General features: G+C 45.7%; 1 protein-coding gene and 1 long non-coding RNA gene across 4 annotated transcripts; one reads left to right on the top strand and one right to left on the bottom strand.

Moving 5' to 3' along the window:
• Positions 1-13,518: 13,518 nt before the first annotated feature.
• Positions 13,519-50,687, bottom strand: ZNF217 (zinc finger protein 217). 3 transcript variants are annotated; one of them, XM_077335644.1, is made up of 6 exons: positions 50,469-50,687; positions 24,451-26,163; positions 21,342-21,467; positions 18,736-20,241; positions 15,132-15,258; positions 13,519-13,958 (listed from the first exon to the last, which is right to left on the bottom strand). In XM_077335644.1, the coding sequence occupies exons 2-5, from the start codon at positions 25,808-25,810 to the stop codon at positions 15,149-15,151; spliced, it is 3,102 nt and encodes a 1,033-aa protein (XP_077191759.1). In that variant the 5' UTR covers positions 25,811-26,163; positions 50,469-50,687; the 3' UTR covers positions 13,519-13,958; positions 15,132-15,148. The 3 variants fall into 3 exon arrangements, with proteins under 3 accessions (XP_077191759.1, XP_077191760.1, XP_077191761.1); XM_077335645.1 differs by lacking the exon at positions 50,469-50,687 and adding an exon at positions 50,174-50,195; XM_077335646.1 differs by lacking the exon at positions 50,469-50,687 and adding an exon at positions 48,981-49,092.
• On the top strand, positions 50,599-88,239 carry LOC143836398 (uncharacterized). Its single transcript, XR_013230602.1, has 3 exons — positions 50,599-50,858; positions 55,420-55,488; positions 88,119-88,239. It is a non-coding gene; the product is annotated as an uncharacterized LOC143836398 (long non-coding RNA).
• Positions 88,240-144,179: the final 55,940 nt, after the last annotated feature.

The raw sequence follows: 144,179 nt of genomic DNA on the forward strand, positions 1-144,179 counted from the left end.
GCGGGACCTGCTGCCCGGCGCCGTCTACAGCAGGTCCTGGCCGTTTCCCGTCGCCTGGGCGCTTCCCGGTTCGTTGCGGAGGTCCTCCGCCCGGCGTGCCTGCTGGGGGCGTGTCGCACCTCCCCCCTGGGAGAGCCCGCGGTCCTCCCCCCCTTGCCGTTGGCACGCTGCTGCGAAATGTCCTGACCCCCCGCATTTCAGGCACAGACCTTCCCGGCGTCTCCTTTCCCGCTCGGGGTTCGGGGGTCGTTTGGGGCAAGAGTTGTCGGGGCCCGGTCTCGGCGCCTCGGCTGACCCGCCTTTGGCCTCCCGGGGGGGTGCGGCGGCCCAACCCAGGCTGGCTTCCAGCTTGGCGACCACAAAACACCACCCCTCCAGTGTAGACAGATCTTCTTCCGTCCCCTTGATCACGGCCCATTCCCTGAGCTTCGGGTTAAGGCCCTCCCGGAAGTACTCGATTTGGGTCTCCTCGTTCCAGGAGAACACCTTGCCTGCTTCCCTCCGGAAAATGTCTATATAGTCCATAACCCCCCTAGTACCCTGTCGAAGTCCCTTGATCCGACTCTTTGCCTTGTCCTCAGCCTAGGGGTCCTGGAATCGTCGGCGGAGCGCGACCACGAAGTCCTGCAGGTCCCGAGTTGCCGGGTCGCCGCGCTCGGCCAACCCTAGGTACCACTGACCCGCCTTGCCCTGGAGACACGATGCCACCCCCCAGACCAAGTCCTCGGAGTCCTCATACCGGTCTCCATACCTCCGGGCATGCGTCAGCGCGTGGAGGAGGAACTGCGGGAGGTCGTCCGGCGTCCCGTCGAAACGCGCCTTAAGCTCTGGGGGGGAACGTTTTGGAGAGTAGTCCGACCCCCTCCAGATCCGGGATTCTCGGCGTCCGCCGTCTCGTCCTGCTCCGCTCCACCGGCTACCAACTTGCCCAACGACGCCGTGCCGCTCCCTGCCTTGCACGTCGCTCCTGCGTTGGTCCGGCTCTCGCCGCCCCGTCGGCTCCCCCGCTCCCCCGAGATCCTCTGCTATCTCGCCTCTCCGCTGACCGTCTCGCCTACTCGGGACTGAAAACTGCTCCGGGTCGGGGTCCGGGGCCCGCTCACCAGTACCGGGCTCGTCCTCGTCGCTGGAGACGTCCTCACTCGACGCGATCCCCTCCGCCGTTGTATTACCAGTCCCCCCGGGCCCGGCCCGAGCTTGCTCACGGGCTTCAGCTGCCTGCAAGCGCCTGGCCAAGTCCGCCATGGCCCGCCGCAGGTCCTCTAGGGATTCCTCAGGTCCTACCGGGCGAAGCGCCTGCCTCAGCTGGGTGTCCCAGGTTGGGGCCAACCCCCCAGACCTCGGCGCGCTCCCCGCCGTGCTTGGGAAACCCATGGCCCGGCGCCTTCCCTTGGCCGCCGCTGCCGAGGGTCTCGGGGTCCCGGACAGCTGCTCCTGGCCCCCCGATTTTCGGAGGAAATCTCCCGGGGACATTAAACTCATGTTCCCGGGGTTCGTGGGGGTCGAGACCGCCCCGTTGCTTGAAAACGCCATCTCTGGATCCGTCCCGATAAGCGCTCGGATGCGATGCCGACCCTGGAGTTGGGTGGGAAGCTCTTACGATGTCGGGAACCCGCTTGCTAACTGAAAAACAGGGTGCCCCTTTGAAGAAAACGTCACGCCAGGCCTGGTGAACGATACAACAGGAACAAGCTTTATTTCAGCAACGTGGAGTCCGCTGGTATGGAGTAAGAGCTTCCACCGAACTCCAGGTGGAAGCTCCCTTTTATACAAAACCCACCTCCTTAGGCTGTATTGCCCCACCCAGTACTTGCGGAGGGAACATGCTGATACAATCATGACTCATGCACATATGCGAGGTTTTCCGGGGTTCCTGATGGCCCATTTTCCTGGAACAAAGGGCCATCTCCGGGCCCTTGTCAAAAGGTGGAGGGGGACATTGAGGTTCTTTAGCGGCCATTGCCACCTCAACGATCGGGTGGGGCGCCCAGCTGCCGGCTTGCCTATGATCACCATGCCCTACCTCCGTGATCGCGGGCGCCTCTGATGGCGGGGTTCGGTCCCGTTCCCAAGCCACCAAGGACCGAACCACGACACTAGCCTGGGGTCACCCAGCTGGCTGCATGTGGAAGGGCTATTCAGATTAGCAGCCACCACTCTTAATCACTACATCAAGCTAGAACATCTGGCTGGCATTCAGAAGGCACCAGGTTCAATCTATAACACCTCCAGTTAAAAGAATCAAGTCATGGGTGTTGTGATAGACTACTCAGAGGTTTGTAGGAAAGCAGTAGTGGCATAGAGGGAAAGTGACAAGGTAACATTCTATGCACATACAATGAGTGTACATTGTGTGGTGGGGGCAGCAGACTTGAGTGGCCCATCCCGTCCAACACTCTGTATCACACAGTGGCCAAAACCCAGGTGTCCTCAAGAGGTCCATCAGTGGGGCCAGAACTCCAGAAGCCCTCCCACCAAGAACATAGCCCACAGCCCCAGATATAGTGCTTCATCTGTACCGGTAGTTCTCAACCTTCCTCATGCCGCAACCTTTTAAGACAGTTCCTCATGTTGTGCAAGGGTGCTTTCACAGAAATTAGACCAAAACTGACCAATGGCATGAAGATCCATTGTTCATGATTGTATATAAATGGCTTTTTTCAGGGTTTCTCAGTTCAGTTCTGCCTCTTGTCCCACCATGCCCATCTCGCTCTTTTCTGCTGCTCCAGACAGGTGAATGCTCTATTTCAATCTACCCATGCAAGGCTGTTGTGTGGATGGTGCCCCCCCCCCCAGCCAAACTGCTTGCCCTGCCATGACCCCTGTGAAAGGGTCGTTTAACCCCCAGGTTGAGAACCACTGATCTGTACCTTGTGGCTAATAGTCGTTGATGGACCTCTACTCTATATGTTTATCCAGTCCTCCCTAGAAGCTGTCCACACTTCCTTCACAATCTACTTACATGCCTAAACACTGAATCACCAACTACCAAGAGCCCCTCCCTCTCTCCCTCCATATGGTTCCTAGGTGTGAAAGGATACCTGCTTACCAACAGAAGAAACATTCTGTGGAAACAGTCCCATGACCATCAACACAGTGCCCTATTTCCCCTTGACCTCATACACCCTGACAACAGTAGGGCTGCCACTCTAACAAGTCCCCGAGAGTCTTATCTATGTACCTGACTATCTCTGGTTCTCCAGGTCAGCCATCTTGGCCTTGAGGATGCCGACTCATTCCCTGAAAACCAGGAACTCTTTGCACCCTGCACCTTCCCACATCTGCTCAGTGCAGTGCAGTGCAGTGCATAGTGCCCACTTCCCTGATGACATTCTACCTTCATATTATTGGTGTGCCTCAATCCCATTTTTTAATAAAGTTTCCTATGTAGATTTATTTGTAGAACCTCTGCTTACCCTTTTAGTCATGCGGAGAGACTGGTGTCCTGGATTCCTTACTCTACTGCTGAACTCACACATCTGCTAAACTTGCCTGTTTATTCCTTCATTCTAGAAACTTTGTCATTGGAGCAAGACCTGTTATCTCATACAGCTGAGGCTGCTTAAGAACCCTAAGTAAATAGCTTGGGCCTAAACTCCACCCACCCCCACTGGAGCCAATCACACAGATGGGAACTATCCAATAAAGGAGGCTGACTGAGTCGGCATCTGGTTGGTTAACAACAGGTCTTGCTGAAAGGGAGTTGCTCAGACTTTTGCTTTTTCTCTGGCTGACTTTTACTTTAAATGCTAGTTTAATTTCAAATGTTAGTCCAGCCCTTCTAAGCTTGGATTAAAGGGGTATTTTAGCTAAATAGTTTTAGTAATTACAGTGGCAAGTAGCTGTTTTTTTTTCCCTTGAATAACTGGTTTTTATGATCTGCTTTTCTCTACCAGTAGGAGGCACAAAAACAGTTTATGATTGACTTTTCTTTCCTCTCCGCACAACAGGCACCCTGTGAGGTAGGTGGGTCTGAGAGAGCTCCGACAGGACTGTGACTAGCCCGAGGTCACCCAACTAGCTTCATGTGGAGGAGCAAGGAATCAACCTGGGCTTGCGAGATTAGAAGCTGCCGCTCTTAATCGCCCTTCTTTAATGTTTATGAGAATTAACTCAAAAAAAGGTCAAAATACTAATCCTCAAAACCAGTGGTCCCCAATCTTTTTATCACCGGGGACCACTCAACGCTTGACAATTTTACATCCCTTCAAAATAAGATACAGACACGCCACAACAATGAACGTAAGGAACATTTTATTTTCATGGAAATTTTAACTCATGACAACGACAAATCAATGGGAACCCTGAGCTTGTTTCTGTGCAACGAGATAGTCCCATCTGGGAGTGATGGGAGACAATGACACCCGAAGTGTGTTGTAAAGGGCGGGGGGGGGGGGAGAAGGTGTCTTTCGCGGCCCACATCCAATCAGTCGACGGACCACATGTGGTCCGTGGCCCACAGGTTAGGGATCGTTACTCAAAACCTTTAGGGATCTAAAATTAACTTTTTTCCTTTTATATCTATAGTTCCCTTAAGGCTCAGTTTGGGTTCTATCATAAAAAAGCATCCAGTTTAAAATTGCAAAATGTAAATAAAATCTTAGCCCTTAAAATTCCATCAGCTACAATATCCAAAACTTACAAAACTGCTTTGCTGGATGACTTATCTTACTCAAGGAGTATATCTGTCTGTCTGTCTATCTTGTCATTTTTGCTGGATCTCGTCTGCAGTGACCTTTTGCAAATTCAAGCCTTGCACGGTTGGGGTGTGTGTGTGTGTGTTTGTGATGTTGCACACGCCACAGGATGGCACTCTTGTAGAAGGACACAAAGGCTGGGGAAGATGCTGCTGCCTCTGAACATATACAGAGTGAAATTCTGCACTCTTTCCCTTCCTGTGCCTCCCCACCTTTAAATTTCTCTTGTGATTAAAATGGAGACCCAAGATTGGGTAACAAAACTGGGCACAGAGCAATTTAGAGTATTTCTCTTAACCATGCTTGGGCCTCGGATACCAGGGACAGAATTTAGGCTCACCTGATACAAAGTGTGCAACTCCTGCTGGCTTATGAATGCTGAAATCCAGAAGGCCCCTTCTCTGTGTATGTTGTGTGCTGATTATATCTTTGTTAAGAGACCAACCACAAACTGTCCTCAACCTCAAGATATTTTTCTCCTCCCTTTCCAGCCCTCCGTATCCCTTGCTGTGTTTTTCCAGCATAACAGTGTTCTCATACTGTCACCTTGTGGTCAAAAGGCACAAGTCCGCATCACCATATTGTAAAATACAAAGGACTTTCTAATGCTTTGAATAGCATGAATACTCAGACTCATACAACTCTCCCTTCTAAAGCTATTAAATAGCCTTTACTTTTCTTGAATCATTTAACCAGTTGGGATTAAAATGTAGGGACAGGAGGGGTGATACCTGTTTCTAGAACACAGTTACCTTGATTAAAAGCACTTTGAATTGTTCACGGTACATACACTTTTCATATAATTCAGACAGGATTGACCAGGAGAGTCAGCTTGGTGTAGTGGTTAGGAGTGCGGACTTCTAATCTGGTGAGCCGGGTTCAGTTCGGCACTCCCCCACATGCAGCCAGCTGGTTGACCTTGGGCTCGCCACGGCACTGATAAAACTGTTCTGACCGAGCAGGAATATCAGGGCTCTCTCAGCCTCACCCACCTCACAGGGTGTCTGTTGAGGGGAAAGGGAAAGCGGCTATAAGCCACTTGAGACTATTTCGGGTAGAGAAAAGCAGCATATAAGAACCAATTCTTCTTCAGTAATATCAGGGCTCTCTCAGCCTCACCCTCCCTCACAGGGTATCCGTTGTGGGGAGAGGAAAGAGAAGGCGACTGGAAGCTTCTTTGAGACTCCTTCTGGTAAAGAAAAATGGCATATAAAAACCAACTCTTCTTCAAAACTTCACTCCAGGTATCCTTTCGCCTGTTAAATGTCTACATGCTTTCTCTTATAGTTTATTTTTCTTCCAGCTTTTGTATCTGAAGCAGAAGGAACGTGATTAGTGAGACTGAGAATAACCAGATTGCCTGGCCCTGAGGTGGGATGGAGGCTTGTTTCCAGGCAAAGAACTCCTGGCCTTATTCTGGACCTCATTCTCTGATCCAGACTTTTTTCAACCTTTTGACCTGGGAGGAGTCCCTGAAATAATTCTTCAAACTTTGAGGAGCCCAGGAAGTGATATCATCTGTCTGTGCCACCCCCCAGAAGTGTCATATCACAGGAAGTGACATCATCACCCATGGTAACAGGCAGGCTCAGGGAGGAATGAGTGGGGGAGAAACTGGAGGCAGGTTAGACACGCAGGTGCATAAACCATGAGACAATTTATGCTCACGAAGGGGAGTGATGGAAGCGGCTAATTCGTTAGTTTGTGGCCAAGCCCATTAAGGTAGAAGGGGAAGAGCTGCAGATTCCCTCTGAAGCTGCCATGGATTCCATGTTTGAGAATTCCTGCTTTGACCAATACAGCTTTTGCTGAAGGACCAACTTTTAAAGAGAGTGGGCAATATCAGCTATTGTTATTATTATTGATGTGGGACACATCTAATTGCACACCTCGTCAAATGGAAATGTAGACGGATGTGACATCTGTCATCCCATCCATGAAGCGTGCCAGAAGATGACGAGGGTCCAGCCAGCCACTGCCCCAGCCCCTGGGGCCAACTCAGCGGCCCTGAGGCGTTTGCAGTGGCCATGCTGGACCCTGGGGCAACTGCTGCACAACCCACAAAGGGCTGAGTCAGCAGCTGCCCAGCCCCCGAGGCCTTCGCAGCAGCTGCACTGGCCCCGTGGACCTGGGCAGCCACTGTGCCACCCATGGCGGCTGAGGGAGCGGAGGAGGAGCAGGTTAGCAGGGAGGGGAGAAGGGAGTGGTGCGTGTATGTGTGCACATGCTTGCTTGCTTAGAGAGAGGTTGGGAAACCAATAGGTAAAGGGGGAAACAGGAGGGAGGAAGGGGAGGGAGTCTGTGTGTGTGTTTGCAAGTGAGAGAGGGGAGAGGAAACAAGGAAGGGGTTGGGAAACCAGCAGATAAAAGTGAAAATTTTTGCTTTAGGATGCTTAGGGCTGATCCTGCGTTGAGCAGGGGGTTGGACTAGATGGCCTGTATGGCCCCTTCCAACTCTATGATTCTGTGATTCTATAAAATGGAGGGGAGGGAAGGGAGTGTCTGTGTTTGTGAATGAGGGACGGGACCCTGACCAAGTCTCTCCAGAGCAGGTATGTGTCCCACATATCCTCTGAAAGTCAGACTGTTAGTTTTTTATTTTCAGCCACTCTAACTGGTTGGCTCATGGCAGGTTACAGAGTAAAGCCCCGGCAATAAAACACAGTACTGCTAACCATTATCATTAGGCATGCTGCTTTCACTTTAAATAATCCCAGACTGGGGGAAGCATTTAAAGGGAATAGGTGGTGTGTCTATCAACTGATAATGACACACACACACCTGAGAAAGCAGGGGAGATGCATTTAAATGGGCAGAATCGTGGCCAAATCATGATTTGGTCACCACTGCTTCAGATTGTTTATGAAGGGGATGGGTAGTTCAGCTCAGATAGGTCCAAAAACCACCGAAATCAACATCTATTCGGGTTCTCTTTGGCTTATCTGAACCAAATTGCCCATGGCTAGACCAGAGCAACAGAGGGCTCAAGATTTATTCCCATGTACTTTTTTCCTGATCTGGAATGGACCCAGGGAGCTGCTGGTTGCCTTTTCTGGGAAGATGGCATGTGCCTTTTGCAGATTCAAGATTTGCACGGGCTTTGACGCTGCACACCAGTGGGCTGTACTCTACTTCAAGGTAGGAGAAGCCTCAGTTTCAATTCAGAATCAGGCAGTAGGTCAGGAGGTGGCTAAACTGTGACTCTCCAGCACTACCAGGGGCTCATGGCAACTGTAGGCCACAGACACCTGGAGAGCCAGTTTGGCCACCCCTGCAGCAGGTGACATGAAAGACCTTTGCCTGGAAACCCACAGAGCAAACTGCCATCCTGAGCATACAGTACTGACCTGGATGGACCCAGGGTTGATTCAGTCTAAGGCAGATCCATGCATGCACGTACCCAAAGCCCTCCCTTGCTTTCTGCCTGCAAAAACCCAAACAAGCCCTTGCGGAGCAGAGATGTGGCAATAACACACAAAGTCCCAGCAGTCAAAACGCACAGCAGCAACTGTTACGGAGAGGGGGAAAGCCTTTGTGCATGCATTTGTAGAATGTGCAGAACTGCTTGTGCAAAGCAGCCCCCTGGATAAAGCAGGGAAATTTTAGGCCACGGGGGTTTCTTTCTGGCAGCGATCCAAACAACCGCGACGAGGCTGAAGACATGTGTCACCACCACCTTCCGTGGAAGCGTCGGGTTTTAGAAAAGATTTGGCTCCACGTAGCTTTTCATCACCTACATCCTCTGCAGCTGCCCCCCTCCTCTCCACCTTGTACGAGGGCACGTTAAATATCTGAAAGTATCAGAAAGCAAAGGCTTGATTGAACTCGCAGGTCAACCCAGGAAGGCTTTGAGATCAGTTCTAAAAGCTGTTGATCTAAAGGACACACCTTCAGAGATGCTGTTCAGGTGAGTGATAGAAAAGAGACAGTTTCTGACATAAACCAAAATTGCAATTCTATATCACACTTTAAAAAAAAAATGCCAATTGTTTCAGAAACCTGTTTGGAAATGTTAAGTGTGCCCAGATTACCCCTCATTAAGAACTAATTGGCTGTGTGGCATGAGGCCTTTGAGTTAGCTTGTAGATCCCGGATTCTTTTATTTGCAGCTTGTCATCTGCCTGGGAACACCAAGACGCTGGAACGACATGAGGGGGGCCAAATTCTACATCAAAAAAAACAGCCGTCTGCACACTGCAAGCGCACGCTGCCACCTTCAACTCAGACGGATTCATCTCTGCAAGTGAGCTCGGCGGAAACTGACTCTGCAGGATCACAGACGATGGCGCACAGGGTTGATTGGCTGCTAACGGTGTCATCGTGTCACCCCTCCCATGCTCAGAGCAATTTTTACAGGCTGAAGAATCGCTTTTTTAAAGAATCACAGAGTTGGGAGGGCCATACAGGCCATCTAGTCCAACCCCCTGCTCAACGCAGGATCAGCCCTAAGCATCCTAAAGCATCCAAGAAAAGTGTGTCTCCAACCTCTGCTTGAAGACTTCCAGTGAGGGGGAGCTCACCACCTCCTTAGGCAGCCTATTCCACTGCTGAACTACTCTGACTGTGCAAAATTTTTTTCCTGATATAGAATCATAGAGTTGGAAGGGGCCATACAGGCCATCTAGTCCAACCCCCTGCTCAACGCAGGATCAGCCCAAAGCATCCTAAAGAGATACAATGTGAACTTTAAAGTGTATGGGTTGAACTTTATAAAAAGTGAAAGCTCTACTTCATTGTACAAAGACGAAACAAAATCTTGTGGAAATTTTACTGACATACCCTCTTCCCAGAGCTTTTTGTATGAATTCAGATGTCATAGTCCACAAAAGGAAGGCACCTATTGATATTGTGGCATGGGGTTTTAGACCACAAGAAAACTTGCCACCTGGCATGAATATTTTAGGATGAAAGTGTGTATATTGAGTAAGGTAAAGGTATCCCCTGTGCAAGCACCGAGTCATGTCTGACCCTTGGGGTGACGCCCTCTAGCGTTTTCATGGCAGACTCAATACGGGGTGGTTTGCCAGTGCCTTCCCCAGTCATTACCGTTTTACCCCCAGCAAGCTGGGTACTCATTTTACCGACCTCGGAAGGATGCAAGGCTGAGTCAACCTTGAGCCGGCTGCTGGGATTGAACTCCCAGCCTCATGGTCAGAGCTTCAGACAGCATGTCGGCTGCCTTTCCACCCTGCGCCACAAGAGGCTCTTGCATGTTGTATGCCTTGTATGTTGAGCAGACTATTTTAATTCCATGTTGAACACGCCAGCTCAATCCCTGCAGCTGCGTTCAAGTGGGGCAGGAAACACGGAAGATCGTGATGCTTTCCCCTTGAGTCCCACACTGAAACACAGTTCCTGGGTTGACATATTTGCAAATGGAAGATTGTGATCCTTTTTTAATGAACCGAGAATGCTTTTCCTGAAGTCTTAGGAGCTGATAAGGAAAGCGCCTATTGAAATTGTGGTGTTTTAAGCACAAAAAGCTCCAAAGTGTGATGGATCAGGAACGATTGATATGAACACTTTCTACCATTCCTAAGCAGGTTCTCATACTATTCGGAAGATTAGTCCTTGGAGCCCTGCCCCTCCATGTATATTCCCTCTAACAGAAGAAGAGCTGTTTTTTTAAAAAATATACCCTGCTTTTTATTACCCAAAGGAGTCTCAGAGCAGCTTACAATTACATACCCTTCCTCTCCCTACAACAATCACCGTGTGAGGAGGGTGAGGCTGAAAGAGCTCAGAGAACAGAGACTGACCCAAGGGTGCCATATAGAGGATGGAACAGAAAAGAAATTCAGTCTAAACACCCAGAAGATGTTCCTGACAGTTAGAGCGGTTCCTCAGTGGAACAGGCTTCCTCGGGAGGTGTTGGGTTCTCCATCTTTGGAGATTTTTAAACAGAGGCTGGATAGCCATCTGACAGAGAGGCTAATTCTATGAAGGCTCAAGGGGATAGCAGGTTACACTAGATGAGCTATAGGGGTGTGAGTGTCCTGCAAAGTGCAGGGGGTTGGACTAGATGACCCATGAGGCCCCTTCCAATTCTATGATCACCCAGCTAACTGCATGTTGAGGAGTGGGGAATCAAGGCCAGCTCTCCAGATCAGGGGCCACTGCTCTTAACTACGACACCATGATGGCTCTCTCAGGACTCCTTGGAACTGTATGCAGTCAGCATTCAGATATCCTTCCCCCCCCCAAAAAAAAATTAATCTACAGCAGCATCACCAAAGCATGCACAACAAAGCAGCAAGTATTTTTCAAAACCTTAAGATTAAAAAAAAAACACAAGGATGACAAGGGTATTTGCAAAACACCAAGTCTATATTTACATCCACATGTAATAACAGTATTCTGCTAAACTGAAAACACATCATAAATTAAATGACTTGTATGGCGGCTACAGCCTGACATCTTAAAGGTTTCACAATTAAAATAAATCAAAATGGAAGGAAATAAATAGAACAAAGCAACAGCCTGTACCGGTATTCTTATTGCCAGTGAAAATAAGGGGGGGGGGGAGGAGGGGGGAGAAAACCAGTAGTATCCCATAGTTAATACTGATGGGCAAAACCTACCCTGGAGACCAAGGGTGCAACCTTCCCCCAGCAGATCCTCCATTCATTCACTTTTGTTGGGCTACGAAGCAGAAATGCTTGGGTGGAATGGGCCATGGGGCTGGAGGCAAAGGCCCCTTGTTATGTTACCCGCCCAGCATGGGATTTGCTGCTGCCTGCACTGTGAAAGCAACCTCAGAAATGTCGGGCTGCCTAGGGAAGCCTGTGCTATGGCTCCTGCAGTCCTGCCACATCACTCCTCAAGGAATCTGGTGTAATGTGGGCATGGCGAGGAGCCAGAGCATTGGGCATCTCCCTTTACGGGACAGGAAGGAACTGTGGCTTTCTTCGCGCACCAAACCGGACTTGGAAGAAGAGTCCCCGAGTCATGCTAAGTGACCACAGACAGCCTTCTTCTTTGCTCCCGTCCTGTCCCTTCAGGAGAAATGAAGCCAGGCAAAAGCTTCTGGAAATGGGCACCAACACAAACAGAAGATCGTTTTAATAACTGGTTTGGTGATGTTCAACACAGACCCTGGTCTTTTTTTTTTCTTCTTCTTTTTTTTTTAAAAGAGACATTATTTTTAAGAGGAACAGAACAGGCAAGTCACAGAACACATTCGATATAAGCCGCAAAAGGAGCGGCAAAAATAGATCAACCATCTTCCGTGTGAATTCATCTTTGAAAAATAGGCTACGAAAGTGCAAAACTAGGGGGGGAAAACACATCTAGATTTTATGTACATATGGCTCAGCTTATGAACAGGAAAAGGGGGAAATTGTGTACAATTTCCTGGTACGCAGCACTTCATGACATTGCCGGTTTCACAGAGACGTCAAAATTATATATTCCTTAATACACAGGAAGTCAGACACACGTTTAAAATGTCTCCAAGTTGCATACTGGGGGGTGGGGGGGGCGGGGGGGAAGAAAGAGGAAGACAAGCCTCTGGGGATATCTAAGCTCTGCTATTTTTATTTCTGATATGAAGGAAAGAAACAGTGCAAAAAAAAAAATTTTTTTTGAACCTGTTTTGTCATGGAGCAAGTGGAAGTCAAAATCCCCCCTCCCAAACACACACTCACACATACACACTTATTTTAAGTTGTCACTAGAAGCTTCCAAGCGTGTGTTTTTCAAAATACAGAACGCAACAGGATGACTGGGAATGATCCAGTCTCCTGTTTGGGATTCGGTCACACGTAGTAGAGTCCTCCCCTCCCCACCCCTCAAAGGCAAGTCACTGAGAGTTGATAAAAGATTTGACCCAGGTTCTATCCTCTTATTATATGCGCAACACACAAACCTACATGTGCAGGAGGGGGATTCTTGTAGGAAATCCTGAACAACCCCATCCAGCCAGTGGCCTGGGATGCTGGAGTGCTGAAGTGTGCCAATTGCTGACTTGCCAATGGGAATGCTCAGGTGGGTAGTCAACACTGAGAAGAAATGGAGTTGCTGGGTCACGCGCCTCCTCTGAAGGCATGATAGTGGACCCATTGCTAAACACGCTCTGGTTTGAGGAAGAAACGAGGGTGGCAGCAGCACCGTGCCCTATGAGAACACTGGACAACTTGTAAAGGGGAATGGATTGTGTCCTTAGTTCGCTTACTGGATAGCTATGGGCTCCCATATCAACGAAATTCAGTACAGCGGGAACTTTCTTTGCGTATTCCCAAGTAAGCTGTAGGACGCTCACGGATCACGTGCATATAGCTGAATATCTAGACCAGGGGTAGTCAAACTGCATCCCTCCAGAAGTCCATGGACTACAATTCCCAGAAGCCCCTGCCAGCGAATGCTGGCAGGGGCTTCTGGGAATTGTAGTCCATGGACATCTGGAAGGCCGCAGTTTGACTACCCCTGATCTAGACAGTGGTAAGCGACAAATTAAACGTGCATTGTGTAAGACTCGCCAGCACGCCTAGAGGCCACAGAGCCTTCCACTAAGCACCCTCTGAGCTCACCCAAGAAGGACAAGACTGAGACCAGATGACTCAAGTTGTGGGGGAGGGGGAGAATCACCTTCCCTGTTGACAGAAGCGCACTCCGAATTTCATTTTGAGTGGGGATATTCAAGAACCAGCACCGGTTTGAGGAAGCAGAACTTATTGCTGAAGAGCGTATTGTCCTGATTTGGCGTCAACGTCCCTGACCCACTCTGGGGAACTGCAACTGTGCATAAGGTGAACGTAAAGTACAGAACCGATCCGGCAGTTGTCGTAAAAAATATACATCGTTTAAAGCACAAAGCAAAATCTGACAGACTTGTTACCCTTTATTTAAAAAAAAAAAAAAGAATGCTTCCCAGTATGGAAACCAGACAGACTCGATGCACAGGTTTACCTGAGGTGCAAAGGCTAGAAAACAGCTTCCAGAACACACAAACAAAAAAAGTGGATCTCTCCTCAGCAGCACTCGAGGTATGCAAAAATAGAGTTTATGCTGGATATTTGGTCTATGATTATTCTAAGAAAAATATTATTCAAGAAGATCAGCAGAATTAATACACCCATTCTCCAGTTCGCTCTGACGCCCATTTCAGGCGGCCATGTTGACGTCCACATGGTACCAACGGGCCCTGCGCTGTAGTGTTTTCGCTCTTTACGTGGTACGATCCCAGGTTAGTTTTGCCGCTTGTGTCGCCTGTCCTCCTCCAGGACGGAATTGGGAGGGGGTCCTGAAGTTGCAGCCTTGTACCTGGAACACACAACCAAGAGGGCAATGGATTTTAACAGCTATGTGGAACAGCTCATATTAATAAACTTTTTAAGAAAGAGTTTCTGTAGAGTCTGCTAAAGAGTGTTGCAGTGTTAAGCAGTTTTGATGCCTTGCTTCTTCACATGCTGCCAGCTGGGTGTCCCTGGGCTAGTCATAGTTCTCTTCGGAGTGCTCTCAGCTTCATCTATCCCACTGGGCAGGGGTGGGCAAACTATGGCCCTCCAGATGTCCATGGACTACAACTCCCAGGAGCCCCTGCCAGCAAATGCTGGCAGGGGCTCATGGGAGTTGTAGTCCATGGACACCAGGAGGGCCCCAGTTTGCTCACCCCTGCCACAAGGTTGTGGGAAGAGGAAGGGACAGGTGTTTGTAACCTGCTAGACAGAGCTCTTCTGCCAGGCGTACAGTATTAGGGTGCCCCCTGCCAGTTTTGGAGCTCCTCCTCTCTTTCATGGGGAATTAACAGCGAGACTCAGAGTAGAAGTTTTAATGTTAGCCTTTTGGTAGTTTTAACTGTGTTTTATATGGATCTATGTCTTTTATTCTACAGTAGATACTGTATGCTGCCCCGAGATGACAGGCTCCTATAAATTTAAATAAATAAATAAGCCACTTTGGGACTCAGGAGTAGCAAAAAGGGGGATATATATATATAAAAACCAATTCTTCTTCTCTACAACAGGCTGGCACCATTCTGAGCTCACTGGCATCGATGGGCTTAGGAGGTCTCTTTAGGACTGTAAGAATACTTCCACGGAGAACTTATCATTACAACGTTACAATCGTTCAGGCATGAAAAGTCATTATACAATTTTTGCTCCAGAACTCTCTCAGGGCCTTGTCAATATCACAAGGTTGTTGTGGGGGTGACCACGCAAGTGGATGGGACCTCCCTGGAAGACGGGCAAAGGGCTGGGTCTGGTTTGGTGTACAGAAGGTCCCAGAGTCAAACCCCGGCGTTGCCACTTCACAGGATGAGGTAGTAGGCGATCTGAAAGACCTCCCGCTGAGGACCTGGAGAGTGGCTGCCAGTCTGAGTAGGCGATACCAACTCTGGGGGCCGACAAGTAACATGACATGCCTTTATACCCCCTTATGCTGGAGTTGCCAATCCGGGGGTTTGTTTATTTGAGTTTTTAAAATGGAGCTTACCACTCGTTCCAGTCAAATCATGTTTTCTTGTCATTTGGACGATAATGTGCATTACCAAGTAGACTCTCGTAACTTCGCTTTTGCAGCATGGTGCTGGATAAGTGTTGATAGGATACTGGCCTTTTTCCTGGGGGAGGGAGAGAACAAGCAATGGGAGACCTTATGAATACTTGCAACAATCTCAATGCTTATCCTAACAAATTCCTAGAATCGATTCAGGGACTTTTGCCCACAATTACTCAAGCTTCGAAGGTGCCTCTTCTTGCATCTACGTAAAAGATTACTTGCAACAGAGTGGTGAAATATCTTATCAACGAATGTTTAGAAGCATAAGAGGGTATTGCAAACTGGAACAAGCCTTCGGACGAAAATGTATATCTTCTTCCACATCTCGAGCAGATGTGTTGTCCCAGCTTTTATGTGCTTCACAAGTAACTAAACAAAGGAATTTGCATCACACTCCGGTACAAACAAATGCTAAATTTAAGTGGGAGGGAGGATTCAGGTGAGCACAACATTAGCATGGCAGTTCTTGCATGGCAGTTCTTACATGATCTGGCCTCAACCCCAGGTGTTTTCTGCATGCCTAAGTTGCTCGAGGAACATAGCATGGAGCCATGGAATGGCAGGTACACGCCCACTCCTGTACCACAAGAACTAGCCCTGAGACAGGCCCCCGGTGAGTAGTTCTGGCGGAAACCAAGTAGGGGTGCAAATGCCACAGTACCAACCCGCATAAACCTTTCTTTAGGACCACATATAGCCTCTGGGCTGATCCTGCGTTGAGCAGGGGGTTGGACTAGATGGCCTGTATGGCCCCTTCCAACTCTATGATTCTCTCCGATGTTCTGATGTTATGTAAATTGCAAAGTTATGCATGCCTATCCCTGATGCAGGGACCTTTGACTCATCAAAGCTTATACTCTGGAACTCTTGTTGATCTTTACCACCGTACTACTGGGCTCAAGTCTTGCTCATCTACAGCAGCCCAACATGGCTTTTCTTCCTACAGCTCTCTTAACTACACACCCACATAACATACTCAACTTTTCAAGGGCAGCTAAATGTGGATGTGGCTCCATGGAAGACAGACAGAAGATCTCAGAAAGCTGGAAGGGCCCATGAAGGCCAACTAGTTCAACTAGGGTTAACTGGTTCCCTCTGGCCACCAGTTGGGGATGTGGGGGGTCAGGGTTGACAGATCCAAGCTGGGAAGCTCCTAGAAATTCAGGGATTGAGTCTGGGGAGGCCAGAGACCTCCTTGGGGTACAATTATATATTTTTTTATTTATTTCTCTGAATTTATAACCCGCGTTCTCTGCAAAGGCAGATTCAGGATGGCGGAAAACAGATCCATTGTAATACAGTTAATCACATTAAAATTTATAAAATCTAAAAGAATCTAAAGCCAGAACCCCAAGAGCCTGGGTATGGTGCAATGTAAGAGGATTAGATGTTAGCTATCTTACTGGCCTCAACTGTGGCCACAGAGCCCACCCTCTCCAGAAACTGATCTCTGTAGCCTAGAGATGAAGTATAATCCCACGGGATCATCAGGTCCCACCTGGAGGCTAGCATCCCTAAATCCAACCCACTGCTCAATGCAGCACAACATCAACCCCCCTGGTGTTTTGGGCCCTTGGAAACGCAGAGCTAGGTATGAGTGACCATTCCCAAATCATTTTTAGCTCCACCCGCATGGGACCCCATGATGCTGCAACGCTGCAAAGTGAAGCCAGACTGGTAGGGAGATGAGCGGAGCCTGGCTAAGCAGGCATGCCTGTCCGATTCTGCAGCCTGGCAGCACCTAGGCTGCCTCGGTGGAAGATAAACAAGATCCCTATTAAAAAAGCTTTTGGAAAGGATGGGGTAAGAACGTGGTGAAACAGCCCTACTTGCGTACCATGCAACTGGTCAGTGACAGAATACCTAATCTCTCACTAGGTAATCTAACCAAAGGATTCAACTAGGAGGTACCAAATCTGAAGACTGTGAGGGCTCTAGTATCTGGGAGCTGGATTTTTGTTCTTAACTCACTGAAAACCATGAAGCATCCAGCTGTACAATACAGAAGTCTTAAGTGTTAGCAAAATGGTTGGGACGGATGCAAGAGTCCTTTTCCACAGACACAAGGACTTACAAACATAAAATACCCCTGCTGGATCAGAACAGTGGTCTAACTCAGGGGTAGTCAAACTGCGGCCCTCCGGATGTCCACGGACTACAATTCCCATGAGCCCCTGCCAGCATTCACTGGCAGGGGCTCATGGGAATTGTAGTCCATGAACATCTGGAGGGCCACAGTTTGACTACCCCTGGTCTAACTGGTCCAGTATTATGTCTCATGCAGTGGGCCAACCAGTTACCATGGAGGGCCAACAACAGGACATGGGAGGCCGGGGCCTTCCCCTGATGTTGCTTCCTGGCTTTGGGTTTCAGAGGTTTATTGCATTTGAATGTGGAGGTTCCCATCAGTCTCCATGGCTAGGAGCCTTAGATGGACTGATCCTTCTATGCTAGCGGTGGCCAGACTGTGGCTCTCTAGATGTCCGTGGACTGCAAGTACCATGAGCCCCTGCCAGCACCATGCTGGCAAGGGCTCACGGTAATTGTAATCTATGGACCTCTGGAGAGCCACAGTTTGGTGGCCACTCCTGTTCCATGCTTATGACTATCACAGCAGCCTCTGACAGTGAATTCTACCTTTTAATCACTCACTGGTTAAAGTAAAATTTCCTTTTGTTTGCTCTGAATCTAAGGACTGTTTCATGAATCTGGGAAGACTGAAGCAGCATGCAAACATCTGTCCAGTGCATTAAAAAAACCCTCGTATTGGATCAATTAATAGTACTGCCTCTGTTTCCACTTCCACATTGCAGATTAAAAGATAATGGGGTGGATCTAATTATGCGCTTCAGCATTTCCAGATGAACGAAACAGGCCTAGCATAAAGTAAGGGGCAGAGAAACCCTGGGTGACTTTCCGGGACACCTGAACATTTACTGAGGATTAAGTGGGGTGGAGAGAGTTGACAAAAAGAACTGTTTCTCCCTCCCCTGAGATACTAGAACTCAACAGCATCCAATGAAACTGACAGGCAGCAGGTTCAGGATGGCAAAAGGAGATATTTCTTTACACAGGGGGGTGATTAAAATGGGAAATTTTCTGGCAGAAGATGTAGTGATGGCTACAGGAATGGCCAGCTTCAAAAAGGCGATTAGATAAATTCATGGAGGAGAAGTCTATCATGGCGACGGAGGAGAACCTCCATATTCAGAGGCACTAAACCCCTGAATCCCAAAGTCAGGAGGCAACGCTGGGGGAACGCCTTGGCCTCCATGCCCTGTTGTTGGCCCTCCAGAGGAACTCGTTGGCCGCTCTGTAAGAAGCGATGCTGGACCAGAGGGACCACTGCTCTGATCCAGCAGGGCTCTTCTGGCGTTCTTAAGTGAAAAGCTGGAGGAATATAAATTGTCTCTCCAGTAACCAGGCCAAGTTGCCCAACCCCAATACCATTTCGCTTGCAAAAGCAAAAGACACTATTGCTATAAACGTTTGCCTACAGAGTTATCTGAAGCTGCAAAAAAAAAAAAAAAAAGCATACCTTCTTTCGAAGAACTAGAAGGCTGGTTGCTGCTTGATCCGCAGGAGCTGTAATAGGGGCCAGGACCGTACGTTTCGTATGGCTTCAGGATAGTCACGGGATTTATAGCATCTACTTCAGAGCTCACGAGCCCTGGCTTGGCAGGCAGGAAAGAGGGTGCCGGCTTGGTGTGTGCACATTCCTGAGGTAGCAGATTTGCGTATCTGCCTGCTATATGGATCCTGCCCGAATGGTTTCCTCTCCGATACAGAGCCGAGTCCATCTGTTCCGGAGCCAAGAGATTGAGTCTTGCTCTTTTAGAGGAGGGTCCATCGAACTCCAGGTTTGGATTCCCTTTGGGTCTGTTACCGAGAAATTCTATTCCGCGACTATTCGGCCAGGCCGCTTCGTTCGCAGAAGTCTCGAGAGAGCCACCGACGATGCTGCTCGCCGCGCTTAATTGAGGAGCCAAGCACCTTGCTTTAGAGTCCAGCCTTCTCCCTCTGTCCTGCACTACGGCGCCACTAGCACCAGGGTGCGTTTCGTGATGTCGGAAGCTATTCACCGAAACACCAACTGCCTGCACTTTGCACGATTTCAAGTTACTCGGCGCAGAGTTCCCGGTAATAACAGATCCTTTGCTTTGCACGGCAGGACACTGTTTGCCCTTTTCCCCGTGGGAGGGCTTTGGCTGGGCGCCCTTGGTTTTCGGAGGGTGAAGAGGCAGGGGGGCCACGTCTTTGCCCGAAAGAAAAGGCGGGCATCCGGTACGCCTAGCTTTAATCGCCGCCTTGTTCCGGATGCCGTTCTTATTAGAAGCCTCGGGGTTATACTTGTGCGTCAGCCGCTGATGCATGATCAGGACCTCTGGATACAGCGTCCGGTAAGTACAAAAAGGACAGGTAATGGTGGCTAAAGATCCTCGACAGAGAGAGATCACGGAAACATCCTGGGATGAGGCAGTGGATAAATTTAAAGGCTTCTCTTGTGCTGTCAGCTTGCATTTGGAGTCTTCTGGGGCCTCTCTCGGAAGATCCATGCTGGTTCTGTTTTCCGGAAGACCAGCATAGAGCACGCCGTCTGGCAAGGCAGAGCTCCTTGTCTCAGGCCTATCCGTCGTGTAATGACCTACCTGAGGCACCAGTGTTCCCTCTTCAGATTTCAGCTTTTCAAGGCCGGGAACTGGGACCCCCTCTTTTAGGCTGCGACCCGCCGCCCCATGGTTTGCGTCCTGAGTTACACGGTTCGAGGTGCTCTGAAAGGAGGGAAGGGCCTCCTTCTGCTGCTTTGCAGGGGGGCTTCCTTTGGTATCTTTGGCATCTTCAAGGAGCCGTTTCAGATTTTTGGTTTCCGGAGCACCGCCGGGGATTGATAAGAAGCCCATCTCCTGAGTAGGTGACAAGTCCTTATGGTCCTCGGCCGCAGCGTCTGCGTTTTTGTCCTTGTGGTGTCTCTCCAAGTGGTACCGCAGAGATGTTTTCTGGGCTGCTGCATACTCACAATATACACATTTGTATGGTTTTTCACCTGGAAGAGTGGCGAGTCAGGAGTCAGTGCTATCATGTCCCTCTTTCATTTCAAAAGCCCACTTTCTCAGCTCTTCCTCCTCTCACTCCCAGCCCAGAAAACCCCGTTACCAGATACAGTCCAAAACTGGTGCAAGCAGGCCTCAGAATGGAAGCATGCTTTAAGCCCTTTAGCAGGGGTAGTCAAACTGCGGCCCTCCAGATGTCCATGGACTACAATTCCCAGGAGCCCCCTGCCAGCATTTGCTGGCAGGGGCTCCTGGGAATTGCAGTCCATGGACATCTGGAGGGCCGCAGTTTGACTACCCCTGCCCTATAGCAAAATAATATGACATACACCAAGGGGTTTCTTCAGATATAATCCGGCTTTGGGTGAAGAAGAACTGCTTTGTTATACCCCACCTTTCTGTACACCGAAGTGGCTTACAAACACGTTTCCCTTCCTCTCTTTGCAACAGACGCCCTGTGATATAGGTGGGGCTAAGAGAACAGCTCTCTAAAAGAACTGCTCTGTGAGAACAGCTCTAAGAGAACTGTGGCCATGTGGCTGCATGTGGAGGAACGGGGGAATCAAACCCGGTCCTACAGATTAGGGTCTGCTGCTCTTCTGACCACTACGCCACGCTGGCTCCAAGACCTTCAAGCCCCAGTAAGACACAGAAAATGGCGAGGCAGCTTAACTGCTTCCCTCCTTCTTCTGCAAGCTAAGCATCTTAAAGCTGGTATAAAATCTAACGTGAGACAGCCTCTCTTGCGTACGCCGGCTTTCGAGCAGTAAACTAATGCTGGAACAAACTAGCCAAGCATTCCAGAAGCTTAGGGAGAGATTCAAGATCGCCCTTAACTTTACAGCATTCATCATTTAATTTTAATGTCATTTCACGTTTCCAAAGAGCCGTATTACAATCCGGAGCGCTCGAGGTGAGCGACAGTGGAGTCATTAGCCACCTTATCTCTCAGTCACAGCTACTGCGGGAGGACCACCACATTTCCTCAACGCGCAACCGGCTATTTCCTGAATACCCAGCGGCATCACCGAGCAAACTTATTCCCTTCCCAGTTGGGACTCTACCCTGTTCAAGCCAGCTCGGTTTCCCTTACCTGTGTGGGTTCTGAGATGAATGTTGAGGTAATAGTTTGAGCGGAAATACTTCCCGCAGTAGCTGCATTCTCTGGAGGCCCCGAGGTTCTTCACTTTTGCTCTTTCCGTGCTGTCGCCATTTTTATCTTTAAACGGGTAAGAGACAAAACAAAGCAAGCGTTAGATCTGTGCGTGTTTCGCATTCGTACTGGCACCATTAGGGTGGTCAGCCTCCTGGTGGTGGGTGGAGTTCCCCCAGAATTCTGACTGACCTCCAGGTTGCTTTAGGATGCTTAGGGCTAATCCTGCGTTGAGCAGGGGGTTGGACTAGATGGCCTGTATGGCCCCTTCCAACTCTATGATTCTATGATTCTATGATTCTACACAGATCATTTCCCCGGGCGGGCGGGCGGGCGGGCGGGATGGCAGGATCGCTGGTTTGAAAGCTGTTTCTTCCCTGGAAAAATGGCATTTTTGGCATGGCATCCCATCTCTACTGATCTCCCTCCCCAAACGCCATCTTCCCTAGTCTCCATCCTCAAAACCTCCAGCCACAATATAATTATTTAAACGTTTACATCTCCAGGGTCAACAGAGTTATTAAAACATTTATATCCTGCCTTTCCTCTTACTTCAAGGTAGTTCGCAATCTCGTACTAGGGCTAAAGACCCCGCCCCAAATGAACTCACACGCTCTATACGTTACATATCGGGCTTGGGAATGGTTTACCCAGGGTTGTCACAAATGTTTATCCCACTTATCTAGAACCAATAGATCATACTACAGGCATGTATAAGACAGGGTTTTAGGTGGAACGATTTAAGTGGGCGGATGTGGGACCTTAACTTCTAGCTGACAAATATATATTTTAAATAAATAAGCGACAGCAATAGAATTATGGACAGCGCAAAATGTTCCCGTTTCATGTAAACAACCCTGAGCCTTCGGGGTGGAAGGTGTAATAAATAAATAAATAAGACTGACCAATCCAATAACATCTACAGCCCCCCCCCCCAGTACCTCCTTCGTGGCCCACACCAGTCTGACCTCTCTGGGAGCTTATTTAAGTTGCTGTTCCTGTTATTGTTGTTGATCAGAATCATTGATATTATGTTAAATTAAACCACTGTTGGATTATTGTTGATGTTATTTTTGACTATTTTATGTATAGGTCGTTCCATGTAATACCCCACGACGTTGTATGCAAACCGCCCTGAGCCGTATGGAGGGAAAGTATAAAAATCTAATGAATAAATAAATGAACAAATACATAAATCAATCAATCAATCAGGCTCCGAAATGCGCGAGGTATGGCACAACACACTGGACAAAGTAGAAGCCAGACTTTCTGCTTCTGCGAGAGTCCTTTGGTAGCGTTATGGAATTCTGCTAAAGCTGAGAGAACTAACATGGTCTGGTGTGAAATGAGGGATGGGGGGCAGTTCAGACAGCATTCTGCTTCCTGCATTTGATAGGGCTCAGCTGACCCCATTGACTCAGTTAAAAATTGGGGGGGGTTATACTGGACCTAGCATAACTCCCAGAGAAGCTACGGGAAAAAAAATCTCTGTTAACTGGTAAAGTCTCATGGGAATTGTAGTCCATGGACACCTGGAGAGCCACAGCTGGGCCACCCCTGCTGGCATCTAGCCTTCTGCTCACGCAGCCTGTGTAGCAATTCTTATTAATCTGCAGGATATTATTAATATATCATATTAATTCGCAGAATACGGTTTCTACATATAAAACCCCTGACTGCATCCACTTTTTATTTATTCTGCAGAAGGCTGGGAGGATAGGGCCCCTCTACCCTATTAGCCACAAGAGGGGGACGGCTGCCGCGGTTCAAGCCAGCCCAAAACTTGCCGGAACAAAGAAATGGTTCCCCCCCCCCCTCTGACTTACATGCAAATGCCAGGATTTGCCACTAGAGGGGAGCAAGCACAGCATTTTGCTCAGCCTGGGCATTTTAGGTGGTTGTTAACCAGCTGCACTTCAGGGGAAATTAATCCCCAATCTGTTTACCAAGAGGTAAGGCTGCAATCAGCGGGGGGGGGGGGGGGGGGACACCTTAGGCAGAAGACACATGGACTGGGGGGGTTTCTTTTCTTTTCAAAATGCAGACGTTTGGCCTTCTTAAAATTTATCATGCTCAAAATAATTAACACGCTAGAAGATGGCCACCGCTGAGGCAGCAGATTTCAGTATTTATAACTGCAGATGCACCTGATGCTTGCGTGGTTGCGAACGGCAGGCTTAGCAGAACTGCCACCGGTTGAGAGAGAGATGATTTTGTTGCAAGGCTATAAACATCAACACCGTGACTCTTGCTCCATTGCACCAGCCTCAATGGCAGGTTGCTAGGAACAATAGCGTGCAATAATGCGTCCCTGAGCATGATGTACTTCGTGTCTGTGCTGGAGATGATGCAAGCATCCTTCCCTTACAAGCAGATACAAGGGAGAAATTATGCCACCGTCCCTTGTGAAAGATGTCGTAATTGAGTGCAGGCACAAGGATGCATGTATGACACGCACACCCCCTCCTTATCTCTCTCCCGCACACATTTCAGATGTAAAACAAAACCACGGGTTTGTTTTAATCTACAGTTAAGTTTGCGAAGCTGGGATTCGGCTTGCAAACAGCCGTTCAAATCCTGGTTGGTGTCAACAAATGCGCTTCATTCTCTCAGCCTCCACAAGACAGACGGCCTTCGTCCTAGAGAGCCAGGGGGGCATTTAACTGGATTTGGGGTAGTCAAACTGCGGCCCTCCAGATGTCCATGGACTACAATTCCCATGAGCCCCTGCTAGCGAATCCTGGCAGGGGCTTATGGGGATTGTAGTCCACGGACATCTGGAGGGCCGCAGTTTGACTACCCCTGTACTAGAAGGAAGCCTGAACCTCTAATGCTGGTACATCAAGGGAAGCCACAGTGAAACCACCGTTTCACACCAGATTTTTCTACTGGTGAAAAAGGAAGGAAAACCCCCGCGCTTTGACTGTCCAAACTCTATCTTTGGGGTGATGGGAACAAAAGCCGCATGGGACACGGATCCAACCCAGTAGTTTTAAGACCTTATACTTCTCAAGAAACCCACGGGCGACTAGATCTTAGCAGAACTCACCTAAAGCCTCTGCTAGCCCATCCTCGGAGCCGTCTTCGGAGCCCCCCTCCGCTCGCTCGGCTACTCCGTTCTCATCCAGAGGCACCATGTCTGCGAGGCACGACCTCGGCTGCTTCGCTTCGGCGGAGCCAGCTTCCAGGTCGCTCCTTCGGTCTCTCTTGTGTACTCTCGAGTGAAGGACTAGCTGGTGGTAGGTTCGAAAGGCTTTGCCACACTGCGCACAATGTGTGGGCTTGTCTTTGTTCTGGGACAGTTTGGGATCTAGGTCCATTGAAGGCACTTCGCTGCTGGGGTATTTGAATTTGCTTGCCTTGGCCTTCCCCGTACTTTCCGCCTGGCTCACTTTGCTGGCATGCCAGATTTCCCCGAGCTCTTCTTTATCCGAAGACGACTCGTCATTGTCTGTACTTCCTTCTTGCCCTGGCTCTTTGATTTGTCCGTGGCCAATCGCGATTTTGCCCTTGGTAGCCAGTTGCCACGCCTGGTAGGTACTGAACGGATCCAATTCTGCAATGTATTTTGCAGGTTTTGCTGAGCTGTTGTTGCTGGAAGGCAAACGTGGTTTTAGGTTCAAGAACTGCAGGAATTCTTCTCTGGGGGAGCTGCTTCCTTTGCCACCTCCGCCGGCCCGGGTGCCATCAGCGCTGGCCGAGGAATCTTTGGTATGTACTTTACTGTGCTCAATCAGAGTCTCCTTGTTTGGAAATAGAAAGCCACACACCATGCAGATTTTATAGGGAGACGTAATGCTTTCGCTTACTTGGTCCTGGACAACTTCGTTGATGGTGACCGGGCTCTCGGAACCTTGCGCCGTCTTGCTTCGAGAGCCGGGCTTCCCGGTGTGCGTTCTCATGTGGTTCTTGAGGAACCAGGGCTCTTTGAATCTCCTCCCGCACACGCTGCACCAGTAAGTGAAGGAGTCTTTATGCTTCCTCATATGGGCCTCGACGTCAAAAACCTCCTCAAACGTCTGTCCGCAGACTTCGCAGCTCAAGCCCTGGTCGCCTTTTTGGTCGAGATCCGATGGCGGCGAGTCCGTTTTCGCTTGTCCTCTGTCGAGATGGCTCAGGTATTCCGCTTCGACACGCAGGACCGCCGGCTCGCAGAGGGTTGGCCTGTGCTGCGTTAAGACGTGCTTGCCGAGATCCTCGGGGTGCTTAAAGGTCTGGTCGCAAAACATGCAATCCAAAGGCATGCACCCTTCGCCCTGCATCAGGAACTTCTCTTGCAAGTTTTTGTAGGAGATGGTGTTGGTCCCTTTGATCGGCATCGTGGCGTCGTTGTTCTCCATCCGGGAGCCGACAGTACAGGCTATACCATCTGGCCCATCCATATATGCTAAGAGAGGCTGAGTTGGCATATTTCCTGCCGGGGTGCGAATGCGAATTTCTGAGGTCGTATGTTGGAAAGAAGGCCACTTTTGACAAGCCGCCCCCCTGCTATTTGCTTGCAAATGTCCAAGTCCAGCTGCCTGCTTCAGGAGCAATTAAACATTGCCTCTCCTTTCTCGGTGCAGCTTTTGATGTGCAATACAAACTATTCATAAAAGCATTCATTAGTTCTCCTAGTGGAGGTTTAGGAATACTTAAGGTTATTATTTTAGCTTTTTGTTGTTAATTTGGCCTTCTGCAAGACAAATCCACATATCTCCCAATGTAACACTTCAGATCTTCTTCTTGAGGCCAAGGAAGCAGGGAAACAGCTCAGGAGCACCTGGGCAGAAAACAAAAAATTAAAACTGCCATTAGCTAAGGAAAACAAAATAGATTTCATTAAACATTTAACTCTACAAATTACATTTTTCATAGGCTTTCAGGTAAAGTCTGTAGGAGTCATCTGAAGTTACAATGGCAGGCAAATTTCCTTTAAATTTTTCCAAAATCTAATGCATTTTTAAAATGTTGCTTCCTTTAATTGCTAGAAGAGGGTGCATTTGTTTAGCCACTTCTCTTGAAAAAGATGTTCCTAAACAAGATATTCCTATGTTTCAGCTTGTACAGCACGACTCTCAATTTGAAATTTCACAGCATTGCTTCAATGATGCAACTATCAAAGGAAGTTACTAGTTTCTGCAAGGAAACTGCCCTGGAGAATTACTGTAAAACTCAAAGATTATTATTTTCATATTCACACAGGCAAGGAAGTGTCGCAGTGAGTTGGAATCTTACTAGTTTATTATTAGATGCCAGCCACTCATCAAAATCTACAATTGGATACTGGCTAGGAGAAGTTGCTGACTCAAAAATTCTATTTTTTTAAGAAGGTACTGTCATCTTATTTACACAACCTCAGTTTGGGTAGCTTTATGCCCCCCCCCCTCCGAACTCAAGTTTTCGGCATGGCTTTACCCAGACTTAAGGTAAAGGTATCCCCTGTGCAAGCACCGAGTCATGTCTGACCCTTGGGGTGACGCCCTCTAGCGTTTTCATGGCAGACTCAATACGGGGTGGTTTGCCAGTGCCTTCCCCAGTCATGACCGTTTACCCCCCAGCGAGCTGGGTACTCATTTTACCGACCTCGGAAGGATGGAAGGCTGAGTCAACCTTGGGCCGGCTGCTGGGATCGAACTCCCAACCTTATGGGCAGACAGCTTCAGACAGCATATCGCTGCCTTACCACTCTGCGCCACAAGAGGCTCCTTGCGCCACAAGAGGCTCCTACCCAGACTTAATGGGTACTTATTAATGACATTATGGACTATTCACTATGGACCATGCCCACTTGGCGGCCATTTTGAGGCACTGTTGCTAGCTAAGTATCAGCCAGTTCTGAAAATGGCGTTTCTACACTTTTGATTACTTAACACCACACTAGCAACAAGCCTATCAGATAAGAGAAAACAACAGTACTGCGTAAAATTAGCTAGAATACAATACACGACTGCATGAGTTGTTGATACTTACAATAGATCACATGAACATGTTTTTAACACTCAGGAATATGTGATGGATAAGCTACAACATTCCAGGTAATGTTATCTGTGCTGGCCCATCAGAAGTGATTAACTGGCATAGGACTAGTGCCGTTTCTCCAGGCAGAAATGGAAAAGCATTTTTTAAAATGCAAGACTGGTTAACCCAGTCTTTCTTGATGGCTCTGGAAGGGTTTCCTAAATGGGTGGGAGTTTTTTTTTTTTATTAAACCTTTATTGGGTGATATGACCATATAGGATTATGCCGACCTCTCTCTCTCTCTCTCCAATGATGGGCCTGGTGGGAAGGGTATACTTCCTAACCATATTCTGCACGGTTATGCCACTTCTGGGGTTTCTCAAACCTGAAGAATGTTTCGGGGGTTTCTCAATGGTAAGAAGGTTGAGAAAGGCTGGGTTAACCAAATATAGTATGAGTGCACAATTTTTCCAGGCATAAATGGAACAGCATAAAAATAATTAAAGGCAAGATATAACAACAGCATTTATAAGACCCTTCCGGAGCATGATCTTTATACCCTTCCTCAAAGCAGGCCAGTATTATTGTCCTTGGAGGTCTTCCATCGAAATACTAGCCAGGGGCATCCCTGCTTAGCTTCATTTACAGAACCATGAAAGAGTAGCTTGCCTAAGGACACTTATGGTGCCATCCTAAGGAGAGTTACACCCTTCTAAGCTCATTAACTCTAAGGGTCTAACTCTGCTTAGGATGGCACAACTAGCAAGTTCATAGAACTGGGAAGAGTCAATCCGGAGACTTCCTGATCTTTAGCTAACTTGGCTACCACATTGCTCGGGACCTGGCCAACATCTGGTCTCCCACAAGCACAAACTTGGCCTTCTTGCTTGTAATGATATCCAGGTTAGCTTTCTGTATCCATTCCAGCCTGAAAAGGGCTTTTTGTGATTCTCAAGAACCAGCCAATGTATTTAGCGCAATAAGACATCATCATCTGAAATGTGTGGAATGCAATTTTGGTTTTTTTCCCCCCAAAAAAGAATTGTATCTCAGCTGTATACAATGCGCTCATTCAGCTACTGCGTTTTCATCCTGATTCTTAACCCTCCAGGCAACACAGGCAGCCACTGTAGGATACAATAGCTTACGTAGTTGCCAAGTTATATTATTTGAGCTGCTATCTAAATGGAATGTTGCCTCCACCCCAGTTTTGAAGGTTAATTCTGACTTTTTTTGGGAAAGGGCAACATTCTAACTGTAGTAGTAATAACACTGATTGCTTACGGCCAAGAGTTGTTTCGATCTCAAGTAAAATTTAAAAATACATAAAGCAACGTGAGAACAACCCGAAACAGCAGATTTGTGGGGCAATGAATAAGAAACAAAGAAATAGCCTGTCCCCAAATCAGGTTGCAACGAATTAGGCCCCTAACACTAATTTACCTCAAATTTTCTAAGCAGCCGATGCAAACAATGGAACCATACACGTGACCCCCCCCTATCTGTATCAGCTAGACTGGAAAGTGGAAGTTCTGAATTTAACACGAGTGCTGGCAGTGGGGAAACACGATCTAGGATTTATAAAGGAGATCAAAGAAACTGTACATTCAAATGACACCAAAGGGAACTGGAATCCTATTTAACTACGATTCCTTTGAAAATTCCGGGCTGCTTGGTTTCCTACTTCTGTAATACTTGTATGCTTAAGCCCCTAGGAGTTTATGCTGCATCCGGGATTTGTTAGTATCGACTTAGGTTTAGAATGAATTCTGCATGTTAAAACAGCATGCAAATAATGTCTCACATGTATTATGGCATACAGGACCAAAAGCAAAGAAAGGTAAACCTAAGGAAGATTAGTTAGGGATCTTATAATGAGCTTGTCATTAGAGTCACCAACCAAGAAGATAGAAGGGCTGTTAAATTAATGGAAAGATGGGCTCTGCTTATAAAGTCATGGAACAGTAAGTTTAGTGGTGATTCTCAAGGATTACAAAATTTCAAAAACATATAAGGAGAAAAACCACCATCACACAGACAGACAGAAAAATTCAGAACATGGCTCTGACCTGTAGAACTTGGTAGAAATGCATTGCTATTTACTGCTATGGTTCGTTAACGATAATTTCAGAACTAAGTTAAGTGGGAAGTCCAGTTTGCTTTTAACTCTGATCAAGGCTGATGCTTTTGGGTCCTAACAAGAGTGTATGTGTATGTTCATTTTCCATGTGGTAGAGATGGAGAGGATGCATCCCACTCCCTTGGTTAAGCAACCAGGAGTTTTGGGTCTACCCTTCTGACTCTGGCCAGGGGGAAGTAACAGGATAGTAAACTTCACCAAGAGCTCAGTTTTTTACAAATGCCCATGAGCCTCTTGTGGCGCAGAGTGATAAGGCAGCAAACATGCAGTCTGAAAGGTCTGCCCATGAGGCTGGGAGTTCAATCCCAGCAGCCGGCTCAAGGTTGACTCAGCCTTCCATCCTTCCGAGGTCGGTAAAATGAGTACCCAGCTTGCCGGGGGGTAAACGGTAATGACTGGGGAAGGCACTGGCAAACCACCCCGTATTGAGTCTGCCATGAAAACGCTAGAGGGCATCACCCCAAGGGTCAGACATGACCCAGTGCTTGCACAGGGGATACCTTTACCTAAACTTGAAAAGAGGTGGTGCACCTTGTTTCAATATGCATAATTTGTCAACAAGAGTTTGTACCTTGTGTCATTATACTGTGGTAGCCACACTAGCCCTCAGATATGTACCTGCATCAAATGATCCATGCAACTATTGACAGCAAGTGGTGTAGTGGTTAAGAGAGGTAGACTCTAATCTGGAAAACCAGGTTTGCATCCCAGTCCTCCACATGCAACCTGCTGGGTGACCTTGGGCTAGTCACAGGTCTCTTACGACTGTTCTCACAAAGTTCTCTTAGAACTGTCTCAGCCACAACTAATTCACAGAGTGTCTGTTGTGGGGAGAGGAAGAGAAAGGTGTTTGGGACTTCTTCGGGTAGTGAAAAGCGGGGTATTCAAAAACCCAGCTCTTCTAAGTGGCTGTGAACAGTTAGAATGCCGTGCAGCCACCCAGTTCCAAATTATCCCAACAGTCGTGTTGAGTTCCAACGTTGTCCTTGTTGAACCCTAGAAGTGGAGGACCTTCCTCGCTACATTTTGTTCTGCCCTCTGTAAAGGGAACCCAGATCTAAATTTCTTGCCCATCTTGGTCAGCCCAGACCCCACGTTCAGCAGTAGAGAAAATTATTCTTAAGCAAAACACACATACATACAAAACTGTTATACTGACGATTAAAAACAGACTGGGATTTCAAAAATCGGTATGTGTGGGTATGCAAACATGAAACCCCACTAGAAGTTCACATTGCTTTATTTCACAAAGATGACCATTATTTAAAACTAGCAAGAAAGCCCATTGCAAACAGGAATGCAATGGGTGCTAGGACCCAGGGGACACCGGCAGGCACAGATCTCAATCTCTCTCTCAGCAGGAGCCATAGGAGGTAATCAGGGGTTGTTTGCAGTTTGGCAGGGCTCTCTGTGTCTCTCTCTGGCATCTGAGAGCAAAGTGGCTAGCATCCAGGGAAGGAGGGCGGGAGCTGGATAGGGAGGGCCAATCAGAGCTGGCCGCACCTTGATTGGCCCTATTCCATCTCGGACAGCCAGGACACTCTCCACCCCCAGGGCTGTTTCACAAATATTAAGAGGAACAATGGATGATGAAGACAGGAAGAATCAGATCATTTGGCAGATACCCCTAACTTTTCCCTACACTTCTAAGCATTAAGTTTTCAGGAGTCGAAACTGAGCTATGTATATGGAACTGACATCTAACTACACCATGGACTCCACTGAAAACTGAGGCTGGGTAACAGGACATCAAATTTGCTTTCGCTTATAATTCAAATAAATAGTAAGATAATGGATCAGATACAGGGTAAAAGGTATTTCCCCAAAGACAAATAAATAGGTTCTAGAACAATCAAGCTTGAATTAAACTGAGGCTATCCTCAGAAGACAACAAAGAATTCACCAATGATAGAGGAGCAGCTTTTTGTACCCCGCTTTTTACTATCTGAAAAGAGTCTCCAGAGGCTTACAATCACCTATCCTTCTCCCCACTACAGACCCTTGGTGAGGTAGGTGAGGCTGAGAGAGCTCTGACGGTTTTAAGATTCCTTTGGGTAGTGAAAAACAGGGTATAAACACCATTCTTTGGTGTCATCTTCTTGAAGTGGGGGGGGGGGAGGAGGCCTTTAGCTGTTATGAACCAGGACAATCCAAAACGTACCCACTGGAATATGTAGCAATGTTCAGAAATGCTTAACCTTCAATCCCCAGTATAGACAACGGCACCTTATTTTGCTTAATTCATCCTGGTCTTGTTAGTGGCAGCTTGGACAAGGATGCTACAGCCACTAAAAAATCTTGCTCAGAAGCCTCCTGAAGTTGTACCAGGCATTGCCTGCTTTACTCTCTGCTGCCAAATTGCTGATTTCACAAAATCATATCTTGTGTACGGCATGACACGGACCACGTTGAATACAAGGAAATATAAAAATGAATCTTAACAAACAAAACACGCTGGATTTCGGGAAGCTGAATACTGTGCCACAACCACACTTGGGTGCTTTTTCTGCACTCCTGCAGAACCACAACATGTGCGTATACACACACACATTCCTGCATACAGATCAAGGAAGGACATCTGCCAATAGGCCCTAGAAGCCGAAAACAAAGTGGTACAACTTCCAAGTTGTCTGATCAATCTGTAGATTATGCCCTGTTGGCCCCACGAAAAGGAAATCATGTCTTCTCCTGGAACTGATTTGTGTATGCCTTTGAATCCAGCCCACCATGGTATGCATCTGGGTAGACGGCTTATTAAAACCCTTCAAAAGCAACGAACCCAAGGCCATTATTTCTTGGGCTAGGCCCAGCTAGTTTTAATTTTGTTAGCACATATACCAGTTTTTCTTCATTAGTTATCAGAAAAGCTGAGGGATTAACAGTCCAGCAAATCACTCCGTTTTCCAGTCAGTGCGCTGGACAAACTGGAAAAATTCACACCACATTGTGTCCTTGTTCCCTACCCTTTTTGAGTAGTTTGCCATTTGTCTGAAATTCCTGCCCAAGGACTGGGACACTGTCCCAAGCAAAAGCCGCCACAGGAGGGTGCTGGTGTGTGTGTACACGTACAAGAAGGAGGAGAGATAAAGCACAAATTGCTTAGGACCTGATTAAAAGAGTCAGTTTCATTGCTGCTACTTCTCGTCCTTACTGGTCTTTGGAAAGGAATCTGGGGGCAAAGAGCATTATGTTGGGAAGGTGAAAACTGAGGGGAAATCTGCTCTACCAGCCTCTGTGAATTCTTGATGGCTTTATCCCAGTCATTTCTTCTTGAGACTCCAGCTCCATTGGGTTTCCCGGAGCTTTACTTTGTTTTAATGGCTGTTTTTCCCTTCTTCTTTCCCTTCTTCATCTTGTTCAATACCCTGCCAAACAAAGTTGTATAGGATCCTCAAGGGCAGTGGATCATCTCAAGAACTTTGACTGAGTACCTTATGACTCTAAAGAAAGAGCAAGTACTATCCTTTTTTCAAGTGTAATCTGGCCAAGACTCAAATCTTCAGCTAATCATAGCACCGAAAATTACGTGTCAGGCTTCTAAAGTGGCAGAGAGAATGGAGTATGCCAAGAATAGGAAAGCAGGAATCCACAGAACCCTCCCTCTGGTAAATGCTCCATACACAATGCCCTCTCCCAGTACCGTCTCTTGCTGCAGGGCTTTTGAGAACAACAGAAGAGACTCACTCTGCTTCTGCTTTCCCAGAAGACTACCACATACTGATTCTGCACCATTGGCACCACTCCACGCCACCACCGGTGTTCTGCTCTGCTGCTTCCTGTGTCCCCATGGGGGACCCATTTCCCCAGCGCACACTGTCCACCCTGGATTACTGCATCCCCACGATGCAGATGGGATGGAAAGGTTCCAAAGTGTGGGGGAGACGCGGGGGTTTTGTATTTATTTGCATGAAGGTGGGATTGCATTACAATGCCATCCCACCTTTCACACAAATAAAAAAATGCCCCAGTTGGCCTTGTGGAGCATCACAGAGGCATTTTTTAATTCCTTCTGGGAGGCCGCAAGAAAGGGCGGAGCTGAGCTTGGAAGGCCCGGCTCTTCGCCATCCACACCAGCCTGCGGCTAGATAGCCCCCTGCGGCAGACCAGGGACACGGAAACATCCACAATCACTTCATGTGGGGCAATGGAGGGCCTTAAGTGCACCAGGCCCAGGAAGGGGCCAGGATGGCACCGACATCATGTATATAGAGAATAACCCCGCTGCCATACGGACACTGGCCTGGCCTTTTCCACCTGAGAGGAATCAATCACAGAGACACAATATTCTTTCCCCCAACACCCAAATCCCCTTTCAGGTGCAAGGGATCTGAAGGCAAAGAACTTTCACTGTATGACAGGCTTTGAAAGACAGGCCCACTTCCAATATGTGAGAACATAGAATCCTAGAGTTGGAAGGGGCCATACAGGCCATCTAGTCCAGCCCCCTGCTCTACGCAGGATCAGCCCTAAGCATCCTAAAACATCTGATTATCGTGTTAAAAATTGGGTAGAGCGGAGCTCTACAGGCCTGGTAACTGGGTTTGCAGTCCCTAGTTTAACAGCTATGCAAGCTTTCCCCATGTTACATGATCACTCATGAGACTGTGCCATTTTAGTAGGCCTCACTTTCTCCAGAGATGCTAGCCAGCCAGCCAACATGGCAGAAAGCAGGTGAACTCGCAGTTACACTGACCCACACACACAATATGCTAATGTATACCAACGCATGGGGCAGCCATGCCCAATCCTAGCCATTAAACTCCTGTATAATATACGCTGCGTTTATATACATGAAGTTTCTGTGTGCATAAGCATAAGATGCAGATGTGTCTCTCACAAGCAGCTTGAGCAGCTGCTTCCTGCTTTTCCTCAGGGGTATAGATAACCAATCACTTCTCATCTTTACAGGAGGGGTTTTCAGATATATACACACATCAAAGGCTGTGATGCAAAATGGATAATTCCCGTTCCATCCAATTTCTTAAAAATACTTGTTATTCCCGTGGCTTTCCATGTAACCACAAATACTTATCCAAATGGAATTTATGTTCATCCTATTATAATGACACGCTGCTAAAGGTACTACCTATGCAAAGCACCACTTAATACCTAGGCTAGTGAGAAAGGCATTTCTTCCATTTATAGCTGTATGCGAAATGTTTTCTGTTGCTCCTACATTTAACCATGAAGTGATGGTAGGGAAAAATAAAACCCAACGCAACGAGAAGCCAGAGCTCTTTGCAAACATAGTACAGAACTACTCAACTGAAAGCCAACCCGTTTGTCTTTGTACAAAGTATCAGAGTCTACATTCACTACCTAATAACCCAGTGGTTCTCAGCCTGGGGATCGGGACCCCTTTGGGGGGTCAAACGACCCTTTCACAGGGATCGCAGCAAGGCAAGCAGCTTGGCCAGGGGTGCCATCCACACAACAGCCTTGCGGGGTAGATCAAGATAGAGCATTCATCTGTCTAGAGCAGCGGAAAAGAGCAAGATGGGCATGGTGGGACAAGAGGCAGGAGTGAACTGAGAAACCCCGGGGGGGAAGAAACAATTTATATACAATCATGAACCATGGATCTTCATGCCATTGGTCAGTTTCGGTCTAATTTCTGTGAAAGATCACTGGCATAATTTTATTGTTGGGGGTCACCACCACATGAGGAACAGTATTAAAGGGTCGCGGCATTAGGAAGATTGAGAACCACTGTTATAACCTATATTAATAATGGGCTGCTTAAACCAGACAATACAGACACAAGAGTATTATGACTTTCATTTTTCTGACATGATAAATTTTGTTCAGCTCTCTTGTTGCATAGTAGAAAAGTTCTGGGAATTCTTGACCTAACCTAATATTGCTGTTTGAGAAGCTGGGTGGCAGTGAGGAGATGCGAACAGAGATATTTCAACTACAGGCCCATCCATGAGGCAGTCACCTCCAGGCTGAATTACTGTAACTTGCTCTACGTGGGCCTTCCCTTATCTGTTTTGAAAGTTGCAACTGGTTCAAAATTCGGCTGCCTAGGTCCTCACTCAAACATCTTGGAGAATCCATGTGACACCAATTGTTTGGCAGCTGCACTGGCTTCTGGTTGAATTCCGTATCAGGTTTAAGGTGCTAGCATTAACCTTTAAAGCCATATGCGGTCTGAGTCCAGTGTATCTTATGACAGCGGTCCGCAAGCTTCCGGTTGCCGCGGACCGCTGCGGAGTAGTGGGCCGAGAGGGCGGCCCGGGGGCCCGCGCGTGCGCGGACTGCCGCTCACACGCGTTTGCGCCCGGCAGGGGCGCAAACATGCATGTGCGGCAGTCCGCGCGTGCGCATTTGCGACGCCGCCATGCCGGCGGCCACGGCTTCCCCTCCCGGCCCCTCCGGGCCGCGAGCAAATCGGCTGCTAAAGCCGCTAAAGCAGCCAATTAGCTTGTGGCTCGGCAAGGTTCTCTTCCTTCCCCTCCCGAAGTGAGAAGCTTGCCGGGCTGCAAGCTAATCGGCCGCTTTGGCGGCCGATTTGCTTGCGGCCTGGTGAGCTTCTCACTTCGGGGGGGGAGGGAAGAAGGAGCCGCGGCCCAGTGCCGAGGCCTTCGCATCCTGGCGCCGGGCCGCGGCCCGCGGGTTGGGGACCACTGTCTTACGGGACCACCTGTCTGAGTATGTCCCTTGGAGGGCTGTACGGCCAGCCGATACCAACAGGCTGGTGATCCCCAGCCCCGTAAAAGAGTGTCTGGCCTTGGTGAAATGAGCTCCCGATTGATGGAATGAGCTCTCAAGTGAGATCAGGGCCCTATCGGAGTTCCGGCAGTTCCGCAGGGCCTGCAAAACGGAGCTCTTCCACCAAGCCTCTGAGTGAGGCCAACGCAACTGCTAAGTGAATTGCACAATATAAATCTAATGGGCCTCCCCCTACACACTCCCCCGCCTGCCATTACAGCACTACAAATTGCTCCATAGACCAACTGGGTGAACTTACGCCCGCAGCTGTTAGGAGTTAAGATTTGGTTCTCCCGTCTTTTAACTGGATGGCTACATTTTATAATTTTACGATACTTTATTTTGTATTTTCATATAATTTCATAGTGTATTTTAATTATGTTGTTAGCCACCCCGAGACACTGGTGAGGGGTGGGATATCAATCTAATAAATAATATTTTATTTTTAAAATACAGTTGCCATTTCCCTTCCTTAGTTGTATGTTACAGATATGTTAAAAGATTCCCCAACCTTGGATACAATGACATCAGCAAAATGTATGCCTGAGTGAACAGTATGACTTTTCAGATAATTTAACAAAGAAATACCGCAAAGAAAGGGAGCTCAGATATGGTTTTGTTCCGCATTCTCTCTATTGAGAGCTGCAGGGTTGTTTGAATGGGATGACATTCATTCTAGAATGTAACTGGTGACTTATTGCAGAACATGCAAGTTTCAACGAGTTGTGCAGCAGTGGTCCCCAACCTTTTTATCACCGGGGGCCGTTCAACACCGGACAATTTTACTGAGGCCTGGGGCGAGGGGTAGTCTTTTGCCGAGGGACATCGCTGCTGCCACCTGAGCCCCTGCTCCACTTACTTTCCCGCCGGCGCCCCTGACTTCCCGCTGCCTGCTGGGGGTCCTGCCAGCAACAGCTGTGTAGTGCCATACTGAGGGGGAGCCCCAGCCATGGCAGCTGCTGGACAGCACCAAAGGTGAGCCCCTGAGGCAGCAGCCGAGGAGGAGGACGTGGAGGAGCCGTGGCCCAGTACAGACTAATCCACAGACCAGTACCAGTCCCCGGACCGGGGGTTGGGGACCACTGTTGTACAGGACAGACTGTAATGCCACAGTATGGTGAAGTTTTGACCAGGCTTCCCTCTTCTATTTGCCTCTCATAGCCTGAAACCTTCCAGGCCTAAGAGACTCCTTACAGTGCTCCTAGACTCTACTGCATGATAAAAATCACCTTGTTGAGAAAGTCCCTAGTGTTTTACACATTGACCCAATCATCAATTATACTGATTCAACAAGAAGGAAATGTGATGTTATACGAGCCTACGGTTTAGGTCATACATTAGTCGTTTAGAGAGGAGGCATCATAGACATACAAAAGCCTCCCAGAGCAGTCGATTCTGGAAGGATAAGAGCCAGAAGCTGAGAAATAGAGCTGCTTTGCCAAGAAAGTCGGCTGCAGGTTAAAAAAAAATCATATTGAGTCAGCACTTAACTCACCTGTATATTTTGAAAAGACCCTTCCATACTAACACAAAATTCCAATAACTATTCCAATAACGAGAGCATTTTGGAGCTGATTTTGAATGGACGTTCACTAGCCCATCTCCGTGAGTACTAACTCATCATCAGTCTTGAGAGACAAGCAAGAAGTGCCAATTACATCACCAGAATTAAGGGACCATTCTGGAGGTGCTGGTAATGGTTGTGTATAATATCAAATTAACAGCTCTTGAGCACAGCTTATCAAGGTTCCTCTCAATCACCCCTCCACCCCCCCAAGACTAAAGCTCATCTCATGGAACATAGCGGGTTGGACGATATGATTTCCTGGAATATATTAAAGCCTTTCATGCTGTCATTATAACAAGAGCATTGGTAAATAGCTACAGTACAATAACTTCATAGAGTTCATTGAAAATTAATAAGACCAGAAAAACAAGCTCTAAGTCTTGATACAATAGGATGATTTCCGTATTTTGTGTAGTAGTGCGCTCAAACAATATTCTTTTAAAAACCACTTCATGTTAAACTTAACGAATTGAAAACGTAAATGTTAAAACCAGCGTTTTTCTTTTCAAACATTTTGTCTGAAGACAGAGGAAATTTCTGCATGCAATTTGGCAATGAATGTATCCCTTTAAAAAAAAGAAAACGGATAATGCAAATGGGACATCATATATTGTATCCTACCCATATGCTGCATATTTGGAGTTCCTGTATATTTGTTTGTTTGTTTGCTTATCTACTCATTTATTTATTTATTTAATGTTTATATTTAGTGACCGCCACTCCTGGACCCAGCTGGCTCGTGGTGGTTTACATCAGAATTTTAAAAACACACAAAACCATAAAACCATACTGGCAGCAAAAAACACCCTATGACCCTCCCCCTTCCCACCCATCCCTGCCATATAATAGCAGCCATCACTGTACCCACACTTTGGGGGCGGGATTTTCTAGTTATGTCCAGCCTATGGGGGCCTATACCGGAAGGGACCCGCTCTTCCTAGCCTGGCGTCAACCAAGTGCCTGACGGAAGATACATAGTTTTAAGATACCTAAAAACACACTAAAGTTTGACATAGAAATACCAAAACCACACTTAATGAAAGGCAAAAATGAGCCTCTCTTATTTGAGAGGAAATGATGCTCTACAGAAGAGAAGAGATCAGCTGCAGAAGAGATCAATGAATGGGAGTCCCACAGTTTGGACACTGAACCTCCCCCATGTATATGTGTGTATGCATGTATACGTTCTATGAAAGCTACAGTGTCAGCTGCAGAGGGATTAAAAAACAAAACTCTTTCTGAAAATGAAACCTCCATATTCTTGTAAAAGCTATTGTTGTCCAAATTAAACCTTGCCAGCTTCCAAGCTTTGATGGGTGGACTCTATGATCTTTTCCATACCAGGAATCCTGCCCGGCGCAGCATATGTCTGATTGAGGGGCTAATTTCCGCTTCAGGACAAAGTTGGCACTGTTCCGGGAAGATCCTTCATTTGCCCCGTGGCAAGTGAACATGAATCCGTGTTCCTTCACCACAGGGCAAATGAGGGCTTGCGTCGCGCCAGGCCTGAGACTGCCCCGGACCGGAGCCAATGTCGTCCGGAAACTGAAATTAGTCCTGCAACTGGACAAGCGCTGTGCCAGACTGGATTCCTGGTGCGGAAAAGGTCAATGCCATATTAGCCTACTGAGGTCCCTGTCATTCTTATTAGACTCTATCTCCAAATCTCTATGAGTTTTCCAGGTTGGATCTGGCAACCCTACATCTTGTGAATGTTTTGTTTTTTCTGAGAAACTTCACTGGATATCTGCTGGGTTCCATTTTTTTGAGTAGGGTGGTCCATAAAAATAAACCTAGACCCCACTCTGATCCATTTTGACTTTTCTTTTCCCATCCAATTCCCAATAATCATCTACGCACAAATTCCTGAGAGGAGATAATGTTAGCCTGTGGTGGCAAACATGAAGATTATCGGATTTATTTTGGCATAAATTTTCATGGCCACGTGCCCATTTGGGGGCCATGGAGTATTACCTGGGAGACACAACCATGCAAGCACATGGGTACAGAGGGAAAGTGTGTAAACATAGAAGCCAAAAGGCTATGAAATCCCAACGGGCAGCAAGGGTAGCCTGCGATATCTTGTGTATACGCAAATGTTTTAAGAGAGAACAGTAGAGTGAGGCATACGGAACAGTGGTTGCTAGGATAATTTTTCCAGCCATGTTAATGTTACGCCTCTCGTGGGGGGGAAAGCCCACACACTGTTCCAAATAAATCTTGAATCAAGTTTGTTGACAAATTCTAGTTTAGCAATTTCGTTTTAGAGCCTCTCTTTGAACTTAAAGACTTCAAAGGGAGGCTCTAAGGTGACATTATGGAGTAAGAATTTATGGACAAATTGGATCAAGGATTAAATCAGAACCACAAATTTCTTTCCCAGTTCAGGTATGAAATTTGCACAGCTTCCTTCGAAGGACACTTAGTGACCACTATTGATTAAAAGGCAACAGATTGGATTATTCACATTTAGCTATCACATAAATATTTCACAACTATTCCCTCTATCCCCCGGTGTTTTATGACCTTTATCTCTCTGTTTGCAAACTATTTTTCGCTGTGAGTGTATCTGCCAACAAAGAATAACACACTCTGTGAAATAATCATCAATCAGATTGCGGGAACTAGAGCCCACTTCATCAGATGCATAATGTAACTTGAGTCATCTTCTTATTTAGTTTAAACATTTTTATGCTTCCTTTCCACCCAGTGCAGGGTCCCCCAGAGCGTGAGTAGCCAAAACGCTAAGACACATTTTAAAAAGACATATCTGTAAAAAGTGAAAAACCAATCAGTGATTCATAAAATGGGTAGACAGGGCCAATGAGGGAATAGCAAAATGGCAAAGGCTTCACCTGCTGACACAATACAGTGATAGGTAAAGGTAAAGGTATCCCATGTGCAAGCACCGAGTCATGTCTGACCCTTGGGGTGATGCCCTCTAGCGTTTTCATGGCAGACTCAATACGGGGTGGTTTGCCAGTGCCTTCCCCAGTCATTACCGTTTACCCCCCAGCAAGCAAGCTGGGTACTCATTTTACCGACCTCGGAAGGATGGAAGGCTGAGTCAACCTTGAGCCGGCTGCTGGGATTGAACTCCCAGCCTCATGGGCAAAGCTTTCAGACGGCTGCCTTACCACTCTGCGCCACAAGAGGCTCGATAATACAGTGATAGATGGTATCAAACAGATTTCCCTGGGAGAGGAATGCCACAGCTTCGGCATCTTTGGAAATTTTTAAACAGAGACTAGATAGCCATCTGACAGAGAGGCTGATTCTGTGAAGGCAAAGGGGTGGCAGGTTACAGTAGATGAGCGATTGGGATGTGAGTGTCCTGCATAGTGCAGGGGGTTGGGCTAGATGACCCATGAGGTCCCTTCCAACTCTATGATTCTATGATCACAGATGACATGGCGTGTTCGCGGGTTGCCAACTGACTAGCCTCAGATGCCAGGGGCTGACGAAGCAGGGCCTCCCAAGAAGACCATAATGGATGGGTAAGTTCATAGGGAAGTAAAGTCGGCATTCAGATATGCTATACAAGGCTTTAGAAGTTCAATACCGGTCCTTGGAACTGGGCCCAGAAGAAAATCTGGAGCCAATATAGATGGAACAAGACTGGTGTGAGATGGCCCTTTACAACCAGTTAGCATTCTATACCAGTGGAGGTCCCTGGCCCGAAGGAGGTTTGCCTGGCCTCAAACAGGTCCAGGGACCTTTTGGTCCAACCTGGTGGAAGGAGCTCCCCGGAGGGCTGAGGACCCTGACAGAGCTTTTGTAACTCTGCAGGGCCTACAAGATGGAGCTCTTCCACCAGGTCTTTGGTTGAGGCCAGGGCAGGTTAGATGTGGGCCCCTCACTGGCTAGCCAAGTGATCAGTTTCTGGAACATAAATGCCAGGATCCAAAGAAACTGCACAATCTAGTCCCCATATTCTAGCTAGTTTTAGATTCATCTCCCTGGAAAAGAAGCCTCCAGGCTGTAAAGCAAGAAGCAACTCTAGTAGTTTGAGATACACCATGGGGGCTGTTGTTCAAAGAAAGCTACAGTCTGAAATCTCACTGGGAATGCACAATCCCTTGAGCCATCTTAATTAACCTCTTGGCTTTGTGCCTTTTTTTTCTTTCTTTAGTCAAGTCTTGCTATTTGGCCATCCTGACACAGGAAGAAGTGCCCATCCCTCCAGTTTTATCAAGTAATATATCCACAAATGAATTACCTGCAGGAAGTCATTACCAGCCAGTACCAGGGTGATATTCATGGTGACCAAGAAACCCAAAGGGCATTGAAGAAAAACCACAACTAAAAACATCATAAAGCTTCCTTACCTGGGGATTATTCTTTTCTGGTGCTCCCACCCCACACTGAGAAGAAAAAAGTCCACAATCGCAGTAGAAGATCTTTAGTCTAGTTTACCTGCAGCCAGGTCTGAGTGGGGTGCTAAAAGCCTGCCAAGTAGCACTGGAAGTTCCAGCACACACAAAGTCAGGAGTGGACCAATTAGTTCACAGCCTGTGCCAAAGGGGACACAAGAGGCTGAAGCAACCATTGCTGCTTCTGAGTTTTCCTTTTGCAAGATCTATGGACTAGGTCTCAAATATCTTGTGAACATCAAAGAGAACCAGGGCAAAACTTCTTAGCCCTACATTTAACAAGAAGACACTTCCTGCCATGAAAGCTTATCTTTGAAATACTTCATCTTTAGTAGAGGAGAAAAATCTTTTTCCTTAAATACAGTCGGCTGAAGAAAACAAGGGTGCATGTAAGCAAGCCCTAAGGCACGTCCTCAATGGTGATGCTTTATATACAGAGGCAGGGCAGGGTGGGGGAAAGAGAAAAGGGTATGCAGTGCTGCCTACAATGCACAAAGCACTAAGACACTCCAAGTAACATGCTTGCACTTTTCTTGCCTTTGGGAACCTGCATTAACAACACCCACTTAGAAATTTTTCTGCCTTAAGACTTTACCTTCTTGGGAAAGCTGTGGCCAAATCAGTTTTTTGATTAGCCTATGAACATGACTCATATTTTATATACATTCACGTGGACAGCCGGGTTGGTCTGAAGTAGCACAACAAAATTGCTCCAACAAAGATTTATTCAAGGCATGAGCTTTCACATGCAGGTACACTAGAGAAGGGGTAGTCAACCTGTGGTCCTCCAGATGTCCATGGACTACAATTCCCATGAGCCCCTGCCAGTGTTTGCTGGCAGGGGCTCATGGGAATTGTAGTCCATGGACATCTGGAGGACCACAGGTTGACTACCCCTGCACTAAAGAGTTATACAGACAACTCATGTATTGGGGCTGCATGGCTATGGGGGGTGGGCAGAAGGAGAACCACTTTGAAGCCAAATAGTATTTGTATTAATCTATTCTAGAAGATGGTTCTAAAGACAGTTCAAGACTTTTCAGAAATCTAAGACAGTAGGTGTCTGGTTTCTTACACTGTTGGTAATATTGTACATTGCAGTAAAGAACATTATTGCTCACGATACTATATGAGGCCAACAGTTTGGTTATGCTGGGACACACCCGCCCACCTCCATACATAGTTAGATGGTGCCTTAATTGTTACCTATCCTGTGCCCCTGAAGTTTTTCAGCATAGTTATGCAAAACCAAGACACTTGGTTTGGGTAACATATTTCATTGTCTGCAGAAGTGTGCATCCACACGAAAGCTCACACCCAGAAAGCTCACACTTTGTTGGTCTTAAAGGTGACATTGGACTCAAATTTTGTTCTGCTACTTCAGACCGATATGGATACGAGCCTGAATCTATCATTAGGCTCTTTTGTCCATGTAGATATATTTAAAAGGTAAAGGTATCCTCTTGTGCAAGCGCAGGGTCATGTCTGACCCTTGGGGTGACGCCCTCTAGCGTTTTCATGGCAGACTCAATACAGGGTGGTTTGCCAGTGCCTTCCCCAGTCATTACCATTTACCCCCCAGCAAGCTGGGTACTCATTTTACCGACCTCGGAAGGATGGAAGGCTGAGTCAACCTTGAGCCGGCTGCTGGGATCGAACTCCCAGCCTTATGGGAAGAGCTTTCAGACTGCATGTCTGCTGCCTTACCACTCTGCACTACAAGAGGCTCAGTATATATATTATGGAGACACAAATTTTGCCTGGACTGTACAATGTTTTCCCACATCAAAATCCCTCTTTGGAAGAGGAAGTATCATGGCAGAGGGAAGTTGTAGCAGTGCTTGTTTTTCACCTTCAAGGAGCCTGTTTATTTGAGTTACGCCTCAAACTTGTAGTCCAAGATGTTCATTCTTAGAATTCTGTATCACCTAACTGAACCTGTGTCTTAATCAGGGGTAGTTTGCTGGCAGGGGCTCATGGGAATTGTAGTCCATGGACATCTGGAGGGCCGCAGTTTGACTACCCCTGTTCTATAGATTCTACTTATCTAAAAACCTGCCAAGTCTAGAATAGCAGAATTTAAAATAAACATTCCCCATGATCAGCTGAACTGCACCATATTGGAATGCAGATGGAAGGGCATTTAACCCTCTGAAAAATACTTCATATAAGTCACTGAGAGAGCTTCATGGCATGGTTGGGAGATCTGGATTCAGATCTTGAGTCCTAATTTGACAACCTAGCCTTGCCTCCTTTAACTTTTTACCATTGAGAATCCCCTGAATCCTTCAGACTTTGAGAAACCCCAGGAGTGGCAGAACATGGTTGGGAAACATAGCTGCATACACACCCAACTAAGGCCCCTTCCCTTCCCATTCACTCCGGGCCAATGACTGGCCATTTTGGGAGGGAGGGCAGGTTTACATGACCATCTATGGTTATATCACCTGATAAAGATTGACAAATTTTAAAAAATATATCAAAATTAATTAAGTCCCACGCATTTGGGAAACCCTTTCAGGACCATCAGGAAAGCTCGGGGTTTCACAAAACCCTGGTTGAGAAAGCCTGTACTAGCCAGTACAACAAATGGGGAAACACTGAATTTGCCTATCTACACAGTATGATATGGTATAGTCCAGGGGAAACAGACTTGCTGTGTCAGTCTGCTGCAGTGCCTACTAACAACTGTATACTAACCCTTCCTCACATAACACCTATATCACAAGTAGTTCACCAACTGCTGGATTTCAAGGCATAGTTGTGTAGAGTTTAAGCAAAAATCTATAACTGGTGAAGCAACCAAGAGTATCTCAATCCAAGAATCTGTTGGAAGACAAAGTACTTCACTTTGTTGTAAAGAGCTGATGTCTTCCCAAAGATATTCAAATTGCAAGGAGTTTGGTTCTGTTCCAAGTTCCTTTTCTAGAATCGACTTTATGACACTCAAGGTAAGGTGCAGCAGAAACATACCAATTTTCATTCTTAATTATGTGCATAATTTAAAAATTGGTGAGAACTTGATTATATCTTCTCCCTTATTTCTAGGGCTGGAAAACGAACACAAAAGAAGTCATTGGCTGCCTTTAGCCAGTTTATGCATGTCTGTATGCACTGGCTACATTACAGTAAGACTATTCACTTCCCTTTAGAACAGCATATTTCCCCAAGCCAATTCTATTAGTTTCAGTTTTTTTTAATCAAATTTTCTATCACTTGTCACAATGCAAAGAAGTTTAGACCATCAAGACAATGCATTTGAACAGTTTTGCGTCCTAAGCATATACTGATTGAAAACTACATTATTTTTAAGCTGTGCTTATTATTCTGAATATTTACTGTTGATACTCCTGGGACCTTCTGATCACTGAAGCTAAGAAGAAGATTCATGGCAAGTGATAAGTGCTACATTTCCTAAATTGCAGGAAGTTATTCTATTTTAAGGGAAATACCACCAAAGAAACATGCAAAACACACACACACCTGAAATCAGTACTGGAAGAAATTAATCCAAAAGATGACCCTAAACTGCTATCCAGTGGCATCTTTTTGCTGACTTATCTGAGGATGCTAGGCCAAAACTGCTGATATGGTTGATGTGAACAGTACACAACAGTCGAAAAACAAGAAATTTTGCTCTTGGATTTCTTCCAGTCCTTGGACAGATCAGAGTATTCCTTGCTAAGAGCAAAATGTTCTTTAACTGCATTGTGAACCAAACTTTTTGTTGTTGTTCAAAGTGTAAACCAAGAATTCAGCTGGCTGATTAGCTACAAAACAAACTTCAAAAACAACCATCTGCAGCCACAGGCTGGGAAACAGGAGCAAAAACAGGAGAAGTAATATCAGTTCTAGTGAAGTGCTATAAACCCCAGTTTAAGATTATTAGTCATATATCAGAACAGATTACCCATCCCAATTTTAAGGTTCTCAAAGTAGATAGAGACATTTAAGTAATTTTTAAAAAGCTTTAAGTGATGATTGGATCAGGAAAACAAACAAAAAACCAAATAGAATTGGGGGGGGGGGAGATCCTTCTATATATTTCTTTATATTATTTCACTACTAATTTTTGTTTGCTGGCGCTTCGTCCAAGATTTGAGTGTCATTAAATATGCTAAAAGTGCTCATTATAAGTAAATGTATCTTTTATGCCAAAAGCGTAGCAGGTGTAATTATGTGAAGTAGAGAGGGGCAAAAAAGGGAAAAAAGAAACCTAACACACCCAACTGCATTGAACTCCTGATGTTCTAATCAAGAGACGGAGAATAAAGGAAGGCTTGTAAGCCTAGGAATGGCAGCCCTGCTGAGGCAGAAATTTTTGCTGATTTTCTACATTTAAACAAAAGGGTGAACTGGAAAGGATGACATGAGATAAATAAGCAAAAAAATCCAGTATCCTTAGTTATTTAATCATCCAGAATTTCTAAGGAAGCAAGTAAACTCAAAGGTCAAACTTCTCTTCCAGATTTGCCTAAAGACAGGAAAACCTTCGTTGTTTTCACTATGGGTAGAGGGGCAGGACGAAGCTCTTTGGGACCATGTGCTCCAGCTAAAGGAATCTGTTGTTGTTTTGTGGCACACTTACCAGAAATAGGAGTTGGGGAAGGGGAGGAATTACTTGTTTTAAATAGATATTAAAAAGAATGTGGGCCACATTAGCTATTACATGCTTAACCTACAATACTGCTTAATTACCAAGAACCAGTTTTACACAGATAACACCATACTGGAGGCCAAACAAGATCTGCAATTCTTTTTCCCCCCAGATATTTTGTTTTTCCCTTTCAGCACAGCCATCAATAATTCCCACCTTGATCCTGAAGACATTATTTGGAAGGATGCCACGGTAATATTAGTGGGACTTGTTTCCAAGTAATATGATTAGGGCCAGGAGACGTGTTTTTGATCTTAAGCACACACCAAACAAATAGATCTTGGGACAAGGAAGACATAAAGGTGGATTCTAAGGGTTTTGAGTGAGGTCAATGTTTAGAAGATGGAGAGTTTAAGAAGCCGAAACAAAACATTAAATGGTTATGTGGAATGCCTTCCTCTTTCCAGCCACATCCTCCCACCCCCATGCCTTTCCATTCCCCACCAAAACAAAGAAGCTGTCCCAAGCCAGCCATACCTCTCCATCTGGAATCTAATGCAATTCCCTCTCGAAAGTCAGTAGCCATTCTATTAAGGCCTTCATAAATATCAGCCCTGCTTTGTAATTACACTTTGTGGGAACTACAAGTTTATAAATAACAGTGCTTAATTAAAACAAATCCAGGAAATGGCTCCCCATTCACTCAAAACGTTTCACCATTCTAAGAAATGAACTGTAGTTGAAAGACAGGGAGACAAACAGCCCCAATATGTATAGGTCATGAGAATGTTATTCTTACTAAACCTGTAAAGGGGAGGGGGGGGAGAAACTTTTTAAAAAGGCATGCTAAACAGGTTTTGAGAAAATTATTCAGTTGTGGCTTTTTTGGAAAAAGATCTTCTTCAGTGTTCTCTCTCTCTCTCAACTCAGCTCTTTGTTGAAGAGGAACATTTGATATTGTAATTTTGCTTCACCCAGAAACTTCAGCAAGACGTGTCCCTAAAATAAGACTTCTTTCTCAGCAAGAATCCTCAGCTGCCATTAAAACCACGCCTTAAAAAGTTCTTACCACACAGCAACTGAGCAAGTACAAACCAGTGGTGACTCTTTTCAGCCAAAAACAAAAAAGAAGAACACCCCAAAAACCGAAAACAAACAAGAAGAGTTAAAAAGTTTAAGATTTGATATTTTAACATGCAGCCCTTTAAAGATGGAACTGCACCCAATTGCATTTTAATAGACTAAACGCCCCCCTCTTCTTTTTTTTTGCCTCTTACCCAAATGTAGTCTAACAACCTTTCACAGAAATATAAATATTTAACATTTAAACCTGACAACACAGCACTAAAAGATAAAATGCTTTCCTGCTAGGAGCAATAGTGCCTCAGATCTCAGATCTCAGGCAGCTGTTGTTTCCCTGCCTTTTCTTTTGTTGCACCTAATCTCATGTCAAGTCATTCAACCAGCTCCAAAGCGATGAAGACATAACTGAATCAACCTTATACAAAAAAAAAATCACATCTACTGTTCTTAAATAGCTATATGCGCACATTAAGTATTCCAGAAAGCTATTTCTGTTCTCCCTTTTCATAAACGCCATGTGTGTGATATGCGCACCAACACACAATGAAAACAGGAGGGGGGGGGGGGAAAACAACCATAGGACCAACAGACTTGAGTTTATTCAGATAGGTCAGACCAATCAAAAGTCTATTGTAATATCCACAGCTGTTTGTTATGCATACTCATAACTTGAAATAGAGCCTCAAGATCCACGCCACTGTAAAACAAAACAAAACAAAAAAAAGAAAACAAGGGGATCCTTTTCCCAGACACTTGCAACACAAAATATACATATTTTAAAACATTGCTTCAGAGCAACAGTCTTAAGAACAAGTTATCTGAGGACCCATTACAAGCTAGCATTCCTGCTGCAGAGCTTAAATACTGACTCATCAATTCACATAAAACTGGCAGGGGGGGGGGAGGAAAGAGAGAGAGAGGCTCAAACTCCACTGATTCTCCCTCCCCCATCTCCAAAAGACAGCAGTTTAACCTACTTATTTCAGCCAGGACCTTTTTTTTTGCAGTCTAAGAAAACATCTCACCATAAAAAGGCAGCAACAAGAACAAACAAACAAAATTTCAGATCCCAAATCTACAGAAGCCCCCCCACCCCCGAAGTGTAATAAAACATGGCAAGAAAAACATTTGCAAGCCATTGTTATAAAGCACCAAGCTCGGATACCTTTGCAGACGCAAAACCAACCCCCACCAGCCAACAGCATGTAAGCAAGTGGTCAGAGAAGTCAATGCCAGCTATACAATTTGTAGTTAGGAGTTTTATTTCTCTGCCTTCCTGATTATATCAGGGAGGCTTTTGCAAGGCCTAATAGGTGGTGAAGAATGATACCATTCTCGCATTCTTCCTCCCCCCCCCCACCCATTTTGAAAGTGTATTATTTCCCCCTGTTCCTTCGCATACAGAAACTTCCCTTTTCACATTCTTCTGTAAAGATTTCACTTCATCTACATATTAAGTTCCTATTTCTGCTTTTCACTCTGCAATAGATTCTTTCTTCTGCTTCTCACCCCCCCCCCCCCACCCCCTTCCTGCCCCCAGCAGAACTGGTGAATATTTTTAAAGCTTTCAAGGTCAATTTGGAAAGGACACTTAAAAAAAAAAAAAGAAAAAGCGGATGGTTTCTATATGTGTTTTAAAGTAGCCCTTCTGAACAACAAAACCCAGAGCTGTTTCGAAATCTTTCCTGGCTATCCCAAGAAGCCAAGCTTAAGACATTTTTTTTTGCTGGCCAGTACTTCTAAACTACACTCCACTTCCTTTTCAGATTCTAATAGGAGGTTTCATACAGAACACGGTTCAGAGGGGTTGAATAAGAGCAGCCCTCGGATTTGGGAGGCAGCATTTCTGCAGTTCAAATAAACAAAACGCAACACACACCCCAAGAGGAGCTGATTAGCCAAGAATTAATGTCTCCCCATATATAGGTAAGGTATCAGCATACGGAAGTGAAATCACATCGCCAAAATGTTCTCATGAATGTTATTATCCCTCTTCTAGCAAAGAGCTATTGTTGTCCTTAGAGCCAAGTAGGGGCACCTTATTATTATATATATTTTTAATTCCTCTATTAGCTTTATTAAAAATTCACACACACCCCAGAAAGACATAACAACAAATGCTCAGGGGCAGATTAAACCCCGCATTCAAAATGAAACTGACAAAAACGGATCAATAAACTTTTCATTAGCAAATTCGACTCTCTTCTCCCCCCCCCGGGGGGGAGGGGGCAAACACATTACAAACCTTTCTTCTAGGAACATCCGACTCACAAAGAAATCCTTGTCTTTCTCTCCATCCCCCCCCTCCCCTTCTCTCCTCCTCCCCCAAATCGTCATGTTAAAGTATGGAAAACATACCCCAAAATTATAATGGAAGTTTCCACCCCTCTAACTCGGATGGGTCGGGAGAGGGGGGTGTCGCCTGCCAGCCAAGCGAGAGGAGCACCCAAAAAAAAGGGGGGGGGAAGAAAAAAAAATCACACACAGCAAGAAGTTTAGAGGAAACCGAGAAACGAAAGGTTCAGCTCTTCCCCATCAATCTTCCTGCCCTCCTTTATTAGGGTAGCAAGAAAAGGCAAGAAATCTATCATAACGCTGGTCAAGAGAAATAATAATAATTTTTTTTTGGGGGGGGGGAAGAGATTTGCATTACCTGCTGAGGGATCCTCCTCTGCCATCGCCCGGCGGTGGGTTGGAGGAAGATAAAAAACTGACACAACAGGAGTTGCAGGCGTTTGAATGAGAAAGAAGAGAATAAAAGAGGGAGGAGGGATTCTTGCGGGAGGGGGAGGAGGAAGGAAAAGGAGGAGGAGGAGGAGGGCGATTGCGAGAGCTTTTTTTTTTTTGCTTTTTGGGAGGCTGGGTTGCGTGAGCGCCTGCCACACACACCTGATCCTTTGCGCTGCTCCCCCCCCCTCTCCCCGCACCATTGCGGGGGGTTGCTGGGGGGGGAGGGGAAAGGATTTAGGAGGGAAAGAGAAGAAGAAAAAAGGAGGGGAGAGCATTTTTTCCTAATAAGACACCCAAGAGAAAGAAGACACCGGTGTGCCCTTGGTTGGCTGGGTGGTGGTGGTGGTGGTGGGGGGTGGGGGGTGGGGGGTGGGGGCAGAGCTGAGCCCACCCGCAGGGCAATCTTGGCTGGGGGCGTGGGGGGAAGAGGCCAACCCCCGTGCACCTTTCTGGAGACACACCTGTCCATCCATTTCGCAAGGAGTTCCCGGGAAAAGGAAGTTCACGGCAGGCGCTCCCGGGGCTGGCCTGGGGGGGGGGGGAGCAACACCCTCCTTCCCTCCCTCCCTGCTGGTCAACCCTGCCAGGGTGCCCGGAGGACTTTCCCCTGCCCTGCTTGGCCCACCTTTGCAGCCAGGGCACTGCTGCCCACTTGCTGGGTCCCCCCCCCCCGCGGCAAACGCACGCCCCCTTTCCCCCAGGCAGCATGGGGGGGGGGGGTTGATAATAAATCCCGTCCCGGCCCAAAATGGACCCCCCCCACTCACACTCCCCCCCCCCCGTCTCCTCCTCTTGTTTTAGGAGCCGGTAATAAAAATAATAATAAATAATAATAGTACAGAGATGATAAAAGTGCAATAATAATAATAATAATAATAATAATAATAAATTAAAAATTTTTAAAGATGAGGAGGCATCACCTGAAGCTCTAATGGGGTTGCTGCTGTCTTGGCCCTGGCATTAGGCTCCCCTCCGGCCACATTGCCCTGCCCTGCCGGCTCATCCCCACTGGGCCTAAACTCCACTCTAGCCGCTAGGCCAGGCAGGCCTCACTTGGGGCCCACCGTGGAAACCGGCTTCCCCGTGGCTGTTCCCGCCGGGCCTGCCCTGCTGTGCCCCCCTCGGTCCCTCCTTGCCGGCTCAGCGGGGCGCCTCCTCCGCCTCATGGCAGCCAAGAAACGGGAAGCAGGAGCCGAGGCCGGCAGGGCTGGGGCAAGATCTGTCTCTGTGTGTCTTTGGGGCAAAGGGACATTATTAGGGGAGGAGGGCTGGGGGTGGTGAAACGGGGGCTGGAGTTTGCTATGAGAGGAATATTTTTTTAGAAGAGGGGGTTAAATAAGAAATCTTATAATGCTTTTAAAGCCCACTATTACGCGCCACTGAGCCCACCAAGGAAGAGAGGGATGGAATTATTATTATTATTATTATTATTATTATTATTATTATTAACTTTCAGGTTGCGGGGGGGTGTTTCATTTGGTTGGGCTTTTCCTGAGAGACAGGCAGCAGGCCTCAAGAGGGGACGGTTATTTGGGGCACTGTTTTGTTTAATATTTGAATGCATTATCTAATAATAGCCCCCCACACACACACACACTTTACTGGTAATATATCTGAGAGGAGAGCCCAGGGGGTGAGTTTTAGGCATGAAAATTGTCATGAAGGGTGATGTGGAAAAACCAGATGGTGGTTTGATATCTATTTGAGTGGGGATATTTTTCTTTGATTTAGTGTCTATCCCACCCTTCCCCAAAGAGCTCAAATAGACACCTCTTTCCATATCCCCCCCCCCCCACATACACACACATCCCAAGTGTAGATGACATTGGGATAAGTAACATCATGTTATATCCCCCCCAGCTACATTTGCAAGGTAGATGGGGCTGAGGGGCTGAGCAGCTTGTAGTCAATTTCAGACTATGGTATTTGAATCCATGTCTCCCCAGAGTACATGAGACGCTAACCATTACACTGGCTCCTTAAGCATGGCATTTAGCATGTTGAGCATCCAAAATGCTTAAAGCACATTGTCTGCCTTACAACTGTTATCCTAACAACAATCCTGCAAGGAAGGCCATCATTATCTGCTTCAAGTTGCAGATGAAAGCATGAAGCTGGCTAGTTGCGGCTGGCCTAAAATCTCAGTTGTGACCATTCACTTTAAGTCATCCTGTTTCACACTCTTGGCCCTTGAATATATCAGTGTTGTTGTTTTTAAATGACAAATCCACAGGAAATATTATAGTAAACAATTATTAGCCTTGATAGCCAAACTGAACATCTGCAGTCAGTGGCAGTATATCACGGCATATTAGATCCTAGAGGCAATACAAGGGCAGAAATACTCTTGTCCTTCTGATTGGACGGACATTGGTGGGCAAGTGTGGTGTATTTCTTAGGAAGCTGAAGCAGGGAACTCAGGTTCAAAATCCCCACTGGCTCACCTGACTTTCTCAGACTAACCTGCCTTGCAGGGTTGTTGTGAGGATAAAAGTGAGGGGGAGAGAATTATGTGCATAGCTCTGAGCTCCTTGGAAACAAGGTCCCAAAAATGTACTAAAACAAATGCTGAGGGACATTGAATACTTTACTAAGTGGACCTTCTGTCTCTGATTCTTCTTATGTACTGCGTTATTTTTCTTATGTACTGTGTTATTTTTAAATTGTTTTTAATGGAGTGTGGGACTTGAATGGGGGAAACAGTAGGAGGGAGAAAGTTAATCCCTGCATCTTCTTCCTTCTTTTCTACTATCAATTGCACTTGCCCAAAACAAATGTAAAAGAAAAAGAAAAGCAGGTATTAGGGAGAGCCACTGTGATTATAACAATGGCATTTTGGAATTTATTTCCAACTCTTAAGTTAGGTATTGAAATACAGCAGGTGGTTAAAGAGTCATGATGTATAATGCCTGCCGTTAGCCCCCAAGTTGCACAGTGGCTGGGCCACTGTACCTCCAACTCATGGGGAAGGGAGCTCAGCATTTTGGGGAATCAAAATAATAGCTCTTAATGTTGCTTTGGAATAGGGGCTATTAACAACACTTGAGTTGTTTCTTTGTGTTGCCAAGTGCATTTCGAGAGAGCTCTGCAAGGGCACGTCTCTTCCTTAATCAGCAAAGTCTCTTCCTCCAACGGCCAAAAAGCAAATGCTTAATTACTTTTAGACGACTTTGTCACAATTGAGGAAAATAGATGCACGAACCGCTACGCCCCTGTGCAAATCTGAAAGAACGGGAACGGTTTTGTTTTGTTCCGTGATCTAGGATTTACAGAGTTTAAAGTGAGCCAAACAAATAGCCAGCGAGCGTTTTTGAAGCATTGTAGTGCTCGAACTATTGTACTGATAGCCTCCCACTCTTTGTAGCAAACATACAGGATGCCTATAAATAATGCAACCATATATTTGGAAAAGATGAAGACTTCTCCATGTGTTGGGAATTAAGCATGAGAACTGTGGCAGAGATTTTTAGATATGGGTCTACTCCATTTCACTTACGAAGCAAGGCACAAGTTGTGCTTTATGGGGAAGAAGGGGTGGGGTGTGTGTTCAGTCCCTCCTCCCACTCTTTTCTCCAACAGCCCCTCCCCCGGGTCCTTCCCAGTCCGGTTCACCTTCTGTACTGGAGCCTTGCTAGTACAGCAATGCCCAGAGAGGGACTGTGAGTCTCTATCTGTGAAGGGATATCAACACTTTCTTTTGCCATGCTACTTCGGAGTGCATTCTCACTTCCTGCTTGACATTTCAGTGGGGGAAACCTCCCTTTAAATATGTGGTTGTGTTACTATCCGGCACTTAAACTGTGGGGGAATTTATTTCCAATGAACTTGATTAAGATCAGGGTGCCAGGCTGAAAGACTGTGAAAGGAAACGCTTTTGTAAGTTTTGTCCTGTCAAGGAACATACAAACAACAAAGGAGTATGTCCAAGTGAATTAGGCTGCAGAAGGACAGCAGGCAAAGTAATGTGGCTGTTTTACAAAGATCACTGGCATGGGAGAGGGTAGACACATTGCTCCGAAGTGAAGCCCCCAAACACAAGTGATGAAATACCTTTTATTAGGACCATCCGAAATAAACCAATGTGCAAGTTTTCTGGGTGGAGAGAGGGGGAGAGAAGTTAGGAGCCCTAATCTGAAGGCCTCTCCTCTACATTTTGTGCTGAATGCCATGTAGATTTGAATAGATAAAAGTGCTGGGTGGAGCTGGTTTCAGGTTGCACCTTGGGCCTTCAGGGAAGAATCAAGATTGAAAATACGAAATCCTGTAGTTGGGCAAACAACCCTTAAAAGGGTGAAATCTGGTTAGTGCGGTAGCTAACTGCGTGGACATCTAGGTAGAAAGTCCTCAGTTTGAATGAAGGCACTTACCTTTCAGCATACCCTTCCCACATCTGATTTATTTTGCAGCAATTCCTGAAATAATTTATATGAAGTGCTCAGAGCATGCAAAAGGCGCTACATGAGTGTCACCCCCCTTCCTGTAGTTGAGGATGCGGAGACCAAATGAGTAGATTAAGCCATCGTTGTTGCCACTATTGTAAATTTATCAGATCTTATTGTTATTTTATGGTTTTAGGGGACGGGGTTAGGCAAGCCGCCTTGAGCCTTCGGGGGGAGGCGGGGTATAAATACAACAACAACAACAATAATAATAATAATAATGAATGCTAAGTGTGGCTAAACCAGTGACAGGCCTGTCATTATGACAACAGGAGGATCTTCATGTAGCAGAGATTTGGGCAGGGGCCATGATGTTGTGCGCTCTGCACATGGACATATTGTCTTCACTCCGGTCTCTGTTAGTACGACCTGGCCTGTGAAAGCAGATGGGCATGTTTCAAGCTGAAATGTAACAGTTAATTTCCCCCCTTACAGACTAAATGGCAGCCGTTCATCTGCACAGAAAAAAAGTAAAATGATACACTTGGATTCACCATGGGTGTGGTAAGTCTGTTTATTTCTCGCACATAAGTCACTGGGAGTAGGAGCCAGCTGTCTGCGTAACCCGCCCTTTCATCTGTGCATTTCCACTAAGGTTTCTTTTTCTTTGCAATATCCCCAGCCTTGTGAGAATTCTTGTTCGTGTATGAGATTTATTTAGATGGACCATTTTCACACAGCCTTTCCAGGAACCTGCCCAAAGTGGCTTCCACCAAAAAATACTAAAAAAAACAAAATATTAAAAAGATGTTCATTAAAATACAGCATTAAAATAGCCCCAGCCCAGCATATAAAAGCATAATAAAAACAGTTTAAGAACAGTTTAAGAACAGTTCGGGGGCTAAAAGAGGTGGGTTTTTTAAATCAACTCCTTAATTAAAAGCCTGGCATAAGCAGTTTGGCTTGGCATCTAAAAAAAAAAACACTGTAGTTACCAGGTAAGCCTCAGCAAGTGAGGTGCCACTACAGAAAAAGCCCTGACTCTCTGCTCTAATGGCAGGGGCACAGAAGGCAGGCTGGGCGATATGGAAGGAGGTGGTCCTTCCAATAACCTGGCCTCAAGCCATTTAGAGCTTTAAATGTAAGAACTAGCATTTTGAATTGTGCTCTGAAACAGATTTATGGGCTTCTGTATGAAGAACTATGACCTTTGCACTTTTGTGTGCAAATATATGAGAATCCAGGAATGTTCAATGCAGTATTAACTAGAGTAGTTCCCAATGAGTCCACCAAGTCACAAATAAGAGAATGAATGGGAGATGGGATAATTTGTTGAAAGATAGCTTTCTTTCTTTCTTTCTTTCTTTCTTTCTTTCTTTCTTTCTTTCTTTCTTTCTTTCTTTCTTTCTTTCTTTCTTTCTTTCTTTCTTTCTTTCATGGGATTTATACACTGCCCTATCTGGAAGAGGCAGTCCTGCAGATACGATGGTCCCATACCATTTAGGGCTTTAAAGGTAAGTACCAGTACGTTGGTCTCCAATGTGTACAGGTACAATCTGGAGCCAGTGCAGCTGGGGGGTTGCAGGATGAATAAGGGCTCTTTGTTGGGCCCCAGTAAGGACCCTTGCCCTCTCTTTGATCATAAGGCAGAGTATAAATGTTGAGCATGTGACAAAATCTTGAGCCTTTAAGAAGTGTGAAAAGGCAGAACGGTAGGTAAGTTTGGTGTAGAGCCAGTTTGATGTAGTGGTTAGGAGTGCGGACTTCTAATCTGGCATGCCAGGTTTGATTCTGCGCTCCCCCACATGCAGCCAGCTGGGTGACCTTGGACTAGCCACAGCACAGATAAAACTGTTCTGACCGAGCAGTGATATCAGCGCTCTCTCAGCCTCACCCACCCCACAGGGTGTCTGTTGTGGGGAGAGGAATCGGAAGGCAACTGTAAGCTGCTTTGAGCCTCCTTCGGGTAGGGAAAAGCGGCATATAAGAACCAACTCTTCTTCTTCTTCTAAAGGTGCTGCTTTCTGGCTAGGATGGCTGCTGGGTGTGAGAGGATTCTTTGAGCAATCCCCAGAGTAGGAAAGGCTGATGTGGACACATAGTAGGGACTTTGCTATGGAAGAGACACAAGCAGTTTCTTTCAAGCCAGAAGAAATGAAGCCTCTGCAAACTATTAAAAAGAAAACCATTTTATATCTTTTGAGACTTGCACAACAATCACTCTTGTATTATCTATACGGTATTTTCACAGTAGTTCAACTCTGTTCCTGCAAACAGAATTTATCATTGCATCAGCTCTGCACCAAGTGTGTGTCTGTGGGGGGGGGGGGAGAGATTCTTTTTGCTTTCTTTCGGAACTAAAAAGTGAAGGCAAACATGAGTTAAGAAGACAGCATTGAGACTACAAAGTTATTCTTTGTCAGTGTTGTGGCTTGAGTCTACTGCGCCATAGAAACTTTGTTTATGCTTGCGTATTATCACAAGGGCTCAAAACTCAACAAACATGGGCAAATTTGCCCACGTGAGTAGTCTATTGCAAATTAACATTGCTCTTAGAAATTGCATGCAGATAGGATGTTTCTTCACTGCTGCTGAAATAAAACATAGTGTACCAGTTCTTGGAAGATCATTCCATGGTAGTCAACAAAAAAGTACATCTGTCTTGACAAACCTTCATGATTTAACTAGGAATCTGATTTGTATATAACCCCCCTTCTGCTCTTGGATTCTTAACTTTCATTTAGAAAAAGAGGTGGTGGGTCATGATTTTAGCATTCCTACCTGAAGAAATAAAGTAGAAAAAAAAACACATCTGAATATCAATATAAATCTGAGACTATTACTTAAGAAGCTTGAAATGTGATTGTTCAATGTATCATAGTGAAGTGGGAAAGATATTCCTCATGTCTTTTGGTCTGAACATGTTGGCTAATGCAATTTCAGTGAGTTTTTGCAGCTGGATTTTCCAGTGTGAAACAGGAAAGCCTACTTCTAAAGTGAATTGAAAGAGCATTATCCAAAGTGTGCGGAATGAGCCGGTGTTGACATTCGTGACGTAGGATGAAGTATCCAAGAATTTTGGTTATATCTGTAGGAAACAAGCTTATTTTCCATGTGTGTTTAAAATAAATGGAAGCTTTGTTCCACAGATAGTAAGGCATCCAGGAGGTTGGCTCTATGCAGCAATTTCAAAAAGGGGCTCTGTCTTAAATTGAATGAATTAGCAGAACAGATTTTGAGTCCAATAGCACTTCTAAGACCAACAAAGTTTTATTGAAGGTATGAGCTTTCATATGCACGCATGCACACTTCTTCAGATACAATGTCAGAATTTGTTCTGCTGCCTTAGACCAACACGGCTACCCACTTGAAAGAATGAATTAGATATTGGTTAATGCAGGTCATAGCTGGGACAGGGCAGATAGTGGCAACCGTGGGATGGATCAGCAGAATAGCAGTTTCTCACCTGCCTCATCTTGCTGCACCTCCCCTCTCCCAATGAGGAATAAATTGGCCTAAGAAAGAGGGATTCAGCAATGACCAAACACCTCTTTGATAGATGGAAATTTGCCATTGGATCCAATCCCATATATTCATTCATTCATTCATTCATTCATTCATTCATTCATTCATTCATTCATTCATTCATTCATTCATTCATATAACATAGAAATAACATCAACAATAATCCATTAATTCTAAATTAACCTAATTTCAATGTTCTGACCATATGTACAGTTCTGTCCTAGGTATCCTCTCTTACAACTGCATGTCATGATAAAGGCTTGTTTGGAATTACTTGCTTCATACAAAAGGCTTGTAAAGGCTTGTTTGGAACTACTTGCTTCATACAAAAAAACTGACTATTTGAGGCATCACAAGTGCTGGCCAAGGACCAAACAGTACATCTGCACACTTATCCTGGAAAGATAGATTCAGGTAGGTAGCCATCTTGGTATGAGGCAGCAGAACAAAGGGTGCATGCACACAAAAGCTTACACCTTGAATTAAACTTTGTTGGTCTTAAAGGTGCCACTGGACTCAAACTTTGGCCTACATATCCTGGAAGTAATTCTTCTCAGCTGGTGACATTTTGAGCTAATTTACATTTTTATGTTGAACAACTGAAAATGAAGGAAAAAGGACAAAAAGGTTTGATTCCGCACTCCCCCACATGCAGCCAGTTGGGTGACCTTGGGCTTCCCACAGCACTGATAAAGCTGTTCAGACCAAGCAGTATTATCAAGGCTCTCAGCCTCACCTCCCTCACAGGGTGTCTGTTGTGGGGAGAGGAAGGTGAAGGCGACTGTAAGCTGCTTTGAGACTCCTTCGGGTAGAGAAAAGCGGCATATAAGAACCAACTCTTCTTCTTCTACTATTACTACAAATGCAAAAAAGGAGGTTCTGTAAACTTAGCGAACTGCTTTATTAGTAGTAGTAGTATTAGTATTAATAATATCAACAACAACACTAACAATAATATTAAGATTTATATACAGCCTTCCCAAATTTGGCTCAGGGCTGTGTCCATCAGAAGTAAAATACATCATGTATCTGGTTAGTACTTTATCAATTAACTTTTAAAGAATTGTTATGATCATTTAAAATGTCTAATAGCAGCTGTACGGTCATAAGTCAGCTACGTCTCTCCAGAAATTTCTTCCTCGGGCATTTCTGATAGGGGCATTTCCGATTGGGGCCCCCAATAATAATTGAATAACACTGTTCTGAATTGGTGTATCCAATTTGTTGATCGCCAGCCATTTTCTTAGATGCCTACTAAGGAGGGGTGGGGGACCTTTGAAATGGCAGCATCCAGCCTTCCCCCCCCCCCCAATACTATGATGTATTAACAGTACTGCACGTGCACCAAACAAAGGAGGTTCTTTTGATGACAAAACACATGAGGGCACATCTAGCATGCTTCATAATTTTTGAATGACATTGTTGTGAATTGGTGTGTCCAGTTCTACGATCGTGAATGGAATACTATTGCCATGAGGATTTGGAGACTAAGGTGGAGGAGACCTTAGAAATGGCGGCAGCAGTGCAGTTCCCCACAATACATCCAGACTTTTTTATGAGGCTGTGATGTTATCACACTGCACATGAGCAAAAAAAAAAAAAAAGGTGTTTCCATTGCTCATGAAGTACAGGATGCCACAGCCGCGCAACGCTTTTCAAAGAAAGTGCAGAACATGTGGGGAGGGTCAGATATTTTTTTTAATGTTCCATATGTTTTATGTAAACCACCCAGAGCTGTAGGGAAGGGCGGTATAAAAATATAAATAAATAAATAAATCTCTGAAATAAACGCCCTTTTGCAGAAGGGGTGCCACAAAGACCCTTTATACATGGTGGAAGCTACTCCGCACTGCCGCCATGCCATAGTGGCATGGCAGGATGCCCCGCCATTCCCTGTGAATGCACAAGCATGGGGCGTGTGGGGCTGCCCTGGCGTAGTGTGCTCACACGCTCTTTGCGCCGGGGCCAGCGGGGTAAGGAATAGTGACTGGGGGTGGGTGGGGAGGGGCCAGTGGGAATGGGGGGCCGGCCCCACTTCACACACATTGGTGGGGGCAGGGGGATACCCCTATCGGCTCCGTGGCTCTACAGAGCCCACAGGGGCATGCAGTGTCCCTACAGGGACACCATAGGTCGGGGCCGGACAGGCCGAAAGGCCTGGGGTTGGCAATTATGCCCAACACTGGCCTGCAGGAGCCCACGGTATCAGGAAGCTGCGTAAGTTGCCGTGTTTCCATAATGCGGGCCTTCTGCGGCCCCGGGCCAGTCTGGACCCTGGGTGGTGCGACATCGGGCATAACCGGGGATCCTGCTGATCCTGCGTTGAGCAGGGGGTTGGACTAGATGGCAACAAATTAGTCTTCCAAAATACTGTCTTTTGGTCTGTGTTGTAAATTGTTTAATGGAAATGGGCAGGGATCAACTGCCCCTCCTTCTGTATTCCTGTAGCTCAGGAGCCATAGCTTCAGATCACAGCTTGCAATAAAATGCTTATCTATGGCTTTTCCAGGACAAACAGTCCTGCTCAACTCATTGCTGTTTAAATGAAGGATATTTGGAGGTTTGGGGCTTCTTGAATATCATATTGTGGCTGCACTCTTAAAAGCACTTTCCTGGGATAAAGCCCCGCTGAATAAAATGGTACTTCCAAACATTACTCTCTAGGAGATAACAAGTAATCCCATTAACTTTTGCTGACTGGCTTTATTGATGATGGATATTTACAGAGTGTTGCATTTCTGGTCATTTTGATTAATGGGAATCATCATGTAAAAAATGGAATAATTTCCCTTGGTCAACGAATGCCTTCCACTTTTTGAAGGTGTTATTTGTTTATTAAAACATTTGTATCCTGCCATTCTTCATGGTTCGAGGCAGCAACTGGGTATTTATCTTATTTAAAATTAAGACGTGTCCTGGTTTAATGGTAACAGGATGATGTTCGTAGTGTTATGCTTTCAGTTGGCAGATTAGGCTCCTGTTTCCTTTTTAGCTGTATTTTAATAAAATTAGGCATCCTTTTCTTATACGATTTTTAAACAGGAGAATAAAGTTTACTTAAACGCTAGCAGAATCGCCTTTTGTCTGTCTTGCTTAATGATAATTTTAAAATAGTGTCGCCCAAGAACTGTGAGTTACAGTTCATAATTTAGCGCATCTCTGAAAAACAATTAATTATATGGCACAGGGCCAACTTGAGCAGTCACATCCCTCTGTTGAAGTCCATGGATTGAGGAGTGCATTGTCCATTATCAACTGCATGCTTTACCGTGCTGAAAAAATGGCCCTGCTAGAAGACATTCCATACCCCTCCCCACAAAAGTGTATACTGTAAAATCAAATGAATGTTTGTGCATGTTGATAGATTCGAGCAGGTAGCCATGTTGGTCTGAAGCAGCAGGACAAATTTTGAGCCCCTAAAGACCAACAAAGTTTTATTCAAGGAATGAGCTTCCAGGTTATAGATGTTGATGTTACATGATTTTTTTTAAAATGGGAGATATTTGTAAATTATGAAAATAGACAAGTGACAATAACATTTCGCTTTAGGTTGTTTGCAACTAAAAAATTACAGAATAACAAATTTTTAAAAAAAGAAATGGGATTCTTATACCTATACAAGATGTAAAACAAAAATGGAAAGGACGTTTTGATCCTCATGTCAGTTAGAGCAGTGGTCCCCAACCTGCGGGCCGCGGCCCGGCACCGGGCCGCGAAGGCCATGGTGCCGGGCCGCGGCTCCCTCTCCCCGCCCTCCCGCAGTAAAAAACTTCCCAGGCCGCAAGCTTGCGGCCCGGGAAGCTTCTTACTGCGGGAGGGTGGGGAGAGGGAATCAGGGCCGGGCCACACATCGCGCATGCGCGGCCCGATGCACGGGCGCGGCCTGATGCCCTGCCGGTCCCCAGCCTCAGAAAGGTTGGGGACCACTGAGTTAGAGAATATGTTGTCAAATTGTGATAAAAATTCTTTGTTCCAGCTCTTATACCGGGTCGTTTTTTTACTTTATAAAATGCATTTAAAAAATGACCAGTTTTTCAGTTTATAGGTGCAAAACGTCACTTCCAAACCCGCAAAACCATCCAGAGTATATGTGGTTCTGGAAGCTTCAAAATCACAGGGATTTATTCCAGAATGAGGTGGCAGAATACAAATTTTTAGATTTTAAAAATGGGAGCAAATTTACTCCAACCATAAAACATGTGCCCCAAAGTTTCTTGCATGCCACTGCTTCTCTGTCATTCATCCTTGTTTTTTTTTTAAGAATGCCCCCTCCCCAACAAAAACTTTTGTAAGATCAATGATAACAAAATGTTTTAGATCTTACCTTCTAGTGCCAATGAAAGGAACAGTCCCTTTGGAACACAAGAACAGTTTGTGGGGTCCACATCAACCAGGCTTTCTCATCCATAGTTTCATGAACCCCTGCCTGGGGTTTCTTGACGATCCTGGAAGGATTTCCCAAATGGGTGAGAGTTAAATTTAATATGTCTTTTTTTGTTAAACATTTATCAGTTGATTTGACCATATATGGTGATGTCAGCTTGGCCAATGATGAGCCTGTAGGAGATTGGGGCAGGTGGGCATGTACACAGCTATGCTTCCCAACCGTATTCTTCATGATTTGACCCCTTCTGGGGTTTCTTGAAGCCTGGAGAATGTTTCTGGGGTTTCTCAATGATAAAAAAGTTGAAAAAGGCTGACATAGACAAAAACTGCACAGTGGTGGAACTGGTAGCTGGGCAGGATTTAAGAGACATGTTGTACGTGCCCCTGAAGGACGTACCAGAACCAATGGGATGAAATTAATTCAAAAGAAATTCCGTCTAAACATCCAGAAGAAGTTCCTGACAGAGTGGTTTCTCAGAGGAACAGGGTTCCTCAGGAGGTGGTGGGTGCTCCTTGTTTGGAGATTTTTAAACACAGGCTGGATAGCCATCTGACGGAGAGGCTGATTCTGTGAAGGCTGAAGGGGGTGGCAGGTTACAGTGGATGAGCGAAAGGGTTGCGAGTGTCCTGCATAGTGCAGGGGGTTGGACTAGATGACCAATGAGGTCCCTTCCAAATCTATTATCTTATGATTCTAGCCTGATGACTCAGCTTTTTGGTTGTGTAGTATTTTGCCCTGGATCCTGAACACCAACCATTCTTAGATAGCCTGTGTCAGGAATACGGTAATCTGACATTCATTTACATAGTATTGCAGTTCACTAAGAAGATAAAGGAAAACCTTTGTTGGTCTTAAAGATGCCACTGGACTCAAACTTTGTTCTTCAAGGGAAAACCTTGAGTTCAGGTAACCCAGTGTGGCAGCTATGGAACTTAATGGCTGTTTAATATTTTGGTTATGCCATATATGGTTTCATTTGGCAACAAGGTTGTTGGGGCTTAAGGACTAGACTAGGGCAGAGACTGCACTCACTTTCTTTATTCCATTGTCAATCCTGTTGAATTCAGATCGCTTTGAACTCGGGTCTTCCTCTCCCCCCCCCCCCATTGAAACAGGAAAGTCTTCTGCACGTGGTTAGGGAGGCTCAGAAGAGGGGGGGGAGGCAAATAGAGACAATTTCTTTGTTTTTTTGAAGGGTGAGGAGAGAGGAGCCAAGCAGGGAGCGTTTTTCTTTTCTTGGAGGGGGGGGGGAGAGAAGATCGAAAAAGTCAGAGAAGGGAGAAAAATCCAGGACTGACAGAAGTTGAGAGAAATTAGGGCTTCTCCTTTAAGGGAAATTCATCACATGACCACCTGTGGCCAATCATGGGTCCTCTACCATGGAGGAGAGCCCTGATTCAAAACAATGCGATTTGATAATATATTCAGGATTAAAAGCACTCTAAGATATCGCACAATAAAGGTGGGGTCACTCCGGATCAATCCTTCTTGCTGCAGAAGGAAATTTTAAATCGCCCCGAATCCAAACTGAAATCTCATTCTGTGTAGAGGGCAGGGACTGAATCGGTCTGGGATTGGAATAGAAGCTCCGTGCAGTTTACACCAGGGTCCCTCTAGAAAATTGGAGGTGCAGAGCAACAGAGCATTTTGAAAGTATGCCACCACAGACCCAGACTCACAGTGCTTTGAGATTTAAAAGAGAGATAATCTTTACTCTAAAGATCAGTCACAGAAAGAGTTTGGGTGGAGGGATCACTTGGGCATGAAACTGGGGTCACTGTGGGTGGGCAGGTAGTTGTGAGTTCCTGCATTGTGCAGGGGGTTGGACTAGATGACCCTGGAGGTCCCTTCCAACTCTTTGATTCTAGTAGTTACAAAAGCACATTTCAAGCCTCTATGCTAGGCTGCAGCCAGGGTACATCTCTCACATCAGCAGAGAGCCTTAACGGAAGACTCTGCTCCTTGCTTCAGAGCACACACACACACTCTGATCTTTTTATTCCTGAAGAAAGAGGAAGTGGGCAGGAGCCCAGCTTAAACAAAGGGAATTCCCAGAGCATGTGCTTGGGATTTTTCCACTGCAACCTCACCTGTGACCACTCGATGCACTAGTGAGCACACAGATACGGCTCAGCTGCTTAAACAACTTAACAACAGCCCTTCGAAGCTGACTTCACCAAATTACTTGCTGATTTAAATCCCAACAAGGGCTCCATGTATGAGGATGATGAAGAAGAAGGAGAGTTGGTTCTTATATGCAGCTTTTCTCTACCCAAAGGAGACTCAAAGCAGCTTAGAATCGCCTTCCCTTTCCTCTCCCCACAACAGACACCCTGTGAGGTGGGTGAGGCTAAGAGAGCCCCGATATCACTGCTCGGTCAAAACAGTTTTATCAGTGCTGTGGCAAGCCCAAGGTCTCCCAGCTGGCTGCATGTGGGGGAGTGCAGAATCGAACCTGGCATGCCAGATTAGAGGTCTGCACTCCTAACCACTACACCAAGCTGATCTCCTTAATGTTTGTGGCAGGTTTCTACAGGAAGGAAACTACTCTCACATTATTGCCCTCAGTTTGTACTATGGCATTCTCCTTAATCCAAATAAATCCAGAAGATGGCTTCGTTTGTCTCCTTTGGACAGTATACTTCCACCTTCTACCCCTCCAACAGATGATGTATAGTTTGCCAAAAAAAAAAGAATCAAATGGAGAATATGTATACATACAATAAATCTAATTGAATGAACCGTGGAGTGAAATCCATTTCTAAAGTATAATGTAATCTTGTGTGTAGGATGCAGGCCCGCACAGTTCCTTGGAACCCCAGTTCTTTGGAACACTTCTATTGGTCTTCGTTCCAAGAAAATAAGTCAAGTGTGAGCTGTGTGCAGGTATAGAATTATCAAATCGTGATGTGTTCATGTGCTATCTTGATTTTAGAGGGAAAATCTGTTATTGTCAAGATGCATCTCTTTTGATGGAAAACCTCAGCCCAAGAAAATATGCTGTTAAGACATCTGAGTCCAGTGGAGAGCCAGTTTGGTGTAGTGGTTAGGAGTGCGGACTTCTAATCTGGCATGCCAGGTTCGATTCTGCGCTCCCCCACATGCAGCCAGCTGGGTGACCTTGGGCGCTCCCCACAGCACTGATAAAACTGTTCTGACCAAGCAGTGATATCAGGGCTCTCTCTCAGCCTCACCCACCCCACAGGGTGTCTGTTGTGAGGAGAGGAAAGGGAAGGCGATCGTAAGCCGCTTTGAGCCTCCTTCGGGTAGGGAAAAGCGCCATATAAGAACCAACTCTTCTTCTTCTTTTTTTCTGTCTTCAGACCAGCCCAGCTGCCCACTTAAATCTGTTAAGACATCTGCTATCAAAACAAACCATTTATCTGTCGCCCTGCTTTTTAAACACGCATGTTAATTGCAAAAGGTATGTGATTATGTTCAGAAAATGAAACAGAGATTGTATTTGGATGAAGTAGTTTATAGTTTTTAAACAAAATCTAGTGGGAAAAAAAATCTTCCTTCACTAAAGTTCTTGGGAAATGGGGGGCATTTCTGTTCTCTTTTTAGATCACTTAGGCATTCAACGGACAACAAGGAAATTCTTTAGCTGACTCTTCTAGTTTCTCCTTCCTCTCTTCCTCTCTCCTTCTCTCTCTCTCTCTCTCACTTTATGTTAAATTGCACCCAGTAGTATGTTTACAGGAAGTTCTTGTTATGCAGGCAGTTTGGTAGTCCTGATGCGGTAGCTGATTTGACTAATACACTCACATGATAGCACTTTAAAAAATGCAGACAAGAACTCTGAAGTGAGTGTTTAAAGTCACTGCATATTTCAGCCATCAGTTAATCCCGTGATTCATCTCTTTTCAAAACACGGTACCTTTCTGGTGATCAGTAAATATGAGAGGGCTGCCCATCTCCACCTTCCCTACCCACAAAGGTGTATGATCCATGTTCACAATAGGAACTCTTTACAATTTAAAGCTATTTATTTAAAGCAATGTTATTCAATTCCTTCTCTAATATGCCGATTCCCATTATTTTATCTTCACAACAAACCTTGAGGTATGTAAAGGTGAGGCTGATCAGACCAATATTGGCCAGTAATCTGATTAGAGATACAACTCCCAGTTTCCTTGGCCTAAGACCAATACTGACCGCTGTACCATACTCTCTCTCATGTTGACCTTTCCCCCTTATAATACAGATAAGAATTGTTGGAGGAAGGGGGGAATTGAACCACATTCTGTCTTTTGTATTTTTCACCCATGGTGGCCGCATTGCTTTTGTGTGTGTGTTTGTGTGTGTTTTCAACGGCCTACGTACACCAGAAGCAGGTTGATTTCAAATGCTGGCAACCAAGTTATAGTAAATGTTTTACTCTATATTTAATGACAGTCACGTGATTTCTTCTTTTAGCCGATTTGAATAATTCAAGTTCTGTTTCCTTGTTGGCTTATCACGGCAGAGTCAGCTGCGAAGCTGGTAATCAGTGTGGTTTCGCCAAAGGAATTTTCTTACCAGTGCTTTGGCTGTAAAATAAAAGGCTTTTCAAAACTGTTTTTTTTTTTCCTGAGTGGAAAAAAAACTTCAAACTTGGTGGAGCATCCAAGCCTCAATAAACCGGCTTTGAATTATTACTACTACGACTCACATAGGATTGCTCTTTTTGCTCTGGCTGCTGGGAAGATCCAAGCTAAAGTACTTTTAATGTGTAATGTTGGTCTTATATATCTTACTCCGGCACATTCTGTTTCATTCCTCTGGTTTTATATATTATGCTGATAAATTGATTACATCTCGTTTTGTAAAGGCTTCTGGCTATATGCAATAAATATAATACTGAATACTTTTGTTCATGTGTGATGTTGTCTGAAAAGACAAAGTAGCGAGATAATCTCATGTCGAGAATGACGGTTTCTAAAATACTACCGGTGGGGGATTGTGCAATCTGAAAATACTTGTGCAAGCGGATGTCTTTGATCCTACCAGATAAGAAACATTTTCATTAAAGATCATGGACTTTTTAATATTGTTGAGGATACATTTCCCCTGGGACTGAAAAAATCAGCCGTTTTATCCTCTATTTGCATCTCTTTAGGTAAGGACGTATTGTGCCACATGTACAGCCAGATTTGTGATTACAAGCAGAATTTCCATATCAGATGCATCTTCGATGCTGCCTATAATTGGACAAACAGAACTGTGTCCCTCACAGAACCGTCCAAATGGCATAGTTTATTAGAGGATAGTTCATGCCGTTATTGAGCTGTTTGCTAGGCCTGTTGTATGCTCTGAAGTTTTCCATCTACTTGTGCTCAGACTGCCCCAAGCCTGTTCCCAGGGAGGGGCAACCAATAAATCCTAGTAATCATAACAACAACAATAATAAAGGTGTCTATCTCTGAGTTATATCCATTGAGCAGGGATAGAATCACCCCCAATATTCATTCATTCATTCGTTCATTCGTTCATTCGTTCATTCATTCATTCATTCATTCATTCATTCATTCATTCATTCATTCATTCATTCATTCATTTGCTGTTCTCCCCTGTGGCTCGGGGTGGTTTACATGGAAATTCCTCTATGCTGGAAGAAGGCTAGGATATGCTGTTGCAGTGATAGCCCATTTTTGTTGGAAGGCTCCTGCTGACTGAATCTAAACACTGACAGATTATTCAGGGCGCAAAGAAGACAACTGAGTGGAATCGGCGGGGGGGGGGCAGTGGGGATAACAGATGCTGTAGATATGGCTGTTGATGTTGCCTCTGTCACACAATATTGGAGTGGCCAAAATGTGGCTCTTGGTGCCAGGCAGGGGCTTATGATAATTGTAGTCCACGGAGATCCGGAGAGCCAAATTATGCCCACCCCTCCATATATATTAAGCTGTTCACATGCTTTAAAAAGCTATTTGGCAATCAGATCCTAAACATACCTATTCAGGGAGAAATCCCATTGTGTTCAGTAAGACTTGTTTGCTTTTTGTTGTTTGTTTAAACAGTGTACGTCTTCTATTTAGGTAACACAAAATCTGGCAGATGAACAAGTTTTCTTATCCTTGGTTGCATGCTACTATATATTAAAATAATGTACAGGAGTGCATTTGGAATTCAGATTTCTTTTTCAGCAGATAATTTGCTGTCTATTTCATATAACTAGAATATGCAGACACCCCGATATGCTCGCATTGGAGCAGTGGTTCTCAGCCTGGGGATCAGGACCCTTTGGGGGGTCGAATGACCCTTTCACAGGAGTCATGGCAGGGCTTGGAGAGGGAGGGGGGTGATGCCACTGTTGCCGCTCCTCCTGCAGGCGCCCGTGCTCGGTCGCCAGTTGCTCCAGAAGCGCCTCCAGTGCAGTCTTCCGCCAGGCGCTCCAGGTGGCAGTGCAGCTTGGTGGGACAAGAGTCAGAACTGAACTGAGAAATCCCAGGAAAAAAAACAATTTATATACAATCATGAACAAGGGATCTTCACTCCATTGGTCAGTTTCGGTTTGATTTCTGTGAAAGAACATTGGCATAATTTTATGGTTGGGGGTCACCACAACATGGGCTGTATTAAAGGGTCGCGGCATTAGGAAGTCTGAGGAAGAGTGCTTGCACTCGAAAGCTCATGCCTTGAATAAATCTTTGTTGGTCTTAAAGTTGCCATTGGACTCTGAGTTTGTTTTGTTGTGCTGCTTCAGGCCAACATGGCCGCCCACTTGAATCTGGCATTAGGAAGGTTGAGAACCACTGCATTCAAGGAATCAAAACAGGGTTTTTGTTTAGGGATGCAGAGAAAATTTCCAGATGTTCCTGGGTTCTAGACATCAGAATGAGGGATAGGATGGTTTCTTCTTCTCCCATTTGTGCTGTAATGAGACAGGGAAAGTGTTTGTGTTTACCCAGAACTAGTGCTGGAAGAGCATACTCTGCAGAAAAATACCGCAACTGATCTAATTTTTGAACATGGATTCTTTTGTTCTGAATTCCATAGATTGTTTGGTTTATACAGAAGTTAAAAACAGGTTGTGAGTCAACTCGCTGCTTAGCCCCTTACACTGAAGGGAAGCTAAGGTGAAGAGATTGCGTTAGAGATATAAATCACATACGTCTCCTTCGTGATTCAGTCTTTTCTTTCCCAATCATATACTGGTAGGATTAATATTCTACATTTTAGACCATACTAGTTGTCGGAAGAATCAAATTGTTAGGATAAGAGTCCAGATGCACACCCTTTAAAGATAATAGAGTAAGGGCAGATTCAATACCTAAAATACAGATTCGAAATTAAGGAATTATTTATCTGCCCAGTTAATGAATGAGGCATACAAAGCAGAAGGTAAACAACTATTCTTGTTTTACTGTAATTAAAAAAAATCTTCACAAGAGGATGCAAAGAACAATTCCTCTTTAGGGAAATGAATTGAAACTTAAATAATTGTTTGGCAAAATTTTGTTGTCATTTTTAAAAACTCTCTTTAGCTGTTCTCAGGCTCCTTTACCAGGAGTCAGACGTCTGAGAAAAAAATATCAGTATCAACCAGATCCAGAAGGGTAGCGTGCTAGGTTGTTCCAGGTAAAATAACGGAGCTTGTAAAACACCAAGTTAAAGAAAAGGAAGAAGAGTTGGGTTTTATATCCTGCTTTTCACTGCCCAAAGGATTTTCAAAGCGGTTTACAGTTGTCTTCCCTTCTTCTCCCCACAATAGGCAGCCTGAGAGAGCCCTGATATTACTGAAGGAGAAGAAGAGTTGGTTCTTATATGCCGCTTTTCTCTACCCGAAGGAGTCTCAAAGTGGCTTACAATCACCTTCCCTTTCCTCTCCCCACAGCAAACGCCCTGTGAGGTAGGTGAGGCTGAGAGAGCTCTGAGACAGACTGCTCTGTGAGAGCAGCTTCTAACAGGGCTGTGAGTAGCCCAGGGTCACCCAGCTGGCTTCATATGGAAGAGCGGGAAATCAAACCCGGCTTGTCAGATTAGAAGCCTTCTTAACCACTACACCAGGTTTTCTCAACCAGGGTTTTGTGAAACCATGGGGGTTTCTGATGGCCCTGGAAGGGTTTCCTGAATGGGTAGGAGTTAATTAATTTTTAAAATATATTTTTAAAAATTTGTTAAACATTTATCGCACCATATTCTGCATGATTGTGCCACTTCTAGGGTTTCTCGAAAGCTGAAGAATGTTTCAGGGGTATCTCAATGGTAACAAAGTTGAGAAAGGCTGCTCTACGCCTTGACTAACACATTTACTTAGGTGTATGTTAAGGTGACCAGATTGTCCCACTTTTGGAGGGAAACCTGGGGGTACCTGGCAAATTGTACTTATGTTGAAATTTAAATATATATATATTGCAATACTATTTTTGCGTTCTATGCGTTCTATGAAAATTTTTGTTGCTCCAAATAGAACAAATTTTTAATCAAGAACCCCCCCCCCCCGCCCCCCGGTCAATGGTGTCCCGCCTTACCAATGTTAAAATCTGGTCACCTTAGCGAATGTGTTTGTAGGAATTGCTACACTCTTGTGTCAAAGATATAGAAAATAATCAGCTAGACTCAAAATTTTGTTCCGCTGCTTCCGAACCTACACAGCTACCCATCCGAACCTATATAGCTTAAATGTGGGGGCAGAAGTCTCCACTGACACACCTTTCTCTGAGCAATACAAATTGAAAGAGCAAAAGATTTTTTTGGGGGGGGGGATAAAGTGTTTATGAGAGAGAGAAAACGAAAGAGAAGGGAGGAAAAATATATACAGTGAAATTAACAATAATACCCTTTGCGTTGATTTGACAGTGGGCCGAGGCTCGCAGCCCAATCAATTGCCTTGTCACGATTAAAACTCTTTGCCACCTCAGTATTAAATACATTTACTGGGAAGTCATTCTCCTTGAATTTAGGCTGAATGCATTACCAAGATAGTGTGGTGAGAGAAGTGCAATCAGATTGCACTTCTCTCCCCTATCTCCTCTTCACCTCTTTGATAATTGGGGGAGGGATGGGATTTTTAGCCAATCATGTTAGTAGATTGATGTTTTTGGGGTTTTTTTTTTGAATTTCAGTAATTTTATTGTTTGTTATTATGTAAAGCATTTACAGAAAGGTAAAAGAGAGAAAAAGAAAAACGACCAGCTGATGAATAGTTATTAGTACACAGTCTATACATCGTCTATACGTGTATACCATAGATAGTATATTCTGATATTATCTCAAAAAATATATAGTCAGTTCCCATTGCTTGTTAATCCTAACCTAATTTACTACTGTCTTTCTTAAGTTTACAAGAAAATGGAGAGAGAGAGAGAGAGAAAGGAAACAGCCGGTTAGCAGAGTAATCATCAATAGATTGATGTTTTAATGGGAATTTTAATGGGGTTAGTTGTTGTGACCCGCCTCGAGCCTGTTGGGAGAGGTGGGAAATAACAATAACAATTTGGGCTGTGAGTGATCCTCGTACTTTGAACCACTGAGACCGTCGGTTTGAATTGAGAGCTTTCAGAAGCATTTCTGTAGTCTTTCATCGCGAGGCCTGTTATAGTGCAAAAAGGGCAGCCACTCTTGATTGTGAAAAGATAACTTTCTCCTAAAAGTGTTTTTTTTTCTCCCCCAAATATGAGAAACCTAAACCTTTATAGTAGAGAAGACCAAGAGGTACTGAAAAAGTCAGCAGTGACTCACAAAAGCTGCCGCAAACATTAGCCTTTGAATATACTGCTGGACTAAGACGGCTACCTGTCTGAAACTCCACCATGACATTATATTGCTGTATTTTAAGCCACTTTATGGTTCTGGAGAGTAGTTGAAAGTCATACGTTTTTTGCCAGTCAGCGGTATTAAGCAGTTCTGGAGTGGCAGAGTACCTCCCACATAATCCTCAAGGGGATTCAAGCATTCTTGGCCGCTCAGAGTTTTGGAGTTAACAAGAGAACACTTTTATCTTTTGAAACTGGCTTTCACGCTGTTCCCCCTCTAGTTTGTTGAAGTGACTCCATTTTCTGTGGTGTTCTCTGATGAAAGAACTGTCCTCCCCCCACACACACACACACCACACACACCACCATCCCCCAAAAATAATGATCAGGATCTCTCTTCAAGTTTTTGGACCTTGGAATGACAAAAATGTGCCATTTGAAAGGTTGTAAACAAAAAAAAAGACACAAGAATCTGTTCAGAACAGGACATTAGCATGATAGCTGACAAAGGCAGAGCAGGCTATCAAATTCTGCTAGCTCAATTCCTGTGTTTATGGAAGAGGAGGGGACATGGTTAGAGGCAATTCAAAGACATTTTAATAGGGCAAAGCAGTGTACCCTCGATTTAAAAGAATCGCAAATGTAATCCCTGAGATAAAATTGCAAAAAACCCTTTGCCTATTTATTTCAATACTGTTTCTAGGTGCCGTGTAAATAGCAGGTGAAATCCCTAAAGCCCAGGTAAGCTCAGAGGGCCACATTTCTGGTTATTTCTGTTATCGCTATTTTTATTCTCCCTCTTTCTTATAGGAGCACAAGACGGTATATAAGCAAGCTGTTTGTTATTTTTCTTTCTCACAACATTTTGAGGTAGATGGGACTGAGAGAGAGAAAAGCTGGCCTAGGCCACCAACTGAGGGAAGATTTCAATCCGCATCTTGTGTCCAGTGTCCATTGCATTACTGTAGAAGGTAAAGGTAAAGGTATCCCCTGTGCAAGCACCGAGTCATGTCTGACCCTTGGGGTGACGCTCTCTAGCGTTTTCATGGCAGACTCAATATGGGGTGGTTTGCCAGTGCCTTCCCCAGTCATTACCGTTTACCCCCCAGCAAGCTGGGTACTCATTTTACCGACCTCGGAAGGATGGAAGGCTGAGTCAGCCTTGAGCCGGCTGCTGGGATCGCACTCCCAGCCTCATGGGCAGAGCTTTCAGACTGCATGATTGCTGCCTTACCACTCTGCGCCACAAGAGGCTCTTAGAAGAGGGGTGGCCAAATTGTGGCTCTCCAGATGTCCATGGTCTACAATTACCATGAATCCCTACCAGCATGGTAGATCAGCCTGCCTTGCTCCTTACCTTCTTTGCAAACAGGCAGCAACAGGAGAAATTATGCAATTATGACCAGGGCCAGGGCTTTTTCAGTCCTGACCGCAACCTGGTGAAATGAGCTCCTGGGAGATCTTAGGGCCCTGACGGAGCTGTCAACGTTCTACAGGGCTTGTAAGATGGAGCTCTTCCGCCAGGCATTTACGGTAGTTGAGGCCAGGCCAGGCAGATCTGCTCCCTCCCTGTAGAAGCATTGCCCTCGGTCAACTGGGCATGGGCACCTCTCCCGAGGACAATGATGAATTATTGGGGACCAGTGTAGCCTGGCGGTATTGGCTGTGGTCGGGGTACGGGGAGGGAAATAGGTTCATTTTACCTACCATTGTGGACCATTGTTGCTGTTTTTATGGGAAGGTTATTTTTTTATTGTAAACCGCCACGAACTGGCTGGGCTCAGGAGTGGCGGTAGATAAATGCAAATATAAACAAACAAGCAAACAAATAGGCAGGCTTTAAGGGGGGTGGCAGCATGTGGTGTGCTTTTGTTTCTGTGGGTGTCTGAGCTTTTGATCATGATGTCATGATGATGTCATAAGTAATTGACTCCCTATCCCTACCCCCCCCCTCCTTCCTTTTCAAAGAGGGACGATAACAGGTTGGCTCTAGCCAGCTTTTCAACTCAATCTTGTTCAGATTCTATTCTCACTACAAGCTCGGTCCCAAGTGGCTTTTGTCTATGCAGATCCCCCGATTTCTAGCATAGGTTTTGCGGTGGACCCATCCCTCTCTTCGTCATTAGCAGAAAAGTTGGTTGGATTCAACCCAGTGGCAGGGATCCAAAAGACTCCTAGGGCAAACGGAGGAGAAGGATTACTTTGAATAAAGGGCGATTCTCCCATTTCTGCTGATTCCCTCTCCAGCTGGGAGCCAGTTTGGTGTAGTGGTTAGGAGTGCGGACTTCTAATCTGGCGAGCTGGGTTCGATTCTGCACTCCCCCACATGCAACCAGCTGGGTGACCTTGGGCTCGCCACAGAACTGATAAAACTGTTCTGACCGAGCTGTAATATCAGGGCTCTCTCAGCCTCACCCACCCCACAGGGTGTCTGTTGTGGGGAGAGGAATGTGAAGGCGGAAGTAAGCCGCTTTGAGACTCCTTCAGGTAGAGAAAAGCGGCATATAAGAACTATCTCTTCTTCTTCTTCTTCTTCTTCTTCTTCTTCTTCTTCTTCTTCTTCTTCTTCTTCTTCTTCTTCTGCTGCTGCTGCTGCTGCTGCTGCTGCTGCTGCAGCCCCCCCCCCCCAACTCATCCCATGCCATTTTGTGCCCTCCAAGCTTCAATAGTAGGTTTTTAGGGGTTGCAAGAGGCTGCAATATGCTGGAGGGGGCCAGAAAGCATGAGTAGAACTCAGATAACGTTTTCCTAGCTCTAACCCAGTGCTTCTTGGGAGTTTTCCAAACTTTGGAGCTCCCATTATTAGCACCATGATCATTCTCTTTGTGCCAACCCAACCAGGTGAGCCTTTTTGTGAAGCTTTGTGCAACCTCACCATCGACAGCCGGCTTCTAATCAACCTTGCAACTTCTGACCCTTCTTTGTAGGGCAAAAGTTCATCAGCTGTTCATGAAACTGAAAAGAGGCCAATTACTTTTATAGGAGCTTCGGTTTGCTGCCTCCAGCGATTCTGGGAATCCTCCTAGGCTTGAAGGAAGTTTCATGTTCACAACACTCCTTGCCAGCGCATTGAGATGCATGACGTCAGTGGTGCTTGGGAGAATGATTTTTGATTTAGCCAGTGTGAAATAGGGGCACGTCAGCCACATTTCTATTAAAACGAACTGTTTCGTCAGATCTCACCTCATGTTTCTACGAGGGGTCAAATAATGTGGTTTGTTTCCTGTAACAACGGAAGGGCATTTAGGTGCATGTTCTGTGACTGGCTGAGTCTCATGATTGCCCCTCGATGCAACACATGAAGTTGGGTCTGGGCAGACCACAATGCTACACAATTTTGCACAGAACACAGTGCTGCAAGAGCTGCAGCATGGTTAAATCAAGTCTCAGCACATTACCAAACCCAGGGGAAAAGAGGTTTTGTCCTCCATTATGTTATGAACATTTAAATTTTGTTGTTAACTTGCTAAAGCTCTATGAAACAGCTTACCAGGCCGAATGTTAATTAGAAACCAACTGCCTGCGGATTGGCTTTGGTAACTCAGACCCATTCTGCACGGCGGCTGCTGCGCCAGGCCACCGGTGGGCATTTGTGGTGGGGCTGTGTGCCCTGCTGCTACCTGCATCCACACGGGGGACGTTTTTGGGCAACGTACCAGGTCTGCCCCAGATTATTGCCTCCACATGGAGGCAGCCAGGGCGGAACAGTTACACCACTGGGGGTGGGGGGTGGGGGGCCGGTATTTGCACTTCATGCAATTTTTTTTAAAATGCCCCATTCGGCCCTGCAACAACACAAAGTGCCACGGAGCCGAGTGGGGCATTTTCTGCCCCTTCCGGGCCACCGTAGAAAAGGGCCTGCGGCTGGATAGGCCCCATTGGCTCCTGTGGCAAACTGGGAAACACAGATATCTCCACGTTCCCTTGCTGCTGGGTAATGGGGGCCTTAATGGAGTCTTCTCCTGCTGTCCTATCTAGGAGTATTCCCATGGGTTCACATGTCTACGATGTGCACCTATTCACAGAGCCAATCCTCCCAGGCTGGGATGCATTTACCTCCCTCACATCATTAAGGGCTCCTGGATGAGTCAAGGCTGCATGTTTACATTTTGGAATTAAGAGCCATTAAATATGCTCTTTATTTATTCATGTTCAGAGCTGGTCAAGGACACAAGCATTTTCATCACCACAGACAGCACCACGGTGATGTTTTACATAGTCAAGCAAGGAGGCCCAAGGTCAAGGAGACTGTCAAGAGGCTTCAGAGATTTGGCTTTGGGCACTCAGGAATAACACCACACTTTGGGCGGTGCACATCGCTGGTCACCTCGGCACTCTCACAAATGTGCTAAGCAAGGACGTGTACCAGTCACAAGCATGGCCTCTTCACAAAAGATACCCCCCCCCAATCTTCATTGCATGGGGCATGCCACACATAGTAATGTTTGCATCTGCAGGAAATGCAAAATGCTCCCTGTTCTGTTCATTAGGAGGATGAGACCCACACTTGTTAGGGGGCGCCATCCTCAGACAATGGATAGCGTGCCTTCCTTATGCTTTTTTGTTTTGGCAGTGGGAAGCGCTAACCTCTCCCACATCATGTGACATCGGGTGAGAAAGTCACCCTTTGTGAGAGGAGGGGTAAACACTCTTGGAAGCTTCTAGAACAGGGGTAGTCAAACTGCGGCCTTCCAGATGTCCATGGACTACAATTCCCAGAAGCCCCAGGGGCTTCTGGGAATTGTAGTCCATGGACATCTGGAGGGCCGCAGTTTGACTACCCCTGTTCTAGAAGGTTGCTTTAAGCTTGCTAGCTTTTCTTCATGGCAGGCCTGCGAAGACACAGACCCATGAGATCAAGGAGCTGGCCCAGTTCTGCAGGGCCTGCCAAATGGAGCTCTTCCACCAAGCGTTTGGTTGAGGCCAGGGAACTGACAACACCTCCAGAACCCCCTCCTACCAGATATGCTCACCAGACACATCGTGGGGCGATTCTGATCTGACCAATCTGTGGGGTTATTGTTGAAATGTTAATAGTTAAACAGTGAATAATTGAATGTTCAATGTTGTCATCATTCTGGCTGTTGACATTGATGCAGCTATTGAATTTATGTTGTATCTGTTATCTTGGGATTTCATGTTCCCTGTGAACCGCCCTGAGCCGCAAGGAAGGGCGGTATAAAAATGTAATAATGAATGAATGAGTGGTTGCAGAGAAGACCACTAAATGAATAGCACTTACAAGCAAATCCAACCTTGTTTTTCTGATTGCCCAAATTAGAAATATGGCAGAGTCATTCTGCATATATTGGATAATGCACTTTCAATGCACTTTAGAAGTAGATTTTCCTGTTCTGCACAGGAAAATCCAGCTACAAAAGCACAGTGAAACTGCATTACCCAATGTGTGCGGAATGGGCCTCAGGTTACATTTTGTGGATCACCCACGCTTAAAGGAAATTATCATATCTGTTCTATGGACCCTACAACTAAAGTTTGCCAACTATCCAACCATTCAAAAAAGAAAAGATCCCAGCTCTTCCCCGCTGAAATCCCCTTTCAGCTTTGGCCAAAGCTACGCTTAACAGATGCGAGTTACATCCTTTTCTAGCGTTTTTGGAAACTCTATAAATGATGAGAATTTCAAAAAACTTCCTGTTTCAAGCTTCCGGTATTTTTAGTAGAAGAACCACTGTTCCTTTTCCCACAGACACATACCACCAACCCTTCTGCGCCATAAAGAGAAGCTAGAACACACCGTGAGACAAGAACAGACTTGTCATCTTGAACAATATATTATGATTAAAGCTAAGAATAGCAGCGGTGGTGATTTAATTACTTTTAGTGGTAGAGAAGCCAAATTCGAGTCTTGTTTTAAAGCTAAGGATTCCTGTTCCTCTCTCATTTACTTTTTGCAGATTAAAAAAAAATCATTTATTCTTTAAGTGACAGTAGCTACTGCCTGCGTCTTCCCATGGATTTGCTGGGTTAGTTTGGGGCAGCCAAATCAACAAAGAACTCTCGTAACACATTAAACTCCTAACTAATTTATCGTTGCCACAAGCTGTTGCCACCGGGAGCCTGCTTTGTGAGATGTGCAGTGTGAGTCCCATCGTGCGCGTTACATGAACGTATGCGGAAGGGCAGGGGAGATTAATTACAAAATGAGAAAGTCAAGCCATCTGAGTGATGATAGGTGTGCTAAATTACTGGGCTGAGCTCACAGGAAAACAAGATTTAGTCAAAATGTGTAAATGATCCCATCCGAGTGGGTGTGGACTGCTCCCATTTGGCAAAAGCAGACCAAGCTGAATGCTACATGAACCTCAAAGGAGGGGCAGTTGTATTCTGTAAAGAGGCGCTATTTATCTGGAAGTCACTGCATTTATATAATAACTTGGGGCCATGACCATTGCATTCAGGAATACAACGGGCGCTAGATTGGGGGGGGTGTGGAGTGGAAGAACTCGGTAGACGGCCTCCCCCTCCCCCCAGGATCTGGAAAGGCTGCAGGCAGCTGTTAAGAAACTCACCAGCAGGGGCAGCTCTCACTCGGCAGGGATCTGCAGCCTCCGAGCCTCAGAGGGAAGCGTAGGGAGGAGGAGGTGGTCAGGAGTGGGGGACGGAAGGTGATTGGCTGGCCGCTGGTCAGACAGGCAAGCCGGTTGGAGGATGAGGCACTCGGGCGGGACAGTGGATGTTAAGTGCTGAGTGGCATTTAAACCATGAGATACGCTCTTCCTCCAAGCTCTTACCAGAAATATATTATGTGGAACAGATGCCACTTGAACGCCAATTGGGCACAAACCGTGTTTGCTGCATGCTGGCCTCCATTGCTCACTCCACTATCTTTGGGGGGAGGGCAGAGAACTTCCTGTCCTGATGAATCTCCAGTTCACCATGATGGCCAAATGAAGCTGGCTCCATGACTTGAGAGTCTCATTTTACACAAGCCCAGACTCTGTACTGGGAGGAAGCCAAGGCCTAGAATCCCATTTGCGTGGGAGTGTGCAAGTCACAGCTGAATCATGGTGACCCCAGCAAAGGGCTTTCAAGGCAAGTGAAAAGCAGAGGTATTTTGTCATTGCCTTCCTCTGCAGAGTCTTCCTTGGTGGTCTCCCCTTCCAAGTACTGGCCCTTCTGAGATCTGGCTATAACATGCTGCCCTCTAGCTTAGAATTCCAGTTAACAAACCCTGGTTTGTCAAGGTGCCTTGACAATTGAGACACCAAAATGAACCGAAGAGCGCGATCAGACTGGGATGATCTCCTAGCACAGGGGGAAGGGGAGGGACACATGCAAGGCACAGCAAGCCCGACTGGCATTTAATTGCTGCTTGTCTTTGTATAAGCAATGTGCCTTTGGAATGGAATATATACCGCTGTAGGTTGCATTAGGGCAAGAAGGTTTGGGAACAACCTATTTTTTTTAAGGATATCAGATAATAGTGTTTTTCGGATGCGTCCCCCTTGTGAAGGACTCATCAAGATTGTGCCCTGCTGTCTGCTGCCAGTTCCTCTGTGGCTATTTGCCATTTCTTTTTCTCCCTTGGGGATGAATTTGCTGCAATTCAAGTTGTTAGGATTGAAGTGTTGTCACAACTGCTGCACAGGGTGGCCGTTTGGATCACTAGCAGGGCTGCCAGCTCCTTGTTGGGAAATACCTGGAGATTTGGGGGTAGAGCCTGAGGAAGAGAGGGTTTAGGGAGGGGAGGGACTCTAGAGGGGGTATTGTGCTATAGAATCCACCTTTCAAAGTGGCTGTTTTCTCCAGGTGAACTGATCTGCCCGGAGAACAGTTGCAATCCCAGGTGCTCTCCAGCTACTACCTGAAGGCTGCAGCCCTAATTACTGGAGTTGATAGTTCTATTGATAAACCTTTGGAGACTTTAAAATTAACCAGGTGCCCCATTGCATTGCCTCTGTAGTGTCTCCCTCCCCGAAATGGGTCTTGGGTCAGTTGAACACCAAGTTTGGAAGCTGGCTTTCTACCCTTACAGTTTTGTTTTCTGGGGAACTTTCTGGTTCCCTTTCTCTTTTATTTTCTTGTTGTCGTGTTTCACAATGGAGATCTGTGTTTTGTAAGGCTGCCCCTTGAATTTCTGTTCTCCATTGTCCCCCAGGCTGCTGGATTTTCCCTGGATAAAGCCTTGGAGGCATTAGATTCCCAATCAACCTTTGCCAGGGCTCAAAGAGTCTTTTCTACCTCACTTCTTGACATTGCGCCTCCTTCTGCTTTTCCATCCTATTTTTATCAATTGACCATGACTAAATATCAGAGGGCTTTTCTCTTGGATAGGATACATGCTTCCCCCACCACTATTTTGCTGTGGAAATATCTACTCAGGCAGATTGTGCCCCTATGGATCTAGCACAATTAAAGCTTTATCTCTCGTCTTTTTGAACTGTGCGTTGGTGCCCCCCCCCCCGAGAGATCTTTGGATTTCGTTGCTGATCGCTTCCGTTACTTTTTTCTTTCCTTTCCAGCTGGTTTGCTAGATGATACAAATTTGGGTACCTCAGGGGTCAGAGCAAAATTTTCTGCTGCTGTGACTGCTATGTGATAGTGAAGGTGGGTATGATTTCTGCTGTCCAAAAGTGTAGGCCATCTCATTTTGTGTTTGTTTGTTTGTTTGTTTTAAGTTGATGGTAGTGCTCTTCTAGTGCAGTGGTTCTCAACCTGGGGATCAGGACCCCTTTAGGGGTCGAACGGCCCTTTCACAGGGCTGACGACAAGGGAAGCAGCTTGGCCAGGGAAGTGCCATCTACACAACAGCCTTGCGAGGTAGATCAAGATAGAGTGTTCGTCTGTCTGGAGCAGCAGAAACGAGCAAGATGGGCATGGTGGGGCAAGAGTCAGAACTGAACTGAGAAACGATGGGGGGAAAAACAATTTATATACAATAACGAACAATGGATCTTCACGCCATGGGTCAGTTTCGGTTTGATTTCTGTGAAAGAACACTGGCATAATGTTATGGCTGGGGGTCCCCACAACATGAGGAACTGGATTAAAGGGTCTCAGCATTAGGAAGGTTGAGAATCACTGGGTTAGTGCATCATTGATTGAAGCTTGACCCACCTGTAAACCCATTTTGATGAAGCGAAAGATATATTTTGCAAGCTGCTGGCATGACAATGCAGAGGATCTGACACTCCCCATCCTCCCCATCCCATGTTTGTGATTTGTTTCCCTCTTTTTTACTAGAGGGAAGAATTCTTGAGGTCTTTCTGTACCCTGCATGCTACCTTTGTAACTTCCTTAATGGCAGAGCTTAAGGCATTATGGATCTTTCCCACACGTCTGTTGTTCCAACACAAAACATATTAATGCAAAGGAATATGTAGGCATAAAGACATATAGTTGTCTGGGACTATCTTGTGGTTTTATGGGGTTGCCCAAATCTATAAATGTTGATAAGATGGTGCAGTAAAGCAGCACAACTTGTTATATGATTCTCTGGATGGCTGCGGTAATGTCCTTCGCATAGTGGAGTACATCTTCCTTGTGTTTTGTTTGAAGGGGAATCATTTGCATGTTTTTTTCAAGGCAAACAAATCCATCGTGAGTCAGAATAGCAGCTATCCTCCTGATATATATGAACTGTTCCTGATTTGGAAATTGTCTGGGTGGAGGATGCAGTTAAATCTGTTTTTAAAGGCCACAGTCCAGCCAACAATATGTTCCTTCAGGTGCTCTGATCTCAAAATTATGGTAGTTCAAAGTACCAGTTTTGTTGGTCCTACAGGAGATCCAGAGCAAATAATAAGAACATGATTACTGCAAAACAAGTTGAATGCATGTGTCATAATTCTAATGTGATTCTATGCAAATGCCTGTTATTCTTTAGACTTCTCATATAACCAGGAAATTATTTATTCTGAGATGTGTATTCCGCCCTCTCTTTAGGAGCTCAAGGTGGATTATATTTTACAGTGCGCATACAATCCCAGGGGGTCAGGCAGAGAGGCCAAATGGAATTATATGTTACTTACGGCTTCAGTCACCAGCCCAGAGGAACAGCGAGCCTGTGGAACTGTTGAAGATCCCACAAAGCTCTGATTCTCATAGAATCATAGAATCATAGAGTTGGAAGGGGCCATACAGGCCATCTAGTCCAACCCCCTGCTCAACGCAGGATCAGCCCAAAGCATCCTAAAGCATCCAAGAAAAGTGTGTATCCAACCTTTGCACACATAAAAAGCATGGGATGTGTAAATAATGTGAGGTATGACCTCAGGATGCAGGATGCCTGCAGAAGGTCCCAGGTCTGATCCCCAGCAGCTCTGGTTGGGGATCAGGTGGTATGTGATGTGGAAGACTTTTACTGGAGACTCTGGAGAGCCAGTCTGAGTAGACCACTGGTTCTCAACCTTCCTAATGCCGCGACCCTTTAATACAGTTCCTCATGTTATGGTGACCCCCCCCCCAACCATAAAATGATACAAGTGTTCTTTTCACAGAAATTAAACTGACCAATGGCATGAAGATCCATTGTTCAGGATTGTACATAAATTGTTTTTTTGTTTTCGGGGTTTCTCAGTTCAGTTCTGCCTCTTGTCCCACCATGCCGATCTCGCTCTTTTCCGCTGCTCCAGACAGACGAACGTTCTATCTCGATCTACCCCGCATGGCGGTTGTGTAGATAGCCCCCCCCCCTGGCCAAGCTGCTTTCCCTGCCTCAACCCCTGTAAAAGGGTCATTCGACCCCCAAAGGGGTCTCGCCCCCAGGTTGAGAACCACTGGAGTAGACAATACTGACTTTGATGGACCAAGGGTCTCTTTCAGTTTGGATGAGAACCTCATAACTTCCTAGTTCTCAAACAAAATATGACTAGGCTAAGGCCATTGTAGCAAAATAAAATTCCAGTGGCACCATGAAAACAAGCTTTTATTTCAATAGGAGCTGTTATGAGCCATAGCTCACTTTTGTCAGATGAGTGAAGGGAAGATCGTGCGGGGAATTTTGATGAGAAAGATTGCAAGTGTGGGGCAAGAATAAGGTGACCAGATTTTAACACTGGTAAAGTGGGACACCATTGACTGGGGGGGGGGGGTTCTTGATTAAAAATTGGGTCTATATGGAGCAACAAAAAGTTTCATAGAACACATAGAACGCAAAAATAGTATTGTAATATATATATATATATATATATATATATTTAATTTCAACATAGGTACAATTTGCCAGGTGCCCCCAGATGTCCCTCCAAAAGTGGAACAATCTGGTCACCTTAGGCAAGAAGGAGTTGAGGCAGAGATGTTTGGTGTTAATTCCAGCCTGCATCGTCCAAGTGTGAATTCTCTGTGTGAGGGGGAAAGGGAGGCGCTGAGAGGGAATGGTCAGGTGTGACTCAGTCAGACAATATTCATCATAGCACTTTGCTTGAGGCTCTGTTCATTCATTGTTCAACAGCTGCAGCTCCAAATATACCTCAGCAGCTGTATTTCAGGGTTGCCAACTCTGGCTTGGGAAATTCCTGGAGATCTGAGGGCTGAGCCTGGGGAAGGCAGAATCTGGGAAAGAAAGAGAGATCAGGAGATGATTCTATATAGAGTCCACCTTCCAAAGCTATCATATCCTCCAGGGGAACTGATCTCTGTTTCATGGGGATCAGTTGTCATTCTGAGAGATCTCCAGCCGCCCTCTGGGGGTTGGCAACAGCTGCAAGCAGGGCCTCTCAGAAGGGTGCCAGGAAGACCATTTGGGCTGGGACTCAAACGGATAGTGGGGGCTCAGATTTAGATGTTTGTGAATGTGTTGGCATCCGATTCGTTTCAGGACTCATTTTTATGCTCCTCCTTTTCAGAAGAAAAAATTTGACATACTCTTTCAGCTTAACTGACATCATGCTTAACTGTAGATGTTGCTGAGAGCCTCAAAAACTGGAAGCAACCCAGGTAGGACTGCTAATGTCCAGGTGGTGGCCAATGGTCTCGCAGGCAAAAGGGATCAGTTCCCCCGGAGAAAATGGCTATTTTGGAAGGTGGACACTGGTATTACACCCCACTGAGACCCTTCCCCTCTCCAAACTCTGGCCTCTACTCCCAGAACTTCCAAATATTCCCCAACGCAGAGCCCAGGACTCTCAAGACCTCTGAGAGAGCCTGGCTGCAAGAAATGAAATGGCAACCTTTGTACTGCATGCCACCTTTATGTTCATATGTGTGCATTTCAATGCACGTGCAATAGAAACAAGAGTTTAACACAGCAGAATTTAATTTCTTGAGACCCTAGGGCAGCCTTTTCTAATCTTTTGACCGTGGAGAAGCCCTTGAAATAATTTTTCAGGCTTCAAGGAACCCCGGAAGTGGTGCCAGCTGGCCACGCCTCCCTGCCATGCCCCCTCCCCGGAAGTGACATCATGCCCACATTACTAGGCAGGCTTCAAGAAAGGGGGAGAGATAGAAGGTGGTTTAAAGCAGGAGCAGGTATGCAGGATCCACCCCCAACCAGGCACAGAAAACACAAGAGAACTCACACTCGGGAGGGGAGAGGAGTAGCAATGGAAACGTCTGGTTTCCTAGCTTGTGGCGAAGTCTGTTAAGGCAGGAGGGGAAAGGTCGTGGGCCGCTTCAAGAGCTCCCACCTCCGGAGCTCCCGATGACCCCTGGTTGGGAATCCTTGCCCTGGGGAATGAATTCATTCATGAAGAAATCTGTAGCAACAAAACGTTAGCAAGGCATCCCCAAAGGCAAAGAAATGCGTGTGTGATTTACCAGGAACACGGATCAGAAATAGCCAGGCTTGGAGAATAGCACTGCACTGTGCCCTGTCTTGCTTCCACCAGCTCCGCCTGCCTGTTTGCGTATAGATGTCACAAAAACATCATATGGCTCCAGTATGCTTTCTTTACAAGGAAGCTGATCTCGTAAAGCTGTCCTGCAACGTCCTTCTGCGCTAGCAAACGGAACCAGGCGAAATCAGAGCCGGCAACCCAAAACATGCAGAATGTTTTCTCTCTTTTGGCATGGCTGCGGGAGAGGTGATATTTTTGTCCCAGTGTAACCCATGTCATTTTCACTTAAACCTTTTATTTCTATTAAAACGTTGAGAATTCATGACCTAGGGAGCCAAAGGTCGCCGAGCATGGGAAGGTGGTAAAGTTGCTCACATATCGCCAGCCGCAAGAGCTCCTCCCCTACCCCCTTGGACTGTCTGGCCCGAGAAGGAGATGGAAGGCTCAGAGCTTAACTCAGCCCTTCTCAGCCTTTTTACTGTGGAGACACCCCTGAAATAGTGGTGTGATTGCACAGAACATGGTTAGGAAGCATAGCTGTGTATGTGATCATGCAGAACATGGTTAGGAAGCATTGTACACGTCCACTTAGGGCTTTCTCCTTCCCACCCCCTTCCAGGCTCATCACTGGCCATTTGCGAGGGGTGGGTGGGTCAACACGACCATATATGGTCATATCACCTGAAAAATGTTTACCAAATTTAAATATATATTTTTAAAAATATCCATTCAGGAACCCCCTCCAGGGTCATCAGGAACCCCCAGGGTTTCACGAAACCCTGGTTGAGAAACCCTGGCTTCACTGAAGTGACCTGCTGGTTTCTTGGCAGGTTTGTGGTGGGCCCAAGAACCAGGAAGAGGATCTCTCCAGAAGGAGTTGTTATAAAGCAAGGAGTTTGCCAGGATGTTGTGATTAAAGATATGCCTTATAACTCTTTCCCTCTGATTGAGTCAGGCTGCCCTAAAAAGAAAGCCCAGAGCATAACTGAAGGGAACTGCTGGCTTCTTTGCAGGAGCAACGGGTGCCACTGAAAAGCATATGAAGATGAAGTAGGCCTCCATTTCTTTAACGCTTTACTCCTTGTTTTCCTTATGTTAATGGGCACAGTTTGTTAGAAATCTGCCTTTGTACCGAGTGTTCTTCCTGAAGGGCACTGAAGATCCTGTCTCTTTGGAGGTTACGTTTGCAGACGTTAATTATTATTATTCACTTTTATCTTTAATTGTGGACTTGCTAGGTTTGTGACAAATGGTTATTATGTTGAAAACCATAATATCGTCAGTGTTCCTCTCCCCACCCCCGCCCCATACTTTTGAAGCACATTTGCTTGCCGTACGGGTGCTGTCATTCATTGATTCAGCAAAGGTAAAGAAACATTAGGAAGAGTTACACCTGCATTTAGGTCCATGTGAAAATAAGTCTAAGGCTGGCTCCTTCAACCTTTTCACCAAGGATTTTTCAGGCTTTGGGGACCCCTAGAACCCAACGGGAAGTGGTGTCGGCAGGCCATGCCGCTCTGCCATGCCTGAGGAGAACTGAGGAGGGGAGAGAAAGGAGGTGGTTTGAGACAGGAGTAGGCATCCATGCAAGGACGCCATCCTTAGGTCAATGGAAATGCTTAGGGCTAATCCTGCGTTGAGCAGGGGGTTGGACTAGATGGCCTGTATGGCCCCTTCCAATTCTATGATTCTATGATTCTATGATTCTATGATTCTATGAAATGGACGCTTCCCTTCTTTCACAGCAATGTTGGGAATAGCTTGTGGATGGGTCCATTAAGGCAGCACTTCCCTGGTCTACGGAATCCCTGGTCTACGGAATCATGTGCCCACTGTGAGCTTCATTCGGAAATGATTCACTGTGAAACCCTACCTGAACCTCCTCTTGCTGGTGTACCCCACATAAGGGAACTCACATTGCTCTCCGAATCAGAATTGTACTTTTCTGAGCCCATTTCAGTGATTCAAAAGGGGGTAACCCTATTTTATGATTGCAATGCCAATACCAATGTACATAATTGAGAGAGAACGGATTAAAAAAAAAGAATCAATCTTTTCATGCTGAGGGTTTTGATTGGAATAATTATGCCAATAAGAGTAATTAGCTGTTATGACCCCTCCTTCCACTTCCTTCTCTCAGAGTCAAATTTCCCCCCTCCATATAGATAACTCTGAGGTAAAATCAGTGCATGCACAGACCTTAGGCTAATAAGAGTTGCTTAATTTCAGGCTAATAAGAGTTTCTTGTTATTCACAGTTAGTTAAAATCTTTATGTTGAGAGGCTTTTGTTCTAATGTTCCCAAATACTGTAGTACACTTCCTTTGAGTATTCTATGACTTTTTTGGTTTCCAGAAGGCTGGTGCACTCTTTCCAGTACTGAAACTCCTTCTATTGAAACACTAGTACTCATCCGGAGTCTTTACTGACTGTTAAGGTCTCTAAAGGTCGTTTATAACCACACCAGACTAGGGAGCTTAGCGCTCTGTAGAGTTAATTCCTTGTCTGAATGAGGGTCTATGTCTAACTACCCACTCATCCGTGCCAACTTTCCCTGAGTTCTCCTATCTGTGTTAAACTGCTGTCAGTCAGGGCTGAATTCCAAATGAATTATCCTCTTCAGCATTCAGCTGTCAAGTCTCTCTTTGATGCTGACCAATCAGATCTCTTGGAACAGCCTGTCACTCAAGTGGCTTTGGGTCTGTAAAGAATTAACCCTTCACACTCCTTTACCTGTTTACACAGCACTTGTAAACTTTTAATAGTGCAATCCATCACATCAGCATAAAGCATACCATCTATCTACCACACTGCTTGTCTTGCTTTATATCCTGCCTTGCTTTATATTGTTACGATGCAGGCCTTTTCAAAGCCAACATGGAACAATCACCAATGATTGACAATCAGATGCTGTTTCAGTCTATCTCCATACCCAAAAGAGTAGCTTCCTGCCGAGTGTGCATCAGAACAGAGGCTTAAGGAACTGCATCTCATACAGAAGATGAATCAAAGAAGAGGAATAAGTCCCGCACTACAGGTGCAACAACTGAGGTTCAGTAATTAGTTCAGTACCAGTTTGACCTGTATGCTTAATTACCCAGGCCAAAGAGTATCTGAAAGTGAAAAACCAGAGGAAGGGTTGCCAACCTCCAGATGCTAGCAAGAAATCTCAGATTATAACTGATTTCCAGGCAACAGAGAACAGTTCATCAGGAGAAAATAGCCACTATGGAAGGTGAACTCGATGCCTTTATACCCCACTAAAGTGCCCTCCCCAAACCTCACCATCCTCAGGTTTCACCCCCAAATCTAGACATATTTCCCAATCCAGAGCTGGCAGCCCTTCTCCAGGCTCAGTGGAAACAGAAACAATGCTTTTAATGCCTGCGTTGTTAAAGGGAAAGGGGAAAGCACTGCATTCTTCTTTTATCTGCAGCCCTTGCTGACAATTTAGAGTGAAGAGAAGTTAAATGAGTTGAATTTAGGGTTGTCAACCTGGAGCTGGCCTTCTAACCAAAACAGTAAATCTGTTTCTGGACTGTACCTCTTCAGCCTGTAGACATACTTTCCACTGCTTCACAGACAACAGGGACATGCTTGAAATATTTCTAGAATCACTGCTCAAGAAGACGTTAATGTTCAATGGTTTTTATTGACTATTGTATATTATATTTTGTTGTAAGCCACCCTGAGATGGCTGTGCCAACAGGGGTGGTTATAGAAATATAATAATAAACAAAGATCCAATTCCCACATTTTTGGAGGCTCTACTCCTTCACATATTCTGACTTCTGGTCAGTTTTGTAAGACAGAACACTGTTAATTCTTTTGGTTAAAGATCGGACATAATGGTGTATTCAGGCTGGATCTCAAGCAGTTGCACTATGCAAAATGAGCAGGCCACAAGCTGGAATTTGGTTTAATGTGCATGGATTTACAAGGATGTGCAACTAGCACTCATGCACTCAGCCAGGAACTTGGGTGTGATCTTTGTTACCTCCCTTGCCATGGAGGAACAGATCACGAGAGTAGCTTGGCTAGCATTATTTCATCTGCGCCAAGCTAAGCTACTAGAACCCTACCTGGCCCCAGAACACCCAGCCACTGTGATCCAGGCTACTTGCTCTGTGCAGGCCTACCCTTATCCCTGATCCGGAATCTCCAACTGGTACAGAATGCTGCAGCCAAGGTTCTCATGGGAACACCTTGGAGGGCTCACATCCGGCTCACACTCCAACAATTGCAGTGGTTACCAGTTGCCTACCAGATCAGGCTTAAGGTTCTGGTAATCACCTTCAAGGCCATATGCGCTCTGGGCCCTGAGTACCTAAGAAACCGCCTCTCCATCTATGCCCCCCAGAGAGCACTATCAACAAGCTGGTGATCCCTGGCCCCAAGGAAGCTCGTTTGACCTTGACCAGAGCCAGAGCTTTCTTAGTCCTGGCCCCCACCTGGTGGAAGGAGCTCCCAGAAAACACCAGGACCCCACTGGGCAAATGAACCCGCTATCAACAAGAGCCCAAGGCCCCTCCTGCCGTCAAGCTACACCCACAAAAGAAGAACAAAACCCACAGGGCAGCAAAACTGAATCAAATATCCATAGCTGAATGCCAAACTAGAGCAACAGTATTGGTATCCTATATCAGGGGTAGTCAACCTGTGGTCCTTCAGATGTTCATGGACTACAATTCCCATGAACCCCTGCCAGCATTTGGGAATTGTAGCCCATGAACATCTGGAGGACCACAGGTTGACTATCCCTGTCCTATATTACATTGTGCTTTGAGTTCTTATTTTATTTTTATTTATTTACGTTTATTATTACATTTGTATACCGCCCTCCCCTGAGGCTCCGGGTGGTTCACACGGAACGTAAAAGGAACAGTACGCTGAACTCGGATTTTGTGTCAAATAAAAATACAGCAGTGGTAATTATAATAACAACTACAGAGAATAACAATTTAACAGGGTAACAATCAAACAGGTCCGTGGTTCAGTTCAGCTACATGGATTCCTGGGAGGGAGATTCAGGGGCCCAGTGGGTATCGATGATTCCGGTCGGACTCAACCATTGTTAATTGTTCTTACTATTAAGAAAATTCCAATCAAAACGTTAGAATGTACCACATTATGAACGTTTCAATGTAAACCACCCTGAGCCACAAGGGAGGGCAGTATATAAATATAATTAAATTAAAAAATAAAAGTATTTTCTCTCCCTTTTATCTGGCAGAGTTCAATTAGGGAAATCACTGTCAGCCTGACACACTGTCAGCATCTTGTCCCACAATCTAAAGGTCCTGAAGGAGAGTTGATCTTCATACTCAAAGTGGCTTACAATCGCCTTCCTTTCCTCTCCCCACCACAGACACCCTGTGAGGTAGGTGGGGGTGAGAGAGCTCTAAGAGAACTGTAACGGACCCAAGGTCATCCAGCCGGCTTCATGTGGCTGACTGCAGAATCAAACCTGCTTGTCCAGATTAGGGGCTAATGCTCTTCATAACTACGCCATAGTGGCTCTCACCACTTCTGCTTTCAGTTTCACTCATGTAATGAAATCATGACTTAAAGAGATATGGGTTCAAATTCCCACTCTGTTGGGAAGCCCATTTGTAGTCCCATCATGAGACAACTGTCTGGGAGTTGTCTCATGATCTGGACACGGTACTCCGTTTGATACAGCCCAAAATCCCATTTGCCTTTTTTGCCACTGAATCACACTGCTGACTCATGTTCAATGTGTGGTCTACTAAGACTCCTAGATCCTTTTCACACCGACCACTGCCAAGACAAGTCTCCCCCATTAAGTGGACCTGAGTGTGCTTCTGAGCAGGAGGGCCCCCTTGGTGACTAAGGGAATAACCCTGGTATATCTCAAAGGTAGAAATTAAAAGACGCTCCTGGGGAGGAAAGCTATGGCAAATCTAGACAGCAACCTAAAAAGCAGAGACATCACCCTGCCAACAAAAGTGCGTTTAGTCAAGGCTATGGTATTCCCAGTTGCAATGTATGGCTGCGAAAGTTGGACCATAAGGAAGGCCGAGCGTCAAAGAATTGAGGCTTTTGAACTCTGGTGCTGGAGAAGACCCTTGCGAGTCCCTTGGACTGCAAGGCGAACAAACCGGCCAGTCCTAGAGGAGATCAGCCCTGACTGCTCTTTAGAAGGCCAGATCCTGAAGATGAAACTCAAATACTTTGGCCGCCTCATGAGAAGGAAGGACTCCCTGGAGAAGAGCCTAATGCTGGGAGCGATCGAGGGCAAAAGAAGAAGGGGACGACAGAGAATGAGGTGGATGGATGGAGTCACCGAAGCAGTCGGTGCAAACTTTAATGGACTCCGGGGAATGGTAGAGGACAGGAAGGCCTGGAGGATCATTGTCCATGGACTCCGGGGAATGGTAGAGGACAGGAAGGCCTGGAGGATCATTGTCCATGGGGTCGCGATGGGTCGGACACGACTTCGCACCTAACAACAACAACAACCTCAAAGGTGTACCTATCCTACCTCAAGGGGTTGTTGTGATGATAAAATGGGACGATCCCATGGCTCTTGGCCTAAGCTCCTTTGGTAGAAGGGCAAGGTGGAAACATGATCAATAATAATTTTGGCTTTCAGAGACTGGGCTTTCAGGAAAAGTTTTACTCGTAGGGGACGAGTTAAAACAAGGGGAATATGTGCCATATTGAGAGAAACAGCTTACGCCATATGGAAGCCACCAGTTTTCACAGCTATTTCAAGTGGATGTTCCGTTGCCAACTGACTGTCAACCAGTATGCCAAGCCTTTTAAACTGTGAGCTAGATATCTTTTTTTAAAAAAAAAAAGCTCAAGTGTTTGCTTTTGTTTCAGTCAGAACATTCATTTCGAAAGTGAGAGCCAACACAGTTGTAATAGCCTCTTCTCCTTTCATCCTGCTTGAAAATATTTACAAATACGGTTTCTTGAATGACATGTATCAGTTCTGCGTAATAATACTGAAAAGAAAACAAACTGCACATCTAGCGGTAGCCTGCCAGTGACTGGCTTTTATCTGTCTGGAGGGGAAATCTCAGATGAATTGGGTTTATCTAACCCAGTGGTTCTCAACCTTCCTAATGCCGTGACCCTTTAATCCAGGGGTAGTCAAACTGCGGCCCTCCAGATGTCCATGGACTACAATTCCCAGGAGCCCCCTGCCAGCATTTGCTGGCAGGGGGCTCCTGGGAATTGTAGTCCATGGACATCTGGTGGGCCGCAGTTTGACTACCCCTGATTTAATCCAATCCCTCATGTTGTGCGAACCCCCAACCATAAATTTATGTAATTCTTCTTTCACAGAAATTAAACCAAAACTGACCAATGGCATGAAGATCCATTGTTCATGATTGCATATAAATTGTTTCCCTCCCCCCCACGGTTTCTCAGTTCAGTTCTGCCTCTTGTCCCACCATGCCGATCTCACTCTTTTCCACTGCTCCGGACAGATAAACGCTCCCTCTCGATCTACCCTGCAAGGCTGTTGTGTGGATGGTGTCCCTCCCCCATGGCCAAGCTACTTGCCCTGCTGCAACCCCTGTGAAAGGGTCATTCTACCCCCAAAGGGGTCCCGACCACAAGGTTGAGAACCACTGATGTAATAGGACAAGCAGCCTAATCTGGATTTCATCAGCGTTCAGAAGCTAAGCAGGGCCAGCCCTGATGGGTACTTGGGTGGGAAATCGACAAGGACACGCCAGGTTGCCATGCAAAAGCAGGCAATGGCAAAGCACTTCTGTTCATCTCTTGCCTTGAACACCCCCCAGCAGGATTTCCCAGGCCCCTCGATGGTACCAGGGGCTGGGGGGTTTCAAAATGGCAGCTTGGGAGAGCCCTCCCACTCTGTGCCTGCCATTTCCGGCTCTGAACGAAGAGGAAAGAGAAAGGTTTTAATTTTTATCTCCTGAACGAGATCAGGGCCTTGTGGGGAAAAACAGTTCCTCAGGGCATGCAAGTCAGAGTTGTTCCACCATTACGTTTTGTGGATTTATTGTATATGTTGTATAAACAGCCCTGAGTCCTTGGGACGGTTGATAGATAAATTAATTAATTAATACATCCTTATTTAGGCAGGTTAACCCGCTCCCTGCCTTCTCACCAGAGGGGGTGGTCGATGCTCCTCTCACTTTCGGGGGGCAAGGCTGGGGAGACATGACCAGCTGGCATCACTTCCTGGTACCTTGAGGCCTGAGAAATATTTCAGCGGTGCCTCCATGGTCGATAGGTTGAAAAAGGCTGCCCTACAGGGTCCCCATAAATCGGCTGCAACTTTACCGCACTTTCCACACATGGTGTATGTATATATCACTTGGATGAGAAACTACAAGGGAAATCCTGGGCCGATACCCAGAGGGAGGTAATGACAAACTACCTCTGTTTGTCTATTGCGGGGGTAGTCAAACTGCGGCCCTCCAGATGTCCATGGACTACAATTCCCAGGAGCCCCCTGCCAGCAAACGCTGGCAGGGGGCTCCTGGGAATTGTAGTCCATGGACATCTGGAGGGCCGCAGTTTGACTACCCCTGGTCTATTGCCTTGAAAACCTTATGAGACTACAACCTTATGAGCCCCCCCCTTTTTTTTTTTTTAGAATTTCGACACAGTGTGGTAGACACAGCAGCAAAGTGGCTACCCTGCAATGGCTGCCACAGGAGGTGGAACCAGTGACAAAATGGCCGCCCCTGCTTACCTCAAGTCATTATGGGAGCCAGCTGCTGTCAAAGCCACATTTTCAAAAATCGGCATAGCCAATCATATATCTGGTGACCGTTCAAAAGATTTGCTGGGGAAAGCCCCACCTGGGCCCACCCACTTTCTAAAAACACTTGGCAGGCACCAGAAAATGTGTCAGAGGGGGCCTGGGCCCCCACAGGCACCTCATGGGAACCGCTCCCCTATGGGGCCACCTTAAGATGGCTGCCATTTGATGGCATTTCACGCATACACAAACATCAATGTATGTAGTCCTCAGGTCAGTGGTGTTCAGAAATGCCGATTTTATGAACTTAGGCAGATGGTAAGTGGGTGCGCAGGAAGGGATGTGCCAGTGTTTGTCTCTTGTGGACCTTCCTTGCATACCCAGGGAATTGCTCATCGCTACTGTGGGATGGTAGGTGAGTTCCCACCAAGGCCAGGCTGAATTCTGGAGATTTTTGGTGGTGGGAAGGATCATTTGGGCATGAAATTGGGGCCACTGTGGGTGGGCAGGTAGTTGTGAGCTCCTGCATTATGCACGGCATTGGACTAGATCGGTGGTCCCCAAGCACCGGGCCGCGGCTCCCTCTCCCCGCCCCCCCCCCCCCGCAGTAAGAAACGTCTGGGTCCGCAAGCAAGCGGCCAATTAGTTTCCGGCCCGGCAAGCTTCATTTTGTGTGTGGGGGGGAGAGGGCCGCGCATGCGCATTTGCACCATGTGCGGCCGCAAACGCAGTTTGACAGAGCAGAAGAAAAGGGGGGGAGAGGGCATCACAGAATGAGCACCTGAAAGAGACAAACGTGAAATATGGAGCCCCTGAGCGAAAACCTTGATGAAACTAGAAGCCTCTCAGCCAAGAGGAAGATTAGAACGAGCTTTTCCGCAACCGATTCCACAAACCATGGACACTGCAGCGGACTTGCAAGAAAGCGGGGGGAGGGGGGGACATCTTTTCAAATATTAAAGATTGCTTAAGGACCTCCGCAGTGCTGTGAATTTGTACAGGGTGGATTTCTCCAAGACGCGGCCTCTAATCTCCTTTCCCAGCTGGCTTTCGCTCTCAGAGGTGGCAAAGAGCCGTTCTCGTTCCTCCTTGCAGGGTTGGTCAGGCTCGCTGTAAGGACCCCCGCCCGGGTTTTCTATTACTCCATCCAGATAAAAATTGAGAGAGACGCCTGCAAACGTGTGACTTGGTGACTGCCGCCCTGCCTATGCTGCTGAAGCCCCCCCCCTCCCCACACTTTCTGAGGATGCCTTGTTCAGTTGCTGTTCCTAGCAATCGCTACGCTTGTTTTACTCGAACTTCATCTTCCTCTTGAAGTTAAATCATGGAGGGCCAAGCTTGAAGAGAAGCTGCAAATTCCATGATGAAATTTCCCATGCACTGGCCACTGGGAAACTGCTGCTCTGAGGGGCTGAGGAGGAGGGCTGAGTTACATCCAATGTCAAGAGGGATTGTCTCCTCTGCCCCCACCTGGGACCATGGGGGAAAGCTGCCAAGCCTATGGAAGTGTGTGTGTATGGCCAAGCAAAGGGAATCTGCCCGGGTAGAGTTCAGCCCTTTTCTAATAACTTGGAGCAGCCTGGCTGTGTTTTGTTTCTTCCATGTCCCTCTCAAGACCTACTAGGCTCTATCCTCAGAGCTTGTGAATCATGGGCACCAAGAAGCACATTCATGGGCATCGTGGCATTCATGGGGATCACCGCTTTATTATTATTTGCGGGTGCTTTATTTATTTATATGCCACCCTTCCCTTTAGGCTCAGGGCCGCTGACAGTTTAAAATGCAATTACACAAGACAATAAGTTCAGGATTAGAAATCAATCAGTTTAAAAGACAATGGGCGCCGCAGTTTAAAACAATGAACAATAAGTAATCCCAGTCTGCTTATTCTAGCTCCAGTTCCAGGGAATGGGAAAAGAGGACAGAGGTGAGATCTTGGGTGGATTTGGGCCAGGAGGCCACCGGTATTTTGATGTTATCTTTATTTATTTATGCCCTTCATTTGTCACCCACCTTTCTCCACCAAACCAAAGTGGCTGGCATCATTCTCCTGAACTTGCCTAACACTGAATCAGGCCACTGTCCCATTGCAGTCAGAATTGCCTGCTCAGACTGGCAGCCGCTGTCCTGTTCTCAGGCAGGTCTTTGACATCTGCTCCTAGATCTTTTGGCAGGAGAACCCAGAGGTCAGGCCTTTGACCTTCTGCAATCAAAGGAAATGCCGTGGCCCCTCCCCACAGCCCCTCCCAAACCATCCGGAAGATAAACATTTATTAAATGTGTTCCATTCGTTTATTTATTTATTTGGATTTTTTATACCGCCCATTCTTTGCAGCTCCGTGCGGTTTACTTTGAACATTGTACACCTTTACATGGAACATTATGCAGTCTGTAACATTGTACCACTTTCAATAAAACATTATAACAGTTCAATACATCGTGCAGTTTCCAATAACCTCACCTTGCTCCCCAAGGGATCTCCAAACAGTTTACATGGTTCTCTCCTCCGTTTTTATCCTCACAACAATCCTTCGAGGAAGGTTAGTCTGAGATGGTGCAGTTGGCCCAAAGTCGCCAAGTAAGGTTGCGTGGCCCAAATGAGGATTTGAACCTAGGTCTTCCAGTTGTTAATCTGACATTCTTACACTGTACCACTGGGGTTCCTCGCCTCCATTTTCTCTGCATAATATCCCTGTTAGTTAGGTTAGCCAGGATGGCATAGAGGTTAAAGAGCAGTGGACTGTAATCTGGCGAACCAGGTTTGATTCTCCAGTCCTCCACATGCAGCCAACTGGGTGACCTTGGGCTAGTCACAATTCTTTTAGAGCTGCTATCACAGTGGAGTTCTCTCAGAGCTCTCCCAGGCTCACCTGCCTCACAAGGTGTCTGCTGTGGGGAAAGGAAGGGAAAGGTGTTTGTAAATTGCTTTGGGAGTCTCCTTTGAGTAGTAAAAAGTGGGGTATAAAACACATATTCTTATTTGTGACTGGCGAAGTAGAGATTTGAACTTCCACGGTGGAGTAGGCATTTGAACCTGGTTCTCCCAGGTCTTAGTTTGCCCTACTGGCCTTAGGAAACAGGCGTTCTCACCTCTCAGATCCTAAGTAAGTATGTCAGCGGTCCTATCTGTACTTTGTTTGCAATAAGTCTTTTTGAACACAGAGAATTTATTTCTTCCCAAAGGGCAGTCTAGGAGAAAGCGAGGACAGTGATTTACCAAGGACAGGGAGGAGAAAATAGGCACTGCCCCTGGTGAACAGGGGTAATTAGAACATTGGGTTATTTATTTTGCTCCCACTCTAACTGGATTTGACTGTTCTGTTGCTAAGCAAGGTGTTGAAACAAGACGGTGATAAATCAGGCCTCTTCAAAACACAAATTTCGAGGAGAGATATTCTTTAGCAAAACAGCCTGGTGTAAAGGATTTTAAAATTCTGCCTTTCACTCTGTTCTTCCTCCCCCCCCCCCCCCAGGCTTCTTTCCCTGAGTCCATTACTTTTACGTTTTTAATTTTTCAGGTGCAAAAGCTAAGTGCAGCGTCCAAGAGGCTGACCTATAAATCAAGAAGTCTCCAGTACGACTCTCATATTTGTCATCGGCATGATGCGAAGCCAGAGGCAAGCCACGCCCTTCCCCTCTGTAATACGGGATTAATAACCGTGGCCTGCTGTACGAGTTGTTGCCAGGATTATAACCAGATAATCTGAATATTCAACCGTGCCGTATAAATGCTAAGTATTATCGTAATCACAATGTCGTGAACCGCTTTGGGGCCTCCGATCCGAAAATACAAAGTCCGATCAATAACTGGGGAGAACGGGAAACGTACAACGCAGCTTTTGCCAGCACCTCTGAGTTGATTCAGACTGGGGTTTGCCCCATTAAGACCGTTTATGCACTGGGAACTTCACTGCCCCAGCTCCCATGCAGGAGTACAAATCGGGGGCAGATGAGGTGCACCAGGCCAAATGCTCCCCCATGTGGGTGCAGGAAGAGGTGGGGCAACCTGCCACGACTAAAACTCCAGCCTGCAGCCCGATATGAAACCTCCAGTGCATAAACGGTCTAAGAGTCAGCGTGTTGCTTCCACTCAGAAACATAACTGGCTTTTCCTGTGTGCCCACTGAGACTCGCATTTGTATTTTGTATTTGGCTCGGGTAGGATTCTCCTCCTAATTAGTTTTTCAGTTGTGGCTGAATTTGCTGACACCACGTCCTTCCTATCTCGATGAGCCAGCTGTTTGAGCATGAAGGAAGACTGGTTCTTTTCCTTATAATTGGAACAAGTTGGTGGCCGAGTATTCTTTTTGCGAACCTTCACACACACAGAAGAATGTTTGGATGTTCCCGGCAAGACGATAAATAACGCCAGGGAGGACGTTGTCATCCTAAAAAGAAATGCTTGCAGAGATTTCCAGAAAAACAACCAGAAAGGAAGCTTTGCTTTCTTCCTTGCAGATCTGACCACAGCATTCCCCCCCCCCCCCCGAGCATCTTTGTGTAAACAGAGAAAGTTGTTACCAGTACAATCCAGGGCAGACTTAATCCCAATCTACGTCCAGTTGTTTCAGTGCATAGGGCAGTCTTTTAAAATCTTTTGGCCATGGAGGAACCCCTGAAATATTTTTTCAGACTTCAGGGAGCCCCAGAAGAGGTGACAGGCCCCTACAGAGAAGAAGGTACAGAAGTAAAATGCAGGAGCCAGCCAAAAAATCGATCAATCATTTATTGTTTCCATTGTGGAGAAAGGGACCAGGCCTGTAGAGAAAGTGGGCTCCAGTGAGGTCTAGTGATGTCAGTGGCCATTTGAACTTCTGAGAAAGGCCGTGTAACTCCTGGGCAGCTCTCAGGTAAGAATCTCTGGCATAGGGACTGCATTGTTAAAGGTATCACCAATAGAATTAGCATCCAGTTTTGTTGCAAGAGCCAATTTGGATTTAAGCATGACTTAAAATTGTCTCCTGTTCTAAAAGTCTGGAACAATAGTGGAGCCTCCATCACAGAAAGCCCACAGGGGCCTGATCGTAATGGGAAAGGTGGCACCGGGAGTAGGGGAGACGTGGAGCTAATGTCTCCCCTAGTTTCGTTCGGCTTCCAGCTGAACAAAGCCATTGCGGTCTTCCCAAAGCCGTGCATGATACTAGTGAGCCTCTGGTAGGTGGGAGGGATTTTAATCGCAGACTTCTTATCAGCATGTCACAAATAACTTCTGAAACCCTTTCATCATACCCAGGATTCTTGTGAGGTTAGTTCCGGGTTTTCATCTATTTTGAAGGAACTTTCCTCATTTGCGATACCCTGAGGCCTTTACAAGCCTCGAGTGCAGCCTTTTTCAACGTTTGGACCATGGCAGAACTCCTGCACCCTTATTCATGCTGATTTTTCAAATAGCGAGGGTTATAGCCACTCCAGGATTTCGCCGGGGAAACTTAGGGTCACTCTGGAAAATTTAAATCGCCCAAAATCAAAACGGAATTCGCATTCAGTGTAGACAGCAGGGATTGAATCAACCTGGGATTGGAATAAAAGCTCCATGCAGATTCAGCCCGGGTTACCAGGAGTGTTGCAGAACAATTTCCTTATTGCCTGAATTTCAGAGAAGTCCAGGGTGAGGAATGGTAGCTTTTAAATGTCAGTTTCCCTTTACTGTAAAATGGTAGCTAAAGAAACAGAAATGCTGCAACTAGGTGGAGTATGGGAGGGACCCGCAGCGAGGACACAAAATCAACTCTACTCATGTCTTGTTATGGTGCACAGTAAATAAACCAGTTTGGAATACCCGCAGCACTGATCCTGTACCTGCTGCTGTGTGTTTCAGAACAAGTGAGTAAGGTGCGCGTCCCGAGCAGTTATTACTCACAGGGGATTAACAAGTCCGAATGTGCAGTTATTATTCAACAAAAGCCCAAGACTAACCCCGCCGAAGAAGTGCCTTTGTAAACTCTGATATCAGTTTGGCACCTTCACTAAGCCTTAGCTCGGGAGCTCGACTGTGATTGAATCATATTGAACATATTTTTAAGATGGAAATGACATTTATGACCGACGAAGGAGGAGGAGGAGGATCCATAGAAAATAGCTTTTTACTCTCCACCTGTCCAGAGGGAGAGAGAAATCTTGTTTTCGATTCTGCACACAATAGATAATGCACTTTCAATGCACTTCTGAAGTAGATTTTCCTGTTCTGCACAGGACAATCCAGCTGCAAGAGAACATTGACAGTGCATTATCCTATGTGTGCGGAATGGGCAATAACATGTCTGTCCTTGGGCAATAAATGTATCTGTTTCCCTCCTTTCATTTGCCTTTCGAGTACACCTTTTCCACATGCAGGTCGCAGCCCATAGAGGCCAATCAAGCCTGATCTCACCCATGCTTGGCAGCTAACAGCCACAGTCTGTACTTGTATGGGAGACTGCCAAAAACGTCCGGGCCTGCTATTCAAAAGCAAGCAGTGGCAGAACTCCTCTGTGCATCTCTTGCCCTGAAAACCCAACAAGATATAATTTTTCAGGGGTCCCCAGGGATCTCCTGTGACTTAATGGCATAACTTTATCAGAATCCGTGTGGTTCGGCCATGTGCTTGGGATGCAGCAGCACAGGCCACTTCCTTGTTGATTGCCCATCGATTGCCCACAGCCACGGCACCAAGCCCCTCCATGGGGGTGAAGAAACCAGCTACCCTGGTGGGAGGAATGAAACCCCACATAAAGCGTTGTGGGTGTTCCTGACGCTCCTGGTGGAACAACTATCTCCAACCTCATCCGGGGAGTCGGAGGGGGGAAATCAAGCCCTGCAAGCCAGCGGGAAATGGGGCTGATCTGCTGTGAGACAGCCCCACCAGCAGGTCCCTTTCAGGGGTGCAAGATTGGTAAATCCCATCCCGCTCCTATTAATCCCCATGACTCTTTCGGAGACGGGAGTGGGGGTACGCGTTCAAGGAGTACTGGATTGTGGGTGTACACGGACTCTCCTTAACCCCGAAAAGATCCTCACACGCTCCCCCCCATGAATAAATTTTGTGCATTGATGTTCTTCATTTACAAACCTCCCAGATATCTGTGGGTGAGATTTAGTTCAAATGGAATAACGAAGCATGGTTTGCTACTGTTGTGTATGCAGTTCCTCAGAGGTCTAGAGCTTGAGATCTGAGATGGGATCGTAAATTACCCATTTGGGAGCTTGAGATCCCACCTAGGATTGTAAAAACAGCCAATGGGAACAAGAATTACTGCTACCCTAAGTGGGTGTTAAGCGCTGAGTGGCACTTAAGCTATGAGACCAGCTCCTCCTCCAAGGCCTTGCCAGAATTATTAAGTGGAACACATATAGTGGAACCCTCTATGCACCCTTCCCCTCTAGAAGAAGATAATTTGGGAGTGGGTTAGGTCCGGGAGGAGTTTTTTTTTCCGCTGCAGCATCTTGATTCTATGGAGTTGTTTGTATTGTATTGTGGTTTTAAACTGGTTTGGGGGGCGAGCGGGGAAAGTGATCTCTTTCCCTTTTCTCCACCTCATGCAGAATTTTATAAACTTTGGTCATGCTCCTTCCCCTTCACATAACTAATGCCTGCTCCTTAGAAGGCCAGATCCTGAAGATGAAACTCAAATACTTTGGCCACCTCTTGAGAAGGAAGGACTCCCTGGAGAAGAGCCTAATGCTGGGAGCGATCTAGGGCAAAAGAAGAAGGGGACGACAGAGAATGAGGTGGCTGGATGGAGTCACGGAAGCAGTAGGTGCAAACTTAAATGGACTCCGGGGAATGGTAGAGGACAGGAAGGCCTGGAGGATCATTGTCCATGGGGTCGCGATGGGTCGGGCACGACTTTGCACCTAACAACAACAAAATGCCTGGGTGTGTTGCAGCACTGGAGGCTTACATCATCAAATGCTTTCGCTCACTGGAACACACCTAATCCTGCCCCGAACAAGGGCCCAAAGGATATCGGCGAAAGTGCCGGCCACTCCACAAGATTACCAGCCTTTAGCATGTGGCTGGGCGGGAGTCATCCTACCCAAACCCTCCACCACAAAGGTTTAATGAGAGGTTGCAAGGGCTGTGATTCTAGAGGTGGCCGCGGAGCTGCAGCCTGCAACTTAACAAGCCAGACTGGCGGCTAGAGTAGTTTCCCTGTGCTATTCCAGCTACACCCGCTGGAAAGAGCAAAAGGCTGGTGGAGCACCCGGACTAGACTTGCCAACTTCCTGGTGGTGGCTGGAGATTCCCCGGGATTACAGCTGATCTCCTGGTGACAGAGATCAGCTCGCCTGTAGAAAATGGCTGTTTCGGGTGGTAGACTTGCTGGAATTATACCCACTGATGACTCTCCTCTCCACAAATCTTGCCCTCCACAGGATCTAACCGCCCCCCCCGCCCCCGCCATATCTCAACCTGGAGCTGGCAACCCTAGCCTAAAGGACAGTATGGGCCAAGCCTGGGGAATGAAAGCCTCCGTAAGCTTAAAGCAGTTTTAGCTGTCCTAGTTTTCCTTGTTTGGCATCTGAGCAGTCAGAGTCCTAAGAATACCCTAAGGAACCTTAATTACCAATCTTACAAATCTTATTCTCTTTATTCTAGCGGGTTAGGGGTTTTGCCCCGAATCCAGAATGGAGCCTCGGCATTTACTTTATAATATCCTGCCTTTCTCCCCAAAATGACTTGACGGCACTTAACACACACATGCTTCTGAAGATGTATGCCTGCACACAGAAGCTTATACCCAGAATAAAACTTGGCTGGTCACAAAGGTGCCATTGGACTCAAACACCCAGCCACACTGACCAGTATACAGAGACATGCAGAGGGAAACATAATTAGAAGAAGAAGAAGAAGAAGAAGAAGAAGAAGAAGAAGAAGAAGAAGAAGAAGAAGAAGAAGAAGAAGAAGAAGAAGAAGAAGAGTTGGTACTTATTTGCCACTTTTCTCTACCCAAAGGAGTCTCAAAGTGGCTTACAGTTGCCTTCCCTTTCCTTTCCCCACAATAGACACCCTGTGGGGTGGGTGAGGCTGAGAGAGCCCAGATATCACTGCTCAGTCAGAATAGCTTTATCAGTGCCCTGGCGAGCCCAAGGTCACCCAGCTGGCTGCATGTGGGGGAGGAGCAGGGAATCAAACCTGGCTCGCCAGATTAGAAACCCGCGCTCCTAACTACACCAAGCTGGCTCTCAGTGCGAGGTTTCCCCCGAAGTGTGTATGTGTTTGTGCTGGTTGAGGATTCATTTAATGCATGTGATGAACGCTGTAGCCTCCTGCTGATCTATTAAAAGAGCCCCAAGACTTCTTTTCTTTTTAATGTATTTTTTTTCAAATGGCATTGTTGTTTCTGTAGGTGGAAGTTGTGACCATTACGTATGCTTGAATCATTTATACAGACACACCCATGAGGCAATTCACCATCTGCCCAATGCATAATTATGACCGTGAACTGATGTGTACCAAATCATCGCTTAACACTCAACTCTCCGTGACACCTTTAACCTGCAATGGCCTAAGTGTTTTAGGAACTGGGTTGCATAACCTTAGTGGCTTGTCCTCAAAGCGCTCCTGAATTTTCAAGATAGATCAAGATGGGTAGGTGTGTTGGTCTGTCTGTCTGGGGAAAAAAAGCAGTAGCACCCTAAAGACTAGCGTCATTTGTGTCTGGGTAGATGCTTTTGCAAGTCATGGCTCACTCCGCTCTTAGGGAAGGCTTATTAAGAAAAAAAAAACTATCTGTGATTGTTTATGCATCTGCCAGGATGGGAGCATTGAGACATCAGAACATGTATTACTCCAATGTAGGTTACACGATCAGTTCAGGAGAGAACTTATATGATCCCCATAGAATAAATCCCATTCGGAGGCAATCAAAGACTTGTTGTCAGACAAAAGCACAGAAATAACTTCTGTTGTGGCCAGATTTGCTTGGAGGGCGATCAAAACAAGGAAGAGCTGGGTGGATTCGGAGCAACTTAGGTAGAGATAGTCTCAGTTGCTTGAGATATTGCTTGTGAGTTTTAAAATTGTAATGTTGATTTTTATAGCTGGAATGTTTCAGATATTATTCTATTTTAATTATCAGTGATTCTTTTATGTATTTTGTAATTTGATTACTGGTCTGAAGGTAAAGGTATCCCCTGTGCAAGCACCGAGTCATGTCTGACCCTTGGGGTGACGCCCTCTAGCGTTTTCATGGCAGACTCAATACGGGATGGTTTGCCTTCCCCAGTCATTACCGTTTACCCCCCAGCAAGCTGGGTACTCATTTTACCGACCTTGGAAGGATGGAAGGCTAAGTCAACCTTGAGCCGGCTGCTGGGATTGAACTCCCAGCCTCATGGGCAAAGCTTTCAGACAGCAGCCTTACCACTCTGCGCCACAAGAGGCTCTTTTTGAATGAAAGTACTGAGGTTAAAACACTGGGAAGATGCTTCCAGGTGATGACACATGCAGAGGTGGAGGCGTGGGCGGCAAATTTGGAAAACGATTGCATAAAGTCCGTGGCAGACGGAAAACTGCAAGCTACGCAGGAGTCATTTAAGGATCTGTAGCACCAAAGCCAGTTTAAGGATTTGCGGGGCCCAGCAGAGCACAATTGCAGCGGGGGCAGCCAGAATGGGGATGGAAGGGCCCCCCACAGTAGAAAGGAGTGTCACGCCCAGTGTCCTTGCAGAGGAAAAAGGGGGGAGGAGAGAAGCTACGGGCCTGCTCTGTGGAGGAGAAGGCACCTTGTGGGGCCCCTGGAAGCACGGGGCCCATATCAGGTGCTATATGGATAAACCGGGCCTGAACCTACATGCTCATGTGCTCCTAGCAATAGGGCAGGGCACCTGCAGAGGAGGAGTGGCGAGAAACAGGGCGATCTTTCCCCTACCAGTTCCTTCTCCAATTCCCCCAGCCCCTTTCTTTTCCTTTTCCAGAAGCGGCAACCAAGATTGGAAAAACACAGTCAGTGGGAGCGGGGGGCGGGGGGGGGGGGCTCAACATCCTGCCTCACTTTTCTCCCCAAATGTTTCTCCCGCGTTGCCTGCTATTTTGGCAAACTCAGGTTTGGGATTAGACTTGTTGATGAGATGTCTTAGCTGTCCCCTTCTTATCCCAACCTTCTTCCCAGCGCAGCATCCTTGATTCTCCATCTCTCTATTTTATCCTCACTCCTCCGTCATGGAGGAAAGGTGCAATATTCAGCTCTTCAAACCCTGGAGAACTGTTGCCGGTCTGAGTAGACTTGAATGGACAAGGGGCCTTATGCTGCAGACAAAGAGTCTAAGGCGGAACAGTCGAGAGGCAGGAGGCAAATGGAAGGAAGTAGGCATTGTGTCAACCCTGCAACAAGGGCATGCCATGCTCACCTGCAGTGGGAAATCTCCTGGCATCCTAACTCCTTGCCCGCCAGCACTGCAGGCACCAGCGGAAGGAAATGAGTGGGGGGATGGAGCATGCACCAATATGCTGATGAGAGTTCTGGTGACATTGCAGACCCTCTTGCATTTCTAAGAAACTCTACGGAAAAACCATAGAGTTTTCATGAACACTAGGGGTCTAATGACCCCTTTCTGTTTTTTTTGCTATATGTGACATCAGTGTGCTAGTGCCATACAGGTGTGTGAGGCCCCACCTCCCATATCACCCAGGGGTTGCTAGCTGTTGCCTGGCAACCCAATCATGATGCTGCCTTGGGGTCCATGTTGGAAGTATTGCAGCATTAGTGTGGTGTCTGTTTGCGGGTCCCCTGCACTAAAACCCTAGACAAAATACAGATTAAAAATAGCTTCATCCAATTCATGTATAAGCTAATTGTGAAACTTTTAAAATGCCGAAAAACTCAACAAGTGTCTAAATTTGAGATTCCCTTTTAATTGAGGCTGAGGCCAAATGGCCCGTTTGCACTCCCACCTGCTTCCCTCATGGTCCTTGTTGTTGTTAGTTGCAAAGTCGTGTCCGACCCATCGTGACCCCATGGACAATGATCCTCCAGGCCTTCCTCTCCTCTACCATTAATTGGAGTCCATTTAAGCTCGCACCGACTGCTTCAGTGCCTCCATCCAGCCACCTCATTCTCTGTCGTCCCCTTCTTCTTTTGCCCTCGATCTCTCCCAGCATTAGTCTCTTCTCCAGAGAGTCCTTCCTTCTCATGAGGTGGCCAAAGTATGAGGTGACCAAGCTACATGTACCCAGCTATCTTAGAATCTCCATAAAAACTCCATGGAGGCTGAAAACTGGGAGTGTTTTTTTAAACAGAGGGGAACATTCCAAAATGTGCTCTCCAACAGCGGTCAAAGAGGAGAAGACCATTTGATCCCCTGAATATTCCACCATCTCATTCTCTTGCATGTGGAAAACCAGGCCTCAATCATGACTGTGATCGATCTGCTTAAAGTAAAACACAGTAGCCTATCATCCCTTGCCCTCTTCTCCAAGCTACACATACCCAGCTATCTCAGACTCTCCTTGTAAAGCATGGATTCCATCCCCTCAACCATCCTAGTTGCCCTTCTCTGAACATGTTCCTTTATTCCAAACAAGGTCTAACCAATGAGGAATAGAGTGGAATTAGAACTTCGCTCGCTCTATATTCTATGCTCCTAGCAATGTAGCCTAAAATCACATTTGCCTTCTTAGCTGCCGTATTGCACTGTTGGCTCATAGTCAACTTATTGTCCACCAGAACTCCTAAGTCCCTTGACACATACTACTATCAAGCCAGGTTCCCCAATCTTATATTTATGCAGTGGAGATTAATACAACGTATAGTATCATCTGCTAGTATATAGATTTCTGTCGGCTGTTTTAGATATTCATCCTAGATCCAGGAATCTCGTTGTTTTCAAGCTGCAACTTAGTTAAGCAGTTCAATTCTATGCAGAGTTCTTCCAGCATAAACCCATTGAGTCCAGTGGGTTTAGACTTCCATAATTCTTCACAGGATTCCTCTGATAAGAGTTTAACTTCGTCTGGATAGTTCCTGCCCTGCTTTTTAACCACAAGATATTTTTTGTTAATATTTTATAGACATGACCTCATTACACTTCCTCCGGATCATCTACGGGGCTGGTTTTCATTTACTCGTGATACTATTCCAGAAAGAGTGCATAATTGCTAACAAAACTGTAGGCTTCCCCCTCCCCAGCTGAGAATGCAAATTGCTGGGATGTTTCACAAAAATAACTGCTTTTAATTAAAATATTTATGGGTCTGGGAAACTGATCTGCATTTAATATTGTATCATCACATTTGTATGGATTTATGGAGGACGTATTCCTGCTACTGATATGCACGGGGGCGATGGAAGTCTTCATTAGAGACGAAGCACTTCTGGATGTCAAAGATTTGGCCTGCTGCAATCCCGTTGCGGAGTCATTTGCACATGAGCAATATTGCAAGCTAAACATGAGCAGGGAGTGTGATGCAGCGGTAAAAAAGGCGAATGCCATTTTGGGCTGTATCAACAGAGGCATCACATCAAAATCACAAGATGTCATAGTCTCATTATATACGGCACTGGTCAGACCACACCTGGAGTACTGTCTGTAGTTCTGGAAGCCTCACTTCAAGAAGGACGTAGGTAAAATTGAAAGGGTACAGAGGAGAGCAACGAAGATGATCTGGGGCCAAGGGACCAAGCCCTATGAAGATAGGTTGAGGGACTTGGGAATGTTCAGCCTGGAGAAAAGGAGGTTGAGAGGGGACATGATAGCCCTCTTTAAGTATTTGAAAGGTTGTCACTTGGAGGAGGGCAGGATGCTGTTTCCGTTGGCTGCAGAGGAAAGGATGTGCATTAATGGGTTTAAACTACAATGATATAGGCTAGATATCAGGAAAAGAATTTCACCGTCAGAGTAGTTCAGCAGTGGAATAGGTTGCCTAAGGAGGTGGTGAGCTCCCCCTCACTGGCAGTCTTCAAGCAAAAGTTGGATACACACTTTTCTTGGATGCTTTAGGATGCTTTGGGCTGATCCTGCGTTGAGCAGGGGGTTGGACTAGATGGCCTTTGTGGCCCCTTCCAACTCTATGATTCTATGATTCTATATTAATATCAGTGCAATGTACATCGAGGCAATTGGAGGAAGGAACTTTGTGCAGGTAGGTGACCTGCCACAGATGGAACCAGATTTAAGACATCCTGAGGCCCTAAGTTATGTCAGATGTAAGAGGGTCCATAGCTTCTAAGTAAATTCTCCAACAGCTGAACCGGAAGGATTCTGTGACTGACTCTTTCCCAAGGGCTTGCCCATGAGATTTGTGCCTTTGCCCCAGGCCTGGAGCCAGTCCCAAAACAGCTTGACTGACTGGCCTTCCTTGAAGCAAATCCTCTGGTTGTGAGATATCAGAATCACACAGAACTGGAAGAAGCCACAAAGGGCCATCCAGTCCCACCCCCCAGCTTCTCGGGGACTCCAAAATCATGGACTCCAAACAGGTGCTCATCCAAGCTCCTCCTAAAAGCTTCCAATGAAGAAGGCTCCACCACCCTCCAAGGCAGCACATAACCATCTACGAAAATCTCTCACCATGAGAAAAAAGCTCTCTAGTATTTAATGCAACTCATGAGGACATTCTCAGCATTTGGCCTGAGGCATGGTGAGGCAGGGGAGGACTCTGCTGGCCTCTACTCGAAACTGTTCCATAGAAGGCAAGCAGAATTTCACTACCTGAAGAAACTTAGCCCAAAGCATCGCTTTGCAAATGGAAATCCAATAATGAGACGCCAGAAGGCTGCAGCAGAATCATGAATGCAAGATGAACACGTGGATAGTCCTTTGATCACCCCAACTGGAATTCAATGCTATTCGCCTCTATTAATAGCTGCCGTTTTGAATACAGGAAATGTACAACGATCCCTAGTCATTTGTTAAAGCGATAATTTAGCTGGCAATAGCAGGGTGGGGAGAGGATTTTCTTTGAAGATTGTGAAGTCCAAGGCAACGAGCCTTGAACTTCTGAAGAGGGACATATTTTAATAATAAGGCCCTGGCCGAGCAAGAAAGGATCGCCCATTTGTCTATTTGCTTTGTCTATTAATATCTGCTACATCTCACCACCGTGCATACAGCATCGCCAAGAAATAGCCACAACACTTAATTCCTTCCAACCAACAGACCAAATCATCCAAAGTCGAAAGATCAGCCCTAGTTCTGTCTAACTATTGCTTTTTTTTCTAATAATTTGCCCTTCACTGCCTGAGCCATGTAGATAAAGCTAGTCTGGAAATGCATAAATACATGCTGCTATATTTATTGAACAGAAGACTCATGAAGTAGCAGGGTGTTCTGTTGGAAAACAGCTCTCCGTGCGATGCCTCCTGACTTGTGGGGTGTAAACAGGAACTCTCTTGCCATAGAGTTAGTGAGATAGATAGGACACTGACCACTCTCACCTTTGATCTCGCTGACCTGTCCCTAGAGGGCAATTTGCTGTTTCCACAGTCCCCATCCTCTTTCTCCTCCATCTCTCCAGCAAGGAACAGGATGGCAGGGAGATGTCCCAAGCATCTCTCTCCATCCAGCTATTTAGAATACAATAGGAACCTTATCTTTACCTCCAAGTATGTAGCGTCAAGTTCTTTATTAAATAGTTGTTATATTAGTTAAGCACCATGTTTGTGAACGTGTCTTTGTTTGTTATTCTCATTCCACATGCCCTCTGCCTCCTGCTGCATTACTTGCCTCACTAAGGCACTCTGCCAACTTTCAGGATACTAAGACTTTACCAATCCTTAATATCCAATATGTTCAAGTCTTTAGTGTGGCTCTTCTTGCCATTGGGAGCTTGGAAAGGTCAAAAATGCAAATAGGACAGAACAGAAGGAAAGGATTGGTTTGGTGGCTGCCAATCAGAATGCCCCTTACCTCATTGACCCAAGATGCTTGCTTGCTTAATTGTTTTTGCAACGGGAATGCAGAATGTGTGAGGCTGATTCCAAGGAGAAAAGTCACATTTCTCTGAGCAGTTTCGATTTCTGATCCTATTCCTTTGCCCACGCCCACTTAAACAGCCCAGAAGTCAGAAGCAGAGAGGCATCTGTGTTTGATCAAAACCCTGGAACGCAACCCACAAACTACCTTTGATTAGGACCAACCAAATGACACATAACGATGTGGACTCTTTCAAGTTCTTCAGAACCTTTCTTCAGGCTGGATGTTAGAAGAAGAAGAAAAATTACAAAGAAAAAGAGATTAGAACCTGAAGAGATTAGAACCTGAGTCCTGCTGCAGCCTGTTTCTGCATGGTGCTCAGATGAGAAGGCATCTCTGCCCCTTTGTATGTCTTCCGGGTCAACTTGGAGTACTGTGTGCAGTTCTGGAGGCCTCACTTCAAGAAGGATGTAGATAAAATTGAAAGGGTACAGAGGAGAGTGACAAAGATGATCTGGGGCCAAGGGACCAAGCCCTATGAAGACAGGTTGAGGGACTTGGGAATGTTCAGCCTGGAGAAAAGGAGGTTGAGAGGGGACATAATAGCCCTCTTTAAGTATTTGAAAGGTTGTCATTTGGTGGAGGGCAGGATACTTTTCCTGTTGGCTGCAGAGGAAAGGACGCGCAGTAATGGGTTTAAACTACAAGTACAACGATATAGGCTAGATATCAGGAAAAAATGTTCACAGTCAGAGTAGTTCAGCAGTGGAATAGGCTGCCTAAGGAGGTGGTGAGCTCCCCCTCACTGGTAGTCCTGAAGCAAAGGTTGGATACACACTTTTCTTGGATGCTTTAGGATGCTTTGGGCTAATCCTGCGTTGAGCAGGCGGTTGGACTAGATGCCCTGTGTGGCCGCTTCCAACTCTGTGGTTCTGTGATTCTTGTTTCAATCCTCAGGATCTCCATCTAAAAGGATCAGGTGCTAGGTCAGCGGTTCTCAACTGCTCTGAGTTGGCGACCCCAGCTGTGGCGGCAGAGTTGGTGTGTGCACGGCCAGCGCGCACATGTGTGCAGGCGCATGACAGTCGGGCAGCGTGGAGGAGGCCATGGCCGTAACTCCTCCACCACCAGCCGCTGGCTGCATCCACTGCCACCCACCAGTGCTGTTGCTGCTGGCTGCCACCACAGCAACCAACCTAGGGACCCCCCAGAAAGTGCCAGGTGACCCCAAATGGGGTCCCGACCCACAGCTTAAGAACCACTGTGCTAGGTGATATGGAAGACCCCTATCTGAGACCCTGGAGAACTTCTGCCAGTCTGAGTGGACAATACTGACCTTGACGGATCAATCATCTGAGCCAGCAAAAAGGGAGCTTTCTGTGTTCCTGCATTTTCATATCCACAGAATGACTTTCATTAGGGTCAGTTCACCTATTCACCTGCTAGCCATCAATCATAGATCAGCCATTGGCTCAGTACAGACATGAAGCTGGGGACCCCAAGTGTGCAATAAAAGATTGATGGGTGTTCCATGGAGGTAGGAGACTGAGCATTGTGACTTTTTTTTCTGAAACTCAGATCCCAAAGAGATGCAAGCATGAATGCTAGTGCTCAGGCTCGAATGTGGAAGGAAATGATTAAAAGATGGGATGAAATCAAAGTGTTCCCAGTAAATTCATGTCCGGGCTGAGATTCTAATTCAGAGTTCTCTGTTCGAAAACTATAGTGTTACCTGCTTGAACACACCTGTTGTACTGTCCATTCCCTGTTATCACTGTATTTTGCCCATTCCTGGACATTTAGGCAAAATTTCCCAATACCTTTCATTTTCCAAACTTCCTAGAGCATTTAAACTGATCTTTCTTTCTTTTGCCGAAATAAACGGGAGAATTTACAGACATGCTAATTTTCCCTGGCTGATCTTCAGGCTGTGGTTTATAACACTGCCATAAATTCCTGAATGAGTGGACTTTAAATTGCTTTTAAAAAAAATCAACCACACAACCCCATTGTTTTGATATCATTATGTCACTTAGCTGACTGAGTGGACATCATGGCAGGTCCACAGTGAGAATAAGTCAACAGAAAATCAGCTACTGCAGAATCAGAGGACTGGAAGATACAAAAAGCATAAACTGTAGCCCAGTGGAAGACATGGATTTTAACCCAGCTCTGTTCCCTCAATCAGTCCCGTGTATCTCAGCATTGTGGCTTGTTCAGACATGCAGCTTGGTCAGTTATGATTTATTCACCATATGGCAGAGTTAGACACAGGAATGCCATTTTGGGCTGTATCAACAGGGGCATCACATCAAATCTCACAAGATGTCATAGTCCCATTGTATACGGCACTGGTCAGACCACACCTGGAGTACTGTGTGCAGTTCTGGAGGCCTCACTTCAAGAAGGACGTAGATAAAATTGAAAGGGTACGGAGGAGAGCGACAAGGATGATCTGGGGCCAAGGGACCAAGCCCTATGAAGATAGGTTGAGGGACTTGGGAATGTTCAGCCTGGAGAAAAGGAGGTTGAGAGGGGACATGATAGCCCTCTTTAAGTATTTGAAAGGTTGTCACTTGGAGGAGGGCAGGATGCTGTTCCCATTGGCTGCAGAGGAGAGGACACGCAGTAATGGGTTTAAACTTCAAGTACAACGATATAGGCTAGATATCAGGAAAAAAATTTTCAGAGTCAGATTAGTTCAGGAGTGGAATAGGCTGCCTAAGGAGGTGGTGAGCTCCCCCTCACTGGCAGTCTTCAAGCAAAGGTTGGATCCACACTTTTCTTGGATGCTTTAGGATGCTTAGGGCTAATCCTGCGTTGAGCAGGGGGTTGGACTAGATGGCCTGTATGGCCCCTTCCAACTCTATGATTCTATGATTCTAGGAAGCATTATAATATAAAAGCTGTAGCCAAGTAGGTACGGTGGCTATGCAGTCAGATTGGGGTGGCCAAACCGTGGCTTTCCATGTGTCCATGGACTACAATTCCCATGAGCCCCTGCCAGCATGGTGTTGGCATGGGGTGCTGGCAGGGACTCCATGGACATCTGGAGAGCCATAGTTTGGCCACCGTTTCAATCCACTCAATTGCAGCTGGGGAGAGTACAAAGAGCTTCATCACATCTCTCCGGAAAGCACGGCGCTCACATTGCTGTGACGGAAAATAGTTTGGCAGGCTGCCCCAGAATTGCATTCATGACCTGGAAGTATTTTGTCCTATTTAAGCAACAGGGCTGCACAACTGCCAGAGGCTGTTTGTATTCTGTTCTAAGCTTTCCGTTTTCCTCTAAGCTAGGTCAGTGGATGACTACGACGGTGATGATCAACTTGCACATGAAAATCGTTCGGCCTAGAAACCACATCACAGAGAGAGAGGGGCTTGTAAATGTGTAAATAAACAATGAAACAATTTGATAAGGAATCGGTTGGCCAGAGATGTTGTGGGTTCTCCCTTCTTGGAGGCCTTTCAGCAGACACTGGAAGATAATTTGCCAGGGATGCTTGTGGTCATCTTGCATGGTGCAGTGGGTTAATCCGGACGGTCTTTAGACCCCCTTCCAACTTTTTAGATTTTGTGGTAGGCCAGTTGCTGTGTGTCAGCTGCCAGTCATCCTAGGCTGGTGCACACAGGACCACTAAACCAGGTGATGGTTTGCATGAGCCTCCGGGGAGGGCGGTATATAAATATAATAAATAAAATAAAATAAAATAAATGTGCAGCTGGACTGTTCCCAGTATGCCACCCCAGAGAGAAAATTAGGGCAATCCAAATTTTACTGACGAAAACACTGGGACTAGACCTCTAGCATTAGCTGATGATCTTCTCCCAAAATTATTTAGTAAATGTCTGTCTCCATTCAAAAGAAGTCCAAATAGTCAGCATTGTCTATTTCTTCTGCACTCTTAAGCCTCACTCACCAACTTGCCCATGCAAAACTCGCAGGCACAAATAAATGCACATATAAACTACGTCTTGCAAAACCATGTGGTTCATTCATTACACACACCGATGAATATTTACATAGCTTAGGTAAGTGGATAAAGCAGGAACGTTCCAAACAAAAACAAGAATTTGCAATTGAGCAAGACGTTTCCTCTTAAAATGGAAGCAGGTGAGATCATCCTGATGCCTGTTTTTCAATTTAGAATATCTTTTTTGTTTTCATTAAAAAAAAAAAAAAACGAGCACCACCCTGTGTGATGAGCACATGCTTTTGCCATGTGAACGCACAGTCCAAAGCCCTTAATGATGCTGTATCCCAAGGCCTGCAGCCATGTTGCAATCCACACCTTTTAATCAAAGCACTCACTGTTTCTTTTAGGATCACTGTTGGACAAAGGAAAAAGCTTGCAGATTAACGGTTAGGTTAGGTTTACGAACGGAACCAGTTTATTAATCACAACAGACAACTTACTTGCTGCAACCAAACACTAAGTAAAGCGCTTACGTACTATATAACTTAACCTGCAATGTGACACGTGGTTCCCCAAACCATCTACTTGGGAGCCACCTGCAGTAGCAGGGAACAAAGTCAGATCAGGTCTCTGGGGAAATAGTTAGCAAACACTAAGTATTCCATTGCATTTTAGAGTGTAGATTCCCGTGAGTCACTGGGTAGGTCTGAAGCAGCAGAACAAAGTTTGAGTCCAATAGGCCAACAAAATGTTATTCAAGGTGTGAACTTAAGTTGTTCAGGCACACTTCATCAGACAATGAAAGGAAAATCGCCAAACTACATATGTAAGGAGAGAGTAAATTAGCTGTAAATTCGTAAAGTTTAGTATACCGCCCTGAGCCGGTAAAGCAAGAAAAATGCTTCTACAGTATAAAAATTTAGATAAAATGAAGGAAGCACTGAAATGCACTAAAATGCAAAAACCTGGAAGTGAAAGCCGTGCTTCTGCCAGAAATCAATCAACAGAGTCCAATCAACAGCTCAAACAGAGAGACGGGGGGGGGGGGGGGGGGGATCAGCAATCCAGTTTTTCTTATTAGCATGCAGATTTAAACTTTGCAATTTGGAGGAGAAAATCCAAGAATGATAGGTGCAGAATGGAGGAACAGATGCAAACAAGATATGGATTAAAGAGATACCGTTTCAATTCACTAAGAATCGAAATTAAACTGTGTGTCTCTTCTGTTAATGATGGACTTCCACCTGCCACTTTCTATATGTTGATGCCTTCAAAACACTTTTGACACCATTGTGTCTTGTCTGGCCCTAAGAAGAACCTTAAAGTGATTAAGGTGCGTACCTTTTTCTTTGCAATGACAGAGCTTTACAATTTTCACAACTGCACACTATAGATTTTATCTATGTTGCAACTGCAGATGTATTACTTGTTCCTTTCTGTTTCAAGATGGAAGTGTTTTTTTCTCAATTTCTCTTTTTTGTGTGTTCTGCATCCTGGCCACAGAATGTTCCCCTGCCTAACACAGCCCTAGCCAGGTCGGGTGGCTCCCCCCCCCCCCCAACTTGTTACTTCCAACCTTGGCTCTGCTTCCAGGATTTGAGGGTTTTTTTTTTCCAGATCTGGCCTTTCTTCTCCCTTCTAGCACTGTGCTGCTCTTTTACTTCCCGTTTAGCAAGAAGTTGAGTCAGCCGTTGTGCCATTCACGATCTTTGGGGAGGTAATTTTAAAAATAATAAGAAAAAAATTCCGAAGTAGTTTCAAAATAAAATAAACAACACACTGTTGAACAACACTGCTGAACATTCCAGGAGGGTAGCCATGCTGGACTGAAACCAAAGAAAGTAGCTTATAAAGACCTTTCCCTTCCTCTCCCCACAACAGACACCCTGTAAGATAAGTGGGGCTGAGAGAGCTCTAAGGGAACTGTACTATGAGAACAGCTCTAAGGGAACTGTGACTAGACAAGATGGCTGCATGTGGAGGCATGGGGAATCAAACCCAGCTCTCCAGATTACAGCTCGTTGCTCTTAACCACTATACCATGCTGTTACCCACTTCACCAAGCTGTTTTGAGTCCAGTGGCACCTTTAAGACCAACATGTGATCTGAAGAAGTGTGCATGCACGTGAAAGCTGCTACCCAGAATTAAACTTTGTTGGCCTTCACGTTGCAAGATTTACAGTGGGGGAAGAAAAGTAAGTGCCGAACCAGCCTAGGGTTACCAGCCTTCATAAGTGAGGCCTGAAGAGCTCCTGGAATTAGAACTGATCTTCAAGTGATGGAGATCAATTCTCCATGAGAAAATGGTGGCCTCCGTGTTCCCCCTCCCTCCCCAGGCTCCACCCCCAATATCTCCAGGTATTTCCTAACCTGCAGTTGACAAACCTGGGCTATATGGATATATGATATAGAAACACGGGACTTCACATGTGAAGGAGGTCTATGGTACATGGAGAAACAAAACATGTCATCATCTCTCACACTGAGGTAAAACAAGCCATGGCAGGACTCCTCATGTGTCTTCTGCTTCACCTGTAAATGTGGCTGAACACACCTTCTGTCTAACCAGTTTGGTGTAGTGGTTAGGAGTGCCAGTTTGGTGTAGTGGTTAGGAGTGCGGACTTCTAATCTGGCATGCCGGGTTCGATTCTGCACTCCCCCACATGCAGCCAGCTGGGTGACCTTGGGCTCGCCACGGCACTGATAAAGCTGTTCTGACCGGGCAGTGATATCAGGGCTCTCTCAGCCTCACCCACCCCACAGGGTGTCTGTTGTGGGGAGAGGAATGGGAAGGCGACTGTAAGCCGCTTTGAGCCTCCTTCGGGTAGGGAAAAGCGGCATATAAGAACCAACTCTTCTTCTTCTTCTTCTTCTAACCAAAGCAGAACCAGAGAGGTGAGCTAAATCCAGCCCTCTCCCATATCTTGCCTCAGTCCACTCCATTGTTTGAATCAGCTTTCTTTCTCTTCAAGCCTAGCCCGGACGCTTTGACATGGAGATGAGGAAGTGTGCCCTGGATTCGTCATTTTTGTCTAATTTCACCTACAACTTTCTGAATGATTCCTGAATCCGTGTCCTATATACAACAACTGCAAAGCTACCTGGATATTTACGTTTTAAATAGATTTTGTTCCTCCTGCTTATTATTATTATTATTATTATTATTATTATTATTATTATTATTATTATTAGATTTATATCCCGCCACTCCCTTGCGGCTCGTGGCGGGTAACAATATCACAAATCTTAGAGCCATTCATTGTACTTTTCACATTTTATGGGTGTTACTATCTTGCTAATTTGTTTATTATTTGAAGCTGCCTTTATACAAAGACACCAGAGGCAGATATCTTTAAAGAAAAGGCTAATGAATAATACTTCCGCTAATAATGATTTATCAGTTATCAAGCAGCATGTACTGCATTTCGGGAAACGCAAGGCAAAAATCTGTTGATAAATTGGATTCACAGGCAAATCTCTGTAGCTTTGTCCTTCTCGTTGAATTTGCCCTGAGTAGAGGCAATGAAACAGGAAGACAACAGTTGTTAAACATCCAAATCTATACATTACAGAGGACAAATAGCCAATACGATCCAGTCGCGACTGATTATTCATCAACCAGGCAAATTATGTATTGATCTTGTTTTTAAACCCCCTCTGACGTTATTAAGTTCCAAAGAATAATTTACTGGCGTGATCATTCGCCAAGTTGTTATGAGGATTGTAAAGCCTTTTAGTTAATGCATGGCATATGTCCGTGGCATTCAACTAATTCACATATCTGTCTGCACTATTAATAGAGAAGGTTACATGGTGATTATCCGGGGTTCAATCGGCTCTCTTAGGACACAATAGCCTCAGTGTTCACACACTTGGTGAGTAGCATTCCACGCGGACATTATAAGCAGCTGGTCTACATAAGATCATTGGGGTTTTCATGCTCAGGAATCGCTCCTCTCTTCCCAACCTCGACCGCAACTTTTATTGTGATATTAATCACCGTGCAAAAGCGTTATCTCTTCTGCAGGCCAGTCCTTTTCCTCTTTGCTTAGAAGTTATGTCCCACAGAATTCAGTAGGATTTAATCTCAGGCAACCGCCCATAGAATTATAATCAGGAATCCTATATTTTCCAGCAAGAGCAATTGCATACACAGGCAGATGTCACAGATAGTTTGAAGCCCTTTGTTACCGTGTGTAATTAATTCCTAAATTAGAAAACACCACCTTCATAAACCACCAAGCAGGTCTGACTGTCCTTTTCCATGGAAGCCTGGAGGAGAATAACTAAGATGTTTACAGCCAAGGGATTCTCCCTTTTCTCTCCATGAGACGCGCTTTGTGGAAAGCAAAATCTATTAACGTTCGTATCTGTTTGGTGATAACATTTCTGTTTAAATTAACAATTTTATATCTGTGGAAAAGCACTGTGTTTCTGGTTTTCGTGTCAGCAAAGCAAAAAATGGACAGGAGTGTGCATTGTGATACCTGAACATCCCGCATTCATCTGTTCCCATGGAGATATTCCTTCCCTGAGTCAGTCAATCACACAAGGGGCTCTGGGTGCTTTTCTCCGAGTTCTGCCCCACCCCCATAAACAAGACCATAATTTGTTTTTATGCAAAATGTGCTCTCAAAAGTATTGTTTTATGTGCTGATAGTACAAACTCTGAGCCTCACGGGAAGGGCGGGATAGAAAAATTAAGATTGATTGATTGACTGAAAAGACCATTTTCATATCCTTTTCTTTTTGGGACCTTTTACGAATTCCAGAATTTGCAAACAAATAACACACCCATTCAAACTCACCCCAGGTTCCTGTTTACCAAATAACCTTCAGCACGTGGCTGTCCACAACTCTTGCTCTCTAGCAGCGATTCCCAGCCTTTATGGCATGGTGACTCACAAGTCCAAAGACTCTTGGTATGGAATATCCAGGTACAGCCCAGGATTTGGGGTGCCCTTGGTAAACGATGACCTTGGCGCTCATATAGTTCAGCATTTAGATTTTACAGTAGCTAACCAGGTGTTTCTGAGAAACCAACAATTATTGTGCAAAAGGTGCAGCTATTTATTTATTTGTTTGTTTGTTCGTTGGATTTTTATCCCGCCACTCCCCGAAGGCATGTGGCAGATTACAGATAAAACCCCAATAAAAACACCCCTAAAAATTTATAACGTCGCATAATCTACAGACCCAAGATGTACTGCGATGATAAAAGCTCCCCTCACTACCTCCAGAGTAGACATAGGGAGATGTCATGAACCGCCAAGGATGGTTCCAAAGGGGGGTCAGATCTTCCTTGGCACGCTATAAATATATTGTTGCTGTTAGGTGCTAAGTCGTGTCCGACCCATCGCAACCCCATGGACAATGATCCTCCAGGCTTTCATGTCCTCTACCATTCCCCGGAGTCCATTTAAGTTTGCACCTACTGCTTCAGTGACTCCATCCATCCACCTCATTCTCTGTCGTCCCCTTCTTCTTTTGCCCTCAATCGCTCCCAGCATTAGGCTCTTCTCCAGGGAGTCCTTCCTTTTCATGAGGTGGCCAAAGTATTTGAGTTTCATCTTCAGGATCTGGCCTTCTAAGGAGCAGTCAGGGCTGATCTCCTCTAGGACTGACCGGTTTGTTCACCTTGCAGTCCAAGGGACTCGCAAGAGTCTTCTCCAGCACCAGAGTTCAAAAGCCTCAATTCTTTGACGCTCGGCCTTCCTTATGAACCAACCTTCACAGCCATACATTGCAACTGGGAAGACCATAGCCTTGACTAAACGCACTTTTGTTGGCAGGGTGATATCTCTGCTTTTTAGGATGCTGTCTAGATTTGCTTTCCTCCCCAGGATATAGCTTTCCTCCCCAGGAGCAATTTCTTAATTTCTTTGCTGCAGTCCCCATCTGCAGTGATCTTGGAGCCCAGGAAAATAAAATCTGTCACTACCTCCATTTCTTCCCCATCTATTTGCCAGGAATTGAGAGGGCTGGATGCCATGATCTTTGTTTTCTTGATGTTGAGTTTCAAGCCAATTTTTGCACTCTCCTCCTTCACCCGCATCAACAAGCTCTTTAGTTCCTCTTCACTTTCTGCCATTAGAGTGGTATCATCTGCATATCTGAGGTTGTTGATATTTCTCCCTGCAATCTTGATCCCTGCAATTTGTGACTCCTCTAATCCCACCTTTCTCATGATGTGCTCTACATACAAGTTAAATTTCTCAACCAGGGTTTCATGAAACCCTGGGATTTCTTGGCGGTCCTGGAAATGTTTGCCAAATGGGTAGGAGTAAATGAATTTTTAAATATATTTTTTTAAACTTGTTAAACATTTACCAGGTGATGTGATCATATGTGGGTCCTATCAACCTACTCAAATGGCCAGTGAAGGGTCTGGAGGGGGTGGGAAGAGGAGGGGCCCCAGTTGGGCATGTCCACAGCTCTGCTTTTCCACCATATTCTGTACCATCGCAACACTTCTGGGGGTTCTCAATGCCTGAAGAAGGTTTCAGGGGTTTCCCAATGGTCAAAAAAAAGTTGAGAAAGGCTGCATTATATCCCGATATAGTCCCTTCCCCTCCCCCAAGCCCCACCACCCCGAGGCTCCACCCCCAAAAACTCCAAGTATTTCCCTAACCTCAATCTGGCCCCCCTGCTATTAAGCCATCTCCATCATATGCTGAGATCCCAGCTTCTTTTTACTTCCTGTCTGGCATTCTCCCAGGTAGGAAACTCAGAGAGAAGGGCTGCTTGGAGGATGGCATTACAGCGGGCCGAGATCCCACCCCTCTCCAGGTTCCACTTCCAAAACTCTAGGAATTTCCCAGCTCAGCTGGCAGCCGTAATTGCAGTTCACGACTCCTTGTTGCTTTTCACATGTTTCCGTGCTCAGCAACAGAAGATCGAGATCACGCAGAACAAAAAGATGTCAGTTTAAGGCAGGGGTAGTCAGCCTGTGGTCCTCCAGATGTCCATGGACTACAATTCCCATGAGCCCCTGCCAGCAAATGCTGGCAGGGGCTCATGGGAATTGTAGTCCATGGGCATCTGGAGGACCACAGGCTGACTACCCCTGGTTTAAGGAGCTACTGCCAGTGTTGTTGTGTTGTTGAATCCAGAGTCCTGTGTGCCTGGGTCGGATTCTGCAATCTGACAATCGTCTTCCTGTGGCATTTGCATGGCTCTTTCGTAGGCTCGGACTACGTCGCCTACATCGTCCAAGTTTCAGGTGCTGCATACCAGCCTCCTCCCCCACCCGAAGCTAGCCTGATAATGCCTAATCAACCTGTGGAACCCTCTGCTGCAGGATGTGGTGATGGCCAATAGCCCTTTAGAAAAGGAATTAGACAAATACTTGAGTGAGAGCCCCAGCGATAGCCAGAATGACTAAAGACACAAGACGGACCATTAATCTGATTTAGCTGTTCTAATCTTATCGTAGCCTATGAAATAGGCTAGGTAGTCTTCCAGTCAACTTTATAGCAGAGGGGGAAGGTTGGAACCCAGGTCTTACTAGTTCTGGCATGGTCTCCAGTCTAGCACAGCAACATATAAAAGAATCATAGAATCATAGAATCATAGAGTTGGAAGGGGCCATACAGGCCATCTAGTCCAACCCCCTGCTCAACGCAGGATTAGCCCTAAGCATCCTAAAGCATCCAAGAAAAGTGTGTATCCAACCTTTGCTTGAAGACTTCCAGTGAGGGGGCGCTCACCACCTCCTTAGGCAGCCTATTCCACTGCTGAACGACTCTGACTGAGAAAAACTTTTTCCTGATATCTAGCCTATATCGTTGTACTTGAAGTTTAAACCCATTACTGCATGTCCTTTCCTCTGCAGCCAGCAGAAACAGCATCCTGCCCTCCTCCAAGTGACAACCTTTCAAATACTTAAAGAGGGCTATCATGTCCCCTCTCAACCTCCTTTTCTCCAGGCTGAACATTCCCAAGTCCCTCAACCTATCTTCATAGGGCTTGGTCCCTTGGCCCCAGATCATCTTCGTCGCTCTCCTCTGTACCCTTTCAATTTTATCGATGTCCTTCTTGAAGTGAGGCCTCCAGAACTGCACACAGTACTCCAGGTGTGGTCTGACCAGTGCCGTATACAATGGGACTATGACATCTTGTGATTTTGATGTGATGCCTCTGTTGATACAGCCCAAAATGGCATTTGCCTTTTTTACCGCTGCATCACACTGCCTGCTCATGTTTAATTTACAATCCACAAGTACCCCAAGGTCTCGTTCACACTGACTCCTAGGCATGTTGCCCTCCCTCCTGATTCTTGTGATGAAAGGTACCCTCTGAAGAATACTTTCCTGCAAGTCCAGCTGCATGCATGAAACATACCTCTGAGTTTACCTGCTTGGGATTGTTCTCAACAAGATACTACAGCTGTATCAGCTGTTCAGGAGATAAAGCTCCTCAAGGCCACCGTTCTAAGCTTGCATCTGTTTGAGTTCCTGTCGTGCTGATATTGGAAGCACAACAACACTGACAGAAAACAAGCTGGAGCAGTATGGCCACCCAATCCGCAATGGGAAATCTGGGGGAGATTTAAGGATGGACCCTGAGGAGGGATGTCAGCAATGATACTGCAGAATTCCTTCTCCAAAGTTGCCATTTTATACAGGGGAGTGGATCTCCTTTATCTGGAGATCAGCTGTATTTTTGGAAGTACTTATGCCTCCACCTAGACCTGGGGTGGCCAAACTGTGGCTCTCCAGATAGCCAGGGACTACAATTCCCATGAGCCCCTGCCAGCTGCTGGCAGGGGCTCATGGGAATTGTAGTCCCTGGCTATCTGGAGAGCCACAGTTTGGCCATCCCTGACGTAGAGGTTGGTCACCCTACTTCGAAAGCCGGCATTGTCGCCCAGGGAACTGATCTCTGTAGTCTGAAAAGCAACATTTATTCCAGGGGATCTCCAGATCCCAGCTGGAGGCTGGCCACCCAGTTCTGCAAAGAAAACTGTGATCCATTTTCTATGCAGTTTATATTATCTTTTACATTGCACTCCGACTTTGTTGAATCTGAAGCACGGCTATGGCATTAAAAGGGGCATTTTGTTCATTAAAAAAATCCCAGCCATAATCGGGGGGGGGGGTGTGGCTACTGTCATAGTTCGCTGAATAAAAGATAAGGCGGGATGCTGAAATGACACTGACAATCTTGATAGCCCGATTAAATCACTAGCTCCCCCTTAATGAAGTCACTCTAGGAAAGCAGGGAGTAAATAAGGCTTAATTCTCCTGGCTTGGAGTGGAAAACTGGCCCGGCCTGTTTTACAACTTCACACTAAATTGCATTTACATCTCTTACGTGGGGGAGGTTTCATTTCCCTGAACTGTTGGGCTAGAACAAAGAAATCTGATCTCTCTGGATCTTCCTGGAGCCAGCCCAAGCTGAAGGAATAACCTTTGCAAGCCGTGTGGAGAGACTTTGCTAAAGAACCGAGGAGCTCATTAAAAAACAAAAACAAAAGAGGACAAACTAATGTTCAGTGATAACTGGATGTCAACCTCAGTACATTTGAGGTGCCTTAGGAAGGACAAAGGCTAATCCTGAACAGCCTGCCCTTTGAAGGAGGGCTTTGGCAAGTGGCATGCAGAACAACATTGGAGGGGAGGGGGGGAGGCTCATAGCTGCACACCTGCCTGTTGAAGGCATCTAATGCAAAAAAGGGGGGAGAGAAATTGATCCAGTTATGAATGGGAGTTTAGCAGCACCTTAAAACTAACAGGATTTTGTCTCAGCATGTCGACTGGGGTGGTTGGGCACAAAATGGACACGGATCCGAAAATCTGGAATGTCCATTTATCCGCATTGGCCAGACCCAACTCATGCTCCGTTAGCTCCCAGTTCAAACAGTGAAAACTGGATTACTGAGGATCTCCTTGATGCGGGCCAACTGAGGGGTCAAGTCATAGAATCATAGAATCATAGAATCCTAGAGTTGGAAGGGGCCATACAGGCCATCTAGTCCAACCCCCTGCTCAACGCAGGATCAGCCCTAAGCATCCTAAAGCATCCAAGAAAAGTGTGTATCCAGCCTTTGCTTGAAGACTGCCAGTGAGGGGGAGCTCACCACCTCCTTAGGCAGCCTGTTCCACTGCTGAACTACTCTGACTGTGAATTTTTCCTCCTGATATCTAGCCTATATCGTTGTACTTGAAGTTTAAACCCATGCAGCCAACAGAAACAGCATCCTGCCCTCCTCCAAATGACAACCTTTCAAATACTTAAAGAGGGCTATCATGTCCCCTCTCAACCTCCTTTTCTCCAGGCTAAACATTCCCAAGTCCCTCAACCTATCTTCATAGGGCTTGGTCCCTTGGCCCCAGATCATCTTCGTCGCTCTCCTCTGTACCCTTTCAATTTTATCTACATCCTTCTTGAAGTGAGGCCTCCAGAACTGCACACAGTACTCCAGGTGTGGTCTGACCAGTGCCGTATACAATGGGACTATGACATCTTGTGATTTTGATGTGATGCCCCTGTTGATACAGCCCAAAAGTCGGGTCTTTGCTGGAGGGAAATGGATCCAGTTATGAACAGGAGTCTAGCAGCACCTTCAAACGAACCCCATTTTATCTCTGCATCAATTCTCATGGGTCCATCCAATGGAAATTCATACCTGAATAATGTTCTTACTCTTTAAAGTGCCCCCAGATTAACAGCACAGGTCTAAGCAGAACCACACTATCTAAACCGATGGCTTTTTATGGCTTTCGACTGGGGGCACATTAGCATAGGATTGCACTATAACACACCTCTGCGTCTGGAATGAGATTCAGTTAGTTATTCTAAAATAATGACTTCCAGTGAGAACCTGCTAAAGAATCAGATAACCGCCTCCCCAAATTCCCTGCAGGTTTACCGGCCTCTCAGAGAGAGAGAGAGAGTGTTCAGGAACAAAACAAAAAGAGAGAGAGGAGAAAGTCAACCAAACTATTCCGGCTCATAAAGGTTGTTTTGGCAAGACCATCTCTGTTCAACATCCCACAGCAGTTTATTAAATAGGGGGCTGCCAGGAATAATTCCTTGTCAGACACTTTGTTTGTCTCCAGCCTTAACGCTCAGGATCCGATGTTGACGTCACCAGCGGTAGGTGTGGTATACGGCCTCCATGTCTCCTGCTTGGTCCTTGAGGGATTCATTGAGGGAGCTTGCCGAAGACGTTCGTTTCTGTCCGTCCGAGGATATTCTCTGGTGGCGGCCAATGGTTCGGTCATCATGTTAAAACACTGAATGTTTTATCTGTCTAGAATTCAATGGGATCGGGAACAGCGTTCCGTTCAGAGGGTTTCTTCAGAGACGGTCCGCCACTTTTCTCTACCATAAGGAATCTTAGAGCAACTTACAACCGCCTTCCTTTCCTCTCCCCACAGCAGACACCTTGTGAGGTAGGTGAGGCTGAGAGGGTTTTGAGGGTGACTGGCGCAAGGTGTTAACGCACGGAAGGGGTTTTGCCGCACTCCTGCCTCGTTGTGGACCAGGGCTTCAGTGACTCCATCCAGCCACCTCATTCTCTGTCGTCCCCTTCTTCTTTTGCCCTCGATCGCTCCCAGCATTAGGCTCTTCTCCAGGGAGTCCTTCCTTCTCATGAGGTGGCCAAAGTAGTTGAGTTTCATCTTCAGGATCTGGCCTTCTAAGGAGCAGGCAGGGCTGATCTCCTCTAGGACTGACCGGTTTGTTCGCCTTGCAGTCCAAGGGACTCGCAAGAGTCTTCTCCAGCACCAGAGTTCAAAAGCCTCAATTCTTTGACGCTCGGCCTTCCTTATGGTCCATAAGGAATATACATATATTGGACCATAAGGAATATGCATACATATATTTAAAAATGACCACTCTGTCTCCCAATTACAACTAAAGGCTCCACCATCTTGCAATCCCCACCAGCCGTGGCGATAAGTGCTAAACATTTCACAAACAGGCCAGTTTACAGTCATAAACTATAAAAACAAAAACAAAAAACAAAACAGGGTGGGAGGGTGGGGCTGATGGCTCTGCTGCTGCGAGAGAGAAGGCTGAGCCTGTAGCACGTGGCGCCTTATAAAGGTGCCGTGGGCTCGTGCCCTTTGCATGGCATGGCGCTCCAGGCCTCACATGCACTCCCGCAGCCCGTCTCTCCACCCGTCCACCCACCTGCCGCCCCTTTAATGACGGCCTTAGGACGAGTCTCCGGCCGCTTTTTGTTATTGCGCCCAGTATGCTGTGTCAGAATTATAAATGTGCCTGCAGGTTGAAATTGGTTGGAGACCTCTAAGATAATCCAAGATGCCTGTGATATAGTGAGCCCTGCATCCTGCAATATTGTGCTTTACGGTGCCACTAGACTAAGGTGACCAGATTGTCCCACTTTTGGAGGGACATCTGGGGGCACCTGGCCAATTGTACTTATGTTGAAATTTAAAAATATATATTGCAATATTATTTTTGCATTCTATGAAACTTTTTGTTGCTCCATACAGACGAAATTTTTAATCAAGAAAGGTTAATGGTGTCCCGCTTTACCAATGTCAAAATCTGGTCATCTGACACTAGACTACGTTACACCTTACATCCCCCAGTCAATGGTGTCCCGCTTTACCAATGTTAAAATGTAGACACCTTACACTAGACTTCTGTTTTATTTGGAGAGATAGATTTAACATGGCACCTCCTCTGGGATTTCTGTGTGCTGACTTGTTGTAAAATGCAAAACAGCAGGGCTGTTGTTGTTTTAAAAGGCAATCCTGTATTGTGTATATAGATTTATATTTGAGCTTTTATTCTGCACTATCCTAACAAACTCCGAGCAGAACGTGGCCTAGGTAAAATCATAAATAAAATTCTAAAAATAAAAAAAGCAAAAATCTAAGCATTTAAATTAATTATCATTTTATCAATTTAATTTACACAATCCTGTAGCGGCAGAGAGAGGGCGAAGTGTCCATGAAGGATCTGTTATCCAAAGAGAAAGGGAGCAGGTTGGCTCAAGAGAGAATTTAAACCCTGAAAAGACTGGCACCATTTTGAAATTTGGTGAGCAAAATGAGATCATATCACAAGCAAAATTCAAGTGGGTAGCCCTGTCGGTCTGAAGCAGCACAACAAAACTGGAGTCCAATGGCACCTTTTAAGACCAACAAAGATTTATTCAAGGCGTGAGCTTTCATTCTGAAAGCTCACACCTTGAATAAATCTTTGTTGGTCTTAAAGGTGCCACTGGACTCAAATTCTTTTGTATCACAAGCAAAAGATTAGCTAGGAGAGGATGGAGTCAGCCCTAGGGAAGGATCCAGGATATAATGAATGAATTTTTAAAATGGGCAGCACATCAGCCGACAGGCTCTGTGCATCACCTAAAGCAGGGGTAGTCAACCTGTGGTCCTCCAGATGTTCATGGACTACAATTCCCATGAGCCCCTGCCAGCATTTGCTGGCAGGGGCTCATGGGAATTGTAGTCCATGAACATCTGGAGGACCACAGGTTGACTACCCCTGACCTAAAGTGAAAGAGGGGAGGGAAAGAGAAAGAGAGAGAGAGAGAGAGAGAGAGCAGTGAACAAAGTGGTCATCCAAGCACAACATGGTCAAATAAATCCAGCGGCTGGAACTTCTGCCATGATTCCTTGACATCCAGAGGAGGGCTGTGTGTTATTTTGAAGTTCCTTCAGAGGAGGAAGTGAGGAGGGGAAGAAAAACATCAGCCGGCATTGGAAGAAGATAGAACCACACCTCCTAGAAATGGAGCAGACCGCAAGTCAGGAAGGAAAACAAATGACAAATTAGGCGTCACAAATTATTTCCTAGCATGAATGTTGGATGGCGTCATTAGGAGATTTTACAATTATTTTACAATACAATTATTTCATAAAGGGTGTCATATTTATTAAGGGGGGGGGAGGCTGCTTGCAATATGGAGAATACAGCAAATGTTATTTTATTTATCTGTTTTATTGAGGTACTGCTTTTCTCCCCATCAGGAACCCCAAGTAGCTTGCATTGTTCTCATTGCCGTTTTAGTGAAGAGGAGCAAACATCAGAAGTTCCTTGCAGGGCTCCATTCAGAACTCTCTGGAAGTAGTTATAATTCCACCTCCTCCCTGCTGTTTCATTCCCAACAGCTGGCGTTTCAAGGTATACTGCCTTTGAACTGGAGGTTCTACTTAGCGATCATGCCAATAATTATTGCTAGTCCTGCCGTTCATGAATCTGCAAAATTTCTTTTGCAGTGGCTGCCTTCCTGCTGTGGAATAAATCATGCATTCTGTGAAGTCCTTTATTGCTAATAAATTTTATGGTTTATTGGATGGTTTTAAGTTCTGATGATGTTGACGGAGAGGAACAACCAGTTTTATTATCTACCATCTCCCGTTTCTGCTGCCACCAAAGCAATATTTATAAAAAAGCCGCACCAGCAGGCAAATCTCCAAGGGCCAATCAGAAGCCTTGCTGGGCCAAAGCCCCACTCACTTTTTAAAAACATTTGACAGGTGCTGTGTTGCCCATGGGCACCACGTTGGGGGACCCCTGGCCTACATAGTCTTCCTTACTAAGTAGTGCTTTCAGAAACAAATTACTTTCAAGAGCATCCCCATGTCAGTCTGGTGCAACATACATATGAAAAAGAAAGGAGGCCTTTATGTTTCCTTAACTCACCTTGTAGCTTTTGCATTATAGCTTGGCATTATCACTTGACCCAGGGATGTGGGGAGGAACTGTGTGTGTGGGTTGGGGGGGGGCTCTCTACAGATGCACAAAAGCCTACCCAAGGGAGGTGCAGAACAAGGGTGCAGAACAACCAGGTCACATGGAAGCCTGCAGATGTAAGCCGACTAAGGCAAACTTCAGCTTTCAAGATCCCATGGAAGATACAGAAGGACACCTGGAGGATTTCAGATCTATAAGCTATTTCTGGCACCACGTTGTAAAAACATCACCCTGCTCAGAGACTTCAGGGTCACGGTGTTCCTCCCTCCCAAGGAGCACTCCGGTTATTTCCTCCTTGTAATGCAAACATCTGGGACTGTGAACACCTTGCCTTCTACTCCTCTTTGCATAACAATCTTATCTCAGATGAGCCTCAAGAAAGATCTGCACCCAAAATGGAAGCTCCGGGTAAGAAGATAAGTAAAGAGAAGACAAGTGCCTTCTCCCCCCCCCCCCCCCCCCCCGCAAACATAGGGAAGACAGCCAGATTATTTTGCTTGGCACCCAGGGTTGATTCTTGGCCCAAGCATTAGCGGCGAGCTCTTGAGAAGCTGGCAACGCACAAAAGCTGTACAGCTAGGCTTGGTTTGCCCCTGTATGACTGTAACATGCCAAGCACAAGACTCACCTCTCCCTTTTCTTTTTGCTTGCTGGCATACTGGAATTATTGCAAATAATAATAGCAATAGCAATAACAATAACAACCTCAACAACAAATATTATTTATAATATTATTATTGTATTATTAGCATTATTATTGATAATGTCCAGTATCACAGGTGGATCACATAGGGTTGCCAACCTCCAGGTGGGACCTGGAGATCTGGAATGACAGCTCTCCAGACAACAGACAGAAGTTCCCCTGGTAAAAATGGCTGATTTGGAAGGTGGACTTTACGACATTATACTCTACTAAGGTCCCTCCCCAAATCCCATTATCCTCATGCTCCACCCTCAAATATCTAGGAATTTTCCAACCAAGAGTCAGGAACCCTATAATGTTGCACTCCCCTGCCCCAAGATTTGGACAAAAATGCTGTCTTCCCCTGAAATAAATGAATGGTAACAAAGGAGCCAATTAATTACAAAGCAATACTGGGTCTTTGAGAGAATGGTATTATTACTATTACTATTACTATTACTATTACTATTATTATATAGATTTAGATTTCTAGACCGCCACTCCCAGTGGCTCATGGCGGGTTACAACATGTATAAAAAACATATATAAAAACCCCAATAAAATTCCCCTAAAAACCAGTACTACTCCATAAATTACAGAAAACAATCCACAAGATGCCCAGAAGCGGCGGAAAGGTACATGTAACTCAACAAGCTCAAAATCAACCAAGGGGGCAGAGGGGCCATTGACCATTAACCCGCCATAAGAGTAACCCGGGGGGGGGGGTCCAGTTCTTCCCTAGCACGCCAGTTTCAACCATAGACTTGGCAGAAGAGCTCCGGATAAACAGGAGTATGTCACCCCCTCCTGCTAGTAGGTTAGAATTGGAAAGTCTTAGTTTACTCCTGCAGTGGAATAAAGTGGTAGAATAGCCCAAGCCACTTTAGGCAGTAGGTGAACGATGACACTTTTGTCAAAGTTCCAGTAGATGAAGCATTCCACCACTCTTGGAAGCACTAATACTCAGATTTATCAGGCTGCATATTTTCTCTTTTAACTCCACAACAAAAATGGCCAGAGCCTTTTAAAAAAGAAAGAATGGAAATTTGAAACAAATAGGTCATTGCAACAGATCTCTGCAATAGAACAAAGTTTGAATCCAGTGACATCTTTAAAACCCATGAAGTGGAATTCTGGATATAAGCTTTCATGTGCATGCACACTTTTTCAGTTGTCTGCAATGTTTTTGCGTTACAATGATCTGTCAACTACTGATTTTTTAAAAGAAATCCCTCTCAATTTCACAATATTGCATACTAACATTGTCACCTCCCCAAACAAAAATACTGAATTTTAAATAAATAGAAACAAGCTTTTTTTTGTGTGCATAGTCTTTAAACTTCTTCTACTATCGTATTGACCTTGTAGCTGGATTTTGGCTTTTTGTGTGTTTCATTGACTGGTATTATTATGTAAATATTTAAAATCAAATATTGTAAACATTAATAATGATCTTTCCTCTAGCCTCGGGTCCTGTGTTTCAAGGAACCCTGATGGGCAGTATAATAATGACTTCCATTTTCCCGCAATCAGATTTGATACCCTCCTCTGAGGTCCCAATAGCAAAACTTAATTTGTGTCCTGAGTATTATGGGATGCTACGTACCTAAACTGTGCCTGTCTGCTGTCTCCGCATACGGCTTTTGTCACTGCAAAGCTTGGGCATTGTTGCAGGGCGGTATGCAAATCGTGCTCCAAAATAGCTTACTGGAAGAATCGACTAGTATCTTTTGCTTTGTCGGATTTCCAAGCTGCATTCAAACTTCCAGATCACCGGGAATCCAAAACAATACCACGGTGTGCACAGAAGTTTCATTTTGAATGCATCCCGTTTCTTTTTCACAACAAGGCCCAGAATTCCGTGCAAAAAAGTTTGAAGAGACGCCTTTATTCTTTCTAAGCGGCTGCCAGAGAGATATCATGCTCTCCCCACGGGGAAACAAAACAGGGGAGGAGGGGCTGCTTCTGCAATGCCAGTAGACTAAGGAACTCTCCCCTTAGATCATATTTATTGAGAAACAAAAAAAATGGATGACATTTTCCTTTGGGTGGAGGGTGGATTCTTCCTTCCAGCCCTTGAGAAACTGCTGTGTTTGCCAAGCAAACAAATGAAAATGTCATTAATGAATTCCACTATGGATGCTTGTTTAGGAATCAGCTGAAAGCGCACATGACCAGTTTATGTATATTATGATCTTGTATTCCGGCCATTTGTAACTACTGTTCCCTTTGTGGTTTTGCAGTTTCCAAAACGGTTTTAACTCTCGAAACGGCAGGTGAGGAAACACTCGCATGCAAACACTCGTTCCAAGGAGATATTTGGCAAAATGTGTCTGCACGTGCGTCTACGCAGAGGAATTTTTCAGAAAGAAAAGCAACAACAAAAAATAACGGTGTGTGGGGGTTTGTTTCAACACCCTGGCTCATTAATGGTTTTGTATTATTATATTTACCTATGGCCAATAATGCTGTTTTCACAAAAGCAGATGTTGTAGCTTGCCAACAGTCAGAAGCGGGACTGGTAAACGGTTGTAAGATGTTTGCAAGTTGTTTTAATTAGTGAAATTCTTTGGCCGCTGTAGCCTGCAAAGGTTTGTCCCAATCTCAGTCCTGCGAGCCAGGACACAGAAAAGAAAGTCGAAACAGAACACAACGAAATAACTGTTAATTCTTGATTAGTCATTACAACATAAACTGGAGATATTTTTATGCTGTAATGACTCATCTCATATTTTCAGGGTAGGTTCCCAGTGTCACTAAATCTAGCACAGTGGACTAGTTCGCCTGTTGGAGACGGGGAGAAAAACAAAACTCACCAAACCTTTAAAGTCTTTTTAAAAGATCTATTGCAGCATCAGCTTAAAAGGGCTACAACATCCACATCATCTGATCCATGGCAATGGATCGGTGTGCAGAACTGCTGTTTTTAATGCCTCTGTGCATATTTTAACTCTGCTTTTAATTTGTGCTGGAGAAGACTCTTGCAAGTCCCTTGGACTGCAAGGCGAACAAACCGGTCAGGCCTAGAGGAGATCAGCCCTGACTGCTCCTTAGAAGGCCAGATCCTGAAGATGAAACTCAAATACTTTGGCCACCTCATGAGAAGGAAGGACTCCCTGGAGAAGAGCTTAATGCTGGGAGCAATCGAGGGCAAAAGAAGAAGGGGACGACAGAGAATGAGGTGGCTGGATGGGGTCACTGAAGCAGTCGGTGCAAACTTAAATGGACACTGGGGAATGGTAGAGGACAGGAAGGCCTGGAGGATCATTGTCCATGGGGTCGCGATGGGTCGGACACAACTAATAACACACCTAACAACAACAACAACAACAAGGATGCGTGTGGGCCTGCGTGCTTTTGTGGAATGGACTCCAGTTCCTTTAAGACCAATAAACTTTTATTCTGGTATAAGCTTTCATGTGCACACATGCTTCTTCAAAGTTGATTTTGGGGAGCTGATTTTAATGGCTTTAAAATGTGGTTTTTATCACGCCCAAGTTGGCCCTTGTGAGAGCAGAAAGATGGGATATAAATCTGGCAAATAAATAAAAATAAAAGATCTGTAGGACGGAAGGGAAGACTCAAAGTGTAAACAATGACGCTGAAAGGCGATGAAAGGCGGGCAGCATCGTTTTGGACTTTTTCTATACAAGATTCAAAAGTGCAGAAGGCAATCATGGGGAACATTTGCAACAGCTGTAGCTGGCGATTGCAATTTAGCCTTGTTATGTTAAGCAATTTAACACCTGCAGTAACTAAGAAAGGTGTCAGCTCTGCTTAACGTCTTTCTGATGCCATCAAATCTACTGATGAATTCTAACTCAGCTGCTCCCCCAACCCCCAGTCTGATGGGTAACAGTAGACTCATAGAATCCTAGAATAATAGAGTCGGGGAGGGACTTCATGGGTGCAATCCTATGCAGAGTTACTCCAAGCTGAGCCTATTTCTTTCAGTGGATTTAGACTGGAGTCATTCGATTTTGACAGTGCAACCGAAAACAGATTTATTGACATCAGGGGGCTTCAACCGGTCTAACTCTATTTAGGATTTGTGGCAAATCGTACCTTGCCCAGTTCCCAGTTTGTGCTGCCTGGGCTGCCTGCTCTCTAGGAGACCTCTGGCATGTCACATGACTTGAGTCCCATCCTGTGAAATATGGGAAGAAGAAGAAGAAGACTTATATGCCGCTTTTCTCTAAGTGAAGGAGACTCAAAGCAGCTTACAATCTCCTTCCCTTTCCTCTCCCCACAACAGACATCCTGTAAGGGAGGTGAGGCTGAGAGAGCCCTGATATTACTGAAGAAGGAGAAGAGTTGGTTCTTATATGCCGCTTTTCTCTACCCGAAGGAGCCTCAAAGCAGCTTACATTTGCCTTCCCTTTCCTCTCCCCATGACAGGAAGAGAGGAAGGGTAGGTGATTATAAGCCACTTTGTAACTCCTTCAGGTAGTAAAAAGCAGGATACGAAACCCCAGTTCTTCTTCTATCTTATTTCATGCCTCATCTCATAGAAATTAACATTGCCTTGAAGTCTGGTTGCAGTCAGTTAGCTGGTGCTGCCAACTCCTGGCAGGGTAATTCCTGGAGATTTGGGGGTAGAGCCTGGAAAGGAAGACATTTGGGAATGGGAGGGACCTCAGCGGGGTATAATGCCATAGAGTTTATCCTCCAAAGCAGCCTCTTTCTCCAGGCGGACTGATTTGTATTGTCTGGAGAGCAATTGCGTTTCCTTGAGATCTCCAGTTTCCGCCTGGAGGCTGGCAACCTTATCCAGGCATGAAAAAGCCATGGTGGATTCCATGGAGGCCATCACATGTGGTAACATTTCCTTGCTTTATGGCAAGTTTTATTATTCGATGCTCGGAGACCTTTAGCAAGTAAAGACGGAATATTTCAATGAATCCATTGATGTTATTACTAGGATCTCAACAATTTCTTATGAGAACAGCCTCTATTGCCTCTTAACGTTGCTCCATCCACATGTTTTTGATCATGGGAGATCTCCGATTTCCACCCAGAAAAGATCTCCTGCACCGAAAGGAGCCCTGAAGCTTCCAGTCTGGAGCCACAGGGGAAAAAAGAGAAAAGACAATCTTAACATATGAATGCAACCGTCTCTCCAGGGACTTACAAGCCAGGGCAATCTTTTCCTCTCTGATTCTTAACAATGGAAAGAAAAAGCAGCTACTTAATCACCAAAATTTGCGCTTAATCGGAGGGCTTGATTTTTTTTTAAAAAGTCGAGCTGCAAATTCAAAAACAATTATTATATTCTGGATGTCACCAAAGGGTCACAAGAATTTTGCTAGTGAAATGCTGTGCTACACAAAGGCTGCTTGGAAGCTACAGGCCCCAAAATATATACGGCCCAGAACATGACTGATTCAGCATAGGTGTAGTCATTTTCCATTAAGAGAAAATCAGGTTTCCAACAATTTAGCTCTTGCCAAAAATACAGCCCATTAAAAAACAACAATGATAAATCATTGGAAGCATAATGCTTATTAATAGACCAAGTATCCGGATGCGTTTTCTGAGAATTTTTAGAACAGCCGAAAGCGGATGGCGCAAAATGAGTAACTTCATGCTTGATTTCTCCATATTTCCCTTCAGCGCATGGTATGAATTTTAAGTTGGTGCCTGTCCTTTTTGAATTGTACAAGTGGAGCTTTGAAACATGCAATGCTCTCAGTCTGTCCTTGTACACGGAGGAGACTGCGGTGGTAGAATCCCGAAGTGTGATCAAACAGACTGTGCTAATATAGCAGGGGGAGAGGGGAGGGAATTTCCATCCTCTATAGCAGCCTTTCTCAACTGTTTTACCATTGAGAAACCTTCTTCAGGCTTCGAGAATGCCGGAAGTGGTATGACTGTGCAGAATATGGTTGGGAACCAAAAAGTAAAACTCTTCTGACGTGAGGGGAGTTTGGAAGATATGCATCCAGGAAGAAGGAGACTCCTGCCTAGACCGATATACCTGACAGCCCAAATCACCTATCTTGGCTTGTTGTGCTGTTTTTGTGCCTTATTCGTCCACAAAAAGTTCCCATTTTAAAAGTTTCGTTATTTTGTAAAAGTTTGAATGCTGCTGACAATAAATAGTCGTTGATGTGTCTTCTGTGGAAGCACACATTGGGAGTGTGTTTGTGCAGGCCAGCCACCACTCCAGGGGGGAGCTTCTTCCCTGCAGAGCTCATTAGAGGCTGTTTTCCCGCCTAAGGATGGCAGGCTCCACAAGGAGGAGCCCCCTCCCTTTTCCTTCAGTTTTCTTGAACTGCTGCAAATGTAACTGCATCCTATGATTTCACAGCAGAGTAGAAGGGAGGGAATGTGTGCCTGCACAGAGTCACCTTGATGAACAGCAGTTACAGGTAAGTGCAATACTGTTTTCATCTTCAGTCTTCTGTGCAGTCCCACACTGGAAAACTACAGAGTTCCTTACTCTAGAGTTGGGGTGACTTTCCATTCCTGTTCCAACTCAGACATGGAATTATTCAGAGCCTGATCAAGATGCTAGATGGGAGATCATTGCCAAAACTATAACTCAAACTAACAAATGGCAAACTCCAAGTGTCTGGAGTGACCCCCTTCATTGTTATTAATTTTAATTTCAATTATTGTGTTTTTTAATGTTGTACACTGCTCTGAGCCAGCTTCACTGGAAGGGCAGTATATAAATCTAACTAACGAACAAACGAACGAACTAACTAACTAACTAACTAACTAACTAACTAACTAACTAACTAACTAACTAACTAACTGAGGAATGCTTTCTCTAACAGTGCAAGGAAAGGGTGGAGTGATTTTGACCAATTCCTTGTCCTCACTAGAGCCCACAATGCCCATAAGAGTCTTTTGATACCCCCCCCCCCCGCAGCATTCCCCAGTTTTGGTACGGAAGTTTCCTGTCCCCATAAGAACCATGACCTCACAGTCTGTAGGATCCAGCCTGATCATTTGAGCACACAGCTATCCAGTAGCCAAGCGTGACCTTTAGACTTGAACTCGGAAATCTTCCACAAACTTTTCTGTGACGTCCCTCCTCATAAATACAAATCAAAAGCACGTCCATGCCCTTCTCAAATTTGCTTTCTTTGGGTGGTCATGGAACAGGAGCCATGGGGAGCTGAGCCCTTGAAGGAAGGGATACTTTCTTTCCTGGCACCACACTCAACATCTCCACATGCTGGAACTGAAGGACCCCGACCCACTCAAAATAAAATACAACAGTTTGTCTTCCTCTTTGCAGAAAGTTAGCAGCAAGTGCAAGACGGAACTGGCATCATAATCAGTGGCCAAAGATGGCATAGTGTCTGCACGGAATCAGGTGTAAGGTGGGCTTAACGGAATTTGAGCTCAACAGGACCTTAGAGACCATCAAAGATTTCCAGGTAATAAACATCCAAGGAGTCAAAAGCTCACCACACCAGACTCAAATAAGAATGAAGATCTACTTTGCTGAAAACATTTCTCAAACTTAGATTGGACGTTTGAAAGCAATGTCCCAACATCAAAGGAAGCCTTCGCAGTTATGTAGCTTGTGGTCCGCATGCATGCTCAATGACCAATGTTCATTTTCCATTATTAACTGCTGCATAATTCTTTGTTCATTCTTTTTTTGTGCATTCTTGCAGTTCACAAACTGCATAGGCATGAAGACCCTTGAAGAATCACAGGGTGAATGGCCCCTAAGGTCCATTATGCATGGAGTGGAAGGTCAGCATTTGGGGTGGAATGGTGGCGGCTAAAATCACCAATTATGCATGCTGCAGGCGGCAACCGGGCGCAGAGTCAACGTATGCCGCCGAAAAAGCCGCGTTAGCGAGATACGGAAGAAAGTGGAGCTTCCCAGGACCAGGGCGCAACTAGAAGTGGCTCCGGAGTAGCCACGTACATAATTGGATACTCTGGGTTTTGCCACCGTTGCGTTCCGTCCCATGCATAAGAGGTTTGCTTCACTTCTTCCTCCTCCGCGTTCTGCATGCCGCCGTTTCGGCAGCCGTGCATAATAGGCCTAACTGTACGGCACTTCAGGGACCTGGAACTGCAGCATGTACTACTTGTGCTACTAGGATCAGCCGCTCCTGCAGAAACATCTGCTTGCTTGGAGTGAGAGCGATGGGCCAGATGGACCTTGGCCTGAACCACTGAAGTTCCAGTGAATAAGGACAATAAATCTGGGAAAGCAGTTTTTACTGGGGCACTGTGCTACAATTCACTGGTTATAACTGTGTTTGGGATATGAAGCTGTACTAAGTCACAGCTTGCAAAAGGCCTTTTAAAAATGCCAAACTTCAGCTCAGTTTCAAGAGGGCTGGAACAGGGTTATTGCATGACTCAGAGAACACAAGACATTCGTTCGTTCGTTCCACAGAGGGCAGAAATGCAGCCTGGAAGCTTGAAGACGAGAATCAATTACTTGGAGCACATCTTGATATTAAGCCCTTATTCAGGAAAGCACAGTTTTAATGTGGGCTCCTTTGTTCCTGGCATAAGGAAAAACATAATACATAAGTGTTCTGTTGCCTGCTACAAAATGAAAAATGGATCTAAGTCACCGGAGGAGGGGGGCTCAGATACCGTGTCTCCTGTTTGAACTCGGGAACCTCTGACAAATACACTAATTGTACATGCTAAGGAGCTCTGTCCTGGGCCTGCTAACGAGCTGGCCAGCCCCTGCCAGCCTGCGAACTGCGGCTCAAAGCCACCTTAAGCTGCCTGGCCAGGGGAGGGGGCCCTTTCAAGGCCCGTTCTTAGGAACGGCCTTTGAAGCTAGTTTAAATATAACCCTTATCCTCCCTCCCTTCTTCACACCCAGAGGAAACTGGACATCTAAGGCCTGGGCGAAGCGGTGTGTTTTCACCAGGCACGAATAGCATATAGTATAGATGCCTGGCAAATCACCAGGGGGAGGCTTGTCCAAAGTCTGGGGGCCACCTTGGAAAAGGCCCTGCTGCTACGCAAATTCATGGTTATAAAGCAAGGATCTTTTCAGTGGTGTTGCATGATGTGAATCCTTAGTCCCCAGGTGGGACTTGGGGACACCTCTGGACTTGTAGCTCATCTCCAGATTAAAGCGATCGGTTCCCATGGAGAAAATGGCGGCTTTGGAGGGTGGACTCCAGAGCATGATACTCCACTGAGGTCCCCCCTCCTGCCCCAAATCCCACCCACTCTCAAGCTCCATCCTCGACAGCACGGGTAGTCAAACTGCGGCCCTCCAGATGTCCATGGACTACAATTCCCAGGAGCCCCCTGCCAGCGAATGCTGGCAGGGGGCTCCTGGGAATTGTAGTCCATGGACATCTGGAGGGCCGCAGTTTGACTACCCCTGCTCCACAGTCTCCAGGTATTTCCCAACCCAGAGTTCTCAATCCTAGGCTGTACACTTGCAGGTCCCTTAGAAAAGCATAGAATTAAAAGAGCTGGTATAATATCTGCTCTTCTGCAGCAAATGTTCATTTGTGTGCAGTTTGATTAGGGCACCTTTGTTCATTGGCATAACACCCTTCGGCTCCAAAGCAACTGAAAGAAAAGCTTTAAAAAAAGAACACCCTTGGATCTGTTGCTGCACGTCTTATAAGATCACATATCCAGCGCTGTAAGCAAGCATTCCATGATTTAATAGACCCACAGGCAATGTTCTCCCCATCGTAGGGTCTAGCGTGTTTCCAGTAATGCAAGCTCATTCCAGGATTTAAAAGAAAAGATTTTAGCTACCTTGCTAGAGGTCTGGTTGATCTTTGGATTGAGCTAGGTTGGTTTATTTGGACAAGGAGCCCCAAATGGAGGGTGTTGGGATGGAGAAGGTCTTGAATTTTATAACTATGGGCCTAACCTTTGACAAAAGGACCCCCAAGAACAGTGCCTTACCTGATTTTCCCAAGAGATAATATATGCACTTAAAAAGTAAACATGTTTCCTGGGCTACAGCTGGACTATAGCTGGACTAGTCTCCCCAGCTTCCTTCAGCAATCCCTTGATTTCTATGTTATCCAAAGGCCCCACTGATTCTCTAACTGGTTTCCTACCACAGATACATTTTTTAAAAAAATTATTGTTTGTCTTGATGCTTTTAGCAACCTGCTCTTCAAAATCTGTTGTTTGCATACCTATTGATTGACTTACATTTCTTTTGCCGGATTAATTCACATTCAAGACATCTGTTCCACTTAATATTTCTGGTAAGGCCCTGGAGGAGGAGTGTGTCTCATGGCTTAAGTGCCACTCAGCGCTTAACACCCACTCAGGGCGGCTGTCCCACCCATGAGTGCCTCCTCCTCCAACCAGCTGGCCTATCTGCCCAGCGGCCAGCCAATCGCCTTCTGCCCCCCACCCCTGACCACCCCCTCCTCCTTCCACTTCCCTCCGAAGCTCGGAGGCTGCAGATCTATGAGACCTGCCCCTGCTGGTGAGTTCCCTGCCTGGGGGTCCCCAGCCTGCAGCCTTTACAGGTCCTGAGGGGAGGGAGAGGCCATCTGCAGAGTTCTTACTCCACCCTACCCCCAATCTAGCAACCGTTCTATTCCTTTTTAACTGGGTGCGTTTTCATAGAGAAAAGGTTGGCAACAGGCTTTGTCCCTAGTTTGTTATATTTCATCATTCCCTTGCTCATTTTTTCGATGAATAAGTCTTCCTGCCTACAGTTCTGCTTTGCAGAAAACAAAAGCCACATTGAATCTTTTTGGACTTCTTTTCCGCTAACAGGATCTGATGATCACCTCATGTTCAATAAAGAGACAGAAAGTAATAGGCAGGGTTTAAAAAGTGTCCAGACTCCAGAGCCATAGCAAGGAGAACAACATCCACTTTCTGGGTTAAGCCAAGCCAAGCCTCAGATCACGCAATTTGCTGTTTTGTTCTTATAACGTAGCAAAAAGCAACCCACTTTGAACGACCGGCAGACATCCTCGTTTTGAATAATTGCACCTACTGGAAAGAACTGACTACAGATATCACATGGCTTGTCGCTAACAACAGGTATAAGTCTTTGAAAGGGCTGCGAACCACAACGATCAAAAGAAAAATGGATATATTGTGTATGGGCCTATCTCAGGCCTCGGACATCCTCAGAGATAAAGTGTCCCACTCAATTATTAAGGCTTCTAGCCAAAGTTCATTAGCTCGTTTACTGGGTGTGCATTCAGAGAGAAAAAGACTATCGTAGTTTAGATTACAGCAGCAAGTAGGACATGACTCATGCCTTCCTACACTTTCTTTTAGGAATGTGTAAACTACTCCTCTTTCCTAAATTTGCCTGCCCTGTCTCTGCGCACCACACCCTAATCCATGTGGAAAGTCAGGCCAAGAAATCGAGGTCAGAGTTCTCAATACGTCGCTTTTTGTCAAAGTCCACCTAGATGCTAAAGCTAGAAACTTTTAAAAAACGCTGCTGTCTTGCTGGTTCCTAGGGGTGCGGAATATATTACCGACTGCTTTGCATTTATTTTCAACTAGCTCAGTTTGCTGAAGTCGAACATGTACAGTTGAACTGTCACAGAATCACACACAGAATCATAGAGTTGGAAGGGGCCATACAGGCCATCTAGTCCAACCCTCTGCTCTACGTAGGATTAGCCCAAAGCATCCTAAAGCATCCAAGAAAAGTGTGCATCCAACCTTTGCTTGAAGACTGCCAGTGAGGGGGAGCTCACCACCTCCTTAGGCAGCCTATTCCACTGTTGAACTACTCTGACTGTGAAAATTGTTTCCTGATATCTAGCCTATATCGTTGTACTTGTAGTTTAAACCCATTACTACGTGTCCTTTCCTCTGAAGCCAATGGGAACAGCATCCTGCCCTCCTCCAAATGACAACCTTTCAAATACTTAAAGAGGGCTATCATGTCCCCTCTCAACCTCCTTTTCTCCAGGCTGAACATTCCCAAGTCCCTCAACCTATCTTCATAGGGCTTGGTCCCTTGGCCCCAGATCATCCTCGTTGCTCTCCTCTGTACCCTTTCAATTTTATCCACATCCTTCTTGAAGTGAGGCCCCCAGAACTGCACACAGTACTCCAAGTGTGGTCTGACCAGTGCTGTATACAATGGGACTATGACATCTTGTGATTTTGATGTGATGCCCCTGTTGATACAGCCCAAAATGGCATTTGCCTTTTTTACTGCTGCATCACACTGCCTGCTCATGTTTAGCTTACAATCCACAAGTACCCCAAGGTCTCGTTCACACACAGTATTACCTAGAAGCATATCCCCCATCCAGTAGGCATGCTTTTCATTTTTCTGACCCAGATGCAGAACTTTACACTTATCTTTATTAAATTGCATCTTGTTCTCATTTGCCCGCAGATCTCATTGAACTCTGTCTCTATCTTCCAGGGTATTTGCCAATCCTCCCAATTTTGTGTCATCTGCAAACTTAATGAGTAGTCCCTCTACCCCCTCATCTAGATCATTAATAGATATGTTAAAAAGCACCGGACCGAGCACCTCCCTCCAGTCTGATGAAACACCATTGACAACAACTCTTTGAGTGCAGCTCTCTAACCAATTCCCTATCCACCTAACTATCTGAAAATCCAGATTGCAGTCCTTCAGTTTATCCATCAGAACATCATGTCAAGAGCTTGAAGGGGGAAAATGTTCAGTCTCTTTCACAGAGGCCTAAGGAGCTAGCTGGATCAAGATGGATAGCTGTGTTAGTTTGACTGTGAAACAGCTGAGGTTTCTCTTCTGTATTCTTTACCTGTGCTTTTTTCTCTTTGCCCCTCACCAACCCACTGTCCCAAACACGGCTCCAGGTGTGCGCCAGAAATTTGGCAAAGGAAGCACTTCTTAAGATCTCCATTCCATCATCTACCCTTGTTCAATTTCTATTCTTAAAGTCACAGAAGGAATGTGGGGTAGAACTGGTGGCAACAAATACCAACTTTTTATTGTTGTTTTGTTCCACCCTTCTATTGGGGCAGTCAGGACAGCAGATATAATTTTCCTCTTCTCCATTACTTTAATATACTAAACTGATTAAAGTTGGTCTCCTACTTTTCCTGCCTTTCACAGTGGCTGATGGAACAGTGCCAACCAAATCTTGTTCAAAGATGTTTGCCCTTTGCAACAACCCTGCAAGGTAGTCAGATGGAGTAATGTTACAACAGGATCACTAATAAGGTTTGATTTTTAAAATGGCAAGTAGGGGTTTCACTTTAACCACAGCACACCACCAGGGTGTTACCTAAAATAGACCTGAATTTATGATGGGGGAATTAGAATCACAGAATCATAGAGATGGAAGGGGCCATACAGGCCTTCTGCTCAGTGCAGGATCAGCCAAAAGTATCCAGGATAAGGATCTGTCCAGCCACTGCTTAAAGACTCACCACCTCCTTAGGCAGTCTATTCCAGAATTAGCAATGCAAGAGGGGCAATAAACAAGATACTCCACCTATGTATCTGAAGAGAATATCAGATCAGAAATTTTAGACAGAGGAATTTCTAAATTAATAAAAAGGAGTTTTATTGAAACAAATACAAAGGATTCCTAACAACATATATACAATTTAAACTCAACCATACAGAAGCAAGTAAAGGGATGATTGGGTATACAAGAGGAATAAGATTTTGGGTTAAATAAAAATATATTTACCATCCGTCAAGAAGGAGAGGGGGTCCAGAAGGAGCAGCCCACCAGCAAGCTGGGTCTCATTTAAGGAAGAGCCAAACATGAGAATGGAGATAGTTTGCCTCTGCTCTCTTTAACAAATTATGTACCTTTCAGGCTAGGGTCAGGACATGGAAGCCGTAAGACAAAGCCTCGATGTGATCAATTGGAAAATGTCAAAGAAATGGAGATTTATTAATGGGTGAACCAGACTTTGATAAAGAAATTCCTAATGGGCCATTAGGGAACCTGTTGAAAGACTCCAAGCAAGTCCTTGGGAATGGACTACATCTGCATTTTGGCCGGGAGAGGGAGTCCAGGTGTGGCTAACCCTTTACTAATGGGATTTTGATGTGCCAATAATTAAAGGACAGGAGGAAGCTACCAGGACGATTATGTCATCAGGAACGAGACATTAAGGAGAAACATTACAGGGATATCGATCAGATCAGCCACTGGTCCAGGCATCAGTCTATTCCTGTGTTTCTGTTGTGCTAGGGCGGAGGGGAGGAAATACTACCCAGCCCTTTTGTGCAGATAACTGCGTCACTCCTATGACAGTCAGGGAACTGCTTTGCTTGAGATTGGCTTCACATAAAGGCTGTTTTGGGGCTCATTTTTAACACACAAAGCATTATAGGTAGGCTTGTCTGGGCTTGCCCTGTTTTGCACATCCCTATCACTCATCCACTTTTGCCCCATGCTGGAGGAGGTAGAGATGGGGAACTTACTCTCCTGTACATTCACCCAGCCTCTCCTCTTCTGGGGCTTAAATACCCACTGAAACAGGCACAGGTGATCTTAATCTTCGTGCCATGAAATACTTCACCTGTTGCTCTCTGCAGGTTAAAGTCCCAGGGACAGAGGAGGCCTTTCATTTTAATCTGCCTAACTGGTCCCTTTACACTCAGTAAGGCAAGTTTCTCAGCCAGAGTTTTGTGATGGCCCTGGAAGGGTTTCCCAAGTGGGTAGGTGTTCATAAATAAATAAATAAATAAATAAATAAATAAATAAATAAATAAATAAATAAATAAATAAATAAATAAATAAATATTTACGTTAGTGAACATGTATCGGGTGATATGACTCCATATATGGTCATATTGACCCCCTTCTCCTCCCAAAATGGCCAATTAGGGGCCTGGGGGACGTGGGAAGGGAGGTGCCTGGGGGGCGGGGAGGTGTGTCCACCACTATGCTTCCCAACCATATTCTGCCTGATTGCACCACTTCTGGGGGTTCCCAAAACCTGAAGGATGTTTCAGGGGTTTCTCAATGGTAAAAAAGTTGAGAAAGGCTGGAATGAGGAGAGTTGCAGTTGGACACTTGCATCTCGGTTCAGTCCAGGGAAATGCATTGTCTTGAGCTTCATTCTCTGCTGCACTTCAGCGGGCTCTGTTCCTTCCTTTCCAAGTCCTTTGTTAAGAGAATTGCTACTCTTCAATCAGCAACTGAATGCCCTGGAAGG

Source organism: Paroedura picta, chromosome 4 (assembly GCF_049243985.1).
Source record: "Paroedura picta isolate Pp20150507F chromosome 4, Ppicta_v3.0, whole genome shotgun sequence".
Classification (NCBI taxonomy): domain Eukaryota; kingdom Metazoa; phylum Chordata; class Lepidosauria; order Squamata; family Gekkonidae; genus Paroedura; species Paroedura picta.

Excerpts from the sequence above, each read along its gene's own strand:
- ZNF217 (XM_077335644.1), bottom strand. The coding sequence starts at position 25,810 with ATGCCAACTCAGCCTCTCTTAGCATATATGGATGGGCCAGATGGTATA. Across the intron at positions 21,468-24,450 it reads TGGGCTAGCAGAGGCTTTAG|ATAAAAATGGCGACAGCACG; the intron begins GTGAGTTCTGCT and ends ACCCGTTTAAAG. Across the intron at positions 20,242-21,341 it reads TCATCTCAGAACCCACACAG|GTGAAAAACCATACAAATGT; the intron begins GTAAGGGAAACC and ends CCACTCTTCCAG.